This window comes from Panthera onca, chromosome A1 (genome assembly GCF_046562875.1).
Source record: "Panthera onca isolate mPanOnc1 chromosome A1, mPanOnc1 haplotype 2, whole genome shotgun sequence".
Lineage (NCBI taxonomy): Eukaryota > Metazoa > Chordata > Mammalia > Carnivora > Felidae > Panthera > Panthera onca.
This window is the reverse complement of record NC_138339.1, coordinates 31749682-31893860: the sequence shown is the minus strand read 5'-3', so window position 1 is coordinate 31893860 and position 144179 is coordinate 31749682. Positions and strand designations below refer to the sequence as shown.

Below are 144179 nucleotides of genomic sequence, written 5' to 3'. Positions count from 1 at the left end.
GGATAGTAGGATTATAGGTGATTTTGATATTATTTTTCTATTTTTCTCTGTTCTCCAAATTTTCATAATCCACATGTATTAAAACTTTTGTTAATCCAAGCAACATTTTTTCCCTCTACCTCTGCAATCGTCACCAACTTTATTAAATTCTTTTAAGTAACTTGACTAGCACTGATGCCTCCTTCTTTCTTATATTCTCACCTTAATATTTTTTTCCTTAGATACCGCTGCTGACTCACAGTTCCCCAACTGTCACTTTTGCCTTGCTGTATATACGCTGATGGGCGCCCTCCTCGCCCCCTCCTCGTGCTTCAGAAGCCTGCATATTCACTCTTTGTAACTTCGATATTCGGATGTCATAGTCCATAATCGGTGCGTCTTGGGTAGGAGGCCCTGAAAACAGAGCCTAAGAAAAGGCTTCAGATATATGCGCTTTGAGGGAGAAGTCTTTAGGAAAAACCAGGAAGGAAATAGATTAACCTAGACAGTGAAGGGGAAAGAACCAAGGAAGGATGTGGACTCAGATAAAGAGTAGCCTTGACTGGTGCCCAGGAGACTGGAGCAAAAATCACACCTCAGAGGTGTCTCACCTTGTGGCTATGTGGCCAGGCTTTTGTATCCCTAAACCCAGCAGTCATTGGCCACTCAGGAGGATGGGGGAAAGGTGACACTTTCACCTCCCCAGCAGGTGGCTCTCATCAGCTAAAGGCAACTCTCCAGAAAGAATGCAGAAAACACCTGAGGAGGGGGATGCACCAGCTGGCAAAGGAAATCTGGGTGGGACACCAAAAGAATCCACGGCTTATGGTAAGTTTGGAAAAGAGGAGAAGGAAATGGGGGCAGGCGCGGTGGGGGTGGGGAGGCAGTTTTAAATGAATCAGGAGGGTCAAAAGGACACACTTTAAAATCTTTTTTTCATGTTTATTTTTGAGAGAGAGACAGACAGACAGAGAGACAGAGCAAGAGTGGGGAAGGGGCAGAGAGAGAAGGAGACACAGAATCCGGAAGCAGACTCCAGGCTCTGACCTGTCAGCACAGAGCCTGACAAGGGGTTCAAACTCACAAACTGTGAGATCGTGACCTGAGCTGAAGTCAGACGCTTACCAGACTGAGCCACCCAGGTGCCGCAAATGGATACACTTTTAAAGTGATGCTCCCATCCCAACTTGGAAGAATGAAGAGGCAGGGCATTATTATAGTAGACCGCAAGCAGATTGGATCATAGGAAGGCACTTAAAAATCCCAAAAGAGTTTTAACAGAGGAAACTAAAGAGATTCCCGCTTAAGTGAGCCCCTCTATTTACTCCCAGATCCTGAGACAGTTTGGACAGCAGGTATATTTAATTTCCTCTAACACTAATACTTTTTCCATACAACCATGAGTCTTAAAAACAGGTGCTAGATTCCCCCTAGAGATGGCTTAATTTTGGAATCTGATGAAAGGGCTCCTTGGTCCGGTGGTGCAAATTACTGAGACACTGGGATAAGAGGATCTATAAACTCTGCTATAAAAACCTCCACCATTCTTAGCTTTGATGTACTGGTGTTACCAACAAATACGATATACTTTCCAAATGTTCCTCTTCATTCACTCATGCTCTGTGGACTGAGCTGTGGGGATAGCTGAGGAATCCCTTTGTAGCAGAACAATTTAGGTCATGGGAGAATAACCTCAGATCTTTTCAAGGCTAGGTCTACAGGTTCGGAATCTGCTGTCACCTGAATGAAGAAGCCAGTCTGATCTATTACTGGATGTTAGATCCAAAAACTCCTTCCTTTTCAACACATTACAATCTTACTGTGTAGACGCCCCTCCCCCCCAAAAAGAGCGTGTTTTTCTAACTTCCTCACAATTCAAACAAAAGAAGCTCCAAAGTGAATAACGAAAATATTGACAAGTATTAACACAGAACGTACAGAATAGGGAAAAGAGATTGTTAGAAATGCTAGAAAAGAACGTGAGAAGTGGAAAGGAAAAGAGACATTTGAAAACATCTTTCTCTTTACTAAGCAATTTGTTTCCTAACGTTTTTGTGGCTCCAGTGATAGTCTTCAGGAAACTTGGTGATGTCATTTCCTTTCCATCGGCCAGTTACATAAAGGTTGGGAAAGAGCCAAGTAAAACAGCTCTCAAACAGATGGCCATGTGTGTAAATGCCAGAAAGTGAGAACAGCCATTTGCAGTATTTTTTTTTTTTTTTACCCCACACATGGTATAATGTTTATTTTACAACCTCTCTTATAGACTTATGTGGATCATTCTTGTCATTTTTCTAGGGGAAAAAATCCCGAAGGAAGCACTCATAAAATACAAAAGACAAATCATGAAATAGTGAAAAATAAGGTAACGCGCAAGTGCGCATTGCATCGAGAGAGCATAAACCATCAAAGAGTGGTCCACCTAATGCTCTCCGGGGGATCAAACATGCTAGAAAAAAAAATATCTCTGTCAGGAAATTTCAAGTGAGGGAGATTCAACTGCGAGGCAAGGAATTTGTCTTATGGTCTTCAAGGAATTAGCAATGAAATGCCTGCGTGGTTTACGAAAAGGCACACTTTCTAGATTTGCTTTTATCCCTTCAGAACAAATCGAAATGTAGCAGCAGAGTTCCTTCACAATGAGTGGTCCACGTATCTCCCTGTTCCAAGCACATATTGATGTAATCAAGAGGAGTTTACACTTTTGTAACTGTGAAGAATTTCAGTTATGCATAATAAAACACAGCAAGGAGTTGGAGGCTTTTCAGCTTCAAAAACTAAATACTGTGCTTGTTGTCTGCAATGACTGATAATGGCGTTTTCTGTCCTTGCTGCTAATGAAAATGAAACATGGCTGTTCTTTTAATGCCCAGTACAGCACATGTTATGCAGGTTCAAAGAAAAGTAAGTTAATCCTTCATAACTTCTATCAATTAGCTTCCTTTGATAGTTCAATATTTCAATTAAATAAGGACATGTAAATTTTTTAAAAATCTAACCCTCTTAAATCCAAGTGACATAGATATCAGTAAGAGTAGGCTAATCATGGTCCTTCTTTTGATCGCTTTCTTCTTTGTTAAAATGTCTCTTTTATTTCCATGGAGATTAAAGAATTTGCTTTCTCTTTCATCCATCCAATTTCCACCAGTATGTAATTATGCATTCTGGTCTCTACTTGAATATATAGCTGTAAAATGTCAGATTTATTTGTTCATGATATTTAGTAAACAACAATTATGGGCCAGTGACTGAGTCAGAAATGAGTAATAAATAAAGAGATACCAACTGAGAGATCTCTATTGAAACGGGTCAAAGTATTTTCAGATTTTTATTTAATTATTACGTTTTTTGCTCTCTTTTCAGAGCTTCTCCCTAATTTTGTGCTATTCTAACACTTGGATCCCAGGAAAATCTTTGGAATTCTGTTATTTCTTGTGACTTCTATACATCTTAGGTCGGGGAAGGACAGTTTTAGAGACCCTATTACCTTAAGGTAGGATTGTGTCCTCAAAAGGGTTTTCTGCTTATTTTGGACCCTGCTGCCTGAGCTCCACCAAGCAGAGTAATAAGTTCCATATGCCCATTTTTTTGAAGAACACATTTTCAAAGCAGCAAATGTTTTGACGGATTGGCTTTTGGAGAACCTGAATACTGTTATACACATCGTTTAGCATTTCACAAGACCCCTACTGTTAAATTCTGGGAACGGGGCCAGGGTAACCTACCTACTGGTGTTCTAAGTAACGCGAAAATATTGAGAATTCTTAGCCATCATGCCTCACTAAGACATATCTGGAATGTGAGGATTTCATTACTGCCATGGAACTCTGCGTGTGTGTGTGTGTGTGTGTGCACGCGGGCTTGTACATGCACATGTGTGCTCAGGTACATTATAAGTAAAAGAAAGGAACAGCCTCTTAGAGTCAAGAAATGAACAGCAACAACAACAAAAACCTGATAATGGGAGTTTTAAATGTTTGAACTTCTCAATCTTTCATCTAAGGTGGTTATAAATTCTGGCCTTAAATATAGGAGAAACAATGGAAAGATACAAGAAATACAATAGTGGGCATACAGTAGGTGTTAATCTTGTTTCCTCCAGGTAAAGAATTTCATAAAGGCTTCTTGCTTGCCTTATATCATCATCTCTGTGCATCCCGTATTACTCATATGAACAAGCATTCTTTGAATGCCTTCCCAGATTTGCTTAAATTTAATATTCTGCTGGGACAGGTCTTCCTTCCTCCCCCCACTCCAACCCTGGGATTCTGAATTAGTAGATCTGCGGTTGGGCGCTGGAATTTCTATTTTTAAGAATCACCTCAAGTCTTTCTCAGGACCCAGTGGAAACCTTTAGGAAATCTTAGGAGACACTTCCAAAGCCAAAAATCAAGACTTTATCTATACACTCACCAAATCTGCTATTCCCAATTAGTTTTCTTTTAAGTGATTGACTTCTGAATCACTGACATGTAATCTATCCTTTTGTTGGCATCGTATTATTACTTCTGCATTTGATCTTTCACTTTGTTCCAATATCTGTCTTGTCTTAGCCCATGCAACAGAAATACCACAGGTGGGTGGCCTATAAACAACAGAAATTTATTTCTCACAGCTGGAGACTGAGAAGTCCAAGATCAAGGCACCAGCAGTTTCTGGGCTACTCTCTCTGGTTCATAGCCAGTGCCTTGTAATTGTAACCTCACATGGCAAAAGGGACAAGGGGCATCTCTGGGTGTTCTTTTATAAAGGCACTAGTGCCATTCATGAGGGCTTCAACCTCATAACTTACTCACCTCCAAAGCCCGCACCTACTATTACATCACATTGAGGGAATAGGTTTCAACATATGAATTTTGGAGGGATGCAAATATTTTGTCCAGAGCATATCTCTTTGAAGAAAGTATTATATACAGGTGATCTGAGTGTCCAAAGTGAGAAAATTTTAAACTACTATTTATGGTGAGAAATGATACACCATGGTAACATATTTCCTTACAGAAATGTGGTTCATTAGGAAAGGGAGTACAAGGAACCTGAAGAGAAAATGTTAAGAATTATTGCTCACTAACAGTAATGCAATCCTATAGTTTCTGATCATGTAAGGCAGTGGATGCGTTTTACTTGATTTTTTAAATATGGGAAGCATAAGGAAGCAGTATAGCAAGGAATGCAGTCAGATGTCTAAATTAAAATCTCAGAGTCTTTGGAACATTAAGGTCTTGAGCCTGTTAACTTCTCTAACCTCTTGGAAGCCTCGTTTTCTTCAACTCTTAAAAGGGAGGTCTGCTTCTTAAAGCTGATTGGAGATTTAGAGAGAGAATCTATATAGACTTTGACATGTGACAGGTGCCCATAAATTTTTACCTTTATCATTGTTATTAATATCATTATTATTGAAATATTAATTGATGGCCTGCTATTAGCTAGTCATGTACAACATGGCTCAAGACCCCTGTTCTGTGGGGAGTCTAGTGGAATGGACAGAAAATAAACAAATATTGGATATAAATCAAACAGAATTTCAGATCTCACTAAATGCTAGGAAATTTGAACCACACTGAGAAATTTTAATACAATCACTGCCATTCACTCATTTATCCAGCAAACATTTATTGAGCACCAACTATGTGTTAGATATTACATGCAATATAATTTAAAGGTTATTGGTACCTCTTAAGGTATTTATCCAACCTGTGAGATGAAACTTAGAAAAATAACCACATTAGAAACTTAGAAAAATAGCCACATTACAGTGCAGAATGTTTTAACAGCCATGAGAGACGTACATAAAAAGTACTCAGAAATTCAAAAGCCCAAGGGATTTCTTTTTACTGGTCAGATCAGGGAAGAATATTAGGAAGAAAAATCATATTTTGAAGTGCTTCATGTGAGATTTACACGAGGAAACCACATACAAAAAGTGCTGGGCAGGAAAGAATAGAGCACTCCGGGGGAAGAAAACATGTCTGATCTGGCTGGAGTGTATGAAAAGGAGTGATAAACTTTTAAAGGGATTTCCAAACTGATCATGTGGTTTGGGATACACTCATGTAAAGAACAGGAAGTCACTTAAGGTTTCTGAGCAAAGAACTGTCATAGTCTGGCAAAGCTGTGTTCACCCAGCAGGAACATATGGGAAGGACCGGGCAGGAGGCAAGCTGGCTGTGCAGAACTGATTTGGAGGCATGGAAATAGACCCAGGAGAAGTAATAAAAATTGCATTAGCGTTCCTTCTCCTGCACTTAGCCATCGACCCCTCTCTTCCTCGAATACATCTACTTACGATTCATCCTTCTTGCTCTCAGTATCTTTGAAGGAATATTTTTGATCTTTGCTTCTTTTTCACCAAAATGTCTTCAAATGATTCTTAGTTACGAAATACACAGGAGGGTAGATTTAACAGAATACGTAGAGAGTATTGTTTTCAACAAAAAATAATGATCACCGTCATTTATTAAGGATATGTCATGTCACATACAGCATTTAATTCTCAAAAAGCCTCATGAGAATGGTACTATTATTTCCATTTTAAAGGTAGAGAAACTGTGGCTTGGTGAGGCTCATTCCATACATTATCTAAGGATATTGGGTTAATGTTGTTTTTCACAGGAAGAATCCAGAATTCTCTCATTTTGGAAGAATTGATAATCTTGCTCTATTCTTAATTCTAGCTTTCAGTCAGAACAAAATAATAATCAGTGTTCATTAAATCTGAGGGAACGCAGCCAGAGAGCCCCTGAAGGAGTGAATAATGAGGAGGCAGGCAGGCAATGGTTGGCAGTCCTAGGACACAAGATTCCAGGCGACACTGGGTGGAAATGAGGCAAAAAAATTAGGATGGTGATGACATTGTTAATTCTTAACATAAATAAGTCCTTATAATATCATTGTAGATGTTGCAGGGACACCAGGGAAATTGAATCTGAGGCCTTTTAAGGAAGTATTCTCAGTTGATTAAAACTCATTCAGGGGACGCCTGGGTGGCTTAATCAGTCAAGTGTCCGACTTTGGCTCAGGTCATGATCTCAGGGTTCATGGGTTCAATCCCTGTGTTCAGCTCTGCGTTGACAGTGTGGAGCCTGCTTGGGGTTCTCTCTCTTTCTCTCTCTCTCTCTCTCTCTAAAAAAAAAAAAAAAAAAAAAAAACCATTCATACTAAATGGACAAAATTAGGGTAAAGTTTACTATTCTCAGTATAGACAAATAATCTTTGGGCTTCTGTTGTCACCTGTTTCTGCCATCAGGTACCCCTCAGAATGGCCACCACAGTGAGTCTAACACCCAGACTAACTGCATATAAAATTGTTCCCTGCAAATAAAAAAAGTGCAAATAAAAAAGTTCCCTCCTAACTGCATATAAAATTGAGGAAACGTATTTCATCTTTTTAAATGGACTAAACCATGGAGTGTCTGGTGAAATCAGATCAGGTTGAATAATGAAAGCATGAACTTGCTTCCCATTTTTCACTGGGAAGATGAGGATATTTGATAGAAACCAGGCAAGAACAGGGATCTATGAATCCATTATTTATCAAAATGTCCCCTTGGCCACAATTCTCATGGGAAAAAATGTAGATGCTACTAAATATTCCCATTTTATCCTCAGAAATAAAGGAAGGCTAACGTGCCGTCCGGCCACAAAGCTCAATGACCAGCTGAGACGGCGAGGTAGGCCAACCCGTTTTCCCTTTTACTCCTGGCCCCACACTTTTCCTGGGGTCTTTCTCCTTCTGTAGTCTCTCCTCAGACTCATGGTAACTAGTTGCGTCTGAAAATGACACCATGTTTCTAAAAGTCACAGTTTTTAGAGGGGGTCTCCGTTGCATAATACGGTGCAATAAGCTATCACATTCATCACGGTTTTCTACTTCACAAAGCTGGAAGCCGAACGTCAGGGGAAAGGCCTCCCCAGCTTTTCAGGAGGTGGGAAATTCTGACTGTGGAGAAAATTAAACCAAAAATAATTTATTCAGGGTCCGTCCATCCATCTACTTCACAAACAGCTACTCTCTACCTGGCACGCTGTTACGTGTCTTGGCGGGGGGGGGGGGGGGGGGGGGGGGGGGGAGGGACCTTTTGCGAAGTAATTACGTACAACTGCAAATTATACTTATGCGACACATTCAGGTAGAGGTGCACAATACTTCTGGAGATTAACACGGAAATGATGTAAAGTGTGAGAGCATGTCACCATACTGGGTGTAATGAAATATGTGCTCACAGGATGAGGCTGAGAGCCATGGCAGCGCGTTTTCAGGGCACTTCACTTGTTTGCCGTGGCCGTGTCATCTCCAAAGGTTAGATGTGGAACACACGGTCTGTTTTCCACTTAAGACACGGTGTCTCGGTAATCGTTATTTTTATATCTTTTATGAGTGTAAACATTGGTACAGCACCTATTATATTGTTACAATAATATATTGTCTATATTATATAAAAACACATTTAATTTTTATACACGTATGTGTGATCCGTAGATAGAAAGAAAAGAAAAAGGAGGAAGAGGAAAGGAAGAAAAGGAAGAGAGTGTGAGAAGAAAGCCTGTGCCTTTCCAGATTCTTCCACCCCTCCCTCCTCTATAAAGTGAATGAAACTTTCCACAAATTAAAGCACAAATGTCGCATTACATTTTTTCTTAAAAATCTAATTTCAGTGCTTCACTCAGCAAGGTGGATGAGAAGTTTGATATCAGTTTTTCTTGGGGTCTGAAGGCTCATAGATGTCCAGAAAAGAGGTCTTTCCATCCCTATCCTTCTGTCTTCAGTTGGGGGGTGAACAGAGAGAGGGAGACACAGAATCCGAAGCACGCTTCAAGCTCTGAGCTGTCAGCACAGAGCCTGAGGCGGGGCTCCAACTCACAAACTGTGAGATCATGACCCGAGCCGAAACCAAGAGTCGGACGCTTAACCAACTGAGCCACCCAGGCACTCCTCGATATTACAGATTATTTCTTAATGGATCCTTTGCCATGCTGTGTTGTCAGAAAATCACCTTGAAACACTTGTTGTCTGTTATTAACCACACCACTCCCTTGGAAATATTGCAAAATCAAAAGAAATACAGGGCTGAAAAGAATCTCAGAGTTTACCTATTTGGTATTTCCTAAATTTTGAATATTCCAACCCCACATTTACAATTTTGTTACACTCACATGCCGTGGGCTATTATTTTCTTGATATGTTTCTTGAAATCAACTCACTTATTTTTCTAAAATACACTATTTTAAACATAAATCTTATTAACATAAGAGGATAAAAACTTGCAGAAAAATTTGCCTGAAAATAAACAAAATGAAAACAAAATGTTGTTCAGTCCTAACTGCTATGATAGCAAAGACTTAAAGGTTGAGACTGCTCCTTGGCCCATCTTTTTTTGTGACCAAAAAGAGAATTTGAAAGGAAATAACTCTCTCATCATGTGATTTTTTTTTTCTTATTTAATTCTGAGTTCTGGACATCACCTAAAAATATTGTGTAAACACTGATGGAGCTCATTTCCTTCACTTTGCTCAGGAACTGAGCCCCAGAGAAAATGGGTTTATACCTTGCTCCTGGCAAAGCTGAGATTAGTCTTTGGGTTTCTTGACCTTGAGCTCTGTGCATTTACCCATATCACCCACCTGCCCTGCCTATAAGTTACTACAGAGCCCTTCATTTCTGTGCCCTGAGCCTCTGACTGGATGGCAAGCTCATTTGCTTGAGGTCTGGCGCTATGATGGTGTTCTTTGTACACTGCCCTGCATGTGGTGTCTTTCACTCGATTCACTTGATTCAGAAATAGGGACACTGGGGTGGCTCAGTCGGTTGAGCATCCGACTTGGCTCAGGTCACGATATCACGGTTTGTGAATGTGAGCAGCCTGGTGCCTGCTTTGGATTCTGTGTCTCCCTCTCTCTCTCTGCTCCTCCCCTGTTCATGCTCTGTCTCTGTCTCTCTCTCTCAAAAATAAACATTAAAAAAATTTAAAAAAAAAGAAAATTTGATCGGATGCGAAGTGCCTGTGTTGTCTCCATAAAATATTTGTGAGGAAACCAAAGTTGTGCCTCTGTCACCTCCAGATTAGCATAAATGTCCATCCTTGCCAGGCATTGTGCAAGAGGCTTGGGTGACTGAGACACAGCCTCTGCCACCAGGAAATGCAGGTGGTGGCAGGGAGGCTGAGAGAAGAGCAAGGAGAGAAGTTGCACAGAGACAACTCTCCTAAAGGCAAGACGTGTAATAACAGAGCTGGTTATGAAGAAACTTAAGGAGCACAGGGAAAAGAACCACTATTAGAGTGAAAACAGATGAGGAATTAAAATGGCAAGTGAGGGAAAGTGAAAGAGGAAAAAGATGAAGAATAAGCGAAAGAGGAAGACATATTGGTTCAGAAGACTAGAACTCTTTACGAAGCTGAGGGAGGACCCGCTCAGCTCAAATGAAAATACTAGAGAAATCTCAGCTGTAGAGTTTGAGTCAAGAGTAGAGTACAATACCCAAAACTACCCAGAGCAAGGTCATTCAATCAGAGTGACTTCCAAAATCGATTTCTAGCCTATGGAACTGGGTGGCGGCTCACAGTCTCTGTCTCCAGCCCCCTTAACGTGGCTGTGCTGAGATCAGTTTGGTGGCCTAATGATCTGCTTCAGGGCAATCTCTGTAGTGCCAGATGGGCAGCTTGTAGCCATAGACCACCCAAGCCTCAGGTAATGGAGCGAATGTTGAGGAGCAGTCCACCCAGGCAGCTGAGGTGGGTCCAGCTGTACGGCCTGACTTAACAGAAAATTGCCTGGTGTTCCATATAGGAACTTCTCTCTTTTCCTTGTTTCTTAACTTGCCTAAAGGCCAATTTATCTGCATGAATTCGGGCTTCCAAGAAAATTTTTCCTTGGGTAGTATCCATCTACAATTTCCCTTCATTGCCATCTTACCGTAAACAGGAGAAAGCTCAGGGCAGCTGTGTTGGCAGAATCTGTTACTACTGTGTTTTTATGAAAATCTAGCGGCTTCTCAACCCCTCTTTTTTTTAGCACACCCCCCCGGCACAGCTTCCCCCTCTCACACCCTTGCCATCCATATCCCCACCACGCCTGCTCCTTCTCTAGACTCCTGTTATTTTTCTTGGAGATGTTCTTTTACATGTCAACCAACCATAGGAATTGGCTGGGTGCTAGAGCCTTATGGGGTCTCTGGAGAGGGTTTACAATTATGTCAGAAGAGAACATTTATCCAAGTTCACTGCAAAAGAACTAATTAACTTCTAATAACAAACTATCTCCAGAGAATGTGATGGTCTTCATGTTTAAACAAAAGTCACAGGCCAAACCCCCCAACTGTAATGGTCATTTTGTGCCCACATATAAGAAATCAATCCTTTCACATTCTTTTTATGAACTTGACAAGTTCAGTCATTTCTATCGTCTAGTCAAATTCTTTGTCTCTTGAATAATCTCATGAAAGGGCAATGGGGGATGACCTCCACACTGAAAACCAGCTCTTATTCATGTCTATATTCCCCAAATATAGCATAGTAGTTAATTCAGAGCTAATGCTCAAAACAGGAAGTTTGCCAAATGAATGACTGATGAAAATTTAGGGATAATCAAGTGAGTTAAATGTAAAGATAAAGTAGATGCATAGATAACTGGTAACTTTCTGATAATTCAACCCATCATTAAAGTCATATTACCTATAGATTTCTTGTAGATACTCAGAGTTCAAGTACCAATATCCCATATGTGACTTGTTGGTAATATTCTTGGTAGTACTTTGTGAATTCTAAACCACGGAAGTGTTGCTTTAATCTATATGACTTATTAGTTTAATTAATAATGCATATAGCTTATAAAAAGCTATTGCTTGCCAGGTCAGCTAGGATCCTTCCAAGATATTGCCTTCACAGAGCTGTCTGTAGGAGTATAGGAATAAGTAGACAAGATGTTAAGGAATAGAGGAAGGTGGAGAGTGCTAGCCTGTTTATAGCATGGGCCTCAAAACAGGGGAGGGGAAACAGGTCAAAGCACAGATTCCAAGTTTCCAGGCACACTGGCTCTTTTCCTGGGAAAGTCCTACTATCCAAGAGAGTTTGATCTGAAAGACAGAGTATGCATTAGGATCCTAGGCTGTGGTGCTTTGTGAAGTCAGGTGACTACCAACCAGTATCATGATTCCAAGTGGTCTATCTGGTTTAAAACTAAACTCCTGTCAATAGCGAGGGATGTAGGTAGGGAGTTGCAGGTATAAGGAAAATAGGTTGGAAAAAACTAGAGACACCCTATTAGAGGTTGTATTGTGCCCCTCCCCCATTCATATTTTGAAGTCCTAGCCCCAGTATCTGAGAATATGTTGTTATTTGGAAATAGAGTCACTGAGGAATTAATTAGTTGAAATGAGGACATCCTTGGCCCCTAATCAATTGGGATGGTCCCCTAATCCAGTATGACTAGTGTCCTTATGAAAAGGGGAAATTTGGACACACACACACACACACACACACACATACACACGGAGAATGCTATGTCAAGATTAAAGGCAGAGATTGAAGTAATATAACAGAAGCCAAGAAACACCAAATATTGCCAGTAAACCACTTGAAGCTAGGAAAAAGGCATAGAACAGATTTCTCGTTCTCAGCCTTCAGAAGGAACTATCTCTATTGAACCTTGATCTCACGCTTCCAGCCTCCAGACTGTAAGGCAATAAATTTCTGTTGTTGAAGCCACTTGTTTTGTGATACATTGTTAGGGCAGCCCTAGGGGAACTAATACAAAATTCCCTCAAGTCAACTGGCAAAGGTCCAAGAAACTGGGGCAAAAAATTGGGACATCAGGGCCAAAAGGCAGTCATGGAGACTAGGTGGATGGGGCAGACATAAGTGGGGGACAGCTGCAACTTGTCCAAGCTTTCTGAGTCCCCATCCCACAAAAGAAACGTTGAAGGATTTTTTGCCACAATACCCGGATTCGTTGTCTCCCCACTTTGAAGAATGAAGAGGTGGACACAAAATGAGCAACAGGCAAAAGTTTATTACAATATAAGATTCTAAAGGAAGAATCGTAGGAAAGCTCTCTCTACAGAGAGGGGACATTGGAAAGTAAACCCTGAGAACTCTAGGTGAGGGTCCTTGTTTTATGAGGTTCTGGTCAGCCCGTCCCCTTCCCTTCCCCTTTGTTCCTTCTCAGGTTGTACCTTTATTGGCTGGATAGTTCTAGGGGCTGGGTTGTCCATTTCTGATTGGCTCGTTTCCATTGTATGAGGGGTCATCTAAGGTCATACTTAGGTCTTTTGTCAAATTCCAGAGGGGAAACCTGAGAGGGAGTAGGTTTTTAAGAGAAACCTTATGCCTGAGGGGGCTTGCTGTGGTCAGACACTCCCAGCATTGTTCCAAATTAGGTGTTTCTCCCCACCCAGGGACCTCAGGTCTTAATCTTTCCCTCTCTGCCTACTGAATCCTATCTTCTATCACATTGATACTGGAAACAGAGTAAGCCTGATCTCACAGGCTATCCATTGGTGGGCCCAAACGTCCTATTACATTGAAGGCTTTGGCCGGACTCAGGCCAGAAGCCTGAGGCGGCTGAGAATATAGGCTGAAATACCCTTTGAATATAAGGTAAGGTAGCAAGCACTGTTGGTCTGTTATAAAGAAGGAGGAACCAGAGGTCATTGCCAGCCAACTATGAGTCTGCAGTTTTCTCCTAACACTCTCCTGCAACCACCCCCCAAATTTTGTTTATGATACCTATCATCCCTTTGGTTCTTAAACAGGTTTCACTTTTGAAATTTAGATCTGAATATACCTGCCAGTAGCCTAGTTCCCCCAAACATCCCTTTTGCAGACGTCACCCTCAATATTTGTTTATAATACTTGAGTTTCCTTTGGTTCTTAAATGGATTTTGCTTTTTGGATTTAGACGCATACTCACCACTAGCAGGTAGCCTAGACTACCTGCGTGCTTGCCCTGTGTTCACCATTACTCCGTGTGCCATTTGGGCTTCCTCCTGAGCTCCACCCCCCTCCCATCTCCGGTTAGTGTGTGTCCTTCTCTTTGACCTCTTGTAAGTGATGAGCCACACCCCCAGACACTATTTCTGCTAAGTCTGTCTGATGGGACAGGACACCTCCCAAGCAGGCGGCCAACAGACAGATTGGGAAATCATCTGAGCCAAAACAGCTGCTGTGGGATCATTCGATAATCCAACATGGTACAAGTACAGAAAATACTAGCTATCTAGAAACACAGAATTTTAGAGTACAAAGGAATTTCAGAAACGTATCTCATACAACGTATATATAATGTATATAACGTATATATAACGTATATATACGTATATATAATATATCTCATTATATAGATAGGGAAACAGGCAGCAATGTCATCATAAGCACAGAGCTGGCCATCTGTAGAGACCGCACATGGGGGTTGAGGGAAATCCCTCCATGTCTCAGGAGAGCTAGGATGGGTAGCTAAGTTGACCATGCTGGCAGACCAGCTTGTGGCAGAGAGTAGAGTGATAGGAGAAAGAGCTTTAAAAAGTGCGAGAGTCTTCTTGTACTCAGTGGAGACCACATCAAAGAATTAATATATCAGTTGTTCTCAGGGCGCCTGGGTGGCTCAGGAGGTTGAGCGTCCAGCTTTGGCTCAGGTCATGATATCAGGTCATGATCGTGCAGTCCATGAGTCAAGCCCCACCTCAGGCTCTGTGCTGACAGCTCAGAGCCTGGAGCCTGCTTCGGGTTCTGTGTCTCCCTCTCTCTCTGCCCCTCCCCCGTTTGCACTCTGTCCCTCTTTCTCTCTCAAACATAAATAAACATCAAAAAAAAATTTTTTTAATTAAAAAAATATCGGTTGTTCTCAAATTTTGGTGTAGAAGATACAGATACCCACTTCTAAAGATCCTGATTTAGGGTCCTTAGAATAGTGACAGAGTCTATGTTTTTCACAACACCCTCCTCATCTACGATTCTGATGTACACCCATATGTGAGGCTCATTACTGATGTGAATATAATAAAGATCTGGTTTCTATTCCAGCCTTTTGTAGCCTGTGTGTGAGTAGGTGTTGTGCTGGAGTCAGTATATGGGGGGGGGGGGGGGGGGGGGCAAAGGATATATGATTTTCATAATATGGCCTTAAGATGTGTAAAAGTTAAAGGAAAAAGGAAGTCAAGGGATTATTATTTATCATTTACAGTAACAGCATTAAGTATTGGCTAAAACATCAGCAGGAAGAATTACTATTGAACCAGAATTTGAAGAAGGGGTTTGGATGGCCGGTGACAGGAAGACGAAGAAAGAGGCACGTGATTTACATTCATTTCCTTTTGGGTACAGTGTGTGGCATGAGAGCCGCTCTGCGATTTTGCTGGACTTCCTGTGACCCTAGATACTGACCGTGCCCAGCTTGTCAGCACCTGAGCCCTTTACACAGCATCATCGGTAGAGCTTCCAGGCAGAATAAAAAGACAAATTGTCCGGGGCTGCCTAGAACTGAAACCAGACCTATGCAGACCAAGGCCAAGAGCAAACCTGGCCAAGACTGCTGCGTGCACACACACACACCCGTGCACACACACAGACATAAAAAAGCAACACACGTTGTTGTTATTTTAACCATCATAGTGTAGAAGTCCCATGGTTAATACCTTTGCAAAACAGCTAGCACTTAGTCATTTTTCACAGCTGATGGATCATGTTTCCTTTAGCCTTTTGGAATACATTAAAAAAATTTAAAAAAAGCAACCACAAGGTCTGTGTGGAAATCACCAGGGACAATGAGCTGGAATTATCCACGCTCCCCTCTTAGTCTTCTTGTGCCCTGTGTGTAGAAATGCATATATTTTTGAAAAGCAGGAAGAATTTGAGACCTTGTGAAAATTTCATAAAGTATTCCTCTGAATCACCCTGGAGTCATCCAAAAGGAGGCCTCTCCATCCCATTCCAGTAAATGTTATTCCAGTTCATGACTGTGCTTACTGGCTGCTGCGAGCTCCCTGGGAACAACTTGGACCTGGCAAGATGGCCCTCGGGGTAATGGCCTCCCCTGCCTGCTGGAAAGAATCATTTTTCAGCTCAAGAACAAGTATCACCTTTTGCATTTCGGTTGTTGGTTTTTATTAACCAACTGTGTCTTCTGAAGACTCTGCAACCTAAATCCTAACGTGTTCATTTGGCTCTGAGTCTAGGTCTTAGTACTCAACGTTCTCATAGATTGAATCCCTACCATGTGCTCTGGACCACATAACCGTTACCTGAAAATAAGCATTCTGTAGGAAATATGAGACCCATACCCAGCCAGCAGTCTTCGCTTCATGTGAGATTAGGTATGCGATTGTCAAAGTTAGGTAAGACATTCAAATTCCAAACAATTTTCTCTTTTTCATAGTGTGTTTAGGCACATGAGGTGCCACTTAGAAATCACCAAAGTAGGGATGTGAAGTCCAGCTGTAAAGCCAAGCTTTGGTCTGCATGCCCAGGACTTCAGGTGATACTGTATTCTGTGTAGGGACCCAAGGCAATAGGTTTAACGTAAGTCTTACTGTCCCCACTTTTTTTAACACATAGTGGATGAATCAAATTTTAAACTTTTAAGTTTCACTGAAATCTAAAATGGTGGGGGTGCTATAAACGCATTTGTTGCTTCCTAATGGATATTCAGACCAATGGTTTTCTTATTTCGTACATTCTGGGTGACCTTGTGATAGCAGTAGTGGAGAGAGGGTGTTTCTAAGAACAGGTTACCACTAAGTACATCTGAGTGAGATAATAATTTTGATACAATGAAAATGTATTTACTTATTTATTGAAAAAAACACAACAAATTGCAGGGTTGGATTTACACAGGTTAAAATTTAAACTGTTCAGAGAGTAAACCTTTCCATGTCTCTTTGTGACTCAGCTACTATATATATACTTCTGTGTTATTTCAGGATTGCTTCGAAGTAGACACCAAGGCAGCATTTGATTTGCGAGAGAGTTACTGGAGGAGGGACAAGAAAAGGCAAGGAGATCCTTAAGATGGAAATGCAGGTCTGCCATTAGTGGAAGGCAAGGGGAGAGAAGGAGGATTGGCTTGGAGAGCTGCAGAGGGCAATGCAATTCTAAGAAAGATTTAGCCAGGCTGATGGGAACTCAGGGCTGGTGGAAAGTCCTGAGCCTCACAGCAATTGGCCTGCAGGAGTTTCCCCCAGCCCCTCCCACACCCTAAGCTCAGCCATTGGCTAAGAGCAGCTCTTGAACAGCATGACTCAGCACAGACAGTGATGAAGCCAGAGGGACAGCACCTGAGACGGTCAGTTATGCTCCCTACAACAGCCATAGGGGCGACGCATCTCAATGTTCACTCTGTAGCAACATAAGCATCGTCATAACCAAAGTTATGTGGAATGTGTTTGTTCATTCACGTATTGAACAAATCTTTATTAACCCTTCACTATGTGTCGGGCATCCTGCCTCGTATTATAGACTCTACAGAAAACAATCACGATCTCTGCCCTCATAGACTGGATGGTATAGCATATTAAGTCCCTGCAAAATACCGCCTGAGCTTGAGGGTCTCCTAGGCTAAAGACACGTTGCCTGTTTCTCGTGGTTAAGAAAATGACAATTTTTGGATCTTAATTCATGGTGTCTATTTGGAGTTAAGTGTGTTGTCATTTACTTATTAGAATCTGCACAGAAATTCATCACAAGCATATAAAATGATCCTGCCTGTGCTCTATCCTAATCTTTTGATTTTAATATACTGGGTTGAGTAATTATGCAAGCCCGTGTTTCTCAAATGTGTTTGCTTGCATGACTATTCCGAACCCTGTGTCTTTTTGAGTTTTTCCTCCAATAATTGAGTGTGACATCTAGAATAGGGGATGACAGAGCCATAGAAAGAAAGGGGAATATAGCAGAGATGAGAAGAAACCATCCTAGTTCCCCCCCCCCCCAAAGTCATTTCCTTTTCCTACTTCAGCTTAAGCTCATTCCCATGCACTACAAAGCCTGAAATTCCATCATTAAAAATCAACCCCTTTGAGATAAGGATTAGCCTCCCCAGGCCTTTTTTGTTTTTTTTTTCAAATTGTAAATATTTTGACAGAAATAATATACACATCACTCACACCTTTGTGTGGATGCGGCTATCAGCCCACTTTTCCTGTTCATAGGATGAGGGGAAAGAGTGTCATGTTGGGTTCACTGGATGCCTGGAAGTGAGAGGGATCAGAACTGATAAGCCTGTCTGTGGTTAAGGCAGAGAAAGTGAAAAACACGAAGTTGCAACATCCTCAGTGAGATGGAGGGTGATCGTAAACTTGGTTTGCAAGAACCCAACGAGAAGATTATTTCTGAACATATTCTGGCATTTTTCTTGTGTTATCACTGCAAAGGCATGCAAAGCAACACACACTTCAAACCAATCCTGATTATGTAGAACAGTGAAAAACGAGATAATACCAACCTAACAAGTTGAATAACTATGGCAGTTTCTGTTTATATTCACCACCTTCAGAGTTACCCTTAAGCAAAATCGTTTAGTAGATGAAAATGGGTTTGGATGGCCTCTGGCTTGCTTTTGACACCCACCGATTGCGTTTTGTTCATCCAACTGAAGATCCTATATCCTGACCTCTACCCAGGTCTCCCTACCACTGTATCATGTTCAGGATCATTTCCAGCTTCCTGCATCATCATCATCATCATCATCATCATCATCATACAGCAGTACCCATCAAGTGCTTCATCTATGCCCAGCATTTTACATGTATTATCACATCTAACACCCACATCCCCATTAGATACCTCGGTTCTGTTATTATCCCATTTCATGGATGAGTACATTGAGGCTCAGGAAGGTTCAGTAACTTGCACAGAAGAGCTGAGATTTAAATACAGACTTGTCTGGCAGTGAAACCAATGAACTTACCACATGCTTGGTCAATTTTGGCTACCAGTTTGGGGTGGTGGGCACTGGGCACATTCCAAAATCTATCCAAGGGAGTGGTTCCTCCTCACATACAACTCTGAATATTCCGGATGCTTCTTTGTGGTAATACAATACATGCACTTGTGCATAAGCTGAAGACATGACTTGCCCTTACTGGACTGGGCTTGAGAAAATTTGACACAGAATCCATTTCATATTAATTAATCCCGGGCCAGAATTGGGAATCTATTTGAATTTTCTGTAATAATTCAGAATTGCTTCCTCCCACGGTTTTGTACTTCCATCTTCAACATAGTTTCTAGGTAAAAACTGGAATTTAATATTCTTTTTCTTTGGGAGAGACTATCACAAATGGAGAATTCTTTCTTTTTTTTTATTTTTTAATGTTTATGTATTTTTGAGAGACAGAGAGAGACAGAGCAAGAGCAGGGGAGGAGTAGAGAGAGACGGGGGGAGATACAGAATCTGAAGCAGGCTCCAGGCTCTGAGCCGTCAGCACAGAGCCCAACGTGGGGCTCAAACCCACAAGCCATGAGATCATGACCTGAGCTGGAGTCGGATGCTCAGCTGACTGAGCCACCCAGGTGCCCCAAGAACTATTTCTATCATGACCTCCTGGTATGATTTCCAAGCAGATGTGATGAGGCCATAGGAATGGCCTGGTGTGCATTTTTAAACCTAAATCAAGCCACGTGACTGATTAAATAATAAGGAGCCACTATTTGTGGTACATTAATTCATTCAATACACATTTAATGAATGTCTTCTCTGTGTCGGGCACTGTACTAAATTCTGGGAATACAATGGGGAAGAGAGATATTTCCTGGCCTCACAAAACCTAGAGTTTACAATCCCAATACCCAATATGCATTGGTAACAACCACATTCTTTGAGTACTCATGTGCTTGATGCTTCACATAAATGAATTCTAATCCTTACTACAATCATGTGAAGTAAGGAGTAGACAATAGCTCCATTTTACAGATAATGAAACCGAGACTCAGAGAAGTTAAATAATTAGTTCAATGACATGTGGCTAGTAAGGACAAGAGTGGGAATCCAAACCAGCTGTGTTTGACAAGAAAGTCCATTCTTTCCATCATGTTATTACCTATAAAGTAAGAGTGAAGCAATTTCATTGTGGTCCCAGCCTTCACATTTTCTCTCTCTCTCTCTCTCTCTCTCTCTCTCTCACACGCACACACACACACACATGCACACAAAGTAGCTGTTCTGGGGCCTAAAGAAATCCCTTTACCACTTTATGTTTCATCTATCCGTGAAATGGAAATGATAGCTGCAATTTTACAGGAAGGTTTAAATGAGCAAAAAGCTATTAAAATGCTATGAAAACATTTATAAATATTAAATATCAGTATTAATTTAATAATGTGTTCCATTTTTATAATTCTCCAAAATTCCCAGTTAAGATGAGTAAGTATTCCTCTTGCAACTTAAGTGTGTATGGAGAGCCTTCTCTCCATCTAAGTGATGTTTTAAGCAAAAATTAGAGTTGCCTTTGGCTTCTCATTGGCAAACCTCAGTTCTCTGGAAAACTGTGCCAATGAGTTTGACTCAGTTGAAAATCAATTTGACTAAATTGGTGATAAAATAAAAGTTCTGCCCATTTCAATAAAACACAGTAAAAAGAAAACATTTAAGTATATATAAAACAATTAGCACAGCATCTGGCACATTGATTTTGCTGACTAAATTGGATATTTATATGGTTCCAGTTTTCCTGGCTTAGCTCCAGTTTATGTTGTAATAGTAATAGCTTTCACTTTTAATTAATAATAGGATTATTAATTAACTAGCGGAGTTGCCAAACCAGAAGAAACTCGTCTGGAATACGCTAATTTTGCTGAATTATAAGTCAGAACTCGAAAGATATTGCTCAAAGACTAAAAAGCTATCTATATGATCAGAAGCCTAATGAAGTGCTTTAGAATCATCTGCCTCCACTCACACTCTCCCTGGGGGCCATGGACAATTCCAGTAAGGATTGGCACAGGGTGAGGGGCCACTAATTTTGGAAGGTTAGAATCATGAAATCTTAAAGCACCGTGCCTACATTTGACTCCAGAATCTCCACTCTTCTCAGTTGATTCCATGGTGTCAAATAAAGGTTAGAGAAGGTGTTACACTGAAATAATCAGCACCCCTGTTAAAGACAATCTGCCTCCCAGCACTGATGAATCCCTTTCCACCAGCACCCAGATCAATTCCTTTAGAAAAGCAGCAGCCATAAATCATTGTTTTCTCTTAAAATAATCATATTCAGAAACCATGCCCCTAATATTTGGGTTCCTTAATATCTGAGAGCCAGGAAGATACCTTTCAGTGAGCTAAAGCATCTAGTTATTAATTGGAGTCCTAGTAGTTAGAGTTAAAATGGTGGTTCTCAAAGTGTGGTACCCAGAACTGCAGCAACATCACCTAAAAACCTGCTAGAAATGCAAATTCTCAGGGTCCCCCCCACCACCACCACCTTGCCAGACTCACTACATCAGCAGCTTTGTGGTTGGGCCCAGCAATCTGCATTTTTTAACAGACCTTCTAAGCAACTTTGATGCAAGCCAAACTTTGAGAACCACCAAGCTTATGCAAGTCCCCATCAGTTCTGATTTATTCTCAGGATGTAAAAACGATTGCAGCTTTAGCTTACATGTCATGAAGTAGAAAATTCAGCAACTAAAAGACAAAGTTGGGTCTGATAGGAGATCAGCTTCCTTGATGGAATCTCTGTATGAAGTTTCAAAATATGGAAAATTGAGCTCTGAAATGTTATGATGTTGGTATTGGCAACCAGTACTGCTGAATTGCAGAGAAATACAGGATCCTCCTGCTGCTTCCTTTTCGCTGAATTCCTTTCTAGCCTCTTGGAAAGGTTCCCTTGAGGCATTTCTGAAAATATAAACCTCGCCATGTAAATGAGTTGTTTACCCTCCGATCATTTGTTAGAAAGCATTGAATTTTGCTGAATCAGGAGTAATTGCTTTTGACAAGCATACACATAAAACAGTAAGTGATACTGAAAATACTTGGTGCAAGTCTCAAAGCTTGGAACACTCTAGACTCTTAATAATGGGTCATGCCATTTGGCACATCTTTTCATGTAATCTTAAACGAAGTCAGGCTAACCAGCAGAATACTGAAAAGTGAGTCCTGAAACTTGAACACAAATGAGATGTTATCCTGGTAGAAAGAGTGAATACAAGGCACATGAGAGACTTCAAGATGGGGGGCTTGTAAATATAAGGAGTTTAACCCAGTCTGTCTCAATACTACTTAATTAGGAAGGAAGAAATCTACAGAGGGAAAATATAGCTTCAAGGAAGTGGTCAATTTTTGAGTGCTCCAGGACTAGGAAAAAAAAAGAGAGAGAGAGAGAGAGAGTAACATTTTTTTTTAAAGAGGAAAACTAAGCTACTTTCAAAAATAAATGTGTGATATTCTGAACATAGTTGCATTTTTATCCTTCAGTTTTTTTATTTATCCAATTTACCTCATTTTCTTTATTTTTAATTATGAAAGTATTAAATGCCAGTATTAAATTCAAATATAGAGAGTACAAGGTAAAATATTTTATTCTTTTCTACCCTTATTCTAAAAGGTAGCCACTGAAAATTGTTTGGAATGCATATTTCCAGGTGATTATATATACATATGTATACATTTGAATCGTATTTCTGCTTATTATTCTGTCATATCACATAAAATTGGCTGGATGAATATTCACCAAATTTGGAGTACATATAGTACATATTTGAAGATACCTTAGAACAAACAAAGAGTAGCTTCAAATATATGCCTCAAATCAAACATTAAAAGGGGAAATATTTAAATTCCATCTATTTTTATTTGGGATTGAGCTTCTTTTTTTAAATTTTTTTAAATGTTTTTTGTTTATTTTTGAGACCGAGAGAGACAGAGCATGAGTAGGGAAGGGGCAGAGAGAGAGAGGGAGACACAGAATCTGAAGCAGGCTCCAGGCTCTGAGCTGTCAGCACAGAGCCCAACACAGGGCTCAAACTCATGGAGTGTGAGATCATGACCTGAGCTAAAGCCGGACGCTCAGCCGACTGAGCCACCCAGGCACCCCATGGATTGAGCTTCTTATACGGGCACTGATCTGCAGTCTGCAGCAAGATAAGTTAAGCAGGTGGTTTTTTTTTTTTTTAATTAATAATATTTAGATGTCTCCTGAGAAATAATGGACAAAATAGCCTTGCTTTATATTTACTGTAAATAAGGCACTGTACATATTATCACATATCATGTATTCTTTTCACTTATCTCTGTCTGTTGTGAACAACTTTGCATGTTAGTTTACACAGATTTACTTCACTCCTGTGGAAATAGAAAAACAGCCATCATACAAACATATCATGTACCATGATTTATTAAATCTTTCCTCTATCGATAGGCTTTGGATTGTTTCCTTTTATTTGCTGTTGTAAATGATCCTTCAATAGCCATTCCTGTACATTAATCTCTGTGTATTTTGGTGAGCATTTTAGTAGAATGGATTCATAGAGGTAGGCTTTCTGGATAAAAAGGAAGGGACATTTAGAGTAATAGGCAAAGCATACTGTTAAAAGACAGTAGAGAATGAGAGCTTCTACATCCCCACATGGTCACCAAATCTGAATTGTAGCACTGTTAAAATGCTAGTTGGAAAAGAACAAAAGTTGGAAATACTTTTGTTCTAGTTCTGTTTTGAAATGAATTTCTTTGTTAGAGGATTTGAAAATAATTCTGTAGTTTGCCTTTTCACTTTCTCAGTGGTGAAGTACATTAAACACAAAGTTTTTTATTTTGAAGAAATATAACTTATCTTTTATCTAAGAAACCATTGCCTACTCCAAGGTCAAAAAGATATACTCCTACGTTTTCTTGTAAAAATTGTATAGCTTCAGCTCTTCCATTGAGGCCTTTGATCCATTTTATAATTTTATATATGGTGTGAGGTAGGAATCCAGTTTCTTTCTTCTGCAAGTGGATACAAATTGTCCCAGCTCCATCTGTTGAAAAGACTATTATTTTCACTATCAAATGGGAGGAAAACTGGGAAATATGAGTCTGTTAACTCCGTTTCTTTTCACAATTATTTGTTATCCAGCTCCCTTGTATTTTGATATGAATTTTATGACAACTTTGTCAATTTCTGCAAAAGCCATCTGGGATTTTGATAGGGATTGCATTGGATATGTAGACCAATTTGGTGTGTATTACAATCTTAATAATACTAATCTTAATATTATCCTCTGATCCATAAACATGGAATGTCTTACTATTTATTTAGATCTTTTAAAATTATTTTTTCAACAAAGTTTTATAGGTTTTAGAGTGTGAGTTTTGCATTTATTTTGTAAATTTATATGTAAGTACTTTTGATGCTATTGTAAAGGAAATTTTTTTCTTAATATCCTTTTTGGACTGCTCATTGCAGGTATATAGAAGGACAATTTATCTTTGTGTATTGTATTCTAGAGGTATCTTCCAACCTTGCTGGATTTGATATCAATTCTAAGAGATTTTTAATGGGTCCCTTAGTATTTTCTAAATATAAGAACAAGTCATTTACAGACAGTTTTATTTCTTCCTTTCCTCTCTGGATGCCTTTTATTTCCATTTACTTGTCTGACTGACCTGGCTAGGACCTCCAGAACAATGTTAAATATATAAAGTACAAGCAAACTTCCTTGTATTGCTACTGATCTTAGCAGAAAATACTCAGTCTTTCATCATTAAGTAGGGTGTTAGCTGTGGGTTTTTCATAGATGCTCTTTATCAGACTAAAGGTGTTCCCTTCTGTTCTTAGTTTGCTGAGTATTTTTATCATGAAGGACTGTTAGATTTTGTCATATTCTTGTTCTGCATCTATGGAGATAATCAGGATGGTTCTGTCCATTATTCTATCGATAGCTCAAGTGCCACAGACTCACTGTTTTTACTGAGATTTAGTAGATTTTCTTGAAAAAAAGTTTTCATTTGCTGGATGCCCTTAAGACAATTTCCAGGGACTTTTAAATGTTTTTTTCTTTTACAATTTTTACCCACTCTGCCTGTTTCAGTGGGGAGCAGGTCAACAGAGCTTCTCTTACAACCATGGGGACATGTATTTAATTTATTCTTATTTTTTATAATTTTTGTCATCTCAATAGGATATAAGATGAAGGGAAAGGTGAAATTCAAGCTCAAACCACTGTCTCCAGAAGCTGAAGTGAGAGGAGAGGAAGTATAATAGGTGAACACGGCTGGGGAGCCAGACTGAGTCCAAATCCCAGCACCACTGAGAAAATTACATTCCGTGCCTCTGTTTCTTTACCTGTAGAATGGGAACAATAATGGTATTCACCTCATTAGATGATTGTGAAGAGTAAGTGCCTGAAAATATGCAAATCAATAAGAACAGTATTTGACACATAATAAGCCATAAGTAACAGCCGTTATGATTATTATTTTATTTATAATGTTTCTAATACCAGGTCAGCTATCCTAAACCAGTGAATCACAAACATAGCTGTATATCAGACATTTGGTTATCCTTTTGAAAATGCAGAATCATGACTGTTCCTACAACTATCCCCACATCAGAGTCATCAGGAAGGCTGTGGCAAAGGTCACAGCTCCCAACCTAGCATCAGTGTATAAAGAATCATCAGGGAGCCACATACCCAAATTTTTGAAAAGCCTATTTACCTAATGACATGTTGACCAACTTGGATTTATGAAATTTTATGGTTTTAATCATTCACTGATTCATTCATTCATTCATTCATTTAATACACTTTTAGCAAACACTCACTTATGTTGAAGACACTACGCAAGGATTTCAGGATGAACTGGATGCAGTAATTCCCTCTAGAAATTCACATACGTGAATTTGTATAGTCGATATATTCACAAGTAATTGGAATATAAGGCAGTATAAAAGTGCCACATGAAATGTCCATCAACTGTGGCAAGGAAAGCTTCTTTGAAGAGAAGGGTCCCAGGCTAACCCTTAAAAATGTCCCAGACATACGTTGGGGAAGGGAAGACATCAGCCCTTGCTTGCCTACAATGACAAATTCTTTCTCCCAACCAACTTCAGAGGGGTGTTCAGTTCTCACGGATCTATCTCACCATGTTGAAAAGAAAAGAAGGAATGACAAAACGAGCCTCAGTGACTGGCTGCGGAGTCCAGGGTGCTGGAGGCAGTCAGCGGGGGCGAAGCCACCAGACTTCCTTCTGGCTAAGGGCCCAGCTTCAAGTTACAAATCCCACCACTCATCCTTCACCTGCTGAAAAAGTGATTTTCATATCACCATGTCTCTTGTCACTGAGCTTGATCCTAAACGTTTTTGGTCTGGGCAGATATTTGGAGTAGAGGTTAACTGACAAACACATAGATGCCTTCCAGTACCAAGATATGAACTAAAGGTGAACCTGGACGAAAGAATAAACTGCCCACCCAGAAAGCCATATATAACCCATGCTCGAATTTAACAGAAGAAAAATAAACCACTGCCATTTACTTTGAGCAGGGCACTAGAAAGAATGTGGAAGACTGTTGAATCATCTGCTCACTTCTCAGCTTGAAATGCATTTTTTTTTCTTCTAATCCTGTTCCTCTCAACCTCCCTCCACTTTACAGAGGGAAGGAGATGGAATGCCCAGAGCAACCATAGCTGTTTCAGGTTGGGAGTGGGTGGGAGCATGGCTTCTCCCTGTGACTTGGCAGCTGACCTGTTGGGCTATGGCCTCATGCCATGCATACATCATCCAAATGGCCTGCGGCACAGCCAGCAATCACACAGGAGGGCAGGGGCGCCGCCCCCAGAGGAGCTCACTGTACCCTCTTGAGAGGAACACTGCTCCACCCACTCTCACTGGCCAACGTCTAGGGATCAGGGATTGGGAAAAAAAAAAAAAATGTGGCTAAAAGCAGTTCTTCTTTTAGAACAAGCGTTTATCCTCTAGGGTTAACATCCTCTTAAAGATCCACCTCAGTCCCTCAGACAGGAGCTCGCGTTGCTGGTTGCAAATAAATCCGTATAAATTGCTTTGAAGGCAGAGGAAGCTAGGTGCGCCCTTCACCTCCTCCTAAATTCTGGGCCTTGAGAGAAATAGGTTGGCAATGGGGCAGTGGCTCTGTCTAGCCAAGGGAAAAAAAAAAAAAAATTCCTGCAGAGTCCATGCCAATAATCAATCTGGAACCCCCTTCCCTTCACTGTCACTCAATCAGAAGTGTTTCCCCTGACTTCTTGAGCACACACTCCTCCGTCTGTCCTCTTCCCAGCTTTATGCCCCCTTCAAACAGACTTCGTGTTCATTGCCATCCGATTTCAGCTCCATAAAAGACGTTCTCATCCTGTCTTTATGTGAAAATTTGATGCAGCAATTCCCTTCAGAGTTTGTTCATCGTGGGGTTTTTGCATTAATTTTTGTATTTTTAAATGTCGCCTTCAAATATCGTCTCCTTGTTGACTGAGTTTCTTGATGCACATAAATTTGCTCCTGAGGCTGGTGATTCCCTAGCCTCACCCTAGTTGTAGCCCTGATCAGCCAAGTTACTTTTTTTTTTTATTAAGTCTTAATTTTAATTCCAGTCTAATTAACATACAGTGTTATCCTTTTAAAGATTGGACTAACCACTGTCCTCCATCGGTCATGGCCCCAAGAGTCAAAGCTCTTTGAAAGTATTAATATATCTGTGAAGACGTGGGATTCCAATAACAGACTCCTTTGTACACGAGTCAGTGGTACTGGAACCTAGACAGAAGAGTATGCCTACCTCTCCTCCTACAGCTATGTTTCTATGGAATTCTTCAAGGAATGTTCTAGAAAACATTTGAGTCTTGCCTAAAGACACATTCTCTGTAACATCATTTCTTTGCTCTTGTGTGAGGTTTTACCATGAAGTGCTCCTATAATAAATATAAAATTGTAGAGTACAATGAAGAGAATGTCTTGAGGGAAATATTATTTATTCTGAGATAATAGTCTCCTGCTGGTATGTGAATACTGATCAAGCACATTGGAAACATTATGGAAAATAAATGATGAAGCAAAGCTGACGAGTTTATTTTCAAAGAGGGAGGCATGGATCCCATAATCGCTTTCTGCTATTGGGACTGTTTCTGATATTCCATATGATTGATGCACGTTTAATGACTTTTAGCTGATGTGTCCAGGAACTGCGCAAACGCAATGGTGCAAGTTAGTGCATGCTTCTCTCTTAATAAGTAAAGATTGCTTATCTACAAAGCAAAGATCTTGCTTTGAAACTTAGGCTACTCTTGGAAAATCAGCTGGAGTGGCTGCTTCCACTTGAGGGACTCGGTCCAGTCACCTGGTTTGACGTAATGGTCCCTGTGCTCCTAATAACATCTACATTTGTGGGAAACTTCTGTGCGTGTGGTTTTATCCATATGCTTACAACACAATTCTGGGGTAGGTTAGACAGTTATTAGTTGTTTTCCAGTTTCACAGGGGAGGACGTTGAGGCAAAGAGTGGATAAATAAAGATGTGTGGTTGTGTGTTTAGTCAGTGCCGGGCTCAGGACTATATGCTCCAGTCTTCTGAGTGTATAGGCTGTGCTTTTCCTATCTCTAAATGAAAAATTGTGATTAATTTTTGTGCTTAGATTATCAATACATCCACATCCACGGGGTTCCATCTATTTTATAGCCCTAATATAAACCCCTGATTTTATCTTCCTTTAGTTTCCTGGAGAGCATAGGCCATGTCTGAGTGCTCACTTCCATTTTGGCTTTTTTTTTTCCTTCTATTTTTCTATTGTTATCTGGTTTCTACTCCTTAACTCTACTGAGACATCCTTCCAGTTTCAGAATTCAAGGAGGAGAATGGGCAGCAGAAATAAGAGAAACCTTTCCAAGTGTTGGTGTCTGAACTGATTTTACCAGAAACAGGGTAAGACAATCAACCTACAGGGTCAGATTTTTCTTCGGCACATTTTTTTCTTTTCTTATATTTGTCACTGCTTTTTCTCATTTATTCTGATCTCTTCCTCTGGAACATACATCATTCGTAGTTTGAGATGCCTTCTATGTCTTTTGTATCTTATCTCTTCTGAAATCATTTTTGTCTCTTTGCCCCTTCTATTCTGGAACACATTTTCTTTCTTTTTTTTTTTTTAACGTTTTTAATTTATTTTTGGGACAGAGAGAGACAGAGCATGAACGGGGGAGGGGCAGAGAGAGAGGGAGACACAGAATCGGAAACGGGCTCCAGGCTCCGAGCCATCAGCCCAGAGCCTGACGCGGGGCTTGAACTCACGGACCGAGAGATCGTGACCTGGCTGAAGTCGGACGCTTAACCGACTGCGCCACCCAGGCGCCCCTGGAACACATTTTCAAGTGAGTCTTCCAATTGACTCCATTTATTTCCTACAGTTTCCCCTGTGATACTTCTTCCAAGGTAAATGTCATCATATGACCCTAGTTTAGTTTTCTCTTACTCTTTCCCTATCACGTTCACAGTTCCCTATTTATTTCTACCTGCCTCCCAGCCACAAAAGTTTTGTTTTGTATTTAAACCCCAGTCTGCTCTCATAGCATCTCACATTTAATCTCTTAGTTCACAGAACCCAAATGTTCTTGATTTTCATGAAGAATCAGAGCAGGTACTTGTAAGATTAATCCTCATTTCTGCAAACGCTCTCAGTTTCCATAGCACCTCTATGTAAAAGTTCTGCTTCCATGTTATGAAAGCTTTGAATGGCCCTTCATGCTGTTTTGTTTGGTTATACATGTATGAATGAGAAAATAAACATTGGGGAATCCCTGTAAACAGGGTGAGTAGATGTTTCAAGGTCCCTAGGTTGTTCTTTTTTGTTTTTTAATGGTTATTTATTTATTTTGAGAGGAGGGAGAGAGAGAGAGAGCACCAGCAGGGAAAGAGCAGAGAAAGAGTGAGACATAATCCCAAGCAGGCTCCACACTGTCAGCACAGAGCCCAATGCAGGGCTCGATCTCACGAACCAGGAGGTCATGACCTGAGCTGAAATCAAGAGTTGAATGCCTAACCAACTGAGCCACCCAGGTACCCCTCCTAGGTTGCTTTTAGAAATCCTTTCTCAGGTTTTAGGCTGGAGGGCTGACAGATGTGGATTACCAGCCATCTAATAAGTGGTGGGAGAAGCACAAAGAATGCCCGAGCCCTGTGAAATATCTGCACTTACAGCAGTCTTTCTTGGTGGAGCCAGGTGTCTGACTGGAGGCCTTGCTGCCTCATAGACCGTTGCACCAGGGTCAGCCCTTGCCTACCTGAGATGGCTTCTACCTGGATTCTGCGTACTTTTCTGCTGTTGCTAGTCACTGCCTCTTGAGCTTGTGACATGAATCTAAGACTTCCCAGAGGTACAAAAATGCTCTGAACCAGGCAGTTAAATGGAGTGTAGCATTGTGCTCCCTCCTCCACCCCAAGTAAGACATTTTTATGCAACCATATCAGGGTGACATTTTGATGTAAGCTATCGGACACATAGTTCTGTGGCCAAATGGACCTGTGAGCATGTAAAATCAATTGTTCTCTATTACCAACTAGAGTCGACACAAAACTTCTATATAACCACCGTCACTGCGATGAATCCAGTGATGATTATGGTAGACTTGTGTATTTACTTTTGGTGTTCTTTTAAAATTCCTATATTGCTAATTTTTCTTCCAAATATAAAACCCTCAGGGAATCAAGTCAGTAGAAAGTCTCAGCTGCATGTGGGGCTCTGGAGTCAGACCTTTGAGATTAAATCCCGACTCCATAACTCATTAATCGTGTGACCCTAAGAAAGGTCCATGTGCCTCAGTTTCCTTAGCTACAAAATGGGGGGGGGGGAGGGGGAATAGCACCAAACTTAGTAATTTTTAGAATTAGAATGAACGAGTTAGTGTATGTAAACTTTATTTTTTAAAATTTTTTTTTAAGTTTATTTATTTTTGACAGAGACAGAGTATGAGCGTGAGCTGGGGAGGAGCAGAGACAGGGAGGGAGACACAGAATCCGAAGCAGGCTCCAGGCTCCAAGCTGTCAGCACAGAGCCTGACGCGGGTTCGAACTCAAAAACTTTGAGATCATGACCTGGGCCGAAGTCAGACGCTTAACCAACTGAGCCAACCAGATGCCCCAATGTATATAAACTTCAGAATGGTAGTTGACCCGGACTAAACAGTTCATTTTGGATAGCATGTTATTTTTAAAAGATGTTTACAATAAACAAATGCATGCTTTCTGAAAAAAAAATGTGAAATACTCAGAAGGTTATAAAATAAAAGAATTCAAGTCCCATTCCTAATTCTTCTAGAACTCATTCCCTTCTGGTATAAATTGGGATGAGGCAGTAAGTGGTTGGGGACCATAAATCCTTTTCTAAGACTACCTGGTGCAATCCCTCGCACATACTGTGCATGTAATAAATGTGAACTTATACTTGCCAGGTTTATCTATGGGATTCTAAGGCTCCTTCTATATTTCTGGCCCACAGATCATTTCCATATGGCACAGGACATCACAGACCACATATCCTGACCAGAATTATTGAGACATGTTGTTTTTAAAGAGACATTAATGAGGGCTATAAATGGATTTATTCTAGACTACAAAGAAAGCATAAATGTGGTTTATTTAAATGCTGGAATTATGAGAGACCGGTGCAAAGGCCACCTGGAGGATCCTTTAGGCCCACCAATGGTCACGGACCACACTTAGAGAAGTGCCAATTTATGCCTATTTATACGTCCCAATAGCGAGCTTGCTTTTTAAAATGACATTGTTATATTATTTTGTCATGGTCAGTTTGGACTTCACTTACACATTACCAGATCCTTTTCCTGCTCTAGGGAGATATAGCCAGCTTTAAATAAATTGTATTACTCTATTTCATTTTCAATGTCATATAAAATATAGTTTATAAAGCCTCAAGCATAACAACAAATGCTTCTCTCAGTGCCATCATGAAAACAGAGTAACTCCTGAAAGAATAACATGAGAACGAAAATTGAAAATTGCAGTTTCTCTGAGCTTGCTCCCTCCCTGCCAAGTTCTATTCCTTTTTCCTCTTGCTGTCCTTTGGGGCCCAGCTTGGAAATTGGCACTGAGCAGTCAGAGTGGCCATTAACGATTCCATTTGACTAAATGTGCCGAGCAAACATAAATGCCAAAGCCCTGAGTAAACATACTGCCGGGAGCCCTGGGAGTCAGGCAGGGAAGATGCTTGGATAGGTCAGGGCCACTGGGCCTCCCAGCAACCGAAGACCACAGATGGACTCTGGATCTGAACGACAATGCAGATTTCTGGAATTAAGATCCCAACCCTCCAGGCAGGAAGCCTGATCCGGAAAGCTTGAAAAACCACCATTCTGTAGGAAATAAATAAGGGACATTTTCTCCCCAAATATTTCCTCTTTTAAAGAAGAAGTAACAGAACAACTAAATTTGCTGCCATCTCCTCGCACCTCTGATTTTTTTCTAAATACATTAAAAACAGTTTCTATGGAGTAAGTCTCAAAGAGGAAATTTAAGCTAACTGGAATTACGGGAGGAAGATTTCTTCCTAATAGGTGGCTCTTAAGAGCACTGGAGGAGGAGTCAAGACCTATGTTTTACTTCTCAGGTCCTCGGGCAGAGCCACATTTTCAAATCAGCAACATGAATTTTTTAATGGGATATATTTACCTTTAGGGTCCCTTCTAGGCTTAGAATCTTCTTTTTGTTCTTCCATACTGTTCTGCTAATGATTTTACATACTCTGAATTTGTCAGTACAAGAGTAAATAAGAAGGCCGTGCATTATTAACATTGAGACAGTGAAGCTCCTAATTTTCTTTTGTCTTCTAAATCTATACCAATAATTACATTAGTGCAGACCCCACCTTCCTACTCTTAAGCCTCTCTGAAGAAAAGATTATTATATTTATTGATTTTTTAATTATATATTTATTATATAATATTTGTTATATTTATTAATAAATATATAAAATTGTGTATTTATTACATATCCTCTGTCTCCAATTAAATATATACTCTGTAATTTATATATAATTACATGTTGAGGTGCCTGAGTGGCTCTGTCAGTTGAGCATCAGACTCTTTTTAAAAATTTGAAAAAAGTTTTTTTAATGTTTATTTTTGAAGGAGAGAGAGACAGAGCGTGAGTGGGGGAGGGACAGAGAGAGACACCCACACACACACAGAATCCGAAGCAGGCTCCAGGCTCTGAGCTGTCAGCACAGAGCCCGATGCAGAGATCGAACTCACAAACCACGAGATCATGACCTGAGCCGAAGTCGAACGTTCAACCGACTGAGCCACCGCAGGCACCCCTCTTTTTAAAAATTTTTTTGATGTTTATTTATTTTTGAGAAAGAGAGAGAGTGTAAGCGGGGGAGGGGCAGAGAGGGGGACAGAGGATCCGATGCAGGCTCTGTGCTGACAGCAGAGAGTCCAATGTGGGGCTCAAACTCACAAACCAGGAGATCATGACCTGAGGACCCAAAGTCAGACCCTAACAGACCGAGCCAACCAGGTGCCCCTGAGCATCAGACTCTTAATTTCAGCTCGGGTCGTGATCTCACGGTCATGGGATTGAGCCCTGTGTCAAGCCCCCCACACTCAGTGTGGAGCCTGCCTGGGATTTTCTCTCTCCTTCTTCCTCTGCCCCTCTCCCACGTGCACGTATGTGCACACGCGCTCTATCTCTGTTTATCTCTCTCTCTCTGTCTCTAAAGCAAAAATAAATAAATAAATACCTACATACATATGTATAGTAGGTAGATATGGAATATATACCTATTTATGTATATCCAATAAAACGCTTGATTTCAAAATAGGTGAAGAACTCCTACAAATGAATAAGGGAAAAAAAGGCAATCTTCTAGAAAAATAGCCAAAAGACTTGAAGAAGCATATCACAAAAATGGGCAACTAAATGGCCAATAAACATGTGAAAATAGGCTCGACATCTTTGGTAATCAGGAAATGCGAATTAAAACCATGATGAAGTAATACACGGATGACAAAAGCCAAAAAGTATCACGATGTCAAGGGATGGTGAGGATGTGGAGCAGGAGAAACAGTCGCACAATAGAGGTAGGAATGTAAATTTGTACAACTCTGGAAAATAGTTTAACATCATATAGTCAAGTTGAAGCCTATGATGTAGTACTGTGACTCAGGACTTGCGCTCCAAGGGATATACCTTAAAGAAATGCATGGCATGTTCCGGGGCGCATGGACAAGAATGCTCATAGCATGCTCATAATAGCCCCAATCTGAAAATAACACAAATAGTAACCGACAGTAGCATGGGTTGTCTTTACACACTGGAATACTATAGAGCAAGGAGAATAAAAGAACTACAGGAATGAGTGGCAATGTTGAGTAAGAGAAGCCAGACACAAAGGAACATTTGTAGTATGGTTCCCTTGATATAAAGTTCAAAAATAGAGTAAATAAAGCTATATTATTTTGAGGATGCATACAGTGGTTGGAAAACTATAAAGAAAGCAAGGAGGGGCACCTGGGTGGCTCAGTCAATTGAATGTCCAACTCGTGATTTTGGCTCAGGTCATGATTCCAGGGTCATGGGATCGAGCCCTGCGTTGGGCTCTGTGCTCCACTCAGAGACTGCTTAGGATTCTCTCTCCCTCTTTTCCAGTCCCTCCTCCATGCACTTACGCATGTGCTTTCTCTCTCTCTCTCTCTCTCTCTCTCTGAGAAGAGAAGAGAAGGGAACGGAAGGGAAGGGAAAGAAGGAAAGAGAAGAAAAGAGAAGAAATGAATATTATACAGGTCCTGATGGTAGGGGAGAGAGGATGTTGAGATGAGACAAGAGCAGAGGAAGGGGGTTTCTGGGTGAGTTGTGTTTTGCATTTCTGATCTGGGTGATAGTGGCATGAATGTTCTCTTCAAACCACTTTGCCAAAAGCTAGTTTGATATTTTTCTGTTCTTTTTTGAATGGACATTATGTTTCACAGTTTAAAATTTTTTTTAATTTAAAAGAATGAAAAATGTTTAAAAAGACTAGTAGGTTGATGTGTGAAAATTAGAATCTATACTGAGGAATCAAACCTTTGGTGATTGAATGGGAATGAAAGACCTTTGGGAGTCAAAGATCTGACAGACTAAAATTCCAAAATTAGGAACATCACTACTAAGATTAGAAGCATATTTATTTCCCAGAACGAGGCAAACCACGAGCCAAAAATGTTCCTTTTATTTTGCTTTACTTTTACTTTCTTTGGGAAGGAATTCAGAGATCCAAACTGGCTCTACAAGTAAGACTATATTGAGATTAACAAGTCACCTTGGTTAAAATAGTTAAACATGTTATAAATATTAACATAATAAGTAACTTCTCTGAAAATGTCTGTAAAGCTGGTAAGGAAGCCAGAAAATCAGTTGAATGGGTCTTTGGGAAGGAAAGGAAGGACTCACTGTCTTTAATTCCTACATACAATGAGCACATCTGAATATTTAAGTACAACCTCAGTTCATTACTTCTTTTTTTTCTTATTTTCTCTGCAATCTATTGCATAGTTCTGCATAGTTTACCTAATTCCTCTGTGTTTCAATTTAATCTGACCTATCGCCGTACACGATAGAAGTGGATGAGACTTAGACACATGTAAAACTTCAGATCTTTCAGTAACAACACAACACCCTCAGCCTCAGCTACGTGAGCTTAAACGGCTCCAGTTTGGGGCAGCTTCTCTGTAAATCTCAGCAGTCGTAGGGCTTCTTGTATTTCTCCAATTTTTTTTTTTTTTGTTCATTTCCTGTCAGTCTTTATAATATCTACAAACATAGGGCAGATGTTTTATTTTCTCCTTAGAAGGATTGCCTATTCAATTTAAAAATATGAACTCCTCAAAAAAATAAGTCAATCCAGAGGTCATTCATTATCAAAAATCCTGATGTGAGAATGTTTTCATCTTTTAGTGCAGACCTACTGGTCACCCAACATATGAAGGTGATGACCCTGTCATGTGGTGTACTGGAAAGTAATACCACATGGAGACAAACACAGCTTTTTTAGTAAGAATATTGATTGGCGGGGGCTGCTGAGAAGAGGGAGCAAACAACTAAAACTTTGCTTCAGATGTTCACAATTTAAAATGTTTGTTTCCCAATAATCCATCCCAAAGTTATAAGGGTACTTTTTTCTAATCCTAACCCTAGATTTATATCTACATGTTTTTCATTATCTCCTTCAGATACTGTTATTTCGTTTTCTTGGTTGCATCCCAAACTTCAACTTTGGCCCTTTTGCTCAAGCTTGATATGTGACATTCTCATTCTCGTGAATATTTTCCATACTTGAGGACAGACTATCTGAAAATTTTATTTTGCTTTGGACTCACAAAGAGAAGGAAATGCACAAGGATCATCTCCTAAACATGAAATTCACCCTGAGATCTGGAACCACCTGGCACTGAAGTGACAAGGCTTCCAAGCTTCCACCAGCTCCTGAAGTTGGATGAGAGCATCCATGCCAAGTAGGCAAGATGTTGGGGAAGAGAGGTGGGGCTGAGGTCAGCTCTGTTCCTTTTCCCACTCTGCATTTTGTAAATTCAGAGGGGGAATCTGTTACTATACCTGCCAGATAGACTAGAACACACAGAGTCAGCCCCTTTCTTCTAGGAACCAACAAAGCCATTCCTTATCTGACCTGTTCCCTACACATAGCATACCTGAGTGTCTGTTTCTATTTCATCCAATTATTTACTCCTTTAAAATATGGAAGAAGAAAGACCAAAGTGTCTTTGCTAATGCTTCTGCCAGTTTTCTGTTCATCCAGATCCTGACCTAGCTTGGTTGAATCATTACAGTGCAGTTATTCTTTCACTATGGCAGTGACAGAAAGGTAAATCGTTAACAAAAGACTCAGTGAGTCCATAATTATTGCTGACCCTCCATGATGTGATTTGGAGCCACTGTGTAATCAAGAGCCTGGTGTGATGGTTACAAACAGGCCTGGAATGCCACCAGTCCACCCAATCTTCCCCTCCAATCTTGGGTTACATCACTGAAGTTTCTTCTAGGCTCCTATCACTCCTACCAATCTCCGACAGAGCATTTTCTCTCTAAACACAAGTTAAAGTTGGTGATGGCAACCATAGCTTACTATGCACACTTCAGTTACATTTTATGTGAAGGATTGCACATGTTAGTCTAAGGAGTTAAATTTCTTCAGTAAAGTCTCTCTTATAGTCCACTAAAACTCAGAAAGAAATCCCCAGTGCAGTAATAGGAAAGTTCATACAGGCAGCATTTCATGATTAGCTCATTTGTGTTGGACAGGACGAAAGGAAAATTTCTTCTTGCATGTGCAGAAAGGAGTTGTTCTCTACCAGCCAGTTTCTGCACTGATGAATTGTGATGTGCTAAAACTAAAGGAATCATAAGAAATACATTCTAGAAGGTAGAATGAAAGCAAAGCAAGGATCGAAAAGTCAAGAAGAAAAAGCTAGAGAAACGATGTCAGTGTGTCAGAAGACAGAACGTCAATAAAAGTCTAATCTTACGGGGACCTGCATGGCTCAGTCAGTTAAGGGTCTGACTTTGGCTGATGTCACGATCTTGGGGTTCGTGAGTTCGGGCCCCACATCTGGCTCTGTGCTGACAGCTCAGAACTTGGAGCCTACTTTGGATTCTGTGTCTCTCTCTCTCTCTCTCTGCCCCTCCCCCCCCCCAATAAATAAACATCAAAAAAAATTTTTTTTAAGTCTGATCCATAAACCTTGCCAAGGAGGGGCATAATATGGATTTGGCCAATGGTGATGCACTTCTTCAGAAGGGTGCAAATCCTGGCTTCTGAAGTGATGCTCTAAATTCATGGCATTTCACAAGACCATTGAAAATGCTTAGTAATTGTTTGCAGCTGCTGTTCAGCCATTTCCTTTACATTCCATGGCCCTGGAGACAGAAGGAAGAAATTCTTTATGCCACGTTTGTAGATCATAGTGTTAGCTATAAATCCACTGTAGTCTATAAAATACGGCTATTTCATTGTTTCCACTTCATACCAAATCATAATTTTTTTAAAAAACAAAACAAAATGAAAGAGAACAACAAACACAACAAAAAGGCTTTTTTAACTTTGAGGAAATCGCCCTTCATAATACAGTAAAATCTCAGTAATTCAGATCTGTCCAGGTTAGTAAAAAGTCGAGACTGTGAGCTATGGAGTTCCAGTGTTCAAGTTTTTATCCTATACAGAAGTATGTGTGCTTGTCTGTATGGGGACATTTATTCTCTAGGGTATTACAGATGACCTACTGTGTGGAGTGTTCTGGAAGCAGCACTGGGAGCACCGGCTGTCTGTGGGGCCTTGGGCTAAGTGCCCTGAGATGAGAGGTTGGGACCAGAACGAGATGGCAGGTACATGGTATGCGCAAAGTCACTTTCTCTCCTGCCTCCAGGGCCAATTTTGCTAACCTGTAAATTTTCTGTTAAGCAAAGAAACAGGCTGAATGTTTCTTCACGGAGTTCCAGTAAACACTGGTCAGTCTGTCAGCCTCAGCACACTCTAGTAAGTCTGTTTATGGGTCTAGATGACTTCAAAACTTCTTGGAGCATGCTAATTCCAATATGCTGATAGAGATCCTGCAAGAACCCACTCTGAGGAATGCGAAAATGTAACCAGTCCTTGGTTTATAATACACAAACCATTTCCAAATTGCTTTACATGCACCTAAAACATCAGCTATCTTTACAAAATACAGCAGTCTCATCACACCCGGTGGGAGGGGCTGGCAATGAGAAAGTTCAGGCCTGAGGTTGAGAAACTGTGCATTGGAATCAATCTAGGGAGATTTTTTAAATACCCAAACCTGGGACCCACCCTGCCCATTAATTCTGCTTACGTTTGCAATGGAGCCAGGAGAATATGTCTGTTTAAAAATCCGTTTAGTAAGTTTTGATACATCCTTCTACCCAAAGATCCTTTTCCATAGTCTTGATTATATGATTTATTTTTTTAGACCATCTATTGTCTCCAGACAAAGCAATGGTAGGTGTCATCTCAGCCTCTGCTCAAATTAAATTTGCACTTTCCAAATGAGTACAGTGCACATGGGATGATTTTACTATTGATTGAATTTGCAGCTTTATTTCTGGAACCAAGCATTGCATTTTTCAGATAACCACATGATGCTGTCCACTCAACCCTTCCAGTTTCTCAGGCCAAAAAGCCTGGAGTTGTTCTCAATTTTCTCTCTCTCACAAACCTCATCCAGTTATGTTCAGCCAATTCTTGGCGCTTGCTTCAGCAACGACCACTTCTTACCACCTCCTCCGCTGGAGCCTGCACCAACCACTCCAATAGCTTCCCAGCTGGTTTCCTGTTTCAGTCCTTGATCCTTGTCTATTCTCCACACAGCACAGAGTGACCCCAATAAAAATGAAGTTGGATCGTGCCATTCCTCTGTATGGAAACCTCTACGAACACTTACAACTTAGTCCCAGCCAAAGCCAAAGTCATCAGAATGGCCTGCAAGACCCTACACTTTCTGACACCCCTCCTCCCCTGCCTCCATTGCTTCCTCCTTTGTCCACTCACCCCAGGCCTCCTCGTTTCTCAATTTGCGTGTATCCCACACATGCTGTTCCTTCTACCTGGAGTGCACATCCCCCAGATGCCCACATGGCTCTTTCCCTTCCCTCCTCCAAGTCTTGACTCAGATGTCACCTTTTCAGTGTGCACCTTGCTAATCCCCACTCATTAAAATTCTAACCTTTCTCCCATCCTCTTTTCCTGATTTAATTTGCTCTGTAGTATGTATCACCATATAGCATCATATATAGTTTAATTATTAATTTTGCCATCTCCACGTGGGCAGGGATTTTGTTCTCTTTTGCTCATTTGTTTATTCCCAACATCTAGAACAGTGACTATCACGTAGCAGATACTCAAATAGATATTTGCTCAATAGAAATAAATTAATGACTCAGCTGATAGACTGTGTGATTCAGTGATTGGAGGAAGCAGCATTAGTAAGCAATGAACAATTGGGCCAAGATTTTCTGGGAATGTCCTCCCCATACTACCACATTCAGTTCCCCCCCCTCCCCGCCCCGTGATATTGGCTAATCATTCTTCCCTTTCACCAGGTCACAAGATTGCAATTAGAACAAATAGGTATTTATTTTAACACTTTGGAAGAAATGTTCTGTCCTATCTAAAGATTCAGAAAGCAATTAGGCAATTTGTTGTTTATGTTATGTGCCTCTCCTTTTCTTTCCCTATACTATTTCCCTTAGCAATTTCATAAAACACCAATAGCTGAAGAAAGAATAAAAGTGAATTTCAAATAAGTCCTTTCTGTTATTTATTCATTTCTTTGTGACTGAGAAAGAAGTTCAAAATATTAACCTAAAACACACATGGAGATATCTGTTTAATATATTCTCCATTCTCTTTAGATGGAGCTATTATATTTCACAAAGAAAATACATTGGATTTCAAAAATAATTTGGAGGAAGTTTCTGGATATGAAAAGCAGTCTAGAATAAGTGGTATAATACAAAAAAAAAATTAAATTAATAATTAATCACCATGGCTAATTTTATGCCTTTTCTAGATAGGCACCACTAAGTTAAAGCTTTGCATGCATAATCTTATTTTTTATCATCATTTAAACCCCAAGAAGAAGGAACACGTTTAAAAAAAAAATTGAGGCCTCAAAGTGTCAAACAAGCGTCTTCTCCATCAGCCTAGTGGCCAGCAGAGCTGTGATTCAAATTTTAGTCCATCCAAATCCAAAGATAGCATTTGCACAGCTTCACTTTTCTACGACAGTGTTTTATAGGGATGGTAAGATGAACAATTTTAAATCCATGGTTCTAGAAAAATTGAGTCATAAGTTTAGAGTGTTTCATGTTATCCTGAATTTCAGAGTGTTGACTATAAAAACAAAAGTTATTATCATAACAAGTCAGAAGGAGAAAAACTGCTGATAGCACCACAGAGTGCCTTTCCCTCAGGAACCACAAAGTACTTTCACAATGATACCAACAAAAAAGGCATTCACAGCATAATATAAAATGGGCATTTGGCATTTGTCCAGTTAATTGGATCAATGAAAGATACACACTGGATAGCTCAGTGATTTTTTTGTTTTGAATTATTCAACTTATCTGTCTTCAGAGATCAATGAACTGAGGCTGGGACCACAGTGTCACCTCCTGACTTCCTTTCTGGACCATCTGGACCATCACTTATTTCCAAGTGGAAGCATTCTGTCAAATTAGCACATCGAGAGATGTCTTTCATAAGTCTGTCATTTGAAATTAAATGCCTATTCCTTCGCTTATTTTGGAAAGGGAAGGAGGTGGTAGACCTTGCTGAAGAGAAAGGAGAAGATGGTTGAGGCATACATATGTGGTGAGGTGTAGTGTGTGTGTGTGTGTGTGTGTGTGTGTGTGTGTGTGTGTATACGATTCCCCTGGTAACTGGATATGTGTAATAGGAGTATATGGAGGTGGTATTTTAAGGATTCTACCTCCTCCCATCCTACTATTTCCCAACAAGGTCTCAGGAAATCCTTATAGTCTTCAAAAATGTTCTCTACCAAAACAAACATCACAACAGCAATCGTTGTTACCTTCATTAAGTCTAAAGTCTTCATTTTCTTTCTCCTTATAGATGGTTTATGTGACCATTTTCTGGATATTGTGAAATGATTTGTTGCCTTAAGATGTTGGAAAAGACTTTCTGTTTGGTGTATTTTTCTTCTTAGAACCTTTTCATCATTCATTTACATCCCAATAGATCTCTCAAGTCAAAAGATAGGGAACAGAGAATGAATCAGTAGAATTTCATGAATGGAAGATGAGGAATCTTGTGAATCTAAGAGAAAGTCCCCGAAAAATCAGGGTGTCAGGAAAGAAAAGTGGCAATGACAAATGGTTCATGTGTCACTTGATACTGGATTATGTGCCATCTTTGAATTATGAAATGAACAACATGACTTCTGCCACAAATGGAACTAACTGTACTGTGTACCAAAGGCTTTGACCTTGACTTAAAACTGTTACCTCTTTTAATGTGTAAATGATTATGCCAAACATTAGCCAAGAAAAATCAAGTACACAGAAAGACCTCATATTTATAAAACACTTGACACTAAAGAAACAAATAATCTTCGAATTAACTAGGAGGAGAACATATGATATCTTTATAATAAAGAAAATATAGCCTTCATTTGGGGAAAGGCAGATGTTCTAACACTATTTTAAAAACACCACCTTAGACAGCAATTTACTTTATCAAAAGGAAATGTCTTTATAACTCTGGCTAAAAGTAGGCAGTGGACAGGTCTTTACTTTCAAGCATCCTTTCTAAGGAGTTCTGTTTGAGAGTGAAATAAACCAGGTAGAAGCATTATCATGGAGGGCTAAGCCAAAGCAAAGGTCAGAGATTTGCCCACTAATGGTGGGTTTGAAGACACATCAAGAAATTCCATAGTGATTACAAACACAGCCTCTGGTGCCAGATGGCCCATGTTCAAAACCAAGTTCTACCACTTAGTAGCTGTGTTGTCCTCGGAGAAATTATTTAATTATTTAAAGTCTAAACTATACCTCAGTTTTCTTTTCTAGAAAATGGAGATAAAAATGAAGACTTCTTCATGTGATTCTCAGGATAAAAAAATATATATAAATCACTTGGAACACTGCATTGCACGAGGTAAATACCAAAAAGCTGTTGTTATTTTTTATTATTAGAGGCAAACAGAGAAGCAAAATGGAAGCTGGAGACCTCACTATTGTATATGAGTCTCTCCTATGACATGAGGTGACATAAGCCAAGGTGATAAATCAGAGAGTGGTGCATGGCATGAGGTAATAATTAATAAACATATGCTGAAAGAGTATATTAGTAAGTGAGAATCATAATTGCAGACTAAGAAGATCTGAAGCAAATCTGCATATGTATACGACTTGCAAAGAAGGTTGAACTAAGCTAATATGGCCAAGACTTGGTTTTATTACCAGCTATGCACCCCTGGAGGGAACCAGGTAGCTTAAAGGAACAGTGCTGGACTTGTTGCCAAATGAAAAAAAAAAAAAAGAGAGAGAGAGAGAGAAAAGCAAAGCAAATACGAATTAATAACCCTACTCACTCACTGTTATCTCATGTTGTGAAGACTTGTGCTTTGATTTAAGTGATTTTTTTCTTCTACTCCAGTCTCAGTAATTTGATGCATTTAAGAAGTCTCAATAGCAATGCAAAATGACTTTGCAATTCACAGGATAATTTTGGTACAATAACAAATAAGGAAATGTGACTAATCTGCCTTCGTCTTATCTTTTCCTGTAGTAATAACCCAGCTATTTTGGGGATGGTAGAATATCGCCTTCCCTTCCCATACCCTCCCTTTCCTAAAACACTTGCAACAGTTTTGTTTGTCAAAAGAAATCTATTCTAACTACTTCATTCACAACATGCGTTCTGCAAGCTTCTGACAACAAGAAATTCCTCTTGTACTCTAAAATAGTTATGTCCTAGAACTCTTACTAAAAAGGCTAACCAAACTATTTATCATTTTCAAGTTCCCATCATTACTTGCATCCAGACAAGACAAATAGAAGGCATATACAGAGAATGGCATAACCATCTAGGGACAGTATAGGATGTCCATTTTAATATGTTGGGTCTTGATCCATTGGCTAAAGGTATAGGCAGGGTTTACTCTTCAAGCTATCAACATGTACTCTGATGAGTTAAATAGAATGATGAGGGACTGGGCCATCATGATGTTGGCAGAAGTTAGGCTCTCAAGGACTCAGATATAATACAGAAGATGCAAATGCTTTAATTGCAGAATAAAATTGCAAATTAAATTTAAATCCAGATTTAATTGGAATTATGGTGTCTGGATAGTCTGCAGGGTAACATAGTAGATTTCAGTCAAATAAGTCAAAAAGCAGAGCCTGTCGGGGAATGACAGAATAACTTCAGACAAAAATTGTGCTGCAACTTCCAGAAGTTTTCTATTGACTTTCCTCTTAGGACAACTGAGAATCTTTGCTCAGTCTTCGTACTCTTGGATTGCCTTTTGGGTTTAGAAGATCTTCCATGTATTCTAAGAGTTCTATTCACTGTCTCTATCTTTTGGCAGGTGCGCTCTTTGAAAAACATATATATAGGACATTTGCAAAAGAAATTCAAACATTTGGAGCAATAGATCTTGTGTGTCAGACTCTCCCACTCCTGCTGCTACTGCAGCCAAGCAATACCCTAAGGAAAGTCAACAGTCAGCATCTCTGGGAGAGGAACTCCCCACCCCAAACACTGGTATTTTTTAAAGCTCCCCAAGTGATTCAATATGCAGTCAGAATGGAAAACCAATGGCAGAAATTATCCTAATTTGTTGGTTTCCTTGCCCAGAGGTTCCCAAACATGAGTGTTTAAATATTTGTTGGAAACGAGATTCCTAAGCACTGAGGGACTGAATCAGAATCTCTAGGGATGGGAGTAGGTGAAGGATGGGATTGTTGTTGGTAGTGATGTGGTGATAAAGAGCAGAAATCTGTATTGTAAGAGAAATCACTTCATTTGACCATCCAGACTCCTAGGAACAGCTCTGGTGTCATGTTTTGGCTTGTTAAAATGAGTCATCTACTGGGTCATACCAGTTAGTTCAGATTGTTTTCCTTCTTACTGAGAATATTACCTTGATTTTGCTTGATGCAAAACAATCCAAGTTTGTTTTCCGTATGGCTTTTCTCTGTCAAATTCACAAGATAATGAAACTGCTTTGATCAAACTGTTAGGATTTTGGAATTCCTTACCGGATATGCCCTGCAAATGCTCAGGCCATGTATTATCGTGAACCTGGAAGAATATAAAATTATCAAGTTTTTAAAAACTGAGCTCCATTACAGATGGAATTCTAGAACCCTACCATAGTGTATCACCCCACCTTTCTAGTCTAGCCCCATGAACTAACTCTTCTGAAGATTCTCATTAGTAAGCATTAAAGACTACCCTCCTCGGGGCACCTGAGTGGCTCAGTCAGTTGAGCAGCCGACTCTTGATTTCGGCTCGGGTCGTGATCTCCCAGATTCGTGGGTTCGAGCCCCGCATCGGGCTCTGTGCTACCAGTGCGGAGCCTGCTTGGGATTCTCTCTCTCTCCCTCTCTCTCTGCCCCTCCCCCACTCTTACTGTCTCTGTCTCTCTGAAAATAAATGAATAAACTTAAAAAAAAAATTAAAAAAAAAAAAAAAAAAAGACTACCCTCCTCTCCCAAGGGACCTCCAATGCTGGGGTGCCAATCACTGATACCACTTCTGGAGCAGGTCAACTTCTGATTTCCAAATGTGTCTATTTCCATTGGCCAGCAATATTTTACCCTTTGTGGTTTTGTAGCACTCTTCCTCTATGACGGAAAAAGTAGAAAGGCACCCTCTGCATGTTTCACCAATCCTCTGAGACCAAGAACATTTCCTTTTCAGTGAAGAGCCTTATCCACTGTCAGAGAAGTCTACTTCTCACCCACCACTGACTTCCTCTGCCTGGAGTAGATAGATTTTAAACTCCATAATTTGGGTGCTGACCTATACTGCTTCATTTTGTTCTGAGGTTGTCTCAGAATGGAATGACAGCTATGAGCCAACCTACCACTGTTGAAAGTAGAAAATCTGCATGAGCTGGGCAGAGTAGGTGTTGTATAAACACACTTCAATAAAGAACTTTGACTTGACCTAAGTCTTATCAAACAGCAACAACAGATGTTGGTGGCAGACAACACTTAGTCCATAAACTCAAGAAAGAATTGTCTCTTAGCCCTGTAGAATAGAAATTATTTATCCCAGAAAACTTTTCTAGTTTGGAATATCCAAACTTTCTTTAGGAGATTGGCCCTAAATTAGGGATGAAGATTGCCTACACTGACCTAAAACACTTGAAAACAGCTCAACTTTGTACTTGAATACATAGAGAAAAAGTGTTGGTAAATGGAACTTTTCAAGAAAAAATAAAGATTAGAGTGAGTAACATCAAAGGGAAGAAGAGACTGAATATTGACAATTTTCTAGGAACTCAGTTCATAGTCATAGAGAGCAGATATACAAAAATGAGGAAGCAATTGAGGGAAGAATTGCATCTTAAAAGCATTCATTTTATAATGCAGCCACCACAGGGCCACACAAAACAAAACAAAACATAAAAGGAACACAGAGGAACTTTAAAAATTGTTTTCTTATTTTCTTAAAAATACTACGGTCTTTAAGAGAAAATAAGACAGACATCATGAAAGGTAAAATAAATATATAGTATAGTGCTTGATTCGATTCTAAGAAATTGGAGAAGATAGCAAATACTATAATGGTTCAGAGACTCTTTTGGTAAGGCATTGTCTTGAACCAAATGGGACATAGCTGGGCCTTTAATAAAATTATAGGTAAGACTTCAAAATAAAGAACTCGATGTACCATGAAAAATAAAAAAAATCAATGTTTATATCTATCATCATAATCCCACAGTCATTTGAAATAAAGAATAATAACGAAGTTTTATATTTATATGTAGCCATTTTGAATTACTTTATCTTTATACAGCACATACTGGTTGGATGTAGAAGCTCCATCAAATTCCATACAGATGTGAACAAGTCTTAGATTTCACTGACACCACTTTTAATCCAAAGGACCAAGCTTAACTCTAAGTAAGAGCTTCTGAGTCCCTATAGAAAGTCACTCAAGGAAACTGGTCTCATTACATGATGTTGACCATTATCATACAGCCTGATCCTGACTTATTCACCAAGTTAGATTCCAAACAATGGGAAAAACTAAATCTACTCTCAAAGAAAACTATTTTACCAGTAATGATGTTATTAAAAAAACATACTGCAAAAGTACAGCATAGGGAATACAGCGAATAATATTATAAAAATGTTGTATGGTGATAGGTGATAACTATATTTATTATGGTGAGCTTTGTGTAATGTATAGAATTGTTTAATCACTATGTTGTGCACCTTAAATTACTATAACAGTGTATATCAACTACACTTCAATAGTAAACATTTTTATGTAAAAGTTTTACAAATAAAAAACAAAACAAAACATGCTGCAGGACACAAAATTAGTCACATAAAAAGGAATTCCAAAAGGTTTCAGGCTGTGGCCACCACTAAAATAAATCCATCCTCTTACAATGAGTATGTGAAGGGAATACCCCTCACTTTGGAACAATGACATTTGACATATATATATTTTTTAATTCAAGCCCATTGTTCTTCAGTCATACGTGACGTAAATGATGTGATTTCAAGGTTTTCTTGGGCTCCTCAATTTTCTATCTGATTCAGGTTTGAAGAAAATTAGACCAAATCACTTCTTTTTTGCTTATCTTGATGATCCACAGTATTGAGACAAGGAATAGCACAGTGGACAGGACATAAACCCTGGAGTCAAACTATATGAACCCAGGATCTGCTACCTGTGAACTGGTGACTTTGTGTGAGTTGCTTAATGTATGTGAGCCTCCGACATGCTATCTGAAAATAGGGACAATATATAGTACACAACGAGTATATTACAAAGGCCATATCATCTGGTAGATTCTCAATATACAAGAGTTACTCTTTTGGCATCATCATTGATATTTACTTGTATTATTATTTCTGACATGATTCTGGACAAATCATTAACTCTGTTCAGGCTTCAACTACCCTAGTTGTGCATGAGTGGGACCTTATGACAATCTCTTCACTTCCTTCCGGTTCTAAGATTTTATGCAGGAAATCACATCTGTCAATATAAACCACAAACACAAGTTATACATTTCTGCTGAGAAGTAGTTCTACTTCTGTATTAACGGAAATTTCACAATTGACTTAAGACCGAGTGGCGGAGGCAGAGGATTTGTCAGCTACACATTTCTCTAGAAACATACTCTCCAAGCTGGGCTCTGGGTGAAAACCCAGTGTAGTTCTGAGGGTTTCCGTAGGACTTCAGTCATTTATTTATACAATATTCACATTATTTTTAATGAGTTTCTCCAAAAGAGTGTATGTAAGTAGGGCCAGGGAAAGGGAAACAGGTTTTGGAAGTGAAGGGCCCTGATTGGATTTCCAGATCTCTCATCGTTCACTGTGTGGCCCTGAATATCCCTTGTCTTATCTTCAGGAATAATCATTCCACATTTAGAGGCACTTTGCATTGGCATTTGCAGTAGACCTGCCACATAATAAGGACTCGGTCCCAACTGTCTTGTCTTCTCCACCCCATAGGAGCAGAGATGTTGCTGTAGTTTTCTTGGTCAAGAGCGCGGCCAGCACTAGAGAGTCAGATAACAGATGTTCAATAATCATTTGAACCACTTGAAGTTGAATTGGACACATGTATTTTCAGGAGTCAGTTGACTTCCAGAGAAAAATAAAACAGTTCGTTTTAAAATAATAACAGTGAACCATTGACATTTTATTCCACATCTGGAATTAGGGAGGTTTTTTTTTTTTTTTTTAAGTTTATTTATTTTGAGAGACAGAGAGAGACAGCACGCATGGGTGTGCAAGAGCATGAGCGGGGGAGGGGCAGAGAGAGAGAGGAAGAGAGAAAATCCCAAGCAGGCTTGTGCTGTCAGCTGAGCCACCCAGGCACCCCTTAGAATCAGGGAGACTTAAAAGTGGTATTTCCCACAGTGCTCGGACAAATGGTCTTGGAGAAAGGAGTCCCCCTATCAAATGTGTTTGAAAAAGCTGGCCTTCTGAGTATGTAATATACCCCAGTGCCCTTCAACAAACACACACTTGGAGATCCAGTGTGAACTATTAGGTTAAGGGCTCTGAAAATGCTGCAGCAAGAAACTTGTTTTGCTGGGTTTAAGCCATTATTTCCCAGTAGTATTTGAGCGGGGAACCCTTTGAACACAAGTGGAGAAATGTTATTTTTTCAAGAAAGGGAAAGGGAGTAATAAGTGTGTGTAATATGTTTAGATTTTTGAAAGCCATTATAGACTCTGTTTTAGAACTTGAGTCACTGTGGGGTTGGGCACAGTGTTTAGATGTGAATCAGAAGCTGAATAAGGCTTAAAAATAGAAAGCTCAATGTGGTTAATAAATGGGCACTACTATGCAAGAAATAATATTCCCAGATACTTCAGGAGTCTTTACCCAGAAAGGTATTATCATTTACTATCTGGAGGCATTATAGACAGGAATGAGCCAGCATTGATCAGTAAGCAATAAATAAAGATTCTGGAATAAATAAATAAATAATCCATGTTTATGACTGATATTACATTATGATTCATGAAATGACAAGACTAAGAAGAAAATAAATATTTTAAGACCTAAAAAGTCTATAAGTTTAATGTGAGCATTTAGGTCTAAATATCTAAAATTCATCTAATCAATACATATTTATTGAGTACCTATTATATACCAGGTAGGGTGTTGGGTACTAGAAATAAAACAATGGGGGAAAATCTTTGCCTGCATGAAGGTTATGGTCTATACAGGAAACAGACATAAATTAATAACAAAAGTGTCAAGTTGTGCCTGTAATAAGTCCCGCTAAAGGAGAGATTTGTGCCTTGAATTCTACTTTGGACAATGAGATCAGGAACCACATGTGCTTCATTCACTGTTGTCTTTCCAGCACCTAGCACAGAGTCTGGCATAGAGGAATTGCTCAATGGATACCTCCTGAATTGCTTGGATGAATGAATAAGTGAATGAATAAAGGAGAGTGTATAGTAGAAGGATATGACATAGAGTTTTCAGAGAAGAGATTCCCTAAATGAAGCTGACTTCTGAAGGATGTTCGTCTAGTAGAGAAGGGAGGGAAGACTATGCCAGGGAATAAATGTGCTAGTCAGGAAGCATGGGTCACATGAGGAGAGACAGAACGGCTGGCTGTCATTGTCATAAAGAAAGAATAGAGTCCAGGGCACCTGGGTGGTTTGGTTGGTCTGGCTCTTGATTTAGGCTCAGGTCTTGATTCCACAATCGTGAGATGGAGCCCTGCGTCTGGGCCTGCTTAAGATTCTCTCTTTCTCTCTCTCTCTCTCTCTCTCTCTCTCTCTCTCTCTGTCCCTCCCCAGCTCATGCACACAGGCTCTGTCTCTAAAAAAAACATGGAGTCCTTTATGCAAGATGGGGCAAGGATCTAAGCAGCAGGAGATAGCTCCCCCAAGACCAATTAGGAAGTTCTGTTTTTATCTTAAGGTCAAAAGAAAACCACTGAGTACTTTAAGCCAAAGGAAGGGTAGCATAATCAGATTTGTTCTTACAATTGTTATTTTGCTTATTGAGTTGGGTGGGGAGGGAAGAGCAATAGGAGACAAAGGTACTACCTGGGAAGCTACTGCAATAATGTAGGTAAGAGATGATGGTGACTTGGATTATTGTAGCCATGGAGGGGTGGACGGATTCAAGAGAAATCTAGAAGCTGAACGACCTCGCACATAGAAGGGCAGAAAGAAAAAGAAAAGAGAGGTATCAAGGAAGGCTGTTGGATTCCTGGCTTGCATGACCGAAGAGGTGGGGTGTAACTCACTGAGTTAGGAGGTCATGTGAGACCCGGGGGGCACGGGAACTCACGGGTTCAGTTGAACATATGGAATGAATGGTTGCGAGCGAATAATTAGGGCCCAGGAAGGAGAATCAGAAAATATTCATTTGCCTCATTCTTTCTCATTTCCTATATAATTAGTGAGCACCTATTTTCAGCCAAGACTGTGGTAGTCGTTGCTCCCTATGGACACTGGCCAGTATGTATCCCTGAATTTTTGTTAAAAAGCCACAAAAAAATAAAAATGTGTAACTTTGTGTGGTGATGGATGTTAACTAAACTTATTGTGGTGCTTTTTTTCCAATACATACATATTTCCAATACATACATACATACATTATGTTGTATGCTTTACTATCAAATTATAGGTCAATCAAATATCAATAAAATTGGTGGTGGGAAAGCCAAAGCAGTGCTGGGCAGGTGAGAAATCGTTTTAGGAGTAATTATGCCTTCCCTGAACAGAGACAAACTGTATCTCCATCTCAGCATAGTGTTTTTCTCCTCTTAGCGTTGTTCATGTTCAAGAAGCCCATAAGGAACTGGAAAATGACTATACTAATGTGACGGAAATTTGTTGAGAATTAGAACAAATCTCCTGAAGGTTTACGTAAAATAATGAAAGCTGAGGAAAGAAAAGGTAAAGTCTGAAGAACAACCAAAGATATATTTATAAATTAGCCTGGGGCCCCCTGAAGCCTGGAGAGAGAAGTTTACAACACATAAGAGAAGAAGATAGAGACGAGCAGAGATGGGATGAAGAATGGAGGCATTATCTCAGGTATATTAGAGCAGGGCCTCTCAAAGTTTTTTATTTTTAATTCCAGTGTACTTACATACAGTGTTATACTAGGTTCAGGTGTACAATATAATGATTTAACAATTCTATATACTACTCAGTGCTCATCACAATAAGTGTGCTCTTAATCCCTTTCACCTAATTTACCCATCCTCCCTTGACAAAGAGGCAAGAATAGGCAATGGGAAAAAGACTGTCTCTTCAACATATGGTGTTGGGAAAACTGGACAATTACCTCAAAAAGAATGAAACTGGACCACTGTCTTACACCATACACAAAAATAAACTCAAAGTGGATGAAGGGCCTAACTGTGAAGCCTAAAACCATAAAAACTCTAGAAGAGAGCACAGACAGTCATTTCTCTGACATTGGGCATAGCAACATTTCTTCTAGCTATGTCTCCTGAGGCAAGGGAAACAAAAGAAAAAATAAACTATTGGGACTACATCCATATAAAAAGCTTCTGCACAGCCAATAAAACTATCAACAAAATGAAAAGACAGCCTACTGAATGGGAGAAGATCTTTACCAATGACATATTCAGTAAAGAGTTAGTATCCAAAATATATAAAGAGCTTACACAACTCAACACCAAAAAAACCTCCTAAATAATCCAATTAAAGAGGGGCAGAAAACATGAACAGACATCTCTCAAAACTTTAATGTGCATTGGTATCGGTTGGGAAATTGTTAAAATCCCAAACATAGTTCACTAGGTCTGGATGGAGCCTAAAATTGCACCTCTCTACCAAGCTCCCAGGTGATGCTGGTACTGAGTATGGCAAGGGTTTAGACTAGCAGATCTTAAAGGGTCAGAAGAACACTGAGTCCGGGTTCCACCGTGTATTTTCTTTTAATTTTATTTTTATTTTTGAGAGAGAGAGAGAGCGCGCAAGCAGGGAAATTGCCGGGGACAGGGGGCGGTGCAGGGACAGAGGATCCAAAGCAGTCTCTGTGCTGACAGCAGCGAGCCAAGGTGGGCTCGAACTCAGGAATGGTGGGATCATGACATAAGGTAGAGTCCGATGCTCCACTGACTGAGCCAGCCAACCTTGCGTGGCTGGTTCCACCGCTTATTAACCGTGTGCCCTTAGTGAAGCAACTTGGCCTCACTAAGCCTCAATTTCCTCATCTCTAGTGGAGAGTAATAATAGTACATTCTTCATAGGGTTATTGTGAGGATTAATTGAAATAACTGTGGGCCTATAACAAGTATTTCCTGCATGTTAACGGTTAGTATTATTAGTATTATTAAAGTCATAATTCCGGGAGGTGGTTAAGACTGAAAGCACAAAGTAGTTGAAGAAGGTTTTAGGTAACTTAAAACCAGCTGGTGGATCCACAAAATGGATTAAAATGGATTAAAATGTTTGAAACTGAGGCATATCACTATGGCATATGATTACTGAGTTTAACTTATCAGATACATTTTATATTTTAGGTTCATTATTTCTCATTAGTCCATCCAACAGCTGCCTGTCCAAATACCAACGCCAATAAAACAGAATTATACCAATCTCTGGACATAGAGGACTTAAGCTGACAAAGGCATCCATGGGAGAAAAGTCAACTTCAGGACTATTATAAGAATATGTTTGTGCTCAAATAATTTCATGCTTCTATAATAATAGAAATTTCCCCTCCATTTGTCTTCCAATGCAATGCTTTTATGTCCAACATTAGTGATGCATAAATTACCCAGATTAGAAAGGACATAGAGAGAAGAGGACATAATTTATCTCCTTGAACATACAATGGATTTAAAGGGAGCTCTGACTCTTTCTAGTATAGTGTGTGCCCCACAGGTCCTCCTGGAATCCAGGGGGAGATAAAAGTCCTTCAAAAATAATTTACTTATTGACGTCAGTAAATCTGAAGTAAAACAATTAAGTGCTTTCAATTCATTTTATCACAAACAAGTATGCATTGAGAACCAGCTATATGCCTGCCAATGTCCTAGGAGTTGTGCAAGGGCAAGAAATTTAAGTCAGTTCCTAGGCCCAAGAAATACATGATTGGTTTTTCAGACAGGTCTTATACACACAAAACACAACAATGTACAGGGCACCATGTGACTGATTACCAAAGTGGCATTCATAAGAGGTACTAAGGGAGAATAAAGATGAGAATGATCAGAGTTAGTAGAAAATATCATCTGAGGAAATAGCACCTGATTTGTGCCTTGAAGAGTAACTGAATTTGTATAAAGCTAGAAGTTGGAAATTCATTATTGGCTGGCGCAGCAAGAACAAGTTTGGGGTAGGAGTGGTGAAGCGATATGGCATGATTTTGTGTCTGCAGAAAACAATGGAAAATTAAAATGCAATACGCATTCAGTATGGTGGGGCAGTATCATAAGAAGATTTTGACAGTCAGTTGACGAGGTTAGAATGGGAGAGGGCAATGCATTACAGGAATGCACATGAGTGTGTGTATAGTAATATATGTGCATTTACTTAATAGCTAGAAAAATTATTGAAACTGCATTTTCAATGTAACACCAACTGGTAACGCGGACATAAATACTCTGTATCCATAGCGTGGAGCACCTAAACTTTGTCAACGCTCTACTCTCCTACCTAGGAGCTCATATTTGGCAATCTATATAAATATAGATAAAAGGATTCTTTGGTCTGGGAACTTTTTTTTTTTTTTTTTAGTTTAGTTTTATTTATTTTGAGAGAAAGAGAGAGCATCATATAGAAATTGTATGTCCTTCAATTCCCTAATTATAAACAACGATCTGTAGAAGACCACCGATGTATACTACTGAGCAGCTAGTCACAAGACTTCATCTGCATAGGCTAAGGGCTATGGAAACAGATCTGATCTTGTCTGATCTGTGTGTACTCAGTGATCCGGACAACATGATTCTTGTTTGGCCTGAAATGTCCATTTCTTGCTTCAGAGTCCTTATTTCTAAGTCTAGGTCACTACTCATGTTACCTCTAAACATCATCTTCACTCATCTTTGTTGATCAAGTTCTTCATAAAGTTCTGCTTCCCTGCAGTAGGTTCCTTAAATTCTGACCGTGGCTTTGCTGCACTAGATTCTATGTCTACGTGTGCCTTCCCTCTGGCAGCTGTGTTTCCTCTGGGAGAAGAGTGGTCTTCTGTCTGCTGTGGCAAGCAACAGTCACTTCTTCTTGTAGTGAGAACTGAAACCAGAACCACCATATGCCATTTCCTGGACACTTCCTATTAAAGTTCTCTTCCCCTCACCCACAGAAGCTGTAGTTTAGTGGTTACGGGCAACAGGTTCTTGGATTTGAACGTCAGCATTGCAACTTACCAACTGCACATTCTTGGACATGTAGCATTTCTACACATCAGCTTTCCTTTTTTTAGAACAGGGTAATAATAGTGCCAACCCGTGGAGTTATTGTGAGGATTAACTAAGTGAATCAATATAAAGGGATTTAGAAAGTTATTTGGTACATAACAGGTACTCACTAAAGGTTTCTTGTGATTCTTATCTTGTTATTAAATCTCTTTTGCCCCAGTATCATGTAGATTACATAGCATAGCACTCATTCACTCATTAAGTTTCTCCAAGTAAAATAGGTTCTAAAATTGCAATCTTTATCATTATCATTTAACTAGGTGTTTGACTATTTCTATGCATATTTTTCTGAGTGACAATACCAAGTGTGAGAGAGTACTACGTTACTGTTCAGTGGTAACCTAACTATTTGGGAAAAATTCTTACTGAGGATTGAGAAATGATTAGCACTTGATGTAATTGACAAAACTGCCATGTCAAGGTGAATGAAATCTGACATTCCTAAATGCTTTCGTGGCTATAAAACTTCTAAATTTACATAAGGCCCATCAACTGTCCATCAGCTAGTTGACACAGACTCCAGGGTTAACTGAAACAATGTAAAGCAATGTAATTCTTATTGATGTTCTTGTCACAGAGATGAGATTTTTGTGTCTGAAAAAATCAAAAAGCAATACAAAATTGAGGGTATTATGGAAGGTCAGGAAGGAGTGAAAGGGATATAGAATAAATATCAGGAAACATTTATGAACAGTAAATGCTATTAGAATGGGGTCATTACAATCTCCTTCCCCAAGGGCCCTTAACGAATGTGGATTTAGATGTAATCCTGTTTTAGCTCAATAATTCAATGCATACCTTGGCAGCAAAGGGAGTGGATTTGATTATCTTGTTAAGGTTCTTTTGGTCCTCCGATGCTATAATTCTGAGAGAAACTTCTGGTATTCCTGAATCTCATGTTTCTCAATTAAAAATAGAAGAATGGTAATGCTAAACTGTGTCACATTGCTCTGAAGTCTTAGTGCTAAAGGTATTATAAACAGCATGGATACAATGTATTTAATACTAACTGGATAAATTGGTGATTTGAAGAAAAAGGAGGCACTCTGTAATTTTTAAATGTTAAGTCTTTCTTAGCGTTTTCTAATTTTAGAAATGTTTACCTGTAAACAAAAACATCCTATAATATTTTAGAAACATGTTATAGCTATTTCAGTAAAGTTTTCCTTAAAGAAGAATGTTGGCTAAGGAAACAAAAACTAAACTCTTAAGACTGAACCAACAGGTATTTATTTTAAAAAGTGCATAATCATCTCTCAGGTATTTATTTTTAAAAGTGCATAATCATCTCTCAGTAAAACGTAACAGTGGAGATGCCACCCTCCCCGCCAAGGTAGAGAATCCACAAGAAATGTGCTACTGACTTAATGAATAATCCAGCTTTGATTTCAAGTGACACTGTGCATAAACTTAGAAAATTATTAAAGTGATCTTTTATCTTTTCTACTATGACCTTATAGAGAAAATTGTTTGCCCCTTATATTCATTGGAAAATCATTTACTGAGCATGTGATATATGCCCAAAGCTGTGTTGGATATGACCTAAAGAGAGATAATAAAAAATAAACAAATCAGAAACTGTGGGATAATATGCGTTGTGGTGAAAACAGAATGATTGCATAGGACCCCTGGGCAAGGGGTCCACTTTAAGTTGAGAAATAGGACTGTCCTCCATCTGATTCCATTCTGATTAATTTCTCCTCAGTGTCCTGCTCTGCTCTACACCACCGTGGGGCTGACCTTGGCAGGTCACAATCCACAGGCTTTTATGTTAGTTAAGTTATGGCTGGGCAGCTTAATCAACGAAATCACTGACCTGAGACTGGAACACTGGAAGAGGGGAGACATCAGAGCGTTTCTCCCTTCTTTCCCTGCGCTGGGTGATGTCTTCAGTGGAAGTTCCATCTCCTCCCTGGCTCTTACCAGTCATTCTCAATGTGGTTCTAGCTTATGCTGTGGTCCCAGGCTTCAGTGAACCTACCTTCTCTTTTTGTCCCTCCAGCCTAAGGCTGGTTGTGGCTTTCTGCAGTTGCGAATCTCTGGGTTATTTTGCTGTCTCTTTTTTGGCTTCTCAACAATTCCCCCACATAGGTAGCCAGTACTATATGCTAAATTTCTTGTTTTAAATACTTAGGAGTGGTTTCATTTTCCTGGGTGAACTCCGGCTGTGCTAAGGTATCAGATAAGGCTAAACTGAAGAAGTTAGATTTAAAATAGGAACTGAAGGGGCATCTGGGTGGCTCAACTGGTTAAGCATCTGACTCTTGGTTTTGGTTCAGGTCGTGATCTCACAGCTCATGAGTTCAAGCCCTGCATCTGGCCCTGTGTTAACATCACGGAGCCTGCTTGGGATTCTCTCTCCCCGCCGCCCCCCCCCCCCCGCCCCTCTCCTGCTTGCACTGTCTCTGTCTCTCTCAAAATAAATAAGTAGGCTTAAGTTTTAAAATAATAATAATAAGAAGAAGATAGTAACTGGAGAACTAAAAAGATTCCAGTCATCTGATGCTCTAGAAGGAGGTCCAGGTTGATAAACATGAAAGTCCAGAAAGCACAAAAAACCTTGGCCTCTTCAAGGAGGATAAAGTAAGCCAGAGTGGCTGTACCATCATGTGAGAATTTAGCGATCAGCTAAAGTCAGAGAAGTAAATAGATACAAGATCACATATTTTGCTATTCTAAGTGTGAGAAAGATGGACAGACATGCTTTGATTTGAATTTTTCAAAGATTACTCTGATTACCTTGTGGATAACGCATGCAGTGTTGGAAGGGAAGATAGTCCAGAATAGAAGCCAAGAGGATGAAGAAAAGAAGGCAGGTTTACAGAGTTTTATAGACAGAGTTGACCCAGCTCACTAGCGGTATCAACATCAAGGACAAGAGAAAGTTAACTAAGGATGACTTGGTTAAATTTTGATCTGAACAACCAAGTGGATGCTGGCATTCTCAGCTGAAAGAAAGAATGAGGAAGGAACAGGTTGAGAGAAGGGAAAGATAGAGAATGAAGAGTTCTGTTTTGGTCCTGTTAGATTGAACTGCCTCTTAGACCTTCAAGTAGAGATGTGTAAGAGGCAGTAGGTCTATGAGTCTTGAGTTAAGGGGAGAGATTAGAGCTGGAGATATAAGTTTAAGAATTGCTGGCATATGAAATGGTTTTAAAACCACAGATCTGGATAACATTGCCTAAGACAAGAGTGAAATTGGAAACAATTTATCACAACCCTTCAGTGATTGTTCTAAACACAGGACTTTGAAGGAAAAAGTCATTAGACATAACTATTTAAAAAATAGAATTTCTAAAGAGCAAGTAGAAATGTTTTGTATGTGTGTTAAAAAAGAATCCGAGAATCTGAAGCCCAGCTCTGCACAATTAATTTGATTAATGTAGACAGCTTTTCAAATAATGTGGGACACATAACAGATGCCTGAGTAGTCTTTGCCATTTACATGGTCTAAGTGAAACAGAGGCTAATTAGGAACTTCTTCTTTCAAAGACATAAAATTTCCCAGGAAATCAATCGTAGTTGATGCATTGTCTGAAATGGGTACACAAATATCAACTGACCCTGAATATTACAAAGCTTTACCAAATTTCTTTCATTTCTGCCATCCCTACCAGGGCAAGTAACGCATCTTTCAGACACTCTTGAGTATATATGCTGAGAAATCTTCAGCTTCTTATCTGGACCACCTTCCTCCTTCTGAGCAGCCCTTCCCAACCCCTTCAAATGTGTCCTGACTGCCATTCCCCAAGTAGCAGCTTGTCCTATTACCTGGAAATCCTACAATGGCTTCTTACTCCTTCCTCATTACATCTATGGCTCTAGTCCTCCACGAGAGCATCCACATGGCCTTACCTGAAATCCCAACCTCTCCAGCATCTTCTAAACATTACTAGCTGCTTATGTCAATAGGATACTAGATGGCTTCATATAAAATAGGAGTGCTGCACTTTGTTCAAAATGTATTTTTAAACATTCACGGAATAAAATATGTAGCCCCTGAATAAAGACTAAAGTTTAGTTTAAAGATTTAGAATTATTAGAGAGGGTGCATGGCGCATTGAGTACTGAGTATAGAGAAAGGGAAAGTAAACTGTATGAGTCAGTCATGTGTTCACTTGCTGTGTTTTTCCTCATTGAAAAAAAGGCATCTCAGAGTTGGAGGATGGCTTTAGCAATATAGAGAGTGGGATTTTTTCCCCCTACTTTTGTAATCATGAGAAGAAAAAGGGAAAAAACAAAGGCATTCTAAGTGTGGATGGAGAAGCCATAAATATAAGCTTTCCCAAAGATCATAGGAAAACTATTTCCGAAAGAGAAATACAAATGTTGAGAATGGAGAAGCAGGGGAAAACCATCAAGAGGTCTCAAAATAAACACCAGATAAAAGCAAGGAAATGTTTATACCTCATACACCGCAGCTGGGTACACACAGGTGAGAAGAAAAGAGAGTCCTGGACAGGACAGTTAAGTGTAGCACGATAAACAAAAAACAAAACAATTTTATTATTTTCATATTAATTATTCAAGTTATATGCACACCCATCATTTTAATTATTACTCTTACATATACATATATAACTTTAATTGGGGGCAGCAGAATTTCTCTTAAAGAGAGGAGCTATCTTTGTCTAGGAAAATACCTTGAAATGTTTCTTTGGGTGGAAAAATGAGCCTCCTGCAAAAACATGATGTATAAAATGGCAGGTTGGTTTTTTTTAAACATATTAGATAAGCTGTTCTTCACAAACAGCTAACAGTTATTCAATGATTGGGGTAAGAAAGAAAAGTAAAGGGGCGCCTGGGTGGCTCGTCGGTTAAGCGTCCGACTTCGGCTCAAGTCATGATCTCACAGTCTGTGGGTTCGAGCCCCGCATCGGGCTCTGTGCTGACAGCTCAGAGCCTGGAGCCTGCTTCCGATTCTGTGTCTCCCTCTCTCTCTGGCCCTCCCCTGCTCATGTTCTGTCTCTCTCTGTCACAAAAATAAATAAAAACATTAAAAAAAAAAAAATTTATAAAAAAAAAAAAAAAGAAAGAAAGAAAAGTAAAGAGGGAAGGAAGTTTAGAGGAAAAAAGAAGGGTTAAAACCCACAGCAAGCTGCAGGCCTATAGAAGCAGGGCTCCATGCCACAGCCCAGGGAATACGGTCGATGGTATTATTTTCTTTTTATGGTTTATTTATTTTTGAGAGGGAGAGAGGGAGAGAGAGAGAGAGAGAGAGAAAGAGTGCGAGCGGGGGAGGGGCAGGGAGCGAGGGAGACACAGAACCCAAGGCAGGCTCCAGACTCTGAGCTGTCAGCACAAGCCTGATGCAGGGCTTCAACTCTGGAACCATGAGATCATGACCTGAGTGGAAGTCAGACGCTTAACCGACTGAGCCACCCAGGCGCCCCTAGTCGATAGTATTATAACAGTGTTGTATAGTGACAGATGGCAGCTAGCTGGTGGTAAGCACAGCATAACTAGAGTTGTGGAGTCACGGTGTTGTACACCTGAAACTAATGTAACATGTGTGTCAACTACACTTCAATTAAAAAAAAAAAAGAAAGAAAGAAAGAAAGAAACAGCAGGGGATCTATGAGAGAGCCTGGGATGGGGATGTTGGGGCTCATTTATGAACAGAAGTTTCAATACTCAATTTAAAGTCATCTGTAATGCTGCAATAGAAATGCCCTGCATGGGGTGCCTGGGTGGCCCAGCAGGTTGAGTGACCCACTCTTGATGATGGCTCAGGTCATGATCCCGTGGCTGGAGGGAAAGGGCCTCGCCCAGCTCTGCGCTGACATTGCAGAGCCTGCTTGGAATTCTCTCTCTCCCTCCCTCTCTCTCTCTCTCTCTCTCTCTCTCTGCCCATCCTCCCAATAAATAAATAAACGTTTAAAAACTGCCCTGCATTACCCAAAACCTTCAGTAAAGTCGGCGGAGGGTTTTAGAAAATAACAAAGTAACAGGCTTCATTCAAGTTTAGAAAGGCCTGGAGCAGACACAAAAGAGCTTTAGTTGACGGCGGTTGCGGGGGAGGGGTAAAAGCCTCTTCCCCACCACACCACCAATATTGGAAGGAACAATAAGAATAAGGAATGAGAAAAAAAACCGCTTTTTATTTAAATCTTAAAGAGATGACCCCCTTGATTTTTGGATTGCATAAGCAGTGATTAACAATACTTAAATTCATTGGGAGAAATTATTTAACTCCCAATGCAGCTATTTTCATGTCTGGTATTATACCTGCATATTTATAGCTTACAAAAACAGTAATTCATATCTCTGTTGAAATCCTTATTTTTTAATTAAAGAGTTGCCATCTCTGTAGGAAAAAGAATAAAGCATTGACAGGATTGTGGATGAAATGTTGGGGGAACTTAGCACCTACATCTTAGGAATTACTTCTTGCTGGCACATTCTTCACCAGGCAGGAATTTTAACCATAAACAATTACTGATGCCTGTTTCTAGCTGCATAGACTTTTAAGAATCTTTTTTAAACTGTGACTCTTCTAGCCAGATGAAAGATATTCACTGAAATGCAGAAGTCTGTATAAAATCTCAGGGCGTTATTTACTCCCCTATAACTGAAAGTACCATATTGTGTGCTATATTGTGGGAGATTTTAAAAACGTGGCAAATGTTGGACCCTGGCCTCTCTGCCTTAAACCCTGCTAGTGATCCCTGATGCTCTTATCAGTTAACTACTGAGTATTTCAGTATGCTTTCAGTATAAAATGCTCTCAGTAGTTAACTGAAAACTCCCGGTGCTTTTTATTTTTTTTTTATTTTTATGTATTTATGTATTTATTTATTTTTATTTATTTATTTTTTCCCCGGTGCTTTTTTTTTTTTTTTTTAAATCCTTTGCCATTGGTTTCTAGATTTCCATTCAAGCATCTCTGTTTGGCATTAATGAAAGTCAGTACCTGAATTCTGATGTATTGTTCAGAAAACTGGAATTTATCTTCATTGGCCCTAGAATGGTGTAACAATGGATAGGTTATTTTTACTTTGGTCATGGATTCTTGGGTCCTACAGCCCAGAGCTCTGCCGCCATAAGCGGAACCTGGAGCCTCTTTGCCTTTTCCTTATTTGTGCAGTGAGGGAAGTCAACAATTAACTTTAAGATTTCTTGGGGCACCTGGTTGAGTGTCTGACTTCGGCTAAGGTCATGATCTCGTTTGTTGTGGGTTTGAGCCCCACATCAGGGTCTCTGCTGTCGGATCCTCTGTCCCTTTCTCTCTCTCTTTCTGCCCCTCCCCACTCACTCTCTCTCTCTCTCTCTCTCTCTCAGACACAAATATATAAAATATTAAAAAAAAGAGTAGATAAATATGCCTCCTTCTGATTACAACTTTCTGAAGGCAAAATCTGTGCCTCTTCCCTCAGTGGTCTTTATTTTTGATGTATAGTAAAACAGACTCTAGTGACGATAGTCCCAAAACGTTACTCATGAGAAAGGATGTTCAAGTTTACTCCTTTCCAAATGCTGTACATTCTTTCATCACAAATACCACATCTTGGAAAAGTGGAGCAGATGAATGTACAGGTGGTGGTGCAATGAATTATCAGGATGAGTGTTTCTACGAAAACACATTCCCTACCTTCTCTGTATTATGGCAGCTGCTGTTGAGGTTGTTCTCCAGCAAGCCAAGTATCATGATGTGAGGACTCGGGATTTGGTGCTGAGCTTGCCAGAAACTAAAGCTTTAGAGCTAATAAATAGGTCATCTTCAGTCCTATGAAATGTGAAGCAGGATCTTGAGTGCCTTTTAATAGATGATATAACCTGTCCTCTATTAATGGGCGTTTAGACTGATTCCAATCTTGATAGTATAGATAATGCCACCATGGATACTTCCGGATAAATGTCTTTGTGAATACATTTGAATATGTGTATAGGATATGCATGTGACCTTCATTTGGTAGCCATATTATCAAGGTGTATGAGGACTTTTACACAAGTGATTAGCCAAAAGTAGTTGGGCTACATATGAGTTGCAACCAATGCCCCGCACCATTCTTTTTGTCAGTAGAATGTCCTTGAAAGTTGCAACTGAATAGTAAGAGAAAGCCAGGTTGATTTGAATATTTTAATATCTACAAGAGTTATTTTTGGAAGCATCTTTAAAGAATGCAGCTTTCTATCAACTTATACCGCCTATGGAGTTAGATTATACATACATATATACAGCTTCTGTCTTAAAACTCAAAAAAGGAAAAAAAAAAAAAAGGCCAAATCTCTCAGATAATCGATTAGATAGACAATATGAGGTCCTTATAACAGACTGTGGACCTCCATGACACAAAGCAAGAGGACTAAAATACCAGCTTTCAAATGATGAAGTCCCTGTTGTAAACTATCAGAATGTTCTATCAGGATTTAGTGACTCTCTTGACTTAAATTTCTGTTGTTATGTAACTTCAAGCAAGCTAATTAGAAATGCAACTCCAAAAATGATATTAGATGACATAATTCCTTTAGGAGATTGCATTTGTCAACCTAGAAAACTTTAAAATTAAGTATAGAAGTGTTTAAGAGAATCAAAACAATCTTACTAATGCTTTTGGCTAGGTGATATATCTGTGTTTGGTAATTATAAAATACTACTAATGTTTAAGGGAACTTGAGATATTAAAATGAGAGACCAGGTAATTCCAATTTAAAATGCATAATGAAATAGTTGATACAGACTTGCAATCTGTAACTCACACACAATGTTTATGAAAACTTTGAATATGAAACAGGATTAAACATCAGTATGTTTCTGTGTTTTTTTTTTAAGATTTTAAAGAATCTTACATGGGAAATTTTTCAGACAGATAATTGACGTACTTAAAAAGGAAGCTGAGCAGATTAAATTAACAAAATTAGCTCAAAATATATGCAGAAATTTAGTCAACTAAGTCTATAAATGTGATCATACACATTTCAAAATTCCCCTAGGGGTGCCGGGGGCACAGTCAGTTAAGTGTCCCACTCTTGGTTTCCGCTCAGGTCATGATCTCACAGTTCATGAGTTCCAGCCTGGAGTCGGGCTCTGCACTGGCAGTGTGGAACCTGCTTAGGATTCTCTCTCCCCTCTCTCTCTGCTTCTCACCCATTCTCTCTCTCAAAAATAAATAAATAAACATTATTTTTAAAATTCCCCTACAAATGGTTACTAAAATTATCTAGCTTTACAAATAGAAAAAAAAAAACAATTGGAAACTGAATTTAAAAAAACTTAAGGAGTACAGATTTGGATTTTTAACTTTAACAAATTGAATGCTAAATTCTTAAGCAAAAGCAAACCTCTGATTAGTCTCTTCCATATACAAAAGCCACTTTAGGACAAAAGCATTCACATTTATTTTATTTTTTTGAGTTTATTTATTTTTTTTTTTTGAGAGAGAGAGAGCACCAGCAAGGGAGGGGCAGAGAGAGAGGGAGAGAGAGAATCCTAAGCAGGCTCCGTACTGTCAGTACAGATCTCACAAACCGTGAGATCATGACCTGAGCCGAAATCCGGAATTAGATGCTCAACCGACTAAGCCACCCAGGCGCCCCCCAAACATTCACGTTTTAAAATTGCTAACTGCAATAGCCCCCTCTGACACCAATTCATCAGGGCTAAGAAATAAATTTTTTTGTTTATTTATTTATTTTGAGAGAGACAGGGAGTACAAGTGGGGGAGGGGCAGAGAGAGGAAGAGAGAGAGAATCCTAAGTAGGCTTCACAGCCAGCAAAGAGCCCAACTCGGGGCTCGATCCCACCACCTGTGAGATCATGACCTGAGCCAAAATCAAGAGTCAGACACTTAACTAACTGATCCACCCAGGCACTAAGAAATAAAAATTTTAAAAGGACACATAAATAAGAACAACCCATTAGGAAAAATGGCTAATTTCTAAGGAAATGAATACAAACAACCAAAAAAAAAAAAAAAAAAGAGCTCTGAGATACAGGAATTCCCAGTGAAAAGGTAAACTAGACCTACTGTTTTGGAAGACAAGTTGTCAAAAGTATCATGTTTTTTTTAAATTTTTTTTTTTTCCAACGTTTTTTATTTATTTTTGGGACAGAGAGAGACAGAGCATGAACGGGGGAGGGGCAGAGAGAGAGAGGGAGACACAGAATCGGAAACAGGCTCCAGGCTCCGAGCCATCAGCCCAGCGCCTGACGCGGGGCTCAGAGCCTGACGCGGGGCTCAGAGCCTGACGCGGGGCTCAGAGCCTGACGCGGGGCTCAGAGCCTGACGCGGGGCTCAGAGCCTGACGCGGGGCTCGAACTCACGGACCGTGAGATCGTGACCTGGCTGAAGTCGGACGCTTAACTGACTGCGCCACCCAGGCGCCCCAAAAGTATCATGTTTTAAAATGCATATATCCTTGGACTTGATATTCCACTACCAGGAATTTATCCTGTATACATATTTATGTGTTCACAAAGGCATTCATCCAAGAATGTCCACTGCAGTATTGTTCATATTTTAAAAAATTGGAATGGCCATCAGTAGAGGACAGGTTAAATATGTTATAAAATCCATGCAGTGGCTTAGCATACATCCATTCAAAACAACAAAGTAGTTCTTTGTGTATTGATATATAAAAAACTTCAGTTATGTTAATTAAAAAATAAATAATATAAACCAAGTACAGAGCAGCTGTATGATATACTCCCAATATCTACTGGAAAGAAAAAGAATATGTGTATGTGTATATATATATGTATATGTGTGTGTGTGTGTGTGTGTGTGTGTGTGTGTGTGTGTGTGTGTTAATGCATATGCAAAGAAAATTTCTGAAAGAATATAAGCCCACTCTTTTTATTTATTTATTTGTTTTGAGACAGAGAGAGAGAGAGAGAGCAAGTGGGGGAGAAGGGTAGAGTGGGAAGGAGAGACAGAGAGAGAGAATCTTAAGCAGACATCACATTCAGCACAAAGCCTAGCATGGGGCTCAATCCCACAACACTGGGATCATGACCTGAACTGAAATCAAGAGTCAGATGCTCAACAGAAGGAGCCAGCCCAATAAGGATGCTCTTAAAGGTGATTGACTATAAGGAAGATGTATTAGTTTCCTGGGGTGGCTGTAGCAAAGTACCATAAACTGAGGGGCTTACAATAACAGAAATTTATTCTCTCACCGTTCTGGAGTTGAGAAATCAGAAATCAAAGTGTTGGCCAAGCTTATTCCTCCTGAGGGCTGTGAAGGAGAAATGGTTCCATGCCTTTCTCCTAAATTCCAATGAGGGCTGGCATTCCTTGGTGTTCCTTGGCTTGTAGATGCAGCTCTTCCATCCCTGTCTCTATCTTCACATGACCTGTCTCTAGATTTCCACATGGCCTTCTTCTTATGAAGACAATAGTCATATTGGGGTATGGCCCATGCAACTCCAGTAAGACCTCATCTTAATTAATTACATCTACAACAACCTTATTTCCAAATAAGGTCACATTCTGAAGTTTTGGGGTTATGACTTTAACATAGCCTTTAGGGGAGACAAATCAACTCATAACAGAAGGATATGGCCATCTGAACTTAGAGAAAAAACTAAAAACTAGTTAATAAGACTACTAGTTAAGGGGTGCATGGGTGGCTCAGTCAGTTAAGCATCCAACCCTTGATTTTGGCTCAGGTCATGAGCTCACAGTTCATGAGATGGAACCCCACATTGGGCTCTGCGCTGAGTCTGCTTGGGATTCTCTCCTCTCTCTCTCTCTGCCCCTCCCCCACTTGCATGGGTGCTCCCTCTCGCTCTCTCTCTCCCTCAAAGTAAATGAACTTAAAAAAAATAAGACTACTAGTTAAGTGATAAAGGCATGATTAAGTGCTAGTATGGTTCTGATCCCTTCTAAGACAAACATTTGGACAACAAATACCAGGCTTTGTAAACAGATTGTCCAAATCTCAACATGCAGCTTTCAGTTAAATTTAATGATGTTTCCCTCCCCTACTCAGAAGACTTCCTTTCTGTTGAAAACAACATGAAGTCAAAACTCAATTTCCCTCAAGTGATATTTTTATTTCATGGAGTCTCAGAGACAAAAAGGGCCTTTAGGGACCTTTCTGTATACACCTGCAATGCTTCCCAGTATCTTCAGCAAGAGGCCAGTCTCTGCCTGAACATCTCTAGGAAGGAAAAACCCAGTGCTCCCTGGAGCAGTCCTCTCTGTGGCAGCCTTTTCTGGTGGTTAGATTCTGAGCCAAATTCTGCCTCCCTAAAGTTTTCACCATACTGTCTTTGGTCAACCATCTGAGCTTTGCAAAATTGCATACATATTTTATATTTTAAATTATATATACATAGGTAAATATGTGTAAGTGTGTATTTTACAAAATGTCCTAAAAAATATTTTTAAATATATGAAAAATATATTTATATTCACTTAAGTTTCTAAAACCTCTGGGGACATCTTTGGGCTCCGTTCCATGTCTTACCTGAGTGAAAATTATAACCCAGTGCCATAGAGGCAAGTAGCAAAAATTAAAATTATAGAATTAATAATTAGGTACAGGAGAAGTTGTGCCACAAGCGGAAGCATTGAGAAATAGCAATCAGCTATCTAAAAAACGATTCACTGATAATCAATTCTTGCAAATACCTCTGCTGCCAGAAAATGCTCATCGATGTAATTGGACTAACATTTTTATAAGAAAATACCCAATATAAGTATAATAATTTTCTTTGAAACTTCAACTCATATTTCCTGGGTGTTCCTAAAGAGATATATTCTCCTGGGGAGAATGGGAAAAACAAAAAAAGCAACTTCAGGTGCACAAAGAAGAGCTGAAAGCTTTGAAAATAATAAGGGGGATTTTGTGGGAATTTTGCCCAAGACATCTCTGAGAAAACTTACACACTTCAGGCAGCTTGGACAAGGCATGAATTCTGCATATGAAAGGGTTCCATGAAATGGTGACAAATTGTTCCATTCACAGTTACGCTGCCAGGTTTTGTCACACGGTACGAGAGACATTAATAAATATATGTCAGCTTGTCATTCCCTCACGAAATACTCCCTTCACCCAAATAAATCGGCTCCTTTGAGGCTACAATGGCCATCTTTGTCTAAGAAATACTCGCTCAATTTGTAGACCCACGCTGTTTGCTTGGGGGTACCAATCCACACAAACACGATGATGGCGCTTCTTTGGAAATAGGAAATATCTCCATAGCGCCCAGAGGTGCTGCAGGAAAGTGTAATCATGAGTCACTTGGACGGTCAGTGACTGTCAGAAAATCAAAGCTAGCGTATGACTAAGATGAAGTTCTAATAAAACAAACGGAGCTCAATATGACAGTAACTTGGCCACCCAATTGCTCAGTGAGGTAGCTCAGAAAAGTGAGCGTCCAATTTGCCCTCTTCCTTTCATTAATTGTAAAGGATGGCATTTCTTCATTACTTCCATCATTTATTTATTTTTTTTCTTCGTGTCTGTCTGTATGTATGTATGTATGTATGTATTTATTTTTATACTCTTTTTTTTTCAATATATGAAATTTACTGTCAAATTGGTTTCCATACAACATCCAGTGCTCATCCCAAAAGGTGCCCTCCTCAATACCCATCACCCACCCTCCCCTCCCTCCCACCCCCCATCAACCCTCAGTTTGTTCTCAGTTTTTAAGAGTCTCTTATGCTTTGGCTCTCTCCCTCTCTAGCCTTTTTTTTTTTCTTCCCCTCCCCCATAGACTTCTGTTAAGTTTCTCAGGATCCGCACTTCCATCATTTAAAGAAACGTCCCGTGATAATTAAGGCCTAGACGTGATAACCTCATGTTAAAAAAAATATATATATATATTACTTAAAATATAAAAATTCTACCTTTACAATAATATTTATGACTGACTTGTGGTAAAAACTAAAGGTTAGGCAATCTGTGAGCACATTAATGATACAGCTGTCTGGATAAGCGACACGCAGTCCTGGGCTGCTTCTGCTGCACTCCAGTAGGATTTTCTTACCGAGAAACAGTTGATAGGGTTCCTGGGCGGTGAGCAGTTTACTGCCAAAGATTTACCTAGTGTTAAAAAAGAGGCATTATTATTTTGCTCTTTCTAGAATTCACATTTCAAAAGTGGTTTGTTGCTTGCGTCCTTGTTTTTCCTTTAGCAATGATTTTTTTTTTCTTTTTTTAACAATTTATCGTCAAGTTAGCTAACATACAGTGTATACAGTGCGCTCTTGGCCTCGGGAGTAGATTCCCGTGATTCATCACGTACATAAAACACCCGGTGCTCATCCTAACTACTGCCTTCCTCAATGCCCATCACCCATTTTCCCCGCCCTACCCCCATCAACCCTCAGTTTCTTCTCCGTATGTAAAAGTCTCCTATGGTTTCCCTCCTCTCTGTTGGTAACCATATATTTTTTTCTTTCCCTTCCCCCATGGTCTTCTGTTAATTTTCTCAGCTTCCACATGTGAGCAATGATTTTTATAGACTTACTCACAGCTGTACACGTAGAACTAAATAAAATCCAGAAAAAAATGTAAAAGATTTGGATTCCTCAATAAAGTCATAACGAAAGAAGGGAGTAAATGTGTCAGGATATCCATTAAACTCTGCTTAGAGTCCCACACAGTAGACTTCAGCAGGTAACTGACGGAAGGGCTGCTTCTCTGGAGGTACATACTCAGCTTTCCCACAAATTGCCAAAAGAAATCTTTCTTAGCATGTCTCAGTCATGTCTCCAATACTATCGTAGCCTGCCCTCACTAATTTTCACCACCGGCTCAAGGAGAGGTTTTTTTCCTCTTGGACTGAACATTCTACTGTTCTTCTAAAAAATACTTTCCAAATATAGTCCCTCACCTGATTGTACCCAGCCAGAGTTGGTTTGAGACTGGGTTTTGCAAAATCAGGGGTTTTACCCAACAGTGGCTAATTTGGGTTTTGGTTTTGGGGTCGTGGCCTTTAAGAACATGGAGGGCTTCCACTTTCCAAGTTTTCTTAACTGACTGGTGACTCGTCCGGAAACAAGTATCGCTGTTTTTCTTTTCAATGATTTCCTCCCCCACTTCTGGCAGGGCAGTTCATGAGACCTAATTAAAACATGTTATTTCCACACCACCAAACGAGAAGTCAAACTAACCTTTTGCCTTTACAACTTATGTTGTCAGAGGCCTGGGCGAGGGATTGGGGTAAGGAGCTTTATCAGCTTGCAGCCTATCTTATTTGGAAAACAAAAAACCAAAAACAAGCCCATAACTTTCCTGCACTACTCTGGTTCGTCTTCCATGGCTCTGCTCCCTCTTTTCTCTCGGTGCCAAGAAACACTGATAGCTCGAAGCTCTTACAGTCCTTGGCCCTCATGCTCTGTCAGTCCACCTCAGAACTTCAATCCCATTGCATTCCTTCCCAGACCTGGTGGACGTGTCGTATATGTATTTAACTTACGTGAACCATAATTCATCAACTCTATGACTTCTTTGACTGCAAGATGCACCATTATTTTAACTACCACTAAAAACAGTGAAAATGTTGCCACTTAAAAAGTGTATGCGTGCCATCAAATGCATGACACATTCTAACTTCAGAAATATTAAACTGTGCAAAAAATATTTATCTCTGAATCGACGAACTATGGTAATTTAAGGCAAGAAGAAAAGAGAATAGCTTTAAATATCCTTATAAGAGTATGAATAGAACCACCGGCTTTCTCCCATTTTGGTTTCCTCATTGCCTCTAGTACTGCCTTATCTCTCCCTTCCCTTGATTTCTTTATCACCAAAACAAATTTTTTTTTGTCTACTATGTGCAGGTCCTGTGGTAGGTGCTGGGGTCACTAAGTAAACAAGAGACTGTCTTTGTATTCAAGACTCAGTTTCATTGGAGGTGTGGATACGCAAAGCCGCTGAAGAATTACAATAGAGTGACTATCGCTCTACTAGACAGAAGCACAGAACTCTATAGGAGCAGGGAAAGATAACCTAACCCAGTCCAGCAGAGGTTAGGAGAACACTCCAGAAAGAAGGCATCTGAGCCATGATCTCAAAAATAAATAAGAACATTTAGCCATTCAAAGGGAGAAGGCAGATGAGAAAAGAGAGATACTCAGAAGAAGAAAACACTAGGCAGTGAGAGAAATGTTAGTATTGTGTTCTGGCAAATGCCAAAGGTTCCAGAAGACTGTAGGACAAAAAGAAGTGAGGTGAGCTAGAAGCAGCTCCTGAACGGCCCGGTCTGCTGTGTGCAGGAGATGAAAACTGATTCTGAGGAAATTGGCAAATCAGTGAAGAGCCTGAGCATAAAGTGACAACATCAGGTAAATCCTTTATTTTCATTTGTCTTACTTTCTCTTTGTGAGAAGAAGATTAATTATGAATAATGATTTGGATCTTCCCTCTGCCTTGGCTTCTGAAGTTGTACCATCATTGTACTGGATAACCACTTTTGTTTTTTCCTTCTGGAGATGGCTATCTATCCATTTTGATATATTTTCTTTAGTACATTATATATTTTTTCCCTCTAGTATCTCTTTCTGAAAGTTCCACCAGTCAGATTTTTGGCTTCTGAGATTGATCTTTGATTTTTATCTTCTTCAAAATTTCTGTCTCCCCATCTTATGGTTCTACGTCTGGGAACACTCCTAGAATTTATCTCCCAATGCTACTACTCCTATTTTTATGGGAGAAGTAGCACTACTGTATTTTTAATTCCTGAGAACTCTATTGGGTTTCTTTCTTTCTTTCTTTCTTTCTTTTTTTCTTTCTTTCTTTCTTTCTTTCTTTAATTTTCTTTAATGTTTATTTTTGAGAAAGAGAGACAGACGGGGCATGAGCTGGGAGGGGCAGAGAGAAAGGGAGATACAGAATCTGAAACAGGCTCCAGGCTCTGAGCTGTCAGCACAGAGCTTGACACGGGGCTCGAACTCATGAACCATGAGATCTTGACCTGAGCTGAAGTTGGACCCTTAACCGACTGAGCCTCCCAGGTGCCCTGGGTTTATTTTTTTTTCTTTACAGCAATCTGTTATTGTTTACGGGCTTAATAGCTTCCCAAGAATATTCTTCTCAAAGAATATTAATAAACATTTTTAGCATCTGCATGATCCCTGCATTATCTCCATTTTCTTTTTTTCCCCCTGATTTCTCCTTGTTTACTTTGGTTCCTCTCTTCATGATGAGGACTTACCTTAACTTTCTGGTGATCCAAGGTTGTTCCTAGTTAAGAGTGGGACTTTAAAATCTGAGTGGAAGCTACGTGCACACACACACAGGGTTAGTTGACTTCCCTGCAGGGGGGTTGTACAGACACCTGGCCATTTTGTCAGGGTTTCCAAACCACTAGTCTTTCCTCTAATCTTTTACCTCTGACAGCATCCTGGTTGTGGTGTTATGTGCATGTGAAGGGAAAGGGGACTGGAGGATTAAACTATTCTAGAGGCTTCTAATAAGAGCAGACTTTTATTAGTTCCCTTGTGTTGCATCATGACTCTAGCCTTCACTCATCTGTCACCGTGTCTGGTGTCTTTGAATCACCAGCCACTCCCATCCGGTTTCTCTAGTTAATAAATGATGTTCATGGTAATGATGGGCAAAGTGGGAAGTGTTGTAGGCATGAATGTTCTGTTCATGGCGGGCGCTGGGGAATTAGAAGGACCTTTTACGGTTCCATTCCTTGGACAGGACCAACTTATATAATCTTCCCATCTACTCCTGGGTCCAGCCCCATGCCTCAACCCTCCATCTACCACACTGGCTGCTGCTGGGAGCTAAGCCTCTCCAGGGTTCTGAAGTGTGAACTGCTTTCACCACAGTTACTGTGCTACCTGTGTGGACATGAGGTCTGGATTCCCCTGCCCTAAGAAGTCAACGTCTACAATTTCATCCATGTCTGTCACCCAGCAATTTGTTCAAATAGCTTGCCTGCTGAAGCCCTCTTCTGTTCTTTTTGTCGTATTAGGTTTGATAGCCTTTTATTTATTTGAGTTTAGTGGAGGCTTGGGAGACAGAGGGGGTAAACATGTGAGTTCAATATGTCTTCTTAAACTCGGTGCCATATTTGCAATTTAGATTTGCAAAGTTGTAGCTCGAGTAATTCCTGAGGCTCATGTATGGAATAAATATATTTTCTGAGCCATAAATCAATAAGCGTGATCTGAACATTATGAGAGACAGAAAGACATTGGAAGTCAGAGCTCTCCTGAAAAATTAAAGTTGCACAGTCGTAGTTCCTAGCTAACACCTACTCTCTGCTTTCTTCTATTTTCATACTATTTTTGGCCTTAGTTAAATTTTCGAAAATCATAAGCCAAGCTGGAATAATAAGATGCCTGGAACACTTGAATCCAGGCAGCTTTCGCTCATGATCCCAACTTTCGCACTCTGATCCCCCAGATGCTGTCACTGGTACTTCATGGAATTTATACGCACAATTTCAGGCTTTGGCAGGTTTTTTTTTTAAATGTTTATTTATTTATTTTGATAGAGAGAGAGAGAGAGAGAGAGAGAACCTACAGGAGAAGGGCAGAGACAGAGGGAGACAGAGGATCCGAAGCAGGCTCCAGGCTCTGTGCTGACAGCAAAGAGCCCGATATGGGGGCTCGAACTCACAAACCGTGAGATCATGACCTGAGTCTAAATCAGATGCTCAACTGACTGAGCCACCCAGGTGCCCCGGGGCAGATTTTTAATCTAGATAAGGGTCAACTTTTCTACTTGCGGCTCAGAAGGACTTTTTTTTTTTTTTTTTTTTTTTTTTTTTGTTACTTTTGCATGTTTGACACAGCACAACTGAGCCAACAACTCAGATTTTTAAAAATCGCCCTCGGCAGCAGGTCCAGTTGGTTAATCCAGTATTTACTATTCTTTGACTGATTGTTCGGTTTCCTCCCTTTTCCTTATAACCTTCTCAACAAATGCATTCCCCCCAGGCAAGGCCTGGAGAGAGTCTCCAAAGCTGGTATCCTCCCCAAGGAAGGAAGCAGTTTTATTTAAAATGTCACAATAAACCTTTGGTGTGGGTGGTAAGAAGCTGAGGGCATGAGGAGGCTGGCACTGAAAGAAATAAAGATAATTCAGCACGTCACCAGCAAGAATTTAGAAGCTTGCGAAGACAAGAGGGAGCAAACAAAAAGCATTTCGAAACCACTCTGCACAGGAAAAAATAGGAATTTGAGGATAAGAAAAAGTATGGCTCTGCAAAGGAGCAAAGAGTAAGACTTTTAATCATTGGGACGTCAAATATTCAAATACACGTGTGTGTGGTATACATGTCACAACAAATAAATATGTATTTTTCGTATTTGTTAACACAATACAATATATATTTAACTCATATACAGGTCAATATATGTATGTCAAAATAAATCCCGTTCGTTTCCACACACCTTCGGAAAAGACACCCAAAGTCTTGATTTAGGTGGATTTCCTAAGGGAGTTAGAGAGCACTGATCAAGGAAGGATGTTGAGTTTGACAGGGTACAAAAAGAAGTGGCAGATGAGGAACAGCAGAGTAAAAACCATGAACTGGAAAAAAAAAAAAAAAAAAAAAAAAAAAGCAGAAACAACAGCTTCAAGCCAGCAGTGGCCAGGACAACTGTAAATCATCTCCCCTGAAAATCCACGGAGAGACAGGAAGGAACTCGAGGTTCCCATTCTAAATTCATAATACATCAGCTGACATCTGGGTTAGTTTTATGCAATGTCTCGGAGCCTAAAAGAAAGGTAAGCGAAACTTGCCGAAGGAAGCAGCATCTTATACTCTGTCTGCGTTTGATGAGGAGCAAACAGAAAAAAGTATTTAGCCTAAGTAAGGACACAATAGAATGGCTCAGGAGATCCCCTTTGCAGAAAGTGGCCCAGGGTAAGTTGGGGCAGGGAGAAGTGGTGTTGGGGAAGGAATGTAAGTAGAGAGTGGGAGACGGGGCTGGATGGCCCCCAAGGTCCTTTAAGATCCTGAGAGTCCATGGTTCCAAGAGCTGTGCGGACTCCAACCTCTCCACTTTTCCCCAAACGTAACTAACATAACTAACGTCAGTCTGATGTTGTGTGTATGCCTCAAAGCTCTCTTAGCGAAGTTCAACAGCACCACATGGTAGTCCTGATTCTTGTTCAAGCCAGTGGTGGGGAAATAGAGGTCTTGCAAAAACTATGCTATTATTTCCTGTTGGATAAACTCTGTCATTCTCTAAAAACACCAGAAGGAGAAAGGAACAAGGGTCCAAAGTGGAAAAGCTTCCAAAACCAGGAAGAAGTGGGCCAGCTTGGAAGGGCAGGAATAGCCTCTTACACAGAGGCCTCCTCCTGGTCCGGACCGGGTTTTTGTTTCTGTGAAAAGGGTCAACGTGCTAAACTATTATTTGTATATGTGATGCTTTCTCGTAAGCACGCTCTAAGGACTTGCATTTTAATTCAAGATGCTGTCTTTATTTTAGGGAGAAATCAGTTAAAAGGGTCGGCACTAACCTGTCATTTTCCTCTTCTATTTTAAAGCTCTCTGTATGGGAGTTAACTTCTCCCAAAACAAGCATTTGGAAAATTCCTGGTTAGGCCGCTTGCTTGTTTTGTGAATGATGTTTGTGGTCAGCTATAACATATATAGCATGCCTTCTTCGTATTGCTGTCTTTTTCATGCATGTTTTTCTTATTTTGGCATTTTTATGGAAGTGATTAAATATTATTTGGTCTCAAGCTGGTGTAGAAATTGTGGAGATGTAGAAAATACTCTCTAGCTGAAATCCAACATACACATACCCACACAATCATAAACACACACACATATGCACGCAGCATTTCTAAAGTATGTCCAGATAGCTTTTGTTCAATTCTTTACTTCTTCTCTTCTTCCTTCCTTCCTTCCTTCCTTCCTTCCTTCCTTCCTTTCATGTGGAGGGAAGGAAATGAAAGCAAATACGATTTCCATTTCATTTTCGGCCTGCTTTCTGATAGACACAGCATTGTTTGGATGTCCAGGCCTCCAGCTTTTACCCAGAGGTAAATGTTGGAGAAATGTTGTTTCCAGTCTTATTCCGAATGACTGAAATATTTTTGCAAGGTGTCACTTTCCAAGCTTTCATTAATGTTCACAAGTTTCAATAGCAAGTTAGAATGTTTCAGTAACTTTTAAAGGGATATTTTTTCCCCACCCCACCCCACCTTTCAAAAATAAATATAAAATTAAGCTGAAGAGAAAGTAAATCCTGGTATCTAGATAAAAAAATTCATGACACACTGATTAGTATTTAATAAGTTCCAAAAAGTATCCCCAAGAAGTAGAATGTTTCTTATTCTATTAAATCAGTCGTATACAGTGTTATGTGACAAAATCTAACAATTTTAGGAGAAACCGTGTTTTGTTCTTAGAAAATTCAACTTCTATTGACACTGAGCAAAGAGGAGTATGGAAGAGTAAAATTGGGACGTAAGCCAGAATAAATTTTCTGTGATAAATTCTATCAGATGACTTAAAAAGTCTATTCAATATTCGATATCACCTGTAGACAAAATGAGAGAAAAAAATCTATTCCATTTAATTACTTCTTAGAAGGTTTAATTGGGATACTGGCTTGCTTGCTCTATATTTCAGGAGTTGGGTCTGCATGATATTTATGTTATAACTAAGAGATTATTATATATTTGGAGATACTTTTTCAAATACTCTCTATACGTAATTATAATAATGATTGAAGACATATTAAAAAAATTTCTTTACTTATCCATATTATTTAGTTGCTAGGAGACAAATATAAAGCATCTAATATTATTAAACAGGTTATAATCCACTTTTAATTTCACAATGAGAATTGCTTTGGGGTATGTATTTATTCAGACTCTGTAGATATATTGTGTACTCAGTGCAAATAATACCTATCTTTCTCTGCATGGTGTTTGCAATTTGGAGAAGGGTTAATAAACATATCTTACTGACTAAGCATGTTGAAGCTCCCCTAAAAAAGTAAGATGATCACTAGCTCAGAGCATTGTCAAATTATTTGCAATTTAAGATATATTATGACTTACATAAATCAATTGAAGGCAAAATGTTTAATCCTCTTCTTTGTGTTCAAAATATGTAATGATATGATTTTATACAACATTTCTGGCATGATAAATTTTATCTTTTATCATCGTATGCAGGGCAAGTATTTTTCAAACTGAAGAATGCTGCACACACAGAGTAGTTATTTGCCATAAGACACAAAGTAGTGGCTGTGCCATTATGAGCCACAAGGTCAGCTATACCCCAGGCCAGCGTACCCTCTATTGGAGTGGAAAAAAGACCTTCTCTACTGAGGAACTCGAACTTGAACCTTCTTTGCCATGAATAAATTATCTTACGATCTTTGTGTCCTCATTAACATTTGTGTTCTTTAACATATCATCTTCCATTATATTTTAAGAAGATCCATTCAGATAAATATCTTTACTTCCTTCTTTAACTAACAAAATACTGTTATGGCTTTAAAAAATGTTTTTATTGTGTCCAGACCTCTATGGCTGTTCAGTTTGGAGACTGTTCAATGATAATGAATAGTACAAATTCTTCAAAAAGATTATTTCAGCCCCAAATGTTTCCCAATCCAAAGAGTAAGTTTTTCACCTGATTCATCTCAGGTTTTGGTGTGTGTGTGTGTGTGTGTGTGTGTGTGTGTGTGTGTAGTACTTTGTTGCCAACTCTATTTCTATTCTATCTTTATTCCCTCACATTGTTTTCCTTGCTTGGATCCAAGTCTCCATCTCTTCCTATGACTTTTACTCAGGACTGCCATAACCGGTGAGCATTCCTCAGCTAAGAAGAACCAGATGGCCATGAAGAGATGTTAATGTTTCCCTCACATGTCCTCTGGGCAATCTTTCTTCACAAGGGACAAGTGTGCTAACTTACCACTGCTCTGAGACTTATACTAATCCAAATAACAAAGGACAGTTGTCCTATCTTGATGGCAGACATGAGGCAGAAGAATCCTACCTTTATGCAGCAAAAAGTCGACTGGTTTGGAGAACAAATTGTTTGGAGAAAGCCCTAAGTTGTACTATATCTTATATATACAGTGCCATTTATTATATATACAGTAGTACCAAAATAATTTTCTGATTCAATTACAGTGTTTTAGGCAAAATAGAAACATAAGGCATTATGATTTTACATTATAATGCTCAAAGATACTTGGAGATTAAAAAGAGTATGCATCTAGCAAAATAAAAAAAAATAGGAAAATTAATAGCATCTGTGCTAAGAGAGACATTAGGGATAATTCAAAACTCTAATATATATATCCTCTTCCTTCTCCTTCATCAAATGTTTAGGAGGTCATTCCGAGTAGTTTAAAGTTGACTTGGCAGGGTAATAAGAGTTAGAAGAATTTATTTGAATCTTGGCACCTTCACGAGGAATCTACATGCACTTGAAGGAGTATCCCTGATTCTCTGAGACCCATTTTTATCACCTTCAAAATGAGGACAATTATACTTCTCTAACTTGCAACAAGGATATAAGGATCCATTGAGAACATTTTTGAAAGTTTATTAAACTATAAAGTTATATGCAAAAATGCATAGTCAGCATCATCTTCGTGAAGGTCAAAGTTCTATCCCATTCCTTTTCTGTTCCCTGGTTAGAGGTGCCACTCATGCTGGAGCGACAGAAGGATAAGGAAGAGAAGTGATGCCCTCCCCACCCTCAAGACATCAGCAGTACCTTCAAAATGTAGAATTGCCTTTTGCAGCTCGATCCTGACTACCAAAGACACTCCCAAAAGAAAATCTACTTAAAGCTTTGTAGATTAATTCCTTAACTTTATCAAGCCAGGAAAAAGAAAAAAAACAAACCCTGTAACATCTCATCAGACAAGCACATGACAGCAATACAGGCCTCTTTCTAGGGCTCAGGAGCCAGACTTTGTACCTATTTGTTCTCCTCGCCCCCGTGGTGTGAAGCAGACAGGAAAGGCAGGTCATTTTGCAAATCATCTGACTCCAGCCTGAAATCAGTAACCCAGAAAAAAAGCACTTGGGAACATAGGGCCATCAAAGAGGGGCCCAGGCCTGGGCCTTCTGATAAGGCCTAATGTTGAGTGGACAGTGGTTATTAGGACTCCATGGATCCGTGATCCTGGAAGGCGCCCCTCCGGCACGCATGTCTGGGTCTGCTCTGGAGGGGAGCTAGGGAAACAAAGCCATTCTTTCAGTTAGGGGGGGTGCTAGGATATCCAGAATCTGAATTTGGGGCTTCTAAAGGCTGAAAGAATAATGGTTTTTAAAATAGCTCCATGTGGGAAGCTCTCTGAGCTAAGCATGGAATCCTAGGGAGTGGAGCCACGACTTCTTTACAGACAGCACCCAAGTGGTAAACCAGCAGTAACAGGCTTATGGAAAATGTTGCATGAGGGGCACCTGAGTGGTTCAGTCAGTTAAGCATCTGACTCTTAGTTTTGGCTCAGGTCATGATCTCAGGGTCGTGGGATCGAGCCACACGTTGGGCTCCACGTTGAGTCTCTCTCTCTATCTCTGTCTGCTGCTCCCTCTCCCTCTCCCTCCCCCTCTTTCCCCTGCTTGCACGCTCTCTCTCTCTAAAATAATTAAAACAAATGTTGGATGAATGAATGAGTGAATGAATTATGAACAAATGAACTATATGAAACACCTAATGGTGCCAGTGATCTTTAATTCTTTGTATTGCAGAAATTTTCAAATATAAACAAGAATGTAGAGAATTGTACATTGAACCCCTACATACCCATCACTCTGCTTCAACAATCTTGTTTTGTCTATTCCCCCTCAATTTGGGGGATGGAGTAAGTTATTTTATTTTTTTAATGTTTATTTATTTTTGAGAGAGAGAGAGAGAGAGAGAGAGAGAGAGAGAGAGAGAGAAAGTGCAAGTGTGGGAGGGGCAGAGAGAGAGGAAGACACAGAATCTGAAGCAGGCTCCAGACTCTGAGCTGTCAGCACAGAGCCCCAACATAGGGCTTGAACTCATGAACCGCAAGATCACGACCTGAGCCAAAGTCAGGCGCTTAACCTACTGAGCCACCCAAGAGCCCCTGATGCTTTTTAAAAGATCACTTCTGTGATATGCTGTAGAAAATACACAGCTAACTGTGAAGTCTATTTGAAGTATACTGAAGCCTGTCAATATATCTACCAGGTTAGGGGAAATATAGATAGAAGATCAAATTAAATGACACCACCAGCCATGTCAACAAATCCATAATGTGGTACATTAAACTGGATAAATGGACAGTTTTCTCCAACAAGTCAATGGTGTTAACAAAATAGAGTGGTGTAGGGTGGGAAAAACTGCTATAGATTTATGGACAATTTAAAAGACAAACTATTCAATTTTCTGTTTGATTTTTGAATCTTGCTTAGGTTATGAGTCTAGCAAATAATATATTAAGAGATATTTTTGAGACAGAGGAATCAGGATTTTACAAGACATTAAGAATTACTGTTAATTTTGTCAAGTGTGTGAATGCATTGTCTAGCCTGTTTAGATGCCAAGTATAGAATATAACAGGTTCCTATTCTGGACCTACTAGAAATCAGATCCTCAAATTAAACGATATATGTCCTCTCTTTTTGGCTTTACTTGTTTTAATGGATCTGTATCAGTGTAGTAACTAACTACATGCAGCTATTTTTTTAAGTTTATTTATTTTCAGAGAGAGAGAGAGAAAATGAGCAGGGGAGGGGCAGAGAGAGAGAGAGAGAGGGAGAATACCAAGCAGGTTCTGCACTGTCAGTGGGGAGCTTGATGAAAGTTTCCAACTCACGAACCATGAGATCGTGACCTGAGCCAAAACCAAGAGTCAGATGCTTAACTGACTGAGCCACCCAGATGCCCCATGCAGCTATTTTGTTGAACCTGGAACAAGAGGAACCGTAGAAGTCAGACAAGTTTAGTGGGTGTTCCCCTCGCTAAAGTAGGAATATCACAGAGGCAAAGATAAAGATTTCTGGTTGGCAAGAATAGGTGAGAAGGGAAAGCTAAATCACGTTTGAAGATTACAATGATTTGCTGGTAGTTACAGTCAATGAAACATGTTGCTTATGGGAAGTTAGAAATCATCAGGCTCTGTCAGGATAGGTGCTACGGGGAAAGCATAAATCAGAGGAGGGAATAAGGATAAGGTAGTAGGGCAGCAACTGAAAATTGATTGGTTTCGTTAGCTTTCTCGAGCTGCTGTAACAAACTATTAAAATCTAGGTGGTTTAAAACAAGAGAGATTTATTCTCTCACAAATCAAGGAGGTGTCGGGGCCCTGCTTCTTCCAAAGGCTCCAAGGAAGAATCTGTTCGATGCTTCTCTCCTAGCTCCTGTTAACAGCCTCCGTCCTGGGTGTACCCAGGCTGGCCAGCTGCATTGGCCCAACCTCTGCCTCCATCTTTACATCATCTTCTTTCCTGTGTGTCTGTGTCCAATTTCCCTTTTATCATAAGGACACCAGTTGTCGGATTTAGGGCCGATCCTAATCCCATATGACCTTATCTTAACTAGATTACATCTGCAAAAACCCTATTTCCAAATAAGGTCACTTTCACAAGTTCCAGGTGGACATGAACTTTAGGAGGACCCTACTCAACCCGAAACCATGGTCACAAATACTCTCCATGAGAAGGTGACGTTTGAACGACTACCAAAACTACTTAGAAAGCTTAGAAGTCATGAATCCAGAGGAAGACAGCCCAGGCAAAGAGCAGCAAGTGTGAAAGTCTGAGATATGAATGGGCCTGGGGTGTAAAGTGAGTGAAGGGAAGATTAGCAGTTACAAAGTAATGGAAGGGAGGGCAGTTCAATACAGCCTTGGAAGCCATTTCTAAGGACATTGGCTTTGACTCTGACGGAGATGGGAATTATTGAAGGGTTCTAAACAAAAGTGTGAAATTACTGAACATTTTTCATGAGACCACTAGCTGCTATATGGACTAGACTGTGGGAGGGATAAGAGCAGAAGCAGTGAGAGGTTATTTCAATAGTCCACGTGAGAAATGATGATGGTTTGGACCATAGTGGTAGCAGTGGCAGAACTTGGAAGCTATTGGGTGATAAGAGTAACACACAAAAATGTCCCAAAAATTGTTTCCCATTAATACTTATCTCTGTTATTATCAGGTGTCTTGTCACCTCTTAGTATTCATTCCAGAGGATGGAGGCAAGCACCAAAATTTAAGAATTGCTTTTATGAGAAAATCTTAAAATGAGAAATGACCATTTCCTTTGTCCTGCAGTTAACATAGACAGCTATCATAGGGCCTGGTACTTACCAAGAATTTGTTATTTTACATGCATCCCTATATCATTTAGCCCTCGAAATAAGCCTGTACCACAAGCATTGTTTTCCATTTCGCACAGTAGAAACGTAAAGTTTAGAGACTTTAAGCAGTTTATCCAATCATACAAATAGTTAATGCCAGAACCAGGATTCTAATGTAGGTATTCTGAATCTCCATCCCAAGTGATTTTCATTATATTGCAGTGAGACAGGAAAACAAAGTCATTATTCTATTTAAGTAGCTCATCACTGTGGTCCCGATCTTTAAACACCGTGTTCCAGAGAGACTTTCCTTGATGTTCTTCATTTATAGATGGTTGATTAATTAATTTGACTGATTATAATTATTGACCAGGAAAATTGTGAAAAGAGACCCTTCAGTAGTCAATGTACTAGGAGAGAAAACAGCTAGTCTACACCTTATAACAGGGTGTGCCAGAGGCTCAGAGGAGCTGAATTGCAGCGCAGATCTCTTTCCATCTCTATATTCAGTGACATCACATGACACCTTGAAATAAGCTACAGTGGGGGTAGTTACTCCTTGCAAATCAGCAAGCACAGTGAACCTGAGCTGTTTTTATTCATAGACCAGATTTAAAAACAAACTGTTGTCTATAATTCGAATTCAATAACAACAAAATATAAAGGTGTGTGTGTGAGAGAGAGAGAGAGAGAAAGAGAGAGAGAGGGAGGGAGGAAGGGAGAGAGGAAGGAAGAGAGGAGGGAAAAAGAGAGATGAGACAGTGTGATCAAATTACTGGGTGTAGTTAATGTCTAACATTAGTTTAAAAACTGCCTCAATATAAACCAAAATAACAGAATGCGTCCACTTGACAGATAAACACATTTAAAGTTTATGATTACACATTTCCTGGTCGGCCTCAGCAAAATGACTTTAGGACTTGAGCATTTTCAGCAACAACTGCGGAGTTCTGGACTGGGTTTTCCTCCCTCCAAACCCACACCCAGCCTAACTTTCCCAGGTGGTGTTTCTTCCACAAACACACTTTCGGTGAGCTCAGTTCTTCCACGGAAGGCTGCAGCAACAGCAATCTGGGTAGAGGCCCACTCATGGGTTTCAGGAGCTTGGGCGTCTCTCCCAACAGAAGCAAGCGATGAGGTTTCTTTCCCTGTGCTGACCTGGAAGAATGTTCTTTTACCAAAGATGGGAGAAGCATCAGTCTCAATATTAACCAGAACAAGTATGCTTTCCCTGGCATGGGGGGAAAATCAGGGTAGCTCCAGTTAGAGGGAGTGCTGATGTCTGAGAGCCAGGTAGAAATTGTCTGGAATGTTATTGGTAGTTTGTATTGTCCCCACAGCTTGTATCTTTCACCAGAATTTCTTCTGAAAAATAGCAGCTTATCTAATAAACACACACACACACACACACACACACACACACACACACGTCTGCTACCACCTCTACTTCTACCTTCTCATTCTTAACACCTTCCTCAGAGAAACACTCCTTTTCAGTGGCCCTTCACTGTTGTGCTCAGTGTATAACTTCCCATTGTCTCTCTCTCGGGTCCAGACCCAGGCTTAGGGTCAGCACAGAACTTTCTCCTTATGGTCAAAGTCTAGACACCAGGGACAGACGTCCTGGAAAGTGTGCCGAGGTCATGATCAAAGCCAGAAACATGAGTCCAAATGAATCCATTGATCCAGGGAGGAAAGAAAAAAAAACAGGGGCTGAGGTACAAAGCCAAAGGGGGACAGAGAAGGACAAGGGGCCTGGAGGTGGAAGAGTCACAGGAGCAAGGGAGCGGAACGTGATCTGCGTGCACTCCAAAGTTGCGTGGGGCAGTTAATGTCACCTGCAGCCTTTTCGTTTCTTTATAAAATTCTAATGAGCATGGGCATTGCATGGGGGTTAAGCCACAAACCCTGGGACCTGAATACCTGGGTGTGAAGCCTGGCTCTGCCATTAAGTAATTTTGTGACTTTAATCAGCTTCCGCAGTTTCCTCCTCTGTAAAATGGTGCTAACAATAGGTTTTAACTTACAGCAGTGTTATGAGGTTAAGTAGATTAATATCTATAAAGTGCTTAGATGAGCATCTGTGTAAAGAGATGAAAAGTAAAACAATATTCACCCATGTACCTGACATCAAGCCTTAGGAAAAAGAAAAAAATACCAGTATAATTAGACCTCCTTTTAATTCATCCTTCTTTCTTCTTTCCAAGGAAACCACCATCTTGAATTTGTGATTTATCACTCTTGGGCATCTATATATTCATTTATATGAATAGTTGTATCTCTAAGTAATGAGTAATTTTATTTTTCATATTTTAAGCCATATATAAGTGGCATCATGCTTTATGTATTCATCTGTAACTTGTTCTTCTTACTCAGTTCATCTGTGTTGATATAAGCAGTTCTGGGTCATAGATTCATGTCATTCCTATTATTGTTAGAGTATTCCCAATGAATACATGCACCGCGATTTATTTGTCTGTTCTGTTGATGGACACTTAAGTTGCTCTACGTTTTGTTATTCTAAGCATTCTTAGACATATTTCTTGGCAAATGAATTGGAGTTCCTCTAAGCTGACTTAGAAGTGCAATCTCTGAGGTTTAGGGTAAGCTCATTTTCAAATTTACTTAACATTTGAAAAATTATTCTTTTAAGACACTCAGACAAAAATGCACATTATCATGTGCTAATTGCTACTTGAAGTCCTTTAGACAGATTAACTTACTCAACCCTCAGAACAACGCTGTGAAGGAAGTTCGATTATTTCTCTCACTTTATAGAAGAGAAGTTCAGCCATTTTCCTCAGAGCCACACCTGGAGACACAGTGGGTCCCAAGTTGTGCCAAATGCAAAATAGGATATAATAAAAAGCCAAGGTATTCTGGCCAAAAGGTATCATAAGGCAAACAAAAAGGTAAGATCTCACATAATACAGTATTTCTTCATCTTAACTAATTGTATGTGCATAGACCTTATTTCCAAAGGGACTATTCTGAGGTTCCATGTCGACATGAATCTTAGGGGTGGGAGGGACACTCTTCAGCCCGGTACAGGATCCCCTTTTACCATCTGTGGCCAAAGAAAGGAGTTGAATCTACTTTCCACGTGACAAGCCTTTGGATATTTGGAAAGAGCTCTACTATTCACAGATCTCCCTCCCTAACCCACCTGATGTGCCCAAGGAGTCTCTTTCCCTGGATACGCGTGCCCAATTCAGCCAGGCCACACTGGCAAAGCCCGTAGTTCTCAGTTCCCAAGATATTCCCTCACTGTCCAAGCGGCCCTGCTCTGATTTGCCAGTGTCTTCTGCATCTGAAGGGGCATCCTCAACAGATACTCTTTTCCAGGTGTGGACAGACCAAGACAGAATACAGTGAACCCTCAGAGGTGCCAATAACCCTTATAATATTGTTTGGGCCATGACTGCATGAAGCCATACGTTCTAGATCATTCAGAAGAGCTGAGTAACAGTTCTAGCTCTGCCCCTAACTCTGTAAACAGAAAAAAAATCAAAGTTTCTGCACTTATATTTCTTAACCTTTAGAAACAGTAATACTTGCCCTAACCTGTTTGACAATAATGTTGTAAGGAAAAAAAATATCAGATTGGTACAAAAGACTCAGATAAAATCTTCAGATAAAAATGGGTAGAAAGAATGTGGCTGTACACCCAGAGCGCAATGGAATGTAACCTTGTCTTATGTCATGGGGTCTTCTGATAATCCAGTGAAACCTAGGGTGCACTGCTTCAGAAACTGCACATAAGCATGGGCGCACACACATATATAAGCTTCAGAAGAATCGGGGAGTAGGGTTACTCTGGAGTCCAGACATGGGTTCTCCCTGTTCTCTAGTTAAGATGTGAATTTGAGCCTGAGATTTAAATGACTACAGAAGATAGCATTCCTTCTTGATGCACAGATGGCTGTTCTGGTTTACAACTGAGGCTGTTAGGCCAGCCCGGCCCAGCATGTGGCCAAAGTTGAAGGAGAGTAGAAAGATTTTTGGATTGAATTCAGTGTCTGTGGACAGTGAGGCACAATAGAACTCCGAAGGGCAAGAGGTTGGTCTTCAGTCCCCCTTTTCTCATTTTCTGTCTTTTCTCCCATTTTAATATCCCCATCTCAGCAGAAATTTACTCATCTTTCTTTGAAAGGATGAAATTGATCCGTTAAAGTGATCCTCACTAACATGTTAGAAAATCAGGGTCCAAGGACTATCCCACCGGAGAAGTCAACCTTAAGAAAGTTCCCCACAGCCAGAGGAACATAGCTACCTAACACATGATTGACTAGGCAGAATTTCCATTGGGAGTAGAAATAATTTGGGACAAGAACAGCTTTCTAGTACTACTGTATTTTTTGCATAATTTTAACATCATTTACAGTTATCATATTGTCTCAAATTCTCCAAACTCTTTTCATTGAACATGATTTCCTTTGACTTCCACCAAAAACCAAAACACGAGCAGGAGACAGGGAAGGCCCGTTTTGTAGATAAGGAAATTGAGCCTTTGAGGAGTTAGGCTGGTTGCCCTAAGTCTTGCAGTCAGTAAAAGACACACCCAGAACTTTAAGCCAGATCTGATCCTAAATCCCACTTTCCTTCGCTGTATCACAGAGGTAAGCATTTACATGACATCCTGTCTCAGTTTTCCAGTGGTCCCTTTGAAGCCAAGATGTAGTATGACTTCAGGGGTAGTAGAGGGTCATCCTAGGAGTTGGAAGTCATCTAATTCTTCTCTTTCCGGTAACCTTAAGCTGGGTACAGAGTGGAGTTGACAATTGCCTCACCTGATCAAAACAGGAAAAAAAATGTGTCCCTGTTCTTCCTGATGACTAAGATCTCTTTAACAATGAGCGGTGTCTTTCATGCCACAGTAAGACACGGGATTGGAAATGCAGTGCAAATGTCTGGGTATAGGTCAGTGTACATGGCTGATATCAGATCTTTCTCTGAAAACAAGCTTTGACAGGGGAGGAGCAGGGAGAGAGTCACCACCAAAGCCAGGACACTGTCTGAAGCTGTTGAGAGCCAATGGGAGAGAGAAAAGCCAATGTCTAAAGACCAATGGCACCTGCCTCCTCTCATCCTAGCAGTTCTGCCCAATCCACTTAACTCTCATCACTCAGAGAAGGACAGACTGAGTATGCTCTTGGTTGTGAGAGAGCTCAGTGTTTCTTAAAGTGTGGTACCCAGGACTATAGCATCTGAATGACCCAGAGGTGTGGGTAAGCACTCAGATTCCCAGGCACTTCGTGCCCCCTGCTGACCCACTCACATGCCTTTCCAGTCCAGGTCTCTGGGGCTGGGGCCAGGAATTAGCCCTTGTCGCAAGCTCCCAGAGTGTCTGCTGGGAACATCAATGTTGGAGAACTATTGTTCTCAAGGCCAGATGAGATCATGAGAACGCATGATGAATACTCAACTCACTTTTGAAAGATCTTGAGGAAAACACCTCAGTGAAAGCTATTTTTTTAATGTTTATTTGTTTTTGAGAGAGAGAGAGCAGGGGAATGGCAGAGAGAGAGAGTGGGGCAGAAGAGCCAAAGCGAGCTCCTCACTGATGGCAGAGAGCCCAATGTGGGGCTTGAACTCACGAACCACAAGATTGCTACTTGAGCAGAAGTCAGACTTTTAAATGACTGAGTGACCCAGGCACCCTGAAAGCTATTTTATGGATTTCTTTTATAACTCTTCTCCTTCTTTATCTTAAAATCATTTGGTGTATTTTAAAAAAAAATTAGGCAAACCTGTGTATATACCATTTCACGTAGATGCACAAATGTGATCTCTATAGATCTGCATATAGGCTATTTTAATTTTTTTCCCTTTTTGCACAACTTGTACCTCCTTCCTTCCCCTGTCTATTCTCATCTCCGTCAGGTCCCCAGTGATCTATAATGCAATCCAGCCTCTAGTCTCCCTTATAATCATACAAACACACACACACACACACACACACACACACACACACACACAGATAGGTGTTGCTTTTTGTATTACTAAAACAGAAACATATTTTACATTTTTCTTTATCTTGTTTTTCTCACTCAACAATACCTAATAGAAATTCTTCCATATTACAAGGCTTAACTCCACAATTTATTCTTTTAAATGATTGCATATGATTTCACAGTGCAGATGAATCAGAACTGACTCAATCATTCCCCTATTGACAGACAAAGTTTGTTCCCAGGTTCTTACTATGGACAATGCAGTGATTAACATCTCTGCTTTATTTCTAGGGATAGATTCTTATTCACAGGATGGAGAACTATTTAAGTGTTGGCTACAATAATAATTAATACTGGCATTTTGTAGGATTTTATGCATTTTTATCTTTAACAACTCTTTTCAAATTGCTTTCCAAAGAAGATGTTGTAACTGGTAGTTCATATGCGTATTCTTTTTCCCCTTTATAACTTCTCATTATAAAAGTTTATACTGGTAGCAAAATGTAATTAGTTATATGAATTTATCATATTGAATTTTTAAAGTCCTTCACTTTAAACATCCCAACTTATCAAGTGCCATTTGAATTTTACTAGTCCTACACATAACAAGCAAATACCAAGCATTGTGTTCTGAGGTGCTATACATGTATAACCAAGAAAATAAACCAAAGCAACCAACCAAACCAAACAAAAACAGGTTGCCTTCAGTAAGACTGCCCTCCAGATATTTTAGATTTTAGTTAGATCAATGGATAGATAGATAGGTAGATAATAGGAAAGCCTCTAATATTTGTCATGCCTTGCCAACAGCCAAATCTGATAGGGTCAATTTTTCTGTATCTGTAAACATGCAGGATAAGTCAAGGTCAAAGAACATTTTCTGGGAACAATAGCCATTTTCTTCATTTTTTTATGACACTGAGGAGGAAAAAGAAAAGACGTGACCTCACTAGATCCATAAACTTTAACCAGTCCTTGTTCGATTAGAACATCTGGAAGTGTCCAACAAGGCACCAAGGTGCTCAGACAGTTCACCTATGACCAAATCCAAAGTGCCATTTCAGTTCATGAGAAATGGAAGGATTCAGAATGGGATGTTTAAGGGAGACAAGAGGAGTAGGGAGGCGGATAGAAGAAGGGAGAGAGAAAGCATTAGGTCTGCGAGCTAAAGGGGGAAAAACCAGCTTAATTATGGAAGAAAAGACACACACATAGGATAGCTTGCACAAGCAGAGTTGCTGTGGAAGCACATTCCAGGAAAATCTTAAGAGATTACTTTAATAATAAACCATGCATTCTTCAGCAAGCCATCACGGGATTAACTACCCCTTTCCTAGGCTGGGAACACAGTCGTCAGGTTTTTTTGGTTTTTTTTTTTTTTTTCTTTTTTTTCTCCTTCTCCCTCGAAGACGGGATTTGTGCAAGGGAAAGTCATGCAAGGACCGTACTTTTTCAAACATTGCATTAAATTTTCCTTACCTTAATTTTCTAAACATTAAATTTCAGTGGTGATAAGAAAAGACCATTGAAGCAGGGTTAACATCTGGGTGGTCTTGGGTGTGATTCTCCAGCTGGAAGGGAGTTCATTTTAGACCTACTGAAAAGTGAACAGCTTTGGTGGGGCAGGAGACTGTGTTCCATCAGAGATTAAAAGGGTTAAATTTATTTTCATCCTTCTTTTTTTTTCTTCTTACTGTGAGCAAGACACTGAATTACTGCCAGAAGCAGTATCAGCACCCTAGAGATATAAAAGTACTCTTCAAATCAGAGTTCTCCACTGTGGACTCAAGATTTCTCTGTAAAATGACAGGGCCGTCTATTTTAAGCTGGATGTGTGAGCCCACAGTTCATAAATGGACCGTTTTCATCAAAGTCTTCTCTTGAAATTCCAGCTCATTGCGGACGAAATCATTTTCTTCCTCTGGCTCCTTAGACATATCCCTTCCATTTGGTAGAGCAAACATAAGTTAATATTGCTTGATAAGAGTCTTGATTAAAAAAAAATAGGTTTGGGGCACCTGGGTGGCTCAGTGGGTTAAGCGTCCGACTTGGGCTCAGGTCATGATCTCACGGTTTGTGAGTTTGAGCCCCACATCGGGCTCTATGCTTACAGCTCAGAGCCTGGAGCCTGCTTGGGATTCTGTGTCTCCCTCTCTCTCCCTGCCTCTCCCCTGCTCATGGTCTGTGTCTCTCTCTCTCAAAAATAAACATTAAAAAAAATTTAAAAAAATAGGTTTGGGTGGTCACTTCTGAGTTGAGAAAGTATTACCTATTGAGTTAAAAGGGAAACCCTTTTTTTCCCCCTGAATTGCTAATGCCTCTATTTGCCTGAAATCAGCCTCATTTTTTCAGCTACTTAGGCCTTGGAGGTGAAACTATCCTTCTGGACTTCTGGGTCTTAGAAATAAAACACTATATCCTAAAATGTACCAGAATTTAAGTTCTCTGAATAAATGTTGTAAATACTATCCTAAGATTAAAGCCTACATACTTATCATTCACAGGAAGTCCTTTTTTTTTTTTTAATAGTAGCAAATCATCTCAGTAACATTGAAAACTGTCAGCCCCACCTTCCCCACCCCCGCACCCTCAGGTGTGAGGGGATGAGACAGGTGGCAGAAATAGCAGAGGCCAGGAGAGGTGGTGTTCTCCTTGTGGCAGGGTGGTGCCGCTCAGTGCCCCTGGCTCCCTGGCGGTCCCAAGCCTGACCTACTTGAGAGCAGGAAGTGCCCATCACGCTGCGGCTTTACAGCTGGGCTAGGCTTGGACCACAAAATACATCCCTGGTGTCCCATGAGCCCGATTTGAACCCTCAGTTTCCAGAGGTAAGATGCAAATCCACTGTGTGTTGCTTACTCGATGAAATCAATAACCCCTTCTCGTCCAACTCATAATTTGGCACCTTCACATTTAGTACACACCGTTTCCAACTTAAAAAAAAAACAAAAACAAAACAGGAACACAGACATGCTTTTCACCAGAATAATTTCATATTTCTTAAAAAGGGACAGAGTTTCTGGGGATATTGTACAATTGCTCATGATTTCAAAATATGGAGAAAATGAATTCCCAGCTTGGTAAGTTTCACCAAGATGAGAATGCCTTGTGCTGAGCACCTCATTTTCAAATATGTTTCTTATGTTTCATATTTTTCATAGAGGTATAGGGACCACCGTGGAAATCAGTGCAGGAGAGTGTTCATCTTACGTGTCTGCACACAGATGCACACGCTAATGGAAATATATAATTTTTGTTGGTATCAGATGTTCAGCTTACTTAGGTTATATAGAGGTGAACGTTTTTGTTTACATCAATTTCATAGAGTATTGTTTTTATAGCTGTATATCGGGATGTCACGTCATACCTAAATACAGTATGTTCTACATGTACACACACAGATTCCCCACCAATTTAAGTGCCCCCACAGAGACCACGCCTGTAAAGGGGCTAATCACCCATTTCGCTGTAAACAGCAGGTCCGCGCTGGGACCCACTGCCTCTCGCCAGGAAAGTCAGGAGAAAAGGCAGCCCTTTGTTCCAAGGTCCCCAACGGGTTAGGATGACTTCGGGTGCCACATCACTGGAAGTGGCAATCCGGCCAAGGAATTTGTGAAACGAAGGTCCGGTGGATCCCACCCCTTTCCTGCGGAGTTTCCCTTTCCTGTCCTTATTTGCCCCCTCCCCTGTCCCGCGGCCCCAGCTGGGGAGGCCGGGGCTCCGGCTGCACCCTCCCTCCTCTTTGCCGCGCGGGGCTTGGGGAGGGGGGGGCGCGATCGCCCCCCGCTGGCGGGGCTCGCGCGCGAGGGGAGCCGGGCGCCGTGCGTGGCCGCGGCTCGAGTTAATAAACAGTTAAGTTTGGAAGACTCAGCAGACACGTTGAGGGGGAGTTACCAAGCCCAGGCAGCAAAAACATCCCGGCGCATTCCTGGGGAGTCCTCGGCTGCCAGCATCTGATTAGAACCATATCTCGCCGGGAGTGGCCGCGCGGCTCCGAGGCTCCCGGGCCGGCGGCTATTTAAGCGCGGCCCGCCGTGTCGGCTGCGCGGCAGCCTGGAGGCTCGACACCCGGGAGTCATGCTCGCTTCGCGGAGGCGCTAGCTGGCCGTGAGTAGCTTGCCCGGCCTTCTTCCCCGTGGCTCCATTTTTGGCGACCTCCTTCCCCTCCTTTGCTTTTCCCCCTAGGGGTGCAGATCCGGGACAGTGTGTGTGTGTGTGTGTGTGTGTGTGTGTGTTGGGGGGGGGGGGGATGGAGTGGGGGGGGGGAAGGATGGAGTGGAGGTGGGGGGGGAATCTTAGAAATGAGACCGTACTTGGGGAAACGGCGGTTTTGTGGCCTGACAACCGAGGAATGCTTCCACGGAATGCATTTACCTTTGGGGTCGGGCTCCAGATGTCCAGCTTGTGACATTTAACAAGCACCTCCTTTTGTGTGTGCGTGTGTGTGCTTGTTTAAAAGCTTTGTGGGCAACCCTGGTAGGACGCTGGTGTGGCTGCTGACTACCTAATTAACTCCTCCAAGGGTGTTTATTTTTGCCCTGTGACAAAGGCTGGGGACCTGGTTTGTGCCCCCGGGAAGCTTTTTCCTGGTGACTGACAACGTTTGGCATGAAAATGTGAACTTTGTCTTACACCCGCGTTCTTAAGAAAGTATCTGCCCAAGAGACTGAACAAACTTGTTTTAAATCCCTGGAGCGTTTAAAAGGTGTTGGCCTGCTTGCTGTAAACTGGCTGGAAAGATTAAGTAAGAATTCTAGAAAAGGGGGGAAAAATGAATGGGTTAAAACCATGGAGCCCCAGTCAGCATAGCGGTTTTCATAGCATAGAGCTGACTCTGTTATTTGTTTCTGCTTCCTTTCCTCTTGACTCAATTCCTAGCCTGGAATTCAGGTCCACAGTCAGTTTCAGCAGGGAGCTGTTTGAGTCCAAAGGGAAATTTAACTGGATTAAAAGCACTTAAAGAATCTGGATGTTATCTCCACCGCATTCCCCCACCCCACCCCCACCCCACCTTTTCCTCTTTCTTTTTGGTTTGTGTTTGGAAGGAAGAGAGGCACACTTGTAAAGTGAGAAGAGCAGAAATAAGCTTCCAGACACATGGAAAGACTTAAAAATTATGGAGGGGAGACTTCATGAATAGTAAATGTTGTTATTACACTATAAAGTGACCTAATGAAAAAATTTCTGGCTCTAATCAGGCAAAGCAGAGGAGTGGGGGAGAAGGAGGTAAGACAAAAACTAACTCAAACAGAAGTAATGGCTGAAGGAAGAAGGCAGCTACAAAAAGGCCTTCAAGATGTCTGATAAGGCTCTTGGAATGGCTTTGATGGGATATATAATTGATCTTCTTTGCGGGCTGGAGGTCGGCACAGGAGCATCTACTGGCTGGTGGGGAGGGAGGAACTAGCTGGGAATGGGGGAGCATCCTAGCTACCAAATGGCTCCTCTCCACGCTCCATGACATCTCCATGCTTGCTTCGGGCACTGGCAGTCAGGCCACGATTAGGCCGATTTTCTCTGGGCCTACTGCCCCGCCCACCCCAGGTTCTGTCCCCCACTGAAGGGAGACAGGCCTCGATGACATTGTAGGCAAGTTTATGGCCTTGAGAATTCAGAAGTTTTTGGGATTGAGCTCTCCTTAATCTTTGGGGAAGGACCTTTTTTTGTTGAAGCGCTGCACGTGTGGAAATAAACAGTACCACACTTAATACAACAAGGAGTGTGCCATGTAGACAGTGTCCTAGAAAAAGCGGGAAGGAGACCTAGTGGCCTTTTCCAATGTGTATTTCTGGGACTGATTACTTCTAAATTGCTAATCAGTTTCCCCCTGAGGCAGACGGGATTCGTTTTCCCATTGGTGAATAAGCTACCTTCCCCTTCCCCTTCCCACTGTCATCTCTATCCCTTCTTATCCAAATGACTGCTCTAGAAACCAGGTCTTCTTAAGCTATACCCTCCCACATTTTAATGGGCGGCTGGGACAAAGTGGTGGTAGTGGAATGTCCTCCAGCTTTGAGCCAGGACACAAACGTCATTGCCATTCTCACCATCTTGGACACAATCGGATCTTCCCCTGAGGATGTGAGAGAAGGCAGGGAGCCATGTGTGGCCCTTGTTAAAAGCCTTGTCCAACTTGCTGAGGAAGAGTCCACATTTCCCCTCGAGACTTTTTACAGATTTTAGATTCAACTAAAAGTCCAAATTCCTGTGGATTAGGTTTATTTGGTGCCTTGTTCCACGAGGTTGAGTGGATCTTTGTCTCCTTGTTTGAGTTGAAGAGAATTGCTCTTAAGACACTTGTTGGCATGAGGTGGTACAGGGACCTCTGGAAGCTTCTGGCCAGGTGGGCTGGGGGCGATATTTATTGGCCTGCTTGGTCATGCCTCAATTATCTGAAGATTAAGAGAGTAGGAAGATATAGGCCAGCAGGAGGCTTTGTGGACACGTGGGCTCTTGGTGGCACAGCAAACATATCCTGCTTCGTTTCTGATTCTACCCTAAGCCTAAGCTTGCTCCCACTGATATTTTTTTACCTGAATGGTTTTGAAGGCTCCATGTGTTTCTCTCCTTCAATGTCTCCTGCCCGGAGGATGTAACTAATGTCAAGGACAAGCGGAGGTGCTAAAATACTGGAGAAGCCTACTGAAGACTGAGCTCTCCAGCGTGCTCAGTTGCCCTAATGGTTATCAGAGCACACCTCCCTAGGTGGAAAAGCTTGAAAGCTCACTGGTTGGGGAGTTTCGGCTCACAGATCCAACGTATCAGGTTTTCTGTCCTCCAAACGGAATCAGAACGAGAACTACCCTGGCGATCTGAGACACCTGAGTCACAGGATGTGCTCTTTTAAAATTCTCTCTGGTGCTGTGTGTCATTCTCGACTTGAAGCCGTGCCACTGAGTGGCACGGAGGTAGGCCAGAGTCACCTTGTGGTGAACTAGCTGTACCGTTGGTTAGGTGTGGTTGGTGGGAACCTAACTCACGGGAACGGAGCCTGACGGGATTGCATGAATCAGGAGGCAAGCGGGCAGTCAAGTTTCCTCCTCTACAAGAAGCTGCTACTTTCTGATGAGGAGGGCAAGGCAGGCCGAGTATGGACACCGAGGACTAGCAGTCATGCCAGTTTCTGCCTCCCACCCAGGACAGTCAGGTAGTGGGTTGAGAGTGTGGGTTCTGGGATCCTGCTGCCTTGGTTCAGATCCCAGCCACACCACTGTTGCTTAAGTGACCTTGGGCAAATTGCATAACCTCTCTGTACTTAACCTTTCTTATCTGGAGAGAATAAGAGTACCTACCCCAAGCTTGTTGGGAGGAGCGTGAGTCTAATATGCTCAGAATACTTTTTTTAAATGTTTATTTATTTATTTGAGAGAGAGAGAGAGAGAGAGAGAGAGAGAGAGAGCACGAGCAGGGAAGGGACAGAAGGAGAGGGAGACAGAGAATCCCAAGCAGGCTCCATGCTGTCAGCACAGTGCCTGACTCGGGGCTTGAACTCATGAGCCATGAGATCATGACCTAAGCTGAAATCAAGAGTCAGAGGCTTAACCCACAGAGCCACCCAGATGCCCCTATGCATAGAATACTTTATTCTGTTTGACTTAGAAATGTGTTGCTTTATTTATTTATTTAGCCCACTGAACCACTGAATTAAGTGTCTTTGTGAAAACTGAAGGCAGAGGGGAGAAATGTCTCCATCAAAATAGGGCGCTGCTCATCAACCTGGAAAACGTGAATCATTCAAGCACTTCATATTAACAAAGCCGTGTGTTTGCTGTGCTCATGGAGGCTGGAACAGACAGGGAGTTACTCTCTGTTCTTTGCCTGGAAGCCTGCAGTTTGGTTTGGTCAAGCTGACCTCCTCTGGTCTCGCTGAAGTCTCCACCCCCTCTCAGCCTCCCTGCGGAGAAAGAGCAGTTCTTCCCCAAGTCAGCATGAAACTAGAAGGAAGTGGGAAAGGAGGGACCACCCATACTACACTGAGTGACTAGGCTAGAAATAAAGTCTTCCAAGTGCGTGCGGCCCCATCCTATCCTTGCCCACATAGCTGGGCAGGTTGCCATGGTTACTCCCCTTCCTGCATCCTTCTCCTACCCTGGAAGGAAGCCTGCCACTCCAGGGCAAGCAAAATCTGAACAAATTGCTTCCTGGTCTAAAAATGGAAGTTGCTTTTTTATTGGTAGCCTCCTGTCTACCTACCTCACCCTTTTCCTCTTCTAAACTTACTTTAATCTTACCACTTAATTGTCTAAGTCTTACTAATTCTTACGTCATCAAGGTGGCCAAACCTTAAGCGTTACGAAATTTCAGGAACATGGGAGCTGTTGGCTCAGTATTGAAGAAGCCTGGCAATTTTTCTCTGCTACCATAATTTATACAAGCTAGCTGAGGCAAGTGACCTTTAACTGCCTTACGCTAGCGAGAATTCTGAATGACCTGAGCAAGCAGAGTGGTCGGCTATAAGGAAATTACCAGAAGGCAGAATGAGGAAGCGTGAGGGCTGTCACTTAGATTTTTAGGTAACCACAAAGTAAGGGAGCAGGTGGCATAGGAACTAGGAATCCTGGCAGAGTGAGATTTAAAACACTATTCAACCTGGAAGACTTTTGGGTGAGGGATATGTGCTTTAACAGTTTCTCTGAGTAAACAGCTGTCCTATCTCTCTCTAGCAATGTGATGCAAAGAGTCTGTTACTCTGAAATAGACTTCGGTCTCTGTGTGATAGAGGAAATGCATAAGCTCTCGTTTAAAAAATAAAATGCATTCTGTCTTCCAAGATTGGACACTTAGTTGCCTTGGTGTGTATTTCACAGCTAGAGAGAATTCATCTAAGATAGTAGTTCTCAGAGTGTGGTCCCCAGACTGCAACATTGGCATCATCTGGGAACTTGTTAGACATGCAAATTCTTGGTCTCCATCCCAAATCCACTGAGCCAAATTCTAGCAGTAGGTTTCATCCAATGGTATTTCAACCAGCCCTCTGTGTGATCTAAGAGTAACTTTCACAATTCATTTGTTTTATAATCCAGTTGTTCAGTGGAAAGCATAACAAAGTATTTGGATTCCTACAGTCATGGAAATAATAAGCAAAGCACTTAAACATAGCTCAGTTTAATCTTAGGATGCAAAACGATGAAAAAGGACAGACCTTGACATTTTTCCTACTATCTCAATTATTGCTGTCTTGATCCTAGGAAAACCGATATACTCCTTAGTTTTATATATCACCTCACTTCCAAATCCTTTCTCCACTTTTGGGTTTTTTTTAAGGTCATAATTAATCTCCATTTATTAGGAGACTGTCCCAGTTACTTCTTTTAAAAAAGATTCTAGTAAACTAGATCATTACCCTTGAACCAGATGGTTTTCTCTAACCTATAAAACTTTTTATTTTGTTTTTTATGCAATGCCGAGAGTGCAGATGAAGGCCTCTCCAAATTGGTAAATGAATCTACTGCACTTAGTTTTTATAGAGCTTTATGGTTTATAAAGTACCATTCCATTCTCCCATTTAACTTTCACTTCAAATAACTTACCATAGAAAAAATGTCTCCATTTCTTAGCTCAGATCTGATCAGTGCAGATCAACTTGTCCTAGGTCCTACCATTAAAGGGGAAAGCCAGGATTCAAGCATGATTTGAATCTTGGTGTTTCTTTAGTAAGTACCTATTATGTTAGTTATGTTGCTAGCCTGACAATGAAAGAACTCCTAGGGAGTGGAAATCTAGAAGAAAGTCTGTACCTCCTGAGGCAAAGGCCGTGGACTCTGGATCTGCATTGCGGTGGCAGCTGCACCATTTCTTAGGCACGCTGCTCACGTCTCTGACCCTTGGGTGTTGCCTCACCCACCCTGCAAAACAGTCCTAAGAATGCCTGATGTTAATCAGAGAGTGATGTTGAGCAGAGATCACACCTTAGACTGAAAAATACAAGGGTGTGATCTAAAATTAGAGAATTGGAACTCTGGTTTCGAGAAGGTGGCACATGATTAGTGGGTAAGAGCTCGGATTATGAACGGCAAATGACTGGGACCACCAGTCACTTTGCCACTGAAGACAAGAGATACCATGTCTGAGCTTTGTTTTCTCCATCAGTAGAATAGGTGGCCCCAAAGTTAAAGGTGAACCCATTAAAAAAAAAAAAAAAAAAAAACTTTCTCAGAGCCGTTGCATTCGCAGTACCCCTACTCTAGAACCAAAATTCTCGGTACAACAACTAAGCTGATATTTGGAAAATGTTCTTGCTTTCATCGTTTGTGAGCTTTAAGCAAGCTAAAATCTAGAGACGAATTTCCACTGAAAATTAGGAGACCTTCCTTCTTGCACACCTTGAAACTATAAAATGTGAGGGTCAAGCAGGAGAATGTGGCAATGCTTCATAAACCAGTACAGGCACGCAAATATTAACTCTTAAGGTACCACTTAAATCTCATCCGGGCAGGACAATTCAGTCCTCCTAAGGTCTAGAGTTCATCCATACTCAGAGAACTGGACAGTGATGAACAGCTTCACTAAATGTGTCCATATTGGATATAGCTGCCCTCCTTGTTCTAAACATTTCACACAAATGACCTCACTGAGTTTTCATATTTTATGTGTCCTATTAGGGGCCCAAGGCCTGTTTTAATCTTCTAGAATATGTCACACAGATGCTAAAGTGCTTTTTATTATCATTTCTTTATTTATCATATGCTTGAGCATTTGTCAGTGGTCTAGGATAGTTGTAGGAAGAATGCTGAGTTACATGAAGAATTGGGCTTCGGGGCGCAATGTTAATCCAGATGGGAAACATATAATTGACCTCTAGATCAGAGGGTCAGAGTGGGAATGGTACACATAGTAGTTGCTCAAATGTCTGTTCTTTAAAAGAAAGTCTCAGATCTGCTTTAATTACATTAACACTGGGCGGTGGTAGTGGTATTTTTGGTTGTGTGTGTGTGTGTGTGTGTGTGTGTGTGTGTGTGTTTTAACCTTTGCTTCTAAAGTTAAACATCTTAATTGCAATCCTATTTTTTAAGTAGAAGACAAATATGTAACTGATAGAATAGGCTCTTCTATCCGCATCTGGTTGATAGTGAGATTTCATATCGATTTCTGCTTGGACCAAGGCTCAGCTATAACTGAAGATTTTGGAAAAACTCATAGACTTGAATTGAAAAGGTCATTTTATTCGGTGTCCAGGCTGCCTTCTGAAGGGTATCCTGATGCATGGATGCTTGCTTAACTGCCTGCCAACTTGTTCTTTGGGATTTCTGATTTATTTATCCTGCTCGTCTAAAGTTCTCAGTGACTAAAAGTTGGCTGTAATTGAAAGTTGGATGATAATATTTACCCGACACCTGCTAGCAGACAGATAAGTGCCAACAATTGCTGCCTGTAAGAAATTTAGAAAAAAAAAAAGTGGCATCTACTCAACTAACCCGTGGTTTTATTATAATTAAGTGACACAGGTAGGGTCCAGAGAAAGAAAAGGCCACCAGTGTGGTAATGGACTTGGCTTTTAAAGGAATGGTGGAAGTCAGAAGAAAAACACATCTTTGGCAGAAGCACATAGGCAAATTGTGCAGGTGTATGTCCAAAGATACAGACTGGCCAGTGTGACCAAGAGAAAGTACAGATGGCAGAAAGAGAAGCGATGGGTTTGGAAAGGAGAGATGGATTGTGCTGAGACTTGGATGTAAGGACAAGAACTTAAATCTGTATTTGTTATGCAGTAGATGTCTTTGTTAAATCAGGAAAAGAAAATGCTGACTCAGATAAATTAACCTAGCTATATTGGTCGAATGAATTTGAGCAGAGATGGTTTAGCGGTTAAAGAAAAACCTGTATTTCATGAAAAATCAGCAAAGTAGAGAAAACGTCCGGCAAATGGAATATTAAGGAGCAAACGGAAGTTATGTATTACCCCTAATGTTTTAAGTGCCCTGCTCTTTACCACGCTGTGTGGGACCTCAAAAAGTAGGAGCTGACCTCAAAATTTCATTGAGTTGGAGAAAGAGTTCTACATGAATCAGAGGGCAACAATAGGTCATGGCAAGTGTATAAAAGCGGTCCGTTGGTGAGAGGTCAGGGAAGACTCCCCTAAGGCAACACACCTTGAGTGGACTTTGAATGACAGGCAGAAATTCATGCAGGTGAAGGCAGTAAGTATTACAGATGAGGAAGGCAACACAGGAAGGCACAGTGTGTGTGTGTGTGTGTGTGTGTGTGTGTGTGTGTGTCTGTCCAGGGCAAATGGAGAAGATTAGCCTCTCTAGGGAACAGGTCTCTGTCTCTGTCTCTCTAAAGATACATTGATAGATAGATAGATAGACATGATTAGTACAAAAGCAGGAAGGCCATGAGGTCCGATAAAGTATTACCACAAGAATTCAGCCATAAAAGTAGGCCAGTTACAACTAGTGCCTTACAACTTAGATTTTCATGGGACCCTTTTGAGAAGGTGAAGGAAAAATTCATCCCACAAAGAGTTTCTTTACTTTATGTATTCTAAATATATTAAAAAGTACCTATGTTATGTGTACAGAAAATAGCAAAATAACACCATAATATGAGTTGGCTAATTGTGAGGGACAAGATACGTGATATAAGGAAGTATAGCTCTTTTGGAAACAGGAACTTGGGGGTGGCAATGAGGCAAGATTAGGGAAGAATACTGAAAATAATTTTTTGAAATTTTTTGATGGGGAGGGAGGGGGGTATGGACATAAAGGGTAGTTATAGAGAATAGAGGGCCAAAAGTTTGCCTGATTTGGTAGACATGTGAACAGTCCAAGATAAATCTTAGCTTTGTTCTAAACTACAGACCGTACTGCGAATAGATCTTTTAGGTAAATCCAAGTACCAGATAAATTCTGTAGCTCTGTTTCCAGAGAGTGTATAGAGATACAAATGTTCAACTTTCTTTATGAAAACCCTTTAAGAGAAACAATGGAGGAAACTGTGTTCTGTTTTAGGATTTGGACCCTTATACTTTATGCAGCCAACACTTGTTTAAGGGCATACTATTTGCAGTGGTTATAAAGTCCAAATTTTTAAAGACTGACATTGACCAGGGGTTATCAGATACTCCCTTTGTAGTGCTCTTGTAACCAGACTATGCCGCTTAAATAACCAAAGCTATTTTGGGGGGTGGCCCTGGTTATATTTTCATAATACTGCTTCATTAAAATCTGTAAGTCAGTAGTGTTGCCTGATCTGAAAGTGACACCATTGAACTCAGAAAATCTGATAATTAGGAGTTTGCTTCTAGAATACAGAGGCTCATGTCATCTCTGAATCGCCTGCTTTTCTGAATGACAAAGCTGAATGCCAAGTGAGCATAGCGTTTCTTTCTGGTGTTTATGAAAATAATGTTGATTCAGAAATTTGGATAACTTTTTAGGAAACATCGCTGACATTCTTTTTTTTAAGTTTACTTATTTATTGAGAGAGAGAGAGGCTGCATGCACGAGTGGGGGAGGGGCAGAGAGAGAAGGAGAGAGAACCCCAAGCAGAATCTGTGCTGTCAACCCATGACTCAGGGCTTGAACCCATGAACCATGAGATCATGACCTAAGCTGAAATCAAGAGTCAAATACTTAACAGACTGAGCCACCCAGGTGCCCCCTGACATTCTTTAATAACCTAGTGTATCACAAGATTCTTTCCTCCCACTGTTTCTGTCACACAGATGCTCTTCCAGATTGTAATATGGTTATAGGAGACTCTCAAACATTGAATGTAAATATCCTCTATCTAATTAGTGGTTTAAGTAAATGTCATAATTTGAAAACCGTGTGTCGAAGATGATAATTAAGCCCTTAAGATGAAATTTGCATCTTTCCACGGTTGATATGAAGAAAGCAGTTTATGTGGGATTCCTTGAAGTAGTATTAATTTTGCTCTTACAAAACACTATTAATGGCAATGAGACTTTCTACCTTCATCAGAAGCATTTCCTCTAAAAAACTTACCACGAGCTAGAGAGCAAACTGAGGATTGATGGGCAGAAGTGGGGATGAGGGTGACCTAAATGGGTGATGGATATTAAGGAGGGCACTTGTCCTATTGAGCACTCGGTGTTATATGTAAGTGATGGATCGCTGAATTCTACTCCGGAAACCAATATTACGCTATATGTTCAATAACTAGAATTTAAAGAAAAAAATCGAAGAACAAAAATAAATAAATAAATAAACAAATAAATAAAACAAATAAAATCAAAAATAAAAAACTTGGCACCAGTTGTTTACCAACACTTGCTTGTTCTCTGTATCGTAAGGCCCTTGAGAACAGAGACCACGTCTGTTTCATCAGAGTCTCTATAGCACAGCACAGCGCTTGGCACCCAGTAGGTGTTCACTAACCAATAACCAGATGGCCAAGTGAATGAATGGCAAGTTACTCTCACTTGCATTATTGATTGTAAATTATTATAGAGTGAGCAAAATGAGAAATTTCAGCTCGCCTTACCATCTACTGGTATACGTAAAACAGTTCTGAGTCTTTTTTTTTTTTTTTTTTAACTTTAAGGTTATTTATAATGAGCAACATCCATGTGTTCCTCTAGTTTATATCTGCTCAGGGCCTGAGAAAGGCAGACAAGCTGTTACTGAAATTCTCCAGATGGTATGGTCTTTTCAAGTCCTTGGGTTAACTTCTACCAATGGAGTATTCATCATGGCTCATACATGGATCTTACTCGATAGGTATTATCACCTGGCCAATAATTATCGTAGTGGTGAATAGTTTTCAACCTGATAACTCCTCCCAAGGATGACTTCTTATTCTCCTTCTGTTTCTTCTTTTTAAAGTGGCTAGGAAACTGTTTCCTAAAAAAAACTAATAAAACTTGAGGAAATAGATGAAACCTTTGGCTCAACGCTGGATAATTAACGTTATATCTTTGACTTACACAATTTCTGCCAAAATCAAAAGAAGCCTGGTTTTTTAGTTGGCATATGCTGCTGTAATGTAGGTAAAGATGTGATATCCATTAGGCTCTTTAAACTGCTTAAATTGGGTTGCCAATTAATTACTGTTGCACAGACCCCACTGGGTCCAAGGAAAACCAGTCAAAAAACCAACAATAGACCATATACTGATCAAGTTTTAAAAATCCCATCATAAAAGAATTTTTTTAAGCCCTAGTGACTATTTGATTCAAACCTTACTGTTCATTTTTTAATACATCAGGAGTGTTTCTCGATAACTTTATATAACCAAGTATCAAGGAATGACGTCTAAGTCAATAATGGCAGGCAGGATTCTATGTTTCAGATGTGCGCATGTTCACTTTGTAGTTTCTCTTAGCTTTTGAGTTTAATTTCACATGACTTCTAGCAAGCGCTCACGATTCTGTCTCTAGCCCAAGGTAGACTATAGATTTATCTGCATTATAAATATTGCTCTCTGACAAATTAGCTCATCTCTAAGGAATTTAATTCTAAAAATGCAGTAAGGCACTGTCACCCTGATATCACTATTCTAAATGCATAAGAAGCAATCTGTCTCTCATTCTACTTGCCCCTTCTTCACCAGCATTTCCTTAGTATTGACCTTTCTAGTCTTCTCAAGTTATGTGGAACGCATATATAAAATGGGAAAGTGCTGTATATTCTGCTTCATACGAGGAGCTATAATGATGTGACTGTTAGTCAGTAGCTGCCTTTTCTAAAGGATGTTCCTTTAGGTGCTCACATTTCAAAGTACCAATTCACTTACATAAACTTTTAGCAAACTGGCATTATGGGAACTCTATTTTTAGGATAAAATGGATCTTAGAATGAAGGTTATAAGACAAAATGGCCTTTGATTCTTTTTTTAAAGCCACCTTTGGGACACTTGTTCATATGAAGTTGAGGGTCACTGTGCATGATAGCTTGGCAAGATGGGATAACCTTGGATCTGACATTTGAGATTGTTAGACCTTAACCTTTCAATTAAAAGGCTTTGTTTCCAAAAGATTAGCCAAGTATTTAAATGAAAAAAAAAAAAAAATGGCAGCGTTAAATCACTCAAAATGGCAAGTTCACGCAACTATCATACTACAAAGCTGTGTGACACTTTGAAGCCATGGCTCCATATTCAGACTCGTCACCTCCCCAACCTCCACACCATTGCTCAAAACCTCAAAGTCTTTCCAGTACTGTCTAGACAAAATATACTCGTGAAAATTCATTCTAATCCAGTTTGACCCACCTTTTAACCTTTTTTCCTCCTATCACCCAGCACGGGTCTTGTATTCTAACAAAGCTGACATAAATATCCTTTGCTCACTGCTATCAATTTCTCTTTTCTCCGAAAAGTGTTTTCTGGATCGTTCACATTCCTCCAATCTGAAGAACTAGCTTAATTCCTTTTCTTGTATACTTCTAAAACAAAAGAAGTTGAGAGCATACGTATTAGACCTGTGTGGTTTTTAGTAGGTTCATGGACTTTAAGATTTTGTTTTAAATGTCTATTTATTTTTGAGAGAGAAAGAAAGAGAGTGTGCTAGTGGGGACAGGGCAGAGAGGGGCAGATGGAGGGACCCAGAGCAGGCTCTGCATGCTGACAGCAGAGAGCCCCATGCTGGGCTCCAACTCCAGGACCGGTGAGACCATGACCTGAGGTACCCAGGTGCCCTGTTGACTTTTGCACTTCACCTTCTCTTCTGTCAAGTAGGGATGATGATCCTTCCCCCATAGCACTAAACGACAGAGTCTTAGCATCACAGCTGGCATATAATAAACATCCAATAAACTTAACTTAAAAATATGGCATTATACCTTCTGTGTCTCTAAGAAACCTGTTTAAGCCATCACTGATCCTGCACTTTCTATCCACTCTGCTCTCTCTTTTCCGGGACATTTATCACCTTCTGAAAGACTGTAATCCATTTATGTGTTTCCCTGCTAGAAGGTAAACCCTATAAAGGAATAGATTCTTATTTTGCTCACTGACATATCCCAAGCTGCAGAAGAGTACCTGGCACATAGTAGGGGCATAGATTTATTACATTAATTAGCTTCATTCAGGGGTAAACTTTGTTTTCAGTCTCTAAACTGCAGTGGTTTTGAGCAGAGATTAGTCGCCAAACCCCATATGCTTTGAAAAAAAAAAACCAGAAGAATTAAAATTTTTAAAGCTGTCAGTATGTGAAAGCTTTTTTATTCCTTTTAAGGTAATTTTTTAATCCTTTTAAGGGCATTTCTTAAATGGAGGTGCAAACGTAGAATGAAACTTTGGGTAGGAAATCTCGACACTGGAGAGATCAACCCTCAGAAAGAAATTTTAATCACATCCGCTTCTGATAATTAGCCCTAAGAGTAGAACTTTGCTTATTTTAGTGGGACTAAGAAAACTTAATCCCTTAATGTTGTTTCTTTTACTATATTCTTTGGCAAAACTCATTATCTATGTGCTTCTATAGTTCGTTAAGGAGTACATCCTAGTTTTAAAAAAAACACACATTACAGCTATAAACATTCCTAATTTCAGCTTTTGCCGCACTAGAAGCCCCCTATGGGGTATAGAAGGGCTTGATCATTAGTTTTTTGAGGATTTGTTTTAACCTCCTTGTCTACAATATTGAGTCTTTTTAATAAAGATTGGATTAGGAACTTAATAGTGGCTTTCAAAGAAGACTTGTCTTTGCATAGGGCTATAGAGTTCAGCTAAGGAAACGAATGATCTAATTACATTCTGTGATGCTAAAAATGCCTACATTATAAGACTAGAAATTAGCAGATTCCACCGTGCATCTGTCTAAACTTCAAGGACCAGATCAAGTTACATTTATTTAATGACCGTAATAGGGACAATAAAGAGAGGGTACACAGGGAACACCTATCTAATCACCTATATCTATCCCATGTTTTCCGTAAGTATTCAAGTTATCAGTTACTTAGCAAGCACAGAATTTTCCAGTAGGTCATTACTAGTTCAGGGACTAGACAAGATTGCTCTAAAAGCTATGAAACATGTTGCTTAAATGGTACATTTTTTATGAACCAGGAACACTTCCTTTATAGTGAGTCATTGATGCTGACGTTCCTGTGTAGGCTAACCAGAAGCCTTTTTGTAGTTCAACAAAAATATGAATGTATCATAATGGGCCAGGAGGTCTCAGTGGAAGCTCAGCAAAGTGGCACGTGATAAGCACCAATTGCTACTAGTACATCTTACGCTAAACTATAGACCCACACGGCACCATCATGTTTTATCATCTTCCAAAAACCCAATGGGGATGGTGTGCATTTAAGAGGCCCGGGAGAAGAAAGAACTCTCATTCCATCCGCTTATTCTGGGAAAGGCTCCTGTGGTAAGTCAGATTTTGTTTTGTTTTTGTTTTTTTTACCAACTTCTTGTTTTAAAGCAAAGTCTTGCCATTAAAGGATACGTGTGTCCCTGAGTGCTAGGCAGGTTTACAAGTGATAACCTAATGCAAAGGCAGAATACGTGACACAATTTCGAGCCAAAGCTCTGATAAATAGAAAACAGAATATACTTCAAAAAATCGTAGCGCAACTGTTAGACAATTGTAATCTCACTATTAACTTAAGTCGTACTTATTTAACATGAAATGAGTAAACAGTTACCCAGCATTAGATTCATATGAAAGCTGTCTGCAGCTGGAGATGATTTTGAATAACAGATTTTAAAGGGCACAGACATAGATCCAGTAAGTGAGACTTTATAGTCTAGAAAACCAGAGATGTATAAATTTATCATTTTAAGTTAAGGTGGAGGTGTATAAATTTATCGTTTTAAGTTAAGCCCTTTTAGGGAAGTAACAGTTCCTTTGGAACCATATGAATTGATGATTTGTTTAGTTAATTCATTTATTTCCTTTTAAAATGTACAAGCTGAGTTGCTTCTCAGACTAGCAGTATAGGTTTATAAGAAGCAGCATATTACATTCACTGTTACTTCACAAAAATATACAGTTAAGGCACCAATTATTTCTTCAGTCTTCTAGAATAATAACTAGATCAAAAGTAAAACAAACAAACAAAATTATATTGTGCTTGGGGAAAAAATAGCATTTTTCTAGGCTCCTCAAAGTCCATGGTTGATGCCACCTCAGGAGCTTATCTTAAAAAGAGAAAAAAAAAAAAGTAAATGAAATATTTAAGACTTAAACCTTTGAAAGTGTTGTCTAATGACACGACCAGGATAATTTTCTTAAGTATCTTGCTTTTATGCAGCTGGTACAAATTTGATTTTTTTGTCCTCTCTCCCAGCCCTGGAATGATTTTAATGTCAGAAGAGATAATATAAGAAAACAACCCACTAGAATATGTTAGAAAACCTTCGAAGTCACTTTTGAAATCCTAATAAACTTTTTAAAATCTATACAGATTAAGGTGATACTTAAGCTCTTTCCTTGTGTTCTTTGATTATTTTAATCAGGAAAGATCAGGAGGCTGTATGTTCCTTTCGTAAGAATGCTTAGTTCTCTGAAACCCTACCATCCATTTCAATCTTATTGGTAGAGGTCAATTAAATGACTTACCGAAGGTGGTATGGAAATTGACTCTAAAAGCTTCTTTAGATTAGGAACCGTGTTTAGTGTTTGGAATCCCGTAGGAGTGGCTTTTTCCTGAAGGCTCTAGTAGATACAAGATTCTTTGAATTACTTTTCCAAGCTTGCTGACTGTATTTCATGATTCCTAAGGTAGATGTCTAGATGTGTTTTATGGAAGGGGGACCAGTGAATGGTGGTGACTCATGATTCCAACAGGCGTAATTATGGTTACATTTACTTGGACTTATATATATAATTCATGAAACAAAACCTTCCTCACCTGCTTAGACTTTATAAGCAAGAGTCTGATATTAAGTGGTAGGGGTTTTTTTATTGCGATTGGAACTTCTGTGCTCATCGATCTGTGCGGTGAATGGACCGCATACAGATACTTCAATACATTAGAATCATTTATTGTTTGATGTATTTGTTTCAGTTGTGCAGCAATTAAAATCCCAAATCTGTTTCATTTAGCATGACTTAATATGCTACCTAGAATATTTCCATCCTTCAGTTTAATTTTAAAATGCATTTATTTATTGTCACATACTTTTCTTCTTTCACTGAAGTTTTTCATTTCTTTTCATTTTCTTTTTTTTTTAATATAATTTATTGTGAAAGTAGCTAACATACAGTGTATACTGTGTGCTCTTGGCTTCAGGAGTAGATTCCCATAATTCATCGCTTACATACAACACCCAGTGGTCATCCCAACAAGTGCCCTCCTGAATGCTTATTCGGTCTAGTATCATTTCCCGAAAGATGAGAGAGCAAGGAGAGTGTGAACTTTGGCTCAAGGACACTTGTGAATTTTTGTCATCTTTACTCACTCTGCAGCAGCTTCTTAGAGTTTTTGTATATAAACACACAGTTTCGAAGTCTAACTATTTCAGAACCTTTTTTTGGATCCTGCCTCCTAAATTTTCAGCACTTGAGTAGTACTCGTATATCACCTCAAGAAGCAAGAAAAACAGTTGGTAGATTCACCCTTCTCCCTGTACACCAGAACCTGAAATAACCTAGGCAATTCTTATCTGTTAACCTATCTGACTTGGTCAGCAACCAAAAAGTAGGAGAGTTCCCCTGGCTTTTTAGATAGCCTTCTGGAACTTTGTAACCTTTGGTGTGTAGAGCAATGGTATCAGGAGGGGAGAGGGCTAGTTATCAGCTTGCTAGTTCTATGTAAACCTGAAATTTGACAAATAAATAGAAAATCTCTTTATTTTTTAAGCGATTCTTTCTTCCTTCCTATTTAAAAACAAACCAAGTCTTTTTTCTAAGAGAAATCAGCTAAGTTGTGAAGAACCATCCATAAAGTGATAATTGATATATCAAGCACACGGATAACAGTAAACAAAAAAGTGGTTTCAAAATATATATACATATATATTATATATGTATATATGTATACGTATATGTATATATATGTATGTGTATATGTATATATGTATATGAATATATATATGTATATGTATATATATGTATATGAATATATATATATTCATTCTAGGGACGCCTGGGTAACTCAGTTAAGTGTCCAACTTCCGCTCAAGGTCACGATCTCACTGTTTGTGGGTTCGAGCCCCACAACGGGCTCTGCGCTGACAGCTCAGAGCCTGGAGCCTGCTTCAGATTCTGCGTCTCCCTGTCTCTCTCTCTCTCTCTCTCTCTCTCTCTGCTACTCCCCAGCTTGTGCTTTGCCTCTCTCTCTCTCTCAAAAAAAAATAACTAAACATTAAAAAAAATTAAAAATATAAAAATATATATTCTTAACCATGAGGGTTAGCAGGGCCACCATCATTCTTAGAAATGAAACTCAGCTGCCCTGTTGACTGTGGATATCTTGCCCAACTGGAGGAGATCATATCAGATGTGGAAATGTGAGCCATTTGCAAGTGTCTCATGGAAGGTTAATGCCAACTCTACGGGGAGACTGGACACTAAAACAAAGGACACATTCTACTGAAAAGACCACCTAGAACCCAGAGATAACATGTTAGGTTAAGATAACTTAAACTGATCTCGTGTTGTGTCTACATAACTAGAAGGACTTTTTGCATGGTTTTGGTCTCTGTGTAGACACAGAGAAAGAAGTGCTGCCTGTCCATATTCAATTCCTACACACACGGCCGTTTTACTCTTCTGTGCTGATGTTATAAGGCAGCTGGAGTCTCTCTCTTTTAAACTCTTCAAAACACAGCTTGTCTCTGAAACATGAGTTGCAGAAAGGTACAGAAACACTCAAGCAATGGCTTTGAGGATTATATAAATGTGGGCCTCTGCCTGGAAAGGAAAACCACATTGGGATTTAATATAATTCAGCCAGGCTATTAAAGAAGAAACCAAATATCAGGCAATGTTTCTTGCACTGGTTTTTGGAAGAGGAAAAGTTTAAGATTACCTGCTTGCTTTTAAAGTGCTCTGCTGTCGTATAGCATAAAATAATTCTACTAGTGTATGTGGCTTTTCGTTCGTACTTGTGTTGAAAATGCAGATGGCTCTAAATAACATGCTTTCTTTAACTCTTCTAACAGCCACGTAGACTTTCAAGATGACTGTTGCAATGGACCGGAGTAGAAAGTGGACTGTGTGTCACAATTAAGATTTATATGTACAAGTATCATAGGGGAAGGGCCCAAATGAATACACTATTGTGTCCTAAAGTCCACATGCTAGATATATTGCACACCAACTTTGACTTAATTCAGGATTATTTCATATGGGAACAAGAAAGCACTACTTGATATTGTGTGTTCAAAGACGCAAACTAAGATTCTTTTATATGATTTAGTTTAAAACGAGTGTGGAGCTAGAAAGAGGAGTTCGTTTGGGGAGCTACCCTAGCCTGGGAAGAATAGGCATGAAAAGAGTGAAATATTTGCTGGTCAGTTTGGGTGAGTATATATATCTGAGGAGAGACTGTTGGAAAAAGTATGAATAGTGTCAGTGTATTGGCTTAGGAATCAAATGTGCAATGACAGTCCTTTTCCCTCGCCCTGATTCATTAGCTTTTTGACTACCTTTTCCTGCAAGGGTCAAGCATAATATCCGTTATACATTTAAATGCCAAATTCAAAGTAAAATCCATAGGTTTGCTGTGCTTTTGTACCAGTTCCATAATGCTTCTCCTCAAATCACCAGCCCAAAGGCCCTGCAGTAGAAAACTTCTAGAGGCTTCCATGTTAGTAGTGCTATTTTTTTTTTTAATTTAAAACCTTAAAATTGTTCACGTAAATTGCTCATTCTTTAGAACACTCTCTTACCTTGGATTTAGGATGAGAGGAAAACAGAATGAAATACTGTATCCTACTTTACTATTTAATAGTACACAGTAGAATTCTCTAAATTCAAATTTTAAAACTGACTTACTCTATTCGCCCATTCCAGTCATTTCCAGTCATCTATCAACACTTCAGCTTTTAAAAACCTTATTCCTTCCACATGCTTTTTTTTGGCATACTTTCTGGTTACCATCACTTCTTAACTAGAAAAGGCAAGCTGTGCAAAGGCCCCTTTCTGTCACTGTCACTGTCACTGCAGCATGGCGCCCCCTACCTTACGACAGCCCCTTGGTGCAGGCTCCTGTGCCACCACTAAAATATGCTGGGTTTTCTCCACTAAGGCAAGCGCTTGGTGACTGAAGCAGGTGCTGCCATCGCTGGCCCTGCAGTAGTGTCTCAGCACGAGTGGGTGGGGGGAGTGCTCACGAGAATCCCATCACGTCCCACACAGCTCTTTCTGCATTCCCACCAGCCACTGTACCAGTGAGGCTGCCCAAAGTACGAAAGTATCTTCTTGACTGGGTTAGATGGGAACCCGTACATTTCAGCCCAGGTCTTTAGTGTAGACTTCTTACTGAATGCCCACTCCTCGGCCATAAAGAATTTTCCCTTAATTCCTACCCCCTACCCTCCCCACACATACACATCCGCCCCGTGTTGACTACTTCAGTCCGTTGGCCATTTCCCAGAAATGTCTTGGCTTGCCATACAAATTTACCCACCAGATTGCCAGTTACCTTCAAGCCTAAAGCACAGGTGTATGGCCCTCCCACCCCACAAAGAGCCATATTGTTCTCTCTCCCAAAACAATGAATTCCTAATAGCCTTTCCTCAGAATTATTGGGAATCGCTCATAGCTTACTGCCCAGCTCACCCGAGATATACAGAACACACGTACCATGGCTGGTTGAGCCACATCCAGATAGTCACTGGTGTCAGGGGTACCATGGCAGAACATACCCTAAATGATCCAATGCCACCAATGTAAACTAATTACAGAAATATGATCTTCAAACCTCCAAAGTTTAAATGTCACTTCGTCCCTTTGTAGAAGTGAATTAAAGGATAAAATCGGATTCCCGTTTCTCTTCTCTGTTCGGTCTAAGCTAGAGGAGGTCATGTTCAAGAACTAGTGTGGAATGATCAGCTGGGATGTTAAAGTTGAGATGGGTATGCACTCTAATGTCAATTAATCCATCTCCAAGCTTCATTTGTCCAAGGGCACAAGAATTCCACATGGTCAAAAGGCCGCAAGGGTATTCAACACCACATTCTTTCTTAGAGTCTGAACAAATGTAAAGAGAAGTTCTAGACTCAGTGCTCTGTGCGTGTCTTTGTTCATGCAAACATACTAACTTATAACCAGCTTTTCCAAAGGCAAGAGTATCTTGATTATGAATTTACATTTTCTTCTTTTTCTAACTCGTTAAGCATTCAAACTGAATAGCCATTATGCTGAAATAGCTGAGTAATATGATTGTAAAGTTGAGCATAAACTTAATACTTCAGTTCAACCTGTGAACAATTTCAGACATTCCTAGTGAACTGTTTGCATTGCCCAGTCTAGAGAATGGGCCCTCATCTGGATAGCATTAAGCTGTGTCTTAAGCTTAAACTCTCCTAAACACTATTATAATGACTATTTTTTAGGCTCTAGTAGAAAATATTCTTAATAAAAACTTACTTTAAAAACAAAAAAGGGTGTGGTGGGTACAAAACTTAGGAGAGGTTATAATGAGTCAAAAGTCTTGAAAGTTGCCAACTTAAGAAGTCAAACTTCCTATCATGCATAAAAAAAAGAAAAACATGAAAAGGCCACACACTGAATAGTAGACAATGTACTGAAATAAATCTGAATCCTTTGATCTGTGAGTTGCATCTCAAACCTAGCCAAATACTTTCTTCTAAGCAGCCAAATCAACATTAATAAGCCAGTTTGACCAATTAGGACTCCAGCTACCTAGGTTAAAAAAAAAAAAAAAAAAAAAAAAAAGAATCCAGTGATAATGTATGGTTAGATCACATAGAATCCTTTTTTGGTTTTGGTTCAGAAAATGTATGTGAAAACTTAGGTTCAAACTATTCTGCTAAGCTATCTTCCTGTTCTTTGCTTGATATATCTAAATGGAAGGTACTCTTGGTTCAATCTGTATGTAATGGGCTTTGTGCAGTCTTCAAAAACAGTTAAAAAAAAACAAAAAACAAAAAAACCTGACACGTATAATCTCTAGGAATAGGACAGTAGAGCCTCATATTAGGATCTAGATTTCTCCTGGTACCAGCTCTACCCCAGCCAGCTGCTTAACAATAGACAAGTTATACATTCTTTCTTGACCTCAGTTCCCTAATTTTTAATAATGAAAGGGTATGACCAAATTATTCCCTAGGTTTCTTCCAGCTGAAAATCTAACCACCTGGTATTTCTTTAAGGAGACATAGGATCATGGAAGTAGATGATGGGACCTCAAGCTTGTCAGTACATTAGAATTATCTGGAAACCTTTAAAATATATGGGTGCCTGTGTCTCCTTCCCCAGAGATTTGGATTTAATCAATCCGGGAACAGCATGGACGTCTTTTTAAGAGGCCCCCAGTAAACGTTCCCCAGGTGATGTGAGGTAGACCTTCTAAACTCCTAATGGTAATGATGTAGGCTTGGATTTGACTCAGCACCTCTGGTGATATGGAGTAGATTCAAAAGCCAGAGTTGAACGGGGGTGGCCCTCCCACTGACAAACTCTCTTACCTTTTCACCTAAGCCTTGCTAGTGAAAGTACTGCATCCCTCTATGGGTGTCCTTGCTAGCTGTTTACTTGTCGATCCTGGTTGTTCCAAAATTGTTTAAACACTTGCTGTGGAAAACCAATGCTGGATACAACCGAAGACTCTGCAGGACATAGTATGTAAGATGTAGCTTTGATTTAAGCATGGCTACCCTTTGCTGAGTGTGCTTTCTATGTGGTAGGCACTGAGGTTTCCACATAAGTTCTTACTGATTTCTTGTAACAACTCTGCAAACAATATTCCCATCATACCTAAGTGAGTATTACTAGATAAGTTGCCTCAAGCCACAGAGCTAGAAATGGTGAAAGTGTATATAAAACCCCCAAGCTGAAAGCAGCTATGCCATCACACCTCCGCCCAAAATTAACTGTATGGGGAACTCTTGGCCTGACTTGGTTCCAAAGAAAGGGAAAAGCTTCTCGTTTCAGTATTCTTAAGTCCTACAGCGTCCTTTCCAACGATTAAAAGCAATGAAAAAATGGTCCCGGTAAATGCATACCTCGTGTATACTTCCTCGTGTTTGGTTACTGAGGCCTCTACAGCAGTGTCAGCACTTACAAGAAAATCTAAGGACTCCTTTTCACTGTGCATCAACATACTCTCATTTCCCCAATTACACAAGCTGCAAAAACCTTAGCGTCTATTATACTGGGCCTTTGCAGAGCAGTGTAAGCCTTCCTGAAAGCATAGGAATCCAAGCAGTTAAAGGAGAAAGGCTTTACATCAAGTATCAGAAACAGCCTGACTTTGCTGTATGTTTCTGGCAACATACCTTATTCTCAAAAGGCTACTTTGAAAATAATGGTGAAGGCAGCTTGCTGCCCTCTTGGACCCCGAGATGTGCCTTAGAGGTTAATATTTCACATATGCTGATCCAGTACCTCAGCTGAGACAAGCATAAAGTTCCAAAGGACACAGGAGCATATTTTCTGACAAGTACAAAGTCCTGGACACTCTAGCAAAGATGTTTATGTTTTTTTGTTCTTGACTCTTCTCAACTCTCTTTCCTGTGTCTATTTTATGTTACTGTTTCTGAAAAATTAACTGGCATGTGAAAGTCAGTGGGATTATGACTTTAAAAGCAGCTTATGAAATACACATTAAAATCTGTATGATTTGTTTAAAAAAAAAAAAAAAAGAGCAACCAGCATCTATAGTAGAAAAGGGAACATAGATCATGGTTCATTTTGAGCTTAGGAACTTATTAGGGATTGATTTTGTTTTAATGAGTCCATTAACTTACCCATAAAATAGACACATTTTATTTCACAGAGCTGTCAGGCTAAATGTTTCAAGTGCTTGGTAGGTTAAATGTTTGTCCCATCTTCCTTATCACTAAAAACAGATTCTCAAACATTTGTGGAATGGGGCCATCATGAAGTAAGTCCTTAAATTACTCCTTTTACTAGCGTTTTGAGACTGACCCAAGCAAATTTCTCCCTGCCCTATATAATTAGGATAAGGTCACCCGGTGGGGGGGGGGAGGGGAGGAGGCGGGGGGGGGGGGGGGGGGAAGGGGAGGAGGCGGGGGGGGGGAAGGGGAGGAGGCGGGGGGGGGGGAAGGGGAGGAGGCGGGGGGGGGGGCGGGGAGAGACACACTTGTGTCAGGATATTTGTGCGAACCCTGGAATCATTAAGTAGTGTCGTTGCTGATACCCATGCAACCCTGCTGATGGAAAGGGTAAACAAGAATAAGGAGGCACCAGCCAGACTCCTCCCTACACAAATGTATCCCTGTACCGGGCATCCCAGGGTTCTAAATACTTGCCGTCTTGCATGAATCACTTGAAAGGCTAAACAAACTAGCAGATTTTTTCTTGTTCAAGGGATATACTTGCCGTAAGATGACTCAGGCAGTCTTCTGGTATACATTTCTCAGAGCCTTCTCAGAAACTGAAAAAGATGTTGCAAGCTCCAAAAATCTCTCCTAGTCATGTGATTCTTGTGCCGTGGAAAGGGGAAGTTCTCGCATTCTCTCAGGGGGGTTTGTTTGTGTCAAGTCCAGAATCCAAGTTATGTATCTTTGCTCAAATGGAAGCTAGCAAAGTTTCTTTTACGACTTTCTGTTGTATTTTAGGCCTTAACAAGGACTGAAGAATACATAATAGCTTTAGATCCTCCTCTCTTCCCAGCTGTATCTTTATTCCTCTCCTCCAGCTCCTAATAAAGGAAGCAGCCCCTCCCTAAGAATGAGAACCAGCTAGGTTTAGATGGAGAGCTGTTCATGTGGCTTTTTGTATATGTTTTTGAGCTTTAATTTTTAATCCCTGCTTTATGATAACACCCCTTGTGTGTGTTTCCTGATTAGTTTTGTGCTTTTTGGTCAGAAGACTTTTTGGGACTAAACCCAATGAATCAGAAGACTATGGGCTTTCTCGGTGTCCTGTATCTGCTTGTTCCCCTTTATGGAAACCTTTTACTTTGCTAGAGCTCAAAACAGAACACACAGATTAATGCAATCTAGACAATTCTGTTTTAAACAATACCCTAGCTTGGGAAAGTAATCAAAGAAAATACTAGGGCACCTTTCGGCCCTCAGATCCCTTTTCTAGCTCCAATCCTTTTCCAAAACCAATTCATTATAAAACCTGCTGGTGGTTTTATGAGAACAATGGGCAATTCTGTAACAACGTTAGAAGGATTATTATGCATTCGAGTTGAAAATGTTTAAGTTGCTTATTCTCTCCAGGGGGACCTGAGTCTAGAAGCAAGACTTCTTCCATCTACTGCTTGTCGAATGGTAGATTGGACATTCAGAAAGCCTGTAATGGGGGGGTTTGCTCTTTAGACCTTGGGAGAAAAGTAAATGCTTATCACTCTGGTATATGTGATACTGGATGGATGCTTTTATGAAAATATTTTCAAAAACCTCTCACATTTCTTCATGAAGGAGTTTATCTGTGAATCTTGGGGCATTGGAGCAGAGTCTACTCGCTGATCATTTCAGGGAACATGGACACATTTTATTAATTTTTTTAAGTCCATTTATTTATTTTGAGGAAGAGGGAGAATAAGCACACGTGAGTGGCGGAGAGGCAGAGAGAGAGAGGGACAGAGAGAATCCTGAGAAGACTCCGTGCTGACACGGGCTCAATCTCACAAACCATGAAGTCATGACCTGAGCTGGTATAAAGAGTCCAATGTTTAACCTATGGAGCCACCCAGGCACCCAAACATGGATACATTTTAATTTTTTTATGTTTCTTTTTGAGAGAAAGAGAGACAGCGTGTGAATGGGGGAGGGGCAGGAAGGGAGGGAGACACAGAATCGGAAGCAGGCTCCAGGCTCCTGGAGCCGTCAGCACAGAGCCCCACATGGGGTTCAAACCCACAAACCTCGAGATCATGACCTGAGGGGAAGTCAGATGCTTAACCGACTGAGCCACCCAGGTGCCCCCAAACATGGATACATTTTAAATGGCATGGCCTGCAATGCAGACCTATGTTTGCATTGTTATTGTAACATTATATACCTTTTCTTCAGGGAATTTATGCTAAAAAATTTTTTCCTCCCTATTATGTTTTTCTAACTTGCCCCTTGCTCATTCCTAAACAGTGGAAGGATATAATTAAAAGATACCAACTGCCTTTAAAACAATTCCAATGCTGTGAGAAGTTGTACTTAAATGTCTGAAAAGAGAAGTTTTTGCTGTAAAACCAGGGTAGTACCATTCACGTTAGAACCCTTCCAGGGATATCCGGGTGGCTCAGTAGGTTAAGCATCTGACTTTGGCTCAGGACGTGATCTCGGTTTGTGGGTTCAAGCCCATCATCAGGCTCTGTGCAGACAGCTCAAAGCCTGGAGCCTGCTTCAGATTCTGTGTCTCCCTCTCTCTCTGCCCCTCCCCTGCTCACCTCTTGTCTCTCCCTCTCTCTCAAAATTAAATAAATATTAAAAAAAATTTTTTAGAACCCTTCCATTTTGGCCCCATCTGCCAACACTAGATTTGAGACCCGTTCTTGAGCTGTGAGGTTGTGGCACAATCACCTTTGTGACTAAACTGCACACCACCATTCCCTCTCCCAAGCCCCTCAAAGTGTTTTGTCGCACTTCTCAAATTCCTTTAAAATATTCTCACCTTAGGGGCGCCTGGGTGGCTCAGTCGGTTGGGCGTCCGACTTTGGCTCAGGTCATGATCTCGCAGCTTGTGAGTTCAAGCCCCGCGTCGGGCTCTGTGCTGGCAGCTAAGAGCCTGGAGCTTGTTTCAGAGGCTGTGTCTCCCTCTCTCTGCCCTTCCCAGCTCTTCTCTCTTTCTCTCTCCAAAATAAATAAACATTAAAAATTTAAATATTCTCACTTTAGAATAAAATTTGCCAAATTTAATAACCTAAATATTTTATTATCAGAAATAATATCTTACAGAAAAGTACAATATTGGGCTCCAAAGATGGCCAATGAACTCTTTTACCCAGATTATTTTAAGCTGAACTGGAGGGAAAGTGGGGAGGCTTCAGGAAGAGGTCTTACCTACTGTCTTCAGGGACAAATAGGTAACTGGGATGGGCTGGATGTGGGGGAGAGGGGCATTTGGCATATTTGAAAAGGTAAGGGATCCAAAAGCAAATAATACTCTAAAAGAAATGAGACATATGGGCTTGCTCTACAAAAATGAAAACAAAGGAGATTGAAGATAAGAAGGGGCAAAATATTTAAGAGTCTCACAAACAAAACAAAAGCATCTAAGTCTTTGTGCTAAATGCAAGGGGAACCCCAAGACTAAGCAGGAAAGCTTCCAATGTTATTCTAAAATTTAGAACTTCATTACTTAAAAAAAAGAAAACACATCCAGATCACCCCAATAGCCATGGGGTGGAGCATCCCATGGTGCTAGCCATGGACTGGAGCCATGGACTAGCCAAACACTAGCCATGGACTGGAGCACCAAGGTTGTCATGGGAGCAAAAAGTAGGGAGAGAAAAGGCTCAGAAAAAGGTAGAGGTATCTGATATATGCAATCAGATACCCCCAAAGGCCGAAGAGCAAAGTGATTGGATTTGGTCAGGAGACCCATCAGCAGCTGAAGTTGAGTTTCTGAGAGTAGAGTTGAAATGAACAGTCGTTTGAGAGAAAGGGAAGAAAAAGAAGAGGGTAGGAGACTATTAAGTTGAAATGTTTAATCATGAAAGAATCACGAGATGATGACTGGAGGACTTACAGGGTCCTTATTTCTAAGATAAGATCTGAGCAACTTATAAAGGAAAGGGCCTGTCCCTGTATCTCCTTAGGTCAGAGAGTAGTCTCACCTCCTGATGTAAATATGGGCAAATATCCTCTTGAATTGGAATAAATTCTCTGAAGTTAAGGAAATAACTATCAGTTGCCTGGAATTGGAAGAGTGTGTATATGACTAGGAGATTTATCGTGTCACCAGGAGACAAATCTTGGGAACCACTGAAACCAGTCAAGGCACACAAAATAGAGGTGTATTCGTTTCCTAGGGCTGCCATAACAAAACACCAAAAATGAGGTGGCTTCAAACCACGGAAACCCATTTCCTTACAGTCCTGAGACCAGAAGCCCCAAATCAAGATGTCAGCAGGGTTTGCTTCTTCCGGAAGCTCTGAGGGAGAATGCGTTCCGTGTTTCTCTCCCGGCTTCTGGTGGACATTGGCAATCCTTGGCATTCCTGCTTTGTAGATGTGTCAATCCACTCTTTACCTCCGTACTCACATTACCTTCTCTTTTGTGTGTCTCTTTGTTTCAAATATCCCTTTGCCTTTCTCTTATAAGGACATCTGTTATGGGGTTTAGGGCCCTCCCTAAGTCCAGGATGATCCCAACTCAAGATCTTTACTTACAACTGCAAACACCTTTTCCCCAAATAAGGACAAACTCAAAGGTTCGAGGGTTAGAATTTGGAAATGTCTTTTTTAGGGGTCACTACATGTATGTAACAGCTCATCTCAGTAGCTAGTAGGAGGCTTCTCAGAGGAGATCCATTAGTGTAACATGAGAGGAACTTGGGGCCAGACATCCTGGGTTAGACCCACGTTCTACCTCTTAGCAGCTCTATAGTTGTTTTTTTTTTTTAATGTTTTTATTTATTTTTGAGAGAGAGACAGAGAGAGACAGAGTGTGAGTGGGGGAGGAGCAGAGAGAGAGAGAGAAGGAGACCCAGAATCTGAAACAGGCTCCAGGCTCCAAGCTGTCAGCACAGAGCCCGACGTAGGGCTAGAACTTGGGACCAGCGGGATCACGACGTAGGCCGAAGTCAGACGCCCAGTCGACTGAGCCACCCAGGCGCCCCAGCAGCTGTATAGTTTAAAAACCCCGTGCCTTGGCTTTTCCTAGCAAAATACTCATAGGGTTACTCTGAGTAACCTACTAATACCTGGCCCCCGACTAAGTCTTGAGTAAACAGGGCTTTGGGTCCTCTGCTATGTAAGACTTTAACCTGTAAAGAGATTGTCTCCCTGACTGCTTACCAGTCAGGTACCTCTGAGCAAAATTAACAATGAAATCTCCAGTTTAAATCATTCAGGTAACATTAGTCATACATAGATTTCTGTATATATATGTTTTTAAAGACTACTAAGACTATAAAGACCATTTAAAGACTCATGGAGGGAGAGATGAAGAACTGACCTTGGGGAAAACATGTTGACATTTATGAAGTAAGCAAAGTGCAATTTAGGCTGATGGAGCCTCAAAAATTTTATCCTTTAGTTATCTATAAAGTAGCATGTATTTCTTTGGGTGGACTTGGTCCTTGAATTTAAGAAGCTCAAATAAATGGATGCTTTAACAACAGAATTAAGCTTTTTTGGGGTGGGAGGAATGTACCAGTCAGCGAATGGTCTTTTTTTTTTTTTTTTTTTCTTTTATTTGTTTTTGAGAAAGAGCGTACAAGCAGGGAAGGGGCAGAGAGGGAGGGGGACAGAGGATCTGAAGAAGGCTCTGGGGCTAAAACTCACAAATCCCGAGATCATGACCTGAGTCGAAGTTGGATGCTCAACCAGCTGAGCCACCCAGGCATCACAGTCCATGGGTGGTCTTAACACGATTACAAAGCTATGAATGGCTCGGCTGTGCCTCTGGTCTTCAGTCCATGTAGAAGGTTAAACTTTCTCTAGCTCTCTCAGAAGCTGTGTAGAAACTTTGACTCCTGGGACGTGAAAAAACCTTTAGAAACATTAGTTCGCTTCTGTGTGTTTACAGTGACTCTGAGTTTTTCTGTTTTACCTACCATGATACATAGAGAAGTTTTATAAGAGCACATACCACAACTTCCTTGAGGATAATAAGGCTGAATAGTAGCATAAAAGTATTTACGCTCAATGAATTGCACAATAGACATCCCGTAAATTCATTGATCCCCTGATACGTTTAAGTGTTAATGTCAAAAATGCTTGTCTTTTAAAGTATAGCGGCTAGATAGCCCTGGAAGCCATCCCCAGAATCCTAATACATAAAAAATCTATATTTATCAATGGGAATAAGATAAAGTTTATAACGCTATTCCTGACACTGCCTTTGCAACTAAATGGGTTTTTGAAGAACCAGGATTCATTACTGTCCAATTTCAAATGCCAAAATATTTCTGTTTTGCTATGAAACCCTATTTCTGTATGTGTGACACATTTTGATCCCTACCTTTAATACTAGATTTTTATGCCAAAATTCCAATGCAAACTACTTAGGTAGGTAATCATTAAATGTTACTAGATTGCTTAAAAAAAAAAAATCTAGGGGGCGCCTGGGTGGCTCAGTCGGTTAAGCGTCTGACTTCAGCTCAGGTCATGATCTCGAGGTCCATGAGTTAGGGCCCCACGTCGGGCTCTGTGCTGCCCGTTCAGAGCCTGGACCCTCCTTCAGATTCTGTGTCTCCCTCTCTCTCTGCCCCTCCCCTGCTCATGCTCTGTCTCTCTCTGTCTCAAAAAAAAAAAAAAAATAAAAGCATTAAAAAAAAACAATTTTTTAAAAAATCTAGTAAACACCCTCTTTCCATTTTGGAAACTACAAAGGAAACAGTCCTACCCGCTCCTCTTCAGAATTCAGTCTGTTTGTTTATTCAGAAAGAACAAAATGAGTCTGAAGAAATACACTCCTAAATCACTGGTTATAAGCCTTTTAGCACAAAGTCTGGATTTGCTGTCTTACGATCTCATTATGCCTCTAAACTCTGCCTACAGGTATCTGTAGCAGGTTATGTTCGTTTGAGACTGCGGGGATCGCCTGGTGTCACTAGCCTTCTGCTGGTGCTGGAGTTGGCTGTCTGCCTTCTTGCCATGTCTAACGAAGTAGAAACGAGCACAACTAATGGTCAGCCTGACCAACAGGCTGCACCAAAAGCACCGTCGAAGAAGGAAAAGAAGAAAGGTATGGAGCAATCCTCTTGAGGCCGCTGAGGGGAGCGCGGGTTGGCTACCTCTGAAGAAATGTGAGGCTCAGGGTAAATGAAGCAAGAGCTGGCCCTTGCCTCACTTCAACCTCCGCCTCATGCCAGGTTCTCCTCAGCAGGAAGGTTGGACTTTGGCAGAGATTAGTTTGCTCCGCTTCGAATAAGACCTGTGTCTGGATGGGGTGATTGCTCCAACTTGGATCTTGCTGGGGAGCGTTCATAGCAGCTTGTTTGGTTGATAAACACAACTATCAATTATTCTTTGATTATCTTTCAGGAACCTGTTCACCACTTTGCTTTACTGAAGTAGCCGTTTTTCAAAAACCAAGATCTTTATTTTATTAGACCCTGTTCTCTTGACCTGAAGTACCACCAGAAAGTGCCAGAATCCTTAATCATTCGTAGTTTGAGAATGTGCCCTGGTTTGTTTGCCTTTTGCTAGTATACGTTAGCTATGGGAATGAGACTAAACAGTCTTTTCAAGAAAAGCAAAAGAAGTTATAAAGATGAGATAATAATCTTAATAATTTTCAAAGGAATTTACTCACAATTTTCTTCTGCTTTATTGACAGTTCAAAATGTTAACAAATAGAGAAATGGCTTATTTTTCTTTATTTAAAAAAAAGGCATTATCCTCCTTACTTCCTTTTAAAGATATTTTTTTTAATTATGATGAAGGATATCCCCAAATCCCACTCCATATATTTCCATAAATTTCCCATAATTCAGTCCATTTTGTACCTTTAAGAGTTTATTTTTTCTCCACCCCAACATCATATACAGTATAACAGAACATGCTTTCACTCAAAGGAAGTAAGAATAAAGATAGAACGTTGCATAGTTGATCAACTGTAATATGACCAGTATTTATACTACTCAGATTTGGAGATTCTGGAACATACTTGGTCATACCCTGGGGATGATATTTAAAGATGTTCATAAATTTTATCCTAGATAAATTTTATCCTTTTTTCCCCCCCTCCTCAGGCTCTGAAAAGACAGATGAGTATCTTTTGGCCAGATTCAAAGGTGATGGTGTAAAATATAAGGCCAAGCTGATTGGCATTGATGATGTGCCCGATGCAAGAGGGGATAAAATGAGCCAAGATTCTATGATGAAACTAAAGGTAAAAGGGGAAAGCATGCTTTGTCTCCATCTTACGCAAATATCCAACAGCGGGAATTATATCAGAATTTTGTGTTTACTTATATCTCAATTATTTGAAAGAAAAACATTTCTAATCACATAATTGATCCTGTGGTACCTCATTTTATGAGGAAACATGACTTTGTTCACATATTTTGTCTGCTGTTCTAAAGACCTGGCTTAATCAAGTATTGCGGGACTCTAGATGCCTTTTCCTTTGGGCAAATCAAGTTTTAGGTCCTGGAAGTATTCGGATAAAATTCAGGTCTCTAGGGGCACCTGGGTGGCTCAGTCACTTAAGTGTCCGACTTCGGCTCAGGTCATAATCTCGCAGTTTGTGAGTTTGAGCCCCACATCGGGCTCTGTGCTGACAGCTCAGAGCCCGGAGCCTGCTTCAGATTCTGTGTCTCCCTCTCTCGCTGCCCCTCCCCTGCTCACACTCTGCCTCTCTCTCTCTCAAAAATAAATAAAGATTTAAACAATTTTTAAATATTCCAAAAATAAATAAAATTCAGGTCTCTATTTGGAAACTATGGCTCTTCAGTATTAGCCTTTTGGTTTTTTTAATTTTTAAATTCTAGTACTGTCACTATGTGAACCTAATAAATAATAATTGTTAAGACAAGACCTAGAAGGAACATCTTTGAAGGTCTAATTCAGTCTTGTGTTTACCAATGACTATTCTGAAGCCGAGAGAATCAGAAGGACTTATCCAAGTTCACGCAGCTAACTCACGATGTCCTGGCTCAGTGTCTTCTATTTCATTCTGCATCTATTCTGAAAGGTGCCTGATCCTTTCATAGATGGCAAACCAGGCTGAAAATAAAACTATCTTTTAAATGATTTAGTATCCAAAGCATCATAGGGTAGTTTTAACTAGATTTTTCTTGTTTTCCCACTCTCATCAGGGAATGGCGGCAGCTGGTCGGTCTCAGGGACAACACAAACAAAGGATCTGGGTCAACATTTCCCTTTCTGGGATAAAAATAATTGATGAGAAAACTGGGGTAAGAATCCGCTTTCACTGACACCTTTCTGACCACCTGAGTCTCACAAACGATGTGACTTAACTCTCAGTTCTCTGTTTCCCTTTTCAAAATTCTGTGGGGGAAAGAAAATAATAATACATGTTACTTTTCTAGAGAAAACAGGCAGAAAATAGGGTAGGAACTGAGGAGTCAAGACACTTTATTTTGAAATTTATTCTCTGTAATGGATGTGAGCCTCCATAAACACAGATATAGCATAAACACAGATATGCTATAAATATCACTTTGGCATTTTTTAGACCTCAAGTACACAGAACTAGATTAACCCTACTTCCTGGTTTGTGAAGCTGTCATAGGTCTATGCCTGGGTCTCATTTTAATATATTGATTACCTGCAAACTTATTGGCTAACCCGAAGCTAGAATATTATCCGTAACACATCTACCTTTTCTTTCTTCTCTCTTTTCCCTTCTTCCTCACCTGCAGTTATAATCTCTCATCCTGTAGGTATAAACTTGTTCATTTACTTGTGGTTGCTGTTGTTTGACCGCATATGAAAGGTATTACTTATTTTGTTTGTTTTTCTGCCACCGTATCAAAAAACTGTCATACTACAGGTTCTCTGGGACTTTTTTCTCTGCTCAACATAACATCATGAGATGTATTTACTTAAAATGTTATTTGTAGCTCATTTGCGTTTCTGTAAATCAAGGTACTCTGTTGTATTAAGGTACTATTGGGAGACCTCCAATTATCAACCATCCCTTCGTAGAGATGTCTGTTATCTATCATGCAAAATCCACTGGTCAAATACAGAGCCCTGGAACCCTGGCAGCCGCTCACTTACCCTGCTCGTCCTTGTGCACTGCTGTTTCTCTTGTCCCTCATCTCTCAAGTGTTATCTTCCCAAGCCCATCAGAGAATGGTGGCAGGTTTCCCTCAAGCATTCCCTTGTTCCCCAAACCTTCTAAGATATCCAGTGTATACTCTCCAGTGGCCTTAGGCATCTAGACAAAAACTAAGGTATGTTATGACCACCTACAGATATCCTTGAAGGGTTGAGCCCTGCTGCGTGCTTGAAAGGATCAAGACAAAGGGGATGGAGGGAATAGATGGGAAGGCACCACTAAACCAATAACCCCCTGCCCCAGGCAACTCGTGGATAGTGAGGTGGACATGGGAAAAACCTGATACGAGCATTTGGCAACTTGCAGAATGTTCTGGGGATGATTGTTCTAACAATACTTCAGATGATTTCCTGGCCACTCAGAGCCATTATCGAAAGATCCCATAACGAACTTAGTTATGCTGTTCACCTAAGTTTGACTTTGAGTTGGGAAAGTCGACCCACATAGATGGTTTAGCAATGAAATGTGCCATCTTTGCTTTAGAAATTCGTGGTCTCCTAATACAGTCCTCAATCCTTTCTTGCTATGTGGCATCATATCTTTGGGATGGAGACAATCAAGTATCAATATTCTAGGAAGTGTTTTTCCCACTTCTGTTTTCTCCTCTTTGTTCCTTTTGGAGCCCTTACTAACGAGAATAAATGTAGCTCTAACCTTCAACCAGAGGCAAAAATTTTTTTCTTCAAGTGTTTTGGCTTTTTTATATACGCCCAAATATCTGATGCTTCATCATGCTGCCATATAAATAGATTCTAGTTTGAGCAATAAAACATTTTTTATGTTTATTTTTCAGGTAATAGAGCATGAACACCCAGTAAATAAAATTTCTTTCATTGCCCGTGATGTGACAGACAACCGGGCATTTGGTTATGTGTGTGGAGGAGAAGGCCAGCATCAGTTTTTTGCCATAAAAACAGGACAACAGGTAAGCTCCAAGCCTTGAGATACACCTGGAGGGAGACTTGTCCTCAGTTCATCACAGAGTGTCTGTCACTCAACTAGAGAGCTTGCTAGAGACAGTTAGATGTAGGAGGACTAAACAGTGACTCGGAAGATGACTATCTTTATTGGTCTTAGGAATCATTTTTCATGCTTATTTATTTATTCTGAGAGAGAGAGACAGAGAGAGGCAGAGATAGAGAGAGACAGAGACAGAGACAGAGAATCCCAAGCAGGTTCCGTGCTGCCAGTGCAGAGCCCAACGTGGGGCTCAAACCCACAAACTGTGAGATCATGACCTGAGCTGAAATCAAGAGTCTGTTGCTGAACCGACTGAGCCACCCAGGTGCCCCAGGAATCATTTTTAAATGTCATTGAGACCCATATTGTGTATGGACAAAGATTGTTAGAATGGACTTTCTCCTAAGGTGAATGTTGATTTTAGAACAATAGTGAATGATTCCCAAAAATCCTGAAGCAGTTGGGAAACTATCATGATCCTTCTTGTTTTGTTTAAATACTTATTAACTCTGCCAGCCTGTATGTATCTGGCAGTGGGGATTGAGGTAGTGGTGATTCCCTCTAAACCGGGGAAGGATAGTAAGGAACTTTAAGAGAAAGGAAGAAACAGTACTAATCAGAACTGATGGGGACAAAGAGAAGAAAATAGCAAGATTAAAATACTCATAAAGATGCTTTTTCTTGCTTTAGGCTGAGCCATTAGTTGTTGATCTTAAAGACCTCTTTCAAGTTATCTATAATGTAAAGAAAAAGGAAGAAGAAAAGAAAAAGGCAAGTATTACCCACTATTGGCTCTGTTACACTTAAGACTATATTCAGGACCATGTTTGAACATTATGTAAATAAATATATGGCATGTCTGCAGAGTTGACTTCTTTGTGGCTCTTCAAAGTATAGAAAGTATAGAAATGTATTGTCTATTTTTCCAATACAGCAATTGATGGATGTTATAGTTAGATACCTGATTTTCTGTTCCTGACTTTTGTTATCTGTCCCCACAAGCTTCACATTGGTTCTAAGGACTATACAGGTCGACCAAATTTAAGTTCAGAAACTGTATTCAAATCTAGTATTGATATGAAAAGGGCAGGCCAGGAAATGTAGGGCAGAAATAATATGCAAGACTCTCTCTTGCCTTGTGCCAGTGAACCCATACGTGTGTGTGTGTGTATAACCATAGATATATATATATATACTAATTTAACTTCCTTTAACTGTAATTACTAAGATCACTGAATTTGTGTCTTTCTAGATGGAAGAAGCCAACAAGGCAGTAGAGGTAAAACTGCGTCTTTATGTCTTATGAATTGCACATGTGATGTGTATAAGTCCTTGTTTGCTACCTGTCCAAGCATGCTCCCCCACCAGCTTATGACCATGTGTTCATGATTCCCCTAGCCATAGAAGATGTACAGTTGAATGGCCAGTGCCAAAATCATAACTGCTTAGCAAACCAATACACTAAGAAATTAAATTCTATAAGAAAAGTCACCCTTAAACATTTGCCATCTTTTCAGAACGGGAGTGAGACCCTCCTGACCCTTGATGACCAAGCTAACAAACTAAAATTGGTATGTATGTTATTTTTTATGATTCTTATTTGCCTGAACATAGGTTTACTTCCTATAGATGTTGCTTATGCCAAATCTGCATTGAATACGTATGGACGTCCTATTATGACAGCTATTTCCCTAAACATTAGTATAACATTTATGTCAAGATACAAAGTAATCTTTTTAGTAGACACATTTGAATCTAATCCAAAGACTTTTTTAAGAGTGTGGATCAGATGGATTTGTTTGGGAACATGTCTACACTTCCAGACCTAAATAGCCTAATATCAAATCTGTATTAGTTAAATAAAAATAAAATTGTGACAATGGTTTTCCTAAGTCTTAGTTTAGGAAACAATTACAACAATATACAAAGTACTATTTTTTAGTAGACACATCTGAATCTAATCCAAATACTTTTTCAAGGGTGTTGACCAGATGGATTTGTTTGGGGACATGTCTACACCTCCTGACCTAAATAGTCCAACAGTAAGTGTCTGTTTTTAAATTTGCAATGTAATGGAAATGGCATCTGTAACTCAAATTGGCAATTAACCAGAAATCTCGAGCATCTCGAAACTTGGAAGATGACTGCTGATTTTTCTGCATAATGTATAAATGGCTCCTAGAACCAATTTGCATCTTAAGTTACCATGGGAACATATCAACACTAACTCAGATATATTAATTTTGCTTGGAGATTAGATTTGAGCAATAAGATAGGCAACGCGATCCTTTCTGGTATTATTTAGGATCAGAAGAAGAGCTGAAAAGTAATTCTTGGCAAAAGTCTACCTGAAGGAAGTATTTGCTAGATGATTAATTATAAAGCCACTTGGCTTCTTCAATATTTTTCTATTCTTTCTATTGTGATTTAGCGGCATAAGCTTGGTGTGAAGTAAGTCTTAAAACAAATAAGATGTTCAGTTACGTTTAACCAAGGCCTGTTTTTGTTTAAAAACGTTGTTCATTCTGTGCAGGACGCTATAGTGTATCAAGCCTTCTTAATATCGCCCTATCCGTGACAACTACACGAGAATGAGGCACTATTTTCCTTTAGAGATAAGGAAAGGGTGATGCAGGAAAAACTCACTTGCCCAAGAAAGAGGTCCAGATTCAAGGCCTAAACACCAACCTCACATCTTCCAAAACAGTCCTCAAGTTAAACTACCCATGAAATTTTGGATCACTTCTTACAACTATTATTTTGTTTTGACAGTTTCTTGAGTACCTGAGATTTGCAGGGCACAGAAATGAGTGAGATGTACAATGTCAATGAGATCATGGAGTTTACTGTCAAGTGGGGAGCCCAACATTAAAACTAATCACAAAGCCTATTAGTTGATGTTAATCAGAGGGTATTTATCTAGTTTGGAGGTTCATATAATGCCTCAGAGTAAATGAGTTTCTGGACTTGAATGTAAAAGATGACGAGGCAGTAACCAGACAAAAAGAACATCGGTCTAGAATAATGAGAAGAATGTCTGTCTAGGAGTCTGTTACATCAGGGAATTACCAAGCAAGTCTACATGACCAAAAAGGTCATAGGAATTAAAGCAGCAGCAGATCAAGGACTGGGTAAGTCTCACTTGCCAGAATATCTCCGGGAATGCCAGCCCCGAACTTTCACATAAAATGGCCAGGCCCACTGAGATGAAAGCAGCCGGGGCTGCATGGTCTCTCTTCTGTCCCCAACCCTGTGACATGCACAGTGCAAACCAGCATTTTAATGAAGACGTACAAAGCCTCCAATAGAGAAGAATCCTGTTTAATGTTCTTTTCAGCAGTGAGTTCTAATTCACTTGTCTGTGGAGACTTTACTCTTCACAAACTTTTTGAAATACAAGATTAGATGATCCTGAAATGTCCATCATAGCTCTGAGGTCCTTTTGATTCCTACACAACTTCGCCCCCTCCTCTATTGTAGCCCCTTCCCAAAGTAAATTGATATCTGAATGATCTACTTTCCAAGTGTAACGGACATTCAAACAAGTACATTGACAAAGATCTAAGCACTCAGGCTATGAAGTAGAATTCCAGTGGGATAGGCAAGGAAGCAATGACTATTTAATCTGCTTCAGTAGACTTCTAGAAAGTTCTGAGAAAGGAAATGAAAAACAACATGATTAATCCTGAGTTTTATTTATATTATACTTAATGCCTTCAAAGAGTTTTTGGTTTAAAGAAATAACATGGAAGATTTAGATAAACTAACAATAAATTAAAGTGATAAATATCATGAAAGCAGATGATATCTGATTAAGAAAGAGAATGCTAACAGAACTAATTATGTGCCGATTGGATTTTGCCAACATGGTCTTACATATTGACTCCATATTCCTAGGTCACAAAATAGATTTATCTCTATTTGATAAAACCAGAATGTTTAAAAATGTTCATAATCTTACAACAGTTTCTCTGGAAGAGATGAAGAGAAGAAATCTAAATTACTTGGACTTTATTAGTGGTTCCCTGACCCATTTGCTCCACCCCCAACATTTTATACAGGATAGTTTTATGCATTGCAAATGAGACTCATGTTGCAAACTAAGTGGCATCCCTTAGAACATATTTTTATTGGCAATTAACTGAACGATATTCTTCCATACTGTCACTTAAAAGAAAAAGAAGAAAAAACAAAATGACATGCTCTCAAACTTTAAAAATAACCATTCAAAACCATTATTATGAGAAGAGCATAAGGTAGGACCCACCCCGAAGGAGGTTAAGTTTGGTACAGGGATGGAATCAGGGCACAAAGCACAGTGTCTTTCATACATAAGATGCCATGGGTGGGCACAGGTGATGATGAAATAGATCGATGAAAAAAGGTTTTGTAAAGAATCTGAACTTGAATTGGGTCTTTGAAGTGTGTAGGAAAATAGAGAGTAGTTAAGCTAAAAGTAAACTGGGTCCTATTGTAGGTCATTTTGAAAGGCTAGCTAATGAAGTTATTTTAACATAGGGGATAGAAAGAAGCCACTGAAAGCTTTGGGCAGAGAAGTCCAGGATTAGGCAGACTGGAATGGTTGGGAGAGATTAGCTACTTGGAGAAAGCTAGGCTGTGGAACTCAGTATAGAAGACGTTGCCTTTGTACAGAGACCTTTTTGATTTCCTGCGTTCTCCTCTTACTGAAGCCCCATAAGAGCAGGGATTGATTGCATTTCACGTTCATGTTACCAGTGCTCGTTTCTCAGGTGCTCAGATGATGACCCAGTGGTTGCAATGTTGACAATGCAACAAAGAACTAATGAGGTTCTGACCTAGGAGGTGGATGCGGAGTCTTACATCATTCCACTGTGGCCTATGAACTAGACTCTTAATCCTGGGTTAACAACAAACCCAACCTGAGGAGAGCCTTATACATTTTACTTATAGGGTGACTATTCAGAAGTCTAACATTGTGGCTCCTGTTTGGTGTCCTAAGAACTTCTTCAGAAGTATTTGAAAAGGAGAACCCTACCAGCTGTGAACACCCAACTGTTCTAACCCAGAGGTGGCTCATCATAAATGAATAAATATTGAAATCACAAACTTTTGCAATATGTTTTGTCCTCTCTTGATTGTTACAGATCCCTACATTAAGAGATCTTCCAATCCATTTCTTTGATTTAAAAAAATTTTTTTAATTACAAGCTCTTTCTTCTGACAAATTCTTATGGTTATGGAGAAAAACTGGCTTTGAAAAATAGTGTTTTTATACCTAACAGTAAAGGAAGCCAAAAAATAGATTACCAATTAGGTCTGACTGAGGACCTAGACTTTCTAAAAATATGTTCTTTTAAAGCCAGGGAGGCCTATTTTTATTTACTAATTTGAGAATTTCATATTCCCTTTAAGTTGTTTTTGTCCCAGTGATCAAAAATATCCAGCATCAGGGTGATGCTGGACCTCTAACTTCCATCTCAGCTAGGCATTGTTTATTGTTTATATTCTTCCGCAGCTAGCATAGATGAGTAGTTAATGGATCAAAGTTGGTCAGAAGAAGGTGTGTCAGTTTGACAGTCCTATCCCAGGGTGAACCTTAATTAGTTATGTCACTGACCTGAATAAAGACATGTCAGATTTTTCAAACTCGCTGATTTTATGTTAAAAAGCATACCTTATCTAACAGTTGGGAACACGAGTAACTAATATACCAGAAAAACGATAGAGAGGGAATATAATTTGTAGAGTTAGGTATTTGGTATGCTTTTCAAATTAACTCTAAACCCAAATCTCCATCCTATACATGAAGTAAAGATTAGATTGTACATAAATTAAAGATTAGTTGAATTTATTCACCAAATAGATGAGATTACTGTCACAACCTGGGCAACTCTAGGCTGTATTATAAAAAAAAATGCACAAATGCGAGAGGTTAATGTGATATGTTGTTATATATCAGTAGTTGAGTAACACTTTCTTCTTTCTAGAAGGACACAGACAAAAGGATGTGTCCAGAGATTAGGATGATGAGAATGAGAGATCCAGCTTGACTAGCACCTTCAAAAGGATCCTTACATATTTAAAGAGGCATACCTGCCATACCGTGTGATGTGATGGGAAAATCTGTTTTTGCCCCCTAGAGGAAAGACCAATTATAGGGAAATATATTTGACCTTAAATTTTATTACAACCGAAACTATAAAATATTAGGCAATGAATTTGGTCATTTAGAGAGACACTGTTACTTGACTCTAAGGGTAGACACATGGGACGGGATGGGACCGTGCATCAGGTGGGGAAGCAGAGTTAGGTGTCAGAGGTCTTGTCTTACTTTCAAGCTCAGTGTACTCAGATAATTGCTTAGAGTGACTTGCAATCGGTTCCCTTTAAGACTTGCAAAGGCAGGAATTAGAACAATGCTGATCTTGAACTCAGCCAGTCTGTAAGGGTAAGAGACACATGACTAGAGCAAACAACAGTATAATTTCACTTAATGAAGGGCCAGCAAAATTGAGACCTAAATAAAAAGTCAAGGGGCAGGGAGGGCCAGGGAGGACCTTTTCACCACTAGTAAAGAATGCACTCAGGGAGGTGATGGGAGGAGAAAATGGTCAATCTGTCTGTCAAGACAAAACTTTAATGGGAATTTTGATAGTCCTGATCATCTTAGGTAGCTTTCTCATTTGAAGTCACGACATGGACTAACACTTTCTTTTCTCTTTTTTTTTTTCTTCCCAAATGTGATAGGAAAGCAAAGATATCCTGTTAGTGGATCTAAACTCTGAAATCGACACCAATCAGAATTCTTTAAGAGAAAATCCATTCTTAACAAATGGCATTACCTCCTGCTCTCTTCCTCGACCAAAGCCTCAGGCAGCTTTCTTGCCTGAAAATGCCTTTTCTGCCAATCTCAACTTCTTTCCCACCCCTAATCCTGATCCTTTCCGTGACGATCCTTTTGCACAGCCAGACCAATCGACACCCTCTTCGTTCGATTCTCTCAAATCTTCAGATCAGAAGAAAGAGAATTTGAGTAGTTTGTCTCCTCCACTGAGTAACGGGCCCCTGAATGGGGATGTTGATTACTTTGGTCAGCAGTTTGACCAAATCTCTAACCGGACTGGCAAACAGGAAGCTCAGGCAGGCCCGTGGCCCTTTTCAAGTACGCAAACACAGCCAGCAGTGAGAACTCAAAATGGGGTATCTGAAAGAGAACAGAACGGCTTCCATGTCAAATCCTCCCCGAACCCTTTTGTGGGAAGCCCTCCCAAAGGACTGTCCGTACCGAATGGCGTAAAGCAGGACTTGGAAAGCTCTGTCCAGTCCTCACCACATGACTCCATAGCCATTATCCCACCTCCACAAAGTACCAAACCAGGACGAGGCAGAAGGACTGCTAAGGTGAATTGTCTTCTCCACATATCCATTGGCAGAATGCATGTTCGGTACCAAAGGGTGGTGTGATGCAATCTCTCTTTCCTGCTGCTATTGTAGTTTCCTGTGTGGCTGTAAAATAGACGGTGGGATAAGGCACATCTTTCTCCAGGAATACCTTCCTCCAGTCGCCACCCTTTCTGAGCTCGCTCACCAGTGTTTTCACGCCCTGCTTGCTGTTTGCATGTCTTGTCACTTATTATTAACTAAACACAAGTTTTTCCATTTTTAATGCTGCTATGCTTCTGTACCTCTGGTAAGTTTGATCGTCACGTTCTGGAAGGGGAGGGCAAGGGTTCTTGTGATTCCTTGTGTACCTTACCTACACTAACACCCCCCCCCCCCACCCCTCATGTTGCATTAATATCCAAGGTGGTGGTGGAAAATTCTGGAGTTTGCCTCCTCTAGTCAATGCTGACTGAATAATCCATTGTTTTAAGAGAGATTTATATATTTACTATGATCACTTCATTCAAAAGCAATTTAAAATGTGGTTTCTGTAAGGATCTTTTTAAAAATCTCACTAGAATGTGCAGGCTGGCCTCATAGTTGGACTGCAGTATCATCTTTATGCAGACTTATTTAAATCCAGTAGAATAATCAAAAAAATGTGGGTTACTTATTTATTTATAGTTGTCCTTTCCTTCCCAGCTTTAAGCTTTTAGCTGACAAGGAGACCAGACAGATACGAATGTGTAAATGAGTAAAATAGATTTCACCTTGACAGTCTTCTTTACATCAGTTACCAAGACCCAATATTCTGTCCACTGCAGGGATCTGTCTTTTTTGGGGGGCTGGGGGAGCGGGGAGGAGGAGGGGGGGAAGGGTTGGCTTTTTGTAGTTTATCAGTAAGAGGGAAAGCTTTTCTTTGTGTGGTTCCCAAATTTGAGGTAACAGAATAAGAGACGGAATAAAGCTGCCTTTCAACTGTTACTGAGTAACTCTCGTATCTCCTTCTCGCCCTATCAGTCTCCAGCAAAAGACTTGCTTGCATCAGACATCTTTACCCCTCCTGTCTCCGAACCTCCCGGCCAGACATCACCTACAGGACAGTCTGCAACCCTACAGACCAACCCTCTGGATCTCTTCAAAACAAATGCTTCTACCCCAGTGGGACCCCTTGCAGGTCTAGGTAGGTGCCAAAGATCGAGTTAGATTTGCTGTTGCTTTCACTCATAAGATTATAAGGCAAAGGAGGAAGGTACTTCAGATCCATTGAGGTGCCAGGGACATAAGAGCTGAGCATCCTGGGGAGACTTTCTCCCACTTTTACTTCTGTACACCCCGCCCTCATTTGGTACTCTTGACTTGTAACTGAAGTTTGGCTCCTGGAGTTGGCATGTGAGAAGAAATCCATGATCCATATCGCACTTACCTGAGCCAAGTGGCAATGGATTACAGAAGACAACTAACTGTAAGGGATTCTGGGGCTCAGACCAGCTTCATTGGAGAAACGGGGTGGAGTTGGGAGAGTCTTATCTGTGATCTGCATTGGAAAAACTGGTGATTAGTTTACTAGATCAAAGCCCTATCTCCTATTAAGTTGATACGCTTCTTGGATAGGATATCGTATCCTATCCTTCCCCTGAGAGGGATAGAAGTTAAGTCCAATGCAAGTGTAAGTCATAGAATGAAAGTCTTAGGTTCTCAGCCCAGCTCTGTTCTGGACATACAGTGTGTATGAGACAGGCATATATTCTGAGCAGTCTCTGAATACTTCAGCCTTAGCTGTTCCTTGTCCATATTTTGGCCCACTGAGTGTCTTAGTAGAGTTGGAAGACAAGTGCCAGAAACCTGAAGTTGAGGAGAACACAGAGATAAAGGAAGAGATGGGATGTTATCAGATACCCAGGATGTGCTGGGGCTCATTCATAAATGTGTCTTCAGCTCACGTGAGCCACTGAGCCACTCTGAAGCAAGACACTGGGGAAGGCCACTTGGCTGAGGACTGGCGCTGCTGTTCTTTGCCCACAGCCTCCAGTTCTTTTCTGCCTCCGTGGTACAGTCTTCAGAAACCCTGACAATAGTCCTTGCTGTCCTGCTGGGAATTCTCTTTGATTTTCTGCTTCTTGGCACCTCCATAAGCTCCAAACAGACTCTCTGTCTTGGGAGGGGTTTGGGGAACTATGGATGAAGAGGGACTCTCTTCCCCATTTTGTAGTATTTGACCAGGGCTCTTGGTTTTCTCTGCCTCCTACAGAGTCAGTTATCAGGACCCTTTGTTTATTTGTTTGTTTGTTTGCTTGTTTCCCCTGCTGCTTTCCTGCAAAGGAAAATATGTCCATTTTGTCATATTAAATCTGTTTAATCATATCTGGAGTATGGTGACAAGACTGGGGTGTTACCCAACTGCTGAGTGGCTGAAATCAATGTGAGTGTGAGAAACCAACTTATTTCAGGTCTCTGATTGCATTTACACCATCAAGACTCTCTCTAAAAACTTCATGTGTCTTGGGGGCTTCCCCTTTTTTGCGTCGCTCCTTTCCCTGTCCCCCAAGTGGAGCTGGAAGGTGCTTTTCCTTGTAGAAACGTTGAGAGCTCGCGTGTACTGCCTGCGACTAGATCACATCACAGAGCTCTGCAGTCTAATATCAGTGCCCTGAAGAATTTTTACAGCCAATATTTAACAAGTCAGCTCGAAAATACAGCTGGACCCTATAACTGTTAATTTATTCAGACGAAGTGAAGCTTTTTGGCTAGGTGCCCCTGTTGAGGCCTTGGGGTATACAACTGCAGAATACTGATGATTCTTCCAAGTTTGGACATGGGACTCAAACTGAGCTCTACAGTATAGCCCCTGTCCACTAGCAGGGATCCTCAGCCAAACCATGGAAGGTTGTAGGTCTGGCTTCCGCTAGACCCAGCTGGGGGACTGTCTCTTCTGGAGAACTGGGGGTGGGGAGAGGGTAATGTAGAAAGCTGAGCCTTCAGATTTGGCTAGCTACCCTGTGTTTTAATCTAGCACCAGAAGGTAATAAAATTAACTTCTTACACTCACACTCTCTTTTTCCTTACCTCTTGCCTCTACTTTCTCCAGCAGAGCCTTGAGTGTCTTGGAAACACGGTGCATGGGATCTCCTAGATGGGAATGAAGGCTGACATTTGCATATACTGGGAAAGCCTTTAATTCCTGGCAAATACAATATTTGTCTCTTTAACCACCACCACTCCCACTAACAGCATCTATGACTAAAGCCATACATTTTACTAAAGGCAAAAGTCATCCAGACATGAAGATGATAAAATTCTACCCACTTTGCACATTCAGTTGACGTAAATTATTAATGAGCGACTCTGGCTTTGGTTAATAAAATTTAAATAAATTTGCCTTAAAATGCTAGCCATAACTTCACTCAAACCCAACCCACTTTTAGAACCCCATATTATGGAATGCAAAAGGACTTTTCCCTTGATTAGTTGTGAAAAAAAATACATATGTTCTTTAGTGTACATGAAGTCTGATTTCTGTAGCCACAAAATGAGTATTTGAATTAATTTCCACTAAAAAAAGTAGTCCTGTCCCTCGATGCCAAGGAGGCAGAACAGGAAAATAGGGTGATGGATTTGGAGCTGGTATTCCTGGGTTACCAGGATATTGTTACAGACTGTGAGCTTCCCAATTTTAATAATGAATATTCTTGTACCCAGTTCCCTAACCTCAAAAAATAAGCATGTTAATTTAGCTAGATGGCCTTTTCTGAAACCTACCACTGTCCATGAGCACATCACACAACGTCATGGCCAGATGACTAGCACTCATGATGATACAGTTGAGTCAAATAACGTTAATCTCCAATACTAAGAAAATTCAAGATAGAATATCTTGCTTGCTACATCAGCCCCTGAACATCATTTTTAAAATATTTCTCACTCTGGAAACAAAAACATTCCTAACCCAAGTTAGGAGTTTGGAGGCCCTTTCTTAGTTTAGTCAGAAAATTTTCATAACTAAAGAACACTCTACTCCAAAGCTCAAAGCAAGTAGATTTTGAGAGCAGTGCATCATTCGTAGAATGGTATGAGGCTGAATTTAGATTTTTTGTTTGTGGTGGCAGTTTGTTTCTCAAGTAGAGGGAGAAGATATTGGAGAGACCTGTATTTTAACAATTTCACCAGTTCTTAATCCGCATGGCAAAGACACTAGAGAAGGAGTCATTCCCCCCCACAAAGATTAGATGCCTGGACACAGGCAATTAGTTACCTCAGAAGGTATAGTTTTTTGTCTTGGGGGGGGGGGCATATTTTGTTTGTTTTTGTTTTGTTTTGTTTTGTTTTGCTTCGCTTCATGTTGTCTTCTCTCCCTCCCTCATTCTTTGAAGTATTCTGTTCTGACTTCTGGCAAGGTTTAGTGAGTGACACATGGCAGGAAGCACTTTTATTTGAAACAGCTCTCCCAGGATAACCAGCCTTTCCTCCACATTTATATATATAAAAGTCTTAAACTATCTTGGCATCAGCCAGATTTTATCATCCTTTTATATGGCTGTGTCAACCTTGGCAGCATTTAAAAGCAAGGAAACTGAAATGGTTTCTTCAGGATGCAAGCATGTTGAGGCCTAATATACAGGCATGATAGCTGGTTTCCATAAGACTCCAGACATGAGCCAACTGCCAAATGAAAAGATCAAGTCAATGACTCAGAGTACCCAATGGATTATCTTAATTAACTAGTTCATAATCAGCATGGTTTGTTTATATAAATGTATTCACTCAACAAATACATTCATGCTATTGACAGGCTGTGTCCTAGCTGTTTGAAATGTATCAGTATGATAAGCACTCATTTTTTCATGACTAGGTCCTTATGGATTGTATTCCTCTTATAATGAGAAAAGTTTAAAAAGCTGTGGTAGAAAGAAAGGGCTTCAAAATGCAACCAACATTTGAATGCCAGCTATCTTGCATTAGCTACTTAATCTTTAGAGTAATCTAATCTCTTGGGGCCTTTATTTCCATGTCAGCTTTAAGGCTTAAGGAAGGTGTTTACCATGTAGATGCCCTGTAAATGCCCCCCCAGAGAGTTGTGCTTTCTGAAACTCAAGAATTGTCTTCAAGCTTGTGTCCTAATAAGTCCTTTCTCTTGCTTTCTTCAGGTGGTATACCAGTTAGTCCCCCTCAGGCAGGACCATGGAACCCAACATCTTTAGTCTTCAATCAGTCTGCGTCAGTGGTCCCGGGAGCCATGATGAGTGGTCAGCCTTCAGGATTCAGTCAGCCAGTTGTTTTTACCACAAGCCCAGGTGTTCCAAGTTGGAATCAGCCGTCATCCTTTGCAGCTTCAACTTCCCCTCCAGGCCCTGTTGTTTGGGGCCCGTCAGCCTCTGTGGCACCCAATACTTGGTCATCAACAAGCTCTTTGGGGAACCCTTTCCAGAGCAACATTTTTCCAACTTCTGCTATGTCTTCCCAGCCCCCTCCTATGCTCTCCTCTCTCCTGGTCACTCCTCCTCAACCACCTCCCAGAACTGGCCCTCCAAAGGACATCTCCAGTGATGCCTTCACTGCCTTGGACCCACTTGGGGATAAAGAAGTGAAAGAAGTGAAAGAAATGTTCAAGGACTTTCAACTTCGGCAGCCACCTGCTGTGCCTGCAAGGAAGGGAGAGCAGACTTCCTCTGGGACTTCAAGTGCCTTCTCCAGTTATTTCAACAGCAAAGTTGGCATTCCTCAGGAGAATGCAGACCATGATGACTTTGATGCTAATCAACTGTTGAAAAAGATCAATGGTAAGCTACCCACTGCTCTGCCTACTGTACCAACAAGTATTTCCACTGTCATATGGGTCCGTAGAGTCCCTTAGAAGAAACTTCCTCCACCCACCAAGAGCCTTAGGCTCGCTTTCTTTGGTAATCAGTGGTTATGGAGACAACTTGACCAGTTAGTTACTTATGGAACGAACTGTTTACCTTGGCTCTTTCTAAGGGCTGGCCCAATGCTGCCCTCTTGTGACAATCCCTAAAAGGGCTGCCAAGAACTATTGAAATTCAGTGGGTTGTGGTACCTGGAAGGCTGTAAAACAGAGCCTAAGCCATACTACACGGCCTTAAGTGAGGGAATTCTGAATCTCTTCCACTTCAGGTAAATACGCACAGCCTCCCCTTGTGATGAATTTGCCTGTAATAATCACTGGGAGTCCTAGTATTTGGTGGTGATTTTTGTGTCATGATGTAAATTTCAAAAGTATGGAACTTTAATTTCTGAGATAAGCCTGACTGGGGGACTTTTGCCTATATTTGGGGAGAGATTTTCTACTGACTACTTGGCATTTTTTCCCTTCTAGAACCACCAAAGCCAGTTCCCAGACAGGGTTCCCTGCCAGTTACCAAATCTGCTGACAATGCATTTGAGAACCCTTTCTCTAAAGATTCTTTCAGTTCATCACAAGCCTCTGTAAGTATCTACTAGAAGCTGTTGCTCCAAAGTACGTGCCACCTAGAGCTACTGTGTTGTGAATTAACCTTGTTTGAATGATAACTCTTTGATGGTAAAGGATATTTAAATAAGCTTTGCCATTGAGAACCATCACAGTGAAAACATCGACTCAAACTGGGGAGAGATTATGTTTCCAGGGGCTACTATCCTGAGCTTGAGAAATGAGTATCATATAGAAAATGTCTTTTGTATCTCACTTAGCCTGGCTCATAAAAGCACTGTGGGAGAAAATTGAGCAAAATAATACTATCTTTAAAAATCTTTCAAAGATTTAAGTTCCTGATTTCCCACCCACAATTTTTATCTCATAACAACAGTACCTTTCATTTGGGAGAGGCAGACATAATTCATCTCAACTTTAACATCGGTATAAATAATAAATATGCGTCACCAGTTACAATCAGGCAAACACAAATCATTGTAGACCAATATGATATCTCATTTTTCTGGGACCCAAGTGATTTTTAAAGGAATTTGAGAAATTTTAATTGCAGGGTTTTTTTTTTTCCTTCATAACTGTAATTAAACCCTATTGACTGAATGGTTTTATCTTCATAGATGGCTTCTCAACCCACATCTCCTGATGTATATAGGGATCCTTTTGGAAATCCTTTTGCCTAACTTCTGTAAGTAGAAGATCTTATTAAGCTTAAGTTTGGTAAGAAAGTATGGCACAGGGGATGAGGGTGAAATTTTAATTTTAGAATTGGTACCAGCTTAAATCTCTGTAACTTAGAAGGAATAGACATGTAAATCTGTGCTTAACTAATTCAATAATGAATAAGCTGGGCACTTAAGAAAAGAATTCTTACACACATTAAAAAACAATAAGGGAGCGCCTGGGTGACTCAGTCGGTTGAGCGTCCAACTTCAGCTCAGGTCATGATCTCACAGTCCATGAGTTCGATCCCTGTGTCGGCTCTGTGCTGACAGCTCTGTGCCCAGAGCCTGCTTCGGATTCTGCATATAACACATTAATACCTTTCTAGTTGTTTTTTGTTTGGTTTGGTTTTGGTTTTTTTAACCTTCATACTGAAGTGATTGCAAAGGCATTACTTTATTTCCTATAGAAAGTTCGAAATCTGAAGGACCTTTTAAGCTACAGAACAGGTCAGCTAAACAGATGCTGATCACATTTTCTGCCTTCCAAATCAATTTATTACTTTGCGAGAGGTCTCAAAGTTAGTCCAAAATAGTCTGAGGGTATCAAGTTCAAAGGTGGTGACAGCTGCCTGTATCTCCTTCAAAAGCAGCATGGGCGCAGATGAGTCTGCTGGTTGATTGTTCTCACTAGCGGACGTCATCGTAAGTTATTAGATTTAACTACCTTAACTGCCTTGCTGGCTCAGCATGACCCTTTCTTTATCAAGAAGGAATGGAAGCAACTTTGTCTCATCTTAAAAGATCGAAGTTAGTGGAGGAAAGAAGGCTTGTCTGCATTTTCGAGGAGGGAGGGCATAGCTGGTAGGGGATAAATAAAAATAAAGAAAGAAAGAAAGAAAGAAAGAAAGAAAGAAAGAAAGGAACCCAAACCCATTTTTTCTAGTCTTGCCCCATCCAGGTGGGACTCCTCAATTCTGTCTTGACCCATCTAGAATTTAATTATTTTAAGTAGATAAATATCTTAAATCTGACACAGACAGTAAGATTGGCTTTATTTGCAATTTGGATTGTTGCCCCTCACTCACCTTCTATAATTACAGTGTTTCTTAAAGTGCTTTTCTATGAAATCTGCTTCAGAGAACGGGCTGAGATTATTGAAAAGGCAAGTTCTTGGGCCCCACTGCAGCCCAAGGAGTCTGGTGCTAAGGAAAGGTCCATTTTAACAAGCAGCCTGGTGATTTCTAATGCCAATAGAGCAGTGCAAGATACTGAAGGGCTAGAAGTCTTAACAGAAGCTCATTCTCACCCTCCTCTCCATGGGAGGCAAACCTGGACAAACAGAAAGGAATAAACTGTATCTGGAGTCTAGGAGAATCGTTTGCACTAAACTGAATTGACTAGAGGTCTCCCTGAAGGCCCTTTCTTCCTTAGGTCATGAAAGAAGGATTATTTTGGTCAACTTGCTAAACTTACAGATTGGGTTTTGGGGTGGGTGAGCAGTTATGGGAGAAAAAAGTTAATATTAGTGAACACTTGCATTAATCACTTTATTACAGGTTCCACACTTATTATCTTATTTAAGCCTCTCACATCAGCCCTAGGAGATCCTATTACTGATGTTTTATTTTTTTATTTTTTTTCTATTACTGATGTTTTAAATGATGACTTCATATTTAATACATTGATATTAACCACAGGTTTTTTCTTCTCTACACTTCTCTAGGAACTTGATATGCTGACTATCCAGAGGAACAAAAAGGTTGGCCTTAGTCAAGGACAAAGCTAATATCCAGACGCCTTGACCTCTGTTCTTGTTCCAGCTTTGACATATTAGCTGTTGCCTTATTTCTTGTTGCCTCTTCCACTTGTAAAATGTCTTTCACTTTCTGTTTAGATTAAAGCTAAACTGAATCTATGGCTTTAAATAAATTAAGACTTTAAATTCTCTAGCTTAATGTAAATGAAGTAGTTTCCCTATTTGAACAGTTGCCTAGTGTGTTTCTAGAACTTTCTAGAACACTCTACCATGGGCCCTCTGGTTGGGAGATGCAGCCATCACAGCTCCTCAAATGACACTGTTTTGAATACATTTTAAAATCCTTACTGTTCCAAGTTGTTTGGGGGTTCTATTTTACTGCAAAGAACCTAAAGGTTATAGCATAACAAGGCACCTTCTTAAGTCTTGCTTCATATCAACATTTAGAGAGAATTTTTAAAGTAAATTTGAAGCAAGTCCAACTTCTAGACACTTGGGAATCTGACACATTTAAGAACCTTTTTAAAAATATAGTTTCTCTTTCTGAAGATTATTTTCTCTCAAGGGTAAGACTGCTCTTGTTTTCCAATCTCTTGCTAGATACTGCAAATGAGGGAAAAGCATTATTTGTCTCTCCTCTCCTCTTCCCTGTGATTCTTTTTTCAGTCAGTTTTGCTCCTAGGTTCATATGGCATTACTTCCCTTTCACAAGCAACAGAGTTTTATGGGGTAAAAATACCTAATGATTCATGGATCTGAAATGTCTCTGCCTTCTCAGTAATTGCTAAGCCCAGTAACTGGAACTGCAAATGGACACAACCTTTATCCTTTCTATGGAATAGGAGGCCATCCTCTTGAGCTGAAGTTCCAGAAGAGCAGTTAATGTTGAAGAAAAACTGAACTCAACTCAGCAATGAAGGACTGTATTCTGAAGAGTAACACATCACAAAGTTGAATGTGATTGTGCCAAACATGTTAGGTGCTTATTTGGGGTCATGCTAGACCTTTATCAAGTAACTGGAAAACTTTCTTGAAGCCACAGTCTCATAGTTAGTAGGAAGATAAATGGTGGGGAAGGGGGAGAGAAGCTGTAAAACAAGTATTTGGTGTTATCATTGAAAATCTAATGTCTGCAGTATTTTTCTCCTCATAACCTTGGAAACTCTCCCAGTTCATTTCCAGTCATATTGTTAGCCAAGTTCTGAAGGATTTGTTCTTGCCAAAATGAGTTTCACTTTGTTATGTTCATGTTGGTTTTTTAAATGTTGTCTCTTGACCCCTAATGCTCAGGTTCTTGTGGGCGTTAATCAACCATACAATGTTACCTTTGAGTAGAAGAGGAGGATGACTGCTCAGGATCTAAACAAATGGTGGCCTCATGGACCTTTATTGATCAGCCCCAAGTAGTCCAAGCTAAAGCCCTGTGGTTTTATTTTTAATGGTAATAGCTGATTATGTATGGCATAATTTTCCATCTGGCTCCCTACTCAGTCATTATAAACACAGACCTAAAATAGTATTTTATGTGTCCAAATACCTGAATGTGCTAAACTGGAGGCAATTATTTCTAGGTAGTTGAATTTTTGAAAGTAGAAAAATTTTGAAAGTGATGATCAGCCACACAACTGTTTTGTACATACTTATTTTCTTGTGCACTTTTTTCTGTATGCAAATAAAGCTATAAATTTACTCATTTCAATAAACTGGAATGGCAGAATCTCATGTGTTACCATCAGTTTATTCTTCTATTTGACCCCTGCTTTGAGTTGATGTATTAGAGTCAAGGTATAAAACATATCGTCTATAGTGAGCAAATGTTAGTATATTCTGGATTGTCAGGTGAAGAGAAAGTGGAAATCTGTGAAACAAGAGCATGAGTAAATTATTGTCTGCTAGCTTTCAATGCCTTATTCTCCTCTTTTAGGCCTACACATATTCTTTTCCTGTGAGTTTAATGGGAGTCTGGTGGATAAGACTTGTATCAGAACAACTTCTACTGACATCCAATATAAAAATCGTTTATTAATGAACCCTTGATTCACACCTGCCCTTTGCCTCTCCTTGTTCTTTATTCAGCCATGTTTGACCTCACCAAGACACAACTGTGTGGACTGGTCCAGGCTGGTGTAGACCACTTGGGGAAACTTCTGTGTGTGTTGGGAAGATCCGTGATTAGACATTGTTTTGCCCTAGGACACTTTTAAACACTCTCCCCTGGTATAAAAGTTCAAGGCTCTAATTTTTTTCAAATGACCTAGATCTACTGGGAAGATGACCCCAAGGCAGGCCTTGCTCCAGTACAGAGTCTTGATCTTAAACTTTTCTAAGGATTAAGACAAACTTGGTAGCCGATGGGTGTCATTGACTGGTT

At 40.2% G+C, this 144179-nt stretch overlaps 1 protein-coding gene across 6 annotated transcripts; it reads left to right on the top strand.

The window, feature by feature from the left end:
- Positions 1 to 74197: 74197 nt before the first annotated feature.
- DAB2 (DAB adaptor protein 2) lies at positions 74198 to 143525 on the top strand. 6 transcript variants are annotated; one of them, XM_060637645.2, is made up of 16 exons: positions 91397 to 91812; positions 121389 to 121575; positions 122585 to 122724; positions 123653 to 123751; positions 125435 to 125566; positions 126292 to 126372; positions 126854 to 126880; positions 127119 to 127172; positions 127581 to 127643; positions 132331 to 132984; positions 133987 to 134149; positions 138111 to 138743; positions 139298 to 139407; positions 140008 to 140075; positions 141776 to 141811; positions 143099 to 143525. In XM_060637645.2, the coding sequence occupies exons 2-14, from the start codon at positions 121485 to 121487 to the stop codon at positions 140068 to 140070; spliced, it is 2310 nt and encodes a 769-aa protein (XP_060493628.1). In that variant the 5' UTR covers positions 91397 to 91812; positions 121389 to 121484; the 3' UTR covers positions 140071 to 140075; positions 141776 to 141811; positions 143099 to 143525. The 6 variants fall into 6 exon arrangements, with proteins under 6 accessions (XP_060493627.1, XP_060493625.1, XP_060493628.1 ...); XM_060637644.2 differs by lacking the exon at positions 91397 to 91812 and adding an exon at positions 74198 to 74222 and having other exon boundaries at positions 141776 to 143525; XM_060637642.2 differs by lacking the exon at positions 91397 to 91812 and adding an exon at positions 74232 to 74361 and having other exon boundaries at positions 141776 to 143525.
- Positions 143526 to 144179: the final 654 nt, after the last annotated feature.

Bases quoted from the DNA above. Each gene is read 5' to 3' on its own strand.
- DAB2 (XM_060637644.2), top strand. From the start codon at position 121,485: ATGTCTAACGAAGTAGAAACGAGCACAACTAATGGTCAGCCTGACCAA. The intron at 122,725-123,652 runs GTAAAAGGGGAA...CACTCTCATCAG, and splicing joins ATTCTATGATGAAACTAAAG to GGAATGGCGGCAGCTGGTCG. The intron at 126,373-126,853 runs GCAAGTATTACC...GTGTCTTTCTAG, and splicing joins AGGAAGAAGAAAAGAAAAAG to ATGGAAGAAGCCAACAAGGC.